Here is a 144,179-nt window from a genome sequence, read left to right as displayed (position 1 = left end):
AAAACAATTGCTCCTCTGGCAGAAGGGAATGCTTGGAGGCTACTTTTTTATTTCTTACTGGGAGGATGAGGATCATCATCCTACTTTGCATAGGAGGTTCAGCTCATTCTTTCTCTTAAAATGGGAAGATAAGGGCATTACCCCCACCCCTCCAAGGCCTCGTATGATATTCCCCATTCTGAGCCCAGAACACCCAGAACTTTGGAAATTGGCTATTGCCATGTCCGGACTGCGAGTATGGGCAGGGGAAACTTTTCTGTCTGTTGTCCCCACTACCGCCCCTCGCATCCATGATTCTGAACCCCATGATAAATCCCCTTTGAACCCTCTTCCTCGTTTTGATGCTGATCCTGCTTTATGGGACTCCAGTTGGCATTATGATAATTCTTCTCAGCCCAGGTATGCCCCTTTACCTCTTTGGCATCCTCGGGCACCTTGGATTGCTTCTTTACAGCAGAGAACATCGGGCGTTGCCACTGCCGCTCCTCTCCCTCAGTATCAATGTAGATTCAGACATTCTGCTTTGTTTACCTCCAGCCTGACTATTCCTATACAGAGTTGTGTTAAGCCTTCTTACATGCTGTTAGTGGGAAATATCAAAATTTGGACAAACAATCAAACTGTCCAATGCATTGTCATTTATACACTTGTGTTAACCCCCATTTTGACTCCAGGAAAAGTGTAATGTTGCTTCGAGCTCAAGAAGGAATCTGGATACCAGTAACTTTACCCAGACCTTGGGAATCTTCCCCCTCAGTACATTTAATTAATGAAGTGTTAACAACGAATTCTCAAAAGATGTAAGAGATTTGTTTTCACTTTAATCGCTGTGATCATGGGCCTAATTAGTCACTGCACTGGCCACCACTGCTGGAGCGGCATTACACCGATCTATTCAAATGGCTCATTTTGTTAATGATTGGCAAGCCAATTCCACCCAAATGTGGAATGCTTAACAGGGCATTGATCAAAAATTAGCTAATCAAATTAATGATTTAAGACAGTCTGTTATTTGGCTTGGAGATCGGCTAATGAGTCTCAAACATCACATGCAAATGCAGTGCGATTGGAATACTTCTGATTTCTGTATCACACCATATTCCTACGAGATTGATCATTCATGGGAAATGGTCAAAGGACACCTTCTGGGTAGGGAAGATAATTTATCCTTGGACATAACTAAATTAAAGAAACAAATATTTGAAGCCTCTCAAGCTCATTTATCCATTGTGCCTGGAGCTGAGATGTTAGATCAGGTGGCAGAAAGTCTTTATGGACTAAACCCCACAACTTGGATTAAGTCTATTAGGGGCTCCACTGTAGTAATGTTGGAATTATGTTTCTCTGTTTAATTGGCTTGTTTTTAGTGTGGCAGACCAGTCAAAGAATCCCGCATCAAAACCAAGAGAACGAACAAGACTTCATCGCCATGGCACATTTATATAAAAAGAAAGGGAGAGATGTTGTGGGAAGTCAGGGACCCCTAATGGAAGGACCAGCTGGAGCCATGGCAGAGGAACATAAATTGTGAAGATTTCATTTTAATATGGACATATATCAGTTCCCAAATAATACTTATATAATTTCTTATGCCTGTCTTTACTTTAATCTCTTAATCCTGTTATCTTCATAAGCTGAGGATGTATGTCACCTCAGGACCACTGTGATAATTGTGTTAACTGTACAAATTGATTATAAAACATGTGTGTCTGAACAATATGAAATCAGTGTACCTTGAAAAAGAACAGAATAACAGCGATTTTTATAGAACAAGGGAAGACAACCATAAGGTCGGGCAAAAAGAGCCATATTTTTCTTCTTGCAGAGAGCCTATAAACGGACATGCAAGTAGGAGAGATGTCACTAAATTCTTTTCCTAGCAAGGAATATTAATATTAATACCCTGGGAAAGGAATGCACTCCTTGGGGGAGGTCTATAAACGGCCGCTCTGGGAATGTCTGTCCTATGTGGTTGAGATAAGGACTAAGATACACCCTGGTCTCCTGCAGTATCCTCAGGCTTACTAGGGTGGGGAAAAACTCCACCCTGGTAAATTTGTAGTCGGACCAGTTCTCTGCTCTTGAACCCTGTTTTCTGTTGTTTAAGATGTTTATCAAGACAATATGTGCACCACTGAACATAGACCCTTATCGATAGTTCTGCTTTTGCCCTTTGCCTTGTGATCTTTGTTGGACTCTTACTAGTAGTTCTGCTTTTTGCCTTTTGAATCGTGTGTTCTTTGTACCTACTCCCTGTTCTTACACCCCCTCCCCTTTTGAAACCCTTAATAAAAACTTCCTGGTCTAAGACTCAGGCAGGCATCATGGCCCTACCGATATGTGATGTCACCCCCGGTGGCCCAGCTGTAAAATTCCTCTCTTTGTACTATCTCTCATTATTTCTCAGCTGGCCAACACTTATGGAAAATAGAAAGAACCTATGTTGAAATATTGGGGGTGGGTTCCCCCAATACCTAGGGCATTACTGTACACTACTGTAGACTTTACAAACACTGTACATGTAGGCTACACTAAATTATAAAACTAATTTTTCTTTCTTTGGAAATAAATTAACCTCAGCTTACTCTAACTGTTACCAGGGCAGTCCTGATGAATTAACTGGGAAAGTTCCTTTTTCTTATTGTTTTTCTTTAGTCTATTTATAGACACAACTGCTTAAAGAAATAAGATGGCCTGGGGTGGTGCCAGAGTTTCTTGACCCCTGACCAGATACCAAAGGAAAATCAGAATCCCCCAAACTGGCACAAACTGGAACAGATGACCCCCTAGTTGCCTTTAGGTCATTAACATATCACTGTAACGCTAAAATTCCCTTCTGTAAAAGAAAATGTCCACCATTTTGTGACATGGATTGTATGAAGACATATGCATGAATTGAGCCTGTGTGTCTGGAGGCTGCATGCCTACTTAGTCCTTAAAAAATCCATGCCTCTACTGATCGGGAAAAAGCGGCGTTGAGAGTGAGAGCCCCTCCTCCGTTCCTGGACAGGAATAAAACCTGCTTGCCTCTTTTCCAACTGGGTGTTATTTTGGTTGATATAAAATAGGAGAAGAACTCAGTTTACTGGTAATGTAACTTTTTTACTCCAGAAACTTTATAAATTTTTTAACTTTTTAACTCTTTTGTAATAACTTTTAGCTTAAAACAAACCTGTTGTACAGCTATACAAAAATATTTTCTTTCTTTATATTCTTATTCTATAAGCTTTTTCTTTTTTATTTTATTTTTTACTTTTTAAACTTTTGTTAACCACAAAGACACAAGCACACATATCAGCCTAGGCCTACACAGGGTCAGGATCATTGGTATCACTGATTCCCCCTCTGCTGCTTGTCCCCCTGGAAGGTCTGAAGGGGCAGTAATGGGCATGGAGCTGTCACCTCCTATTATAACAGTGCCTTCCTCTGAAAAACCTCTTGACAGACCTGTCTGAGACTGTTTTACAGTTAACTTTTTTTTTATAGTAAAGGAGTACATTTTAATATAATAAAAAAATAAGTAAAGGAGTACACTTTAAAATAACAATAAAAAGTATAGTGTAGGCCAGCCGTGGTGGCTCACACCTGTAATCCTAGCACTTTGGGAATCCAAGGCAGGCAGGTCAGGAGTTTGAGACCAGCATGGCCAACATGGTGAAACCCTGTTTCTACTAAAAATACAAAAATTAGCTGGGTATGGTGGCAGGCACCTGTAATCCCAGCTACTTGGGAGGCTGGGGTAGGAGAATTGCTTGAACCCAGGAGGCAGAGGTTGCAGTGAGCTGAGATCAAGTCACTGCACTCCAGCCTGGGCGACAGAGTGAAACTATCTCAAAAAAAAAAAAAAAGTATAGTGTAGTAAATAAATAAACCAGTAACCGTAATTTATTATTATCATTATTATTAGGTGTTATATACTACACCTAATTGTATGTGCTATACTTTTATACCACTGGCAGTGTAGTAGGTTCATTACACCAGCATCACCCCAAACATGTGAATAATGCGTTACTCTATGACATTTTCACGGCCACAGCATCATTAGGCAATAGAAATTTTTCAGCTCCATTATAATCTTATGGGACCACTGTTGTATATGTGGTCTGTCATTGACTGAAACATCATTATGCAACCTGTAGGGAGACCCCCTGAAACTACTGCTATGGAATAAACGATGAAATGCTCCTGATTATTGTAAATGCAAAATTGCATGCAGGATTGTATAAAGACAATGCCACGTTGGACTGCCAGAATGAGCCAACAGTGCGTGATGTCCTTCCCCCTGCAGAGAGCCTATGAATGGATACGCAGTTAGGGAAGTTTCACATCACCAAGATTCCTATCCCAGAAAAGCAGATGTTCATAGCTCTGGGAATGGAATGCAACCCTCATGGAAAGCATATAAACGGATGCATGGGGGGCGCCTGTCCATATGGATAAGACAGGGCTATAAACACCCTCATCTTGCCGTGGCTCTTCTAGGCCTCTTTAGGGTTAAGGCATACTCCCTTCTGAGAATTTCTGGTCTAATCAGTTGTCTAGCTTCACGTCGTGTTTCCATGGATTGTTTGTAATCAGCCTTTGTTGCAATTGTTACTGCTGATTAATATCTTGCTAATCATAGGTTATGGAAAGATTGTGTTTCTGTTTTAAGGCTCTGTTAGAAATTACTGATGCACAAACTATATTGTAAATTCTTATCTCTGTATACTGTACTTCTACATACAAAGGTACTGTACTTCTACATACAAATGTTATGTTAAAGAATTACTTCATCCCCATGTGACCATCTCACCTCATAATCAAATGACCCTAAATCCCTCACTAACCTACCCCCACCCTTACTAAACTTAATAATAAATGCTGGTATATCCAGTGCATTGTTGGCATCACGGGACCAGAAGGCAGTGACCCCCCTGGACCCAGCTTTCACTATCTTGTGTGTGTTTATTATTTCTCAACCTGCCGATCCACCTAGGAGCAAAGAGAGAGCCCCGTTGCATTGCGGGCTGCTGGCCAGATCCTGCAATAGCAACCCATGACTATATTTAAGAAATAAAAACTGTCAGGTGCGGTGGTTCATGCCTGTAATCCCAGCACTTTGGGAGGCCAAGGTGGGTGGATCACCTGAGGTCAGGATTTCAAGACCAGCCTGGCTAACATGGTGAAATCCCATCTCTACAAAAATACGAAAATTAGCCAGGCATGATGGTGGGTGCCTGTAATCCCAGCTACTTGGGAGGCTGAGACAGGTGAATCACTTGAACCTGGGAGATGGAGGTTGCAATGAGCTGAGATTGCACCATTGCATTCCAGCCTGGGTGACAGAGCAAGACTCCATCTCAAGGAAAAAAAATTAAATTAAATTAAACAAATTTCTCTTTTGGTGAACATCTTACAAAATATTTGAGCCAGTTGTGTAAAATAAAACCTAAAAATGTACTCTGTTGGAAAATAAAATTTCAACAAATGTAATTAAAAATCTAATTGGCTTTTATTGGCTATTCATAAACTGGGCAGCATCCCATCTAAAAATAAAGAGAGCTTCCTTGGGCATAGCAGAACCATCGGTTTTTGTAAGGTAGCTTGAGCAGGAACAATGAAACAGAATAATACCAAAAAAAGTGACTTGGTTAACATCAGGTTACTTTGCTTATAAGAATTAAAGCAGAAGAAACTTTCTTATCATGCTCAGGTTGACTGGGCCCTTTCCAATTTGTTGCTGTGAATCTCTTGTTTTTAGAAAAGTTGGTCTATTTAGGGATTTTTATGCTTCCTTTACGTTTTGATTATGTGGCACTTAACATAAGTGACTCCATTTTGGTTTGGTCTGTTGGGGCCTAGTGCAGGAGCTCAGTCAAAAACAATGGCCTCCCGTAAGTTTTATTTAATGATTCATGTGAAATGTAAATTTTGACAGTTACTTATAACTATGTCAACAACATTAGGGATTAACCCAAAGGAGTCTAATCCTCACCAATTTTGACACTTCAAGTGATTTGAAGGGAAGAGCCAAGAGGCAGCTCAGCCTGATAGGCTCCCTCTCTATTCTGTCCTCAAGCTCTCCACTTAGCACTCCTAGGTCCTGGTTGCTGATGCATGCTGGTTCCTCTTCTTCTGGTGCTGACAGTTGACCTTGAAGACATTAAAGAAATGGATTAGGAAATAGATTGCAGAAAATGTACAGAATAGGTCACTGGGCTTGTTTTGACTTGAGGCCTTCTAGGTTTTATTTGTTTTGAGAAAAGAAGCCTTCCATCTATTTGCATTTCTACTTCAGGATTGGAAGCAAAGCCTCAGCCACTAACAGAATTTTCCCTGCCTGTTTGCTGTCTTTTATATGGTGAATAAATGGCTAAATGAATGAAAATTATAAGTTGTTATATAATAACTTTAAATACATAATCACAAGTTATTATTATAATTCCATGTAATAAACCATTCTATAATGGGGTTACATTTTATTTAGTAAGAGAATAGAATTTGAATCTGAAATTTGTTTCTGAATTAAGTAATTCAAGAAAAAATGACTCATTGAACTCATTCTATTCAATATCACCTAATGGAATATTTTATGCAAGTAGTAGGCTAATTGTGAAAAATAAGCAAGTGAACACAATAAAACTTTAGTTCTTGAAAAATACAAAAGCAAATAAGCTTATATAAAATATACATTAACCTCAACATTTTTAACCAAACTTTTTTTTAATTGGGAGGATAGGTCAATTATTAATAGTAGAACAAATAAAATCTGGTGTTCAGTGGTTATTTTCCTTGGTGAAGATGTGTGTTATTAATTTCAAACTTGAATTACAATAAAATAAAAGTCCTTCAAATTTGTCTTTAATGAAGAAATGATTGGCTGCAAAGAGTTGTTTGAATAGAATATGTAATTTTAAGAGGTTCAAGATTATAGTATCAGTCTGTTCAAGACACCATATTCTTGAAGCCTGATGAAAATTTTGGCTCCTTCTCTAAGACAAAAAAGATTATGTAGAAACACATAATTTTGCATATGCAATGAGTAATTGCTAATCTATATGTTTATTTTGAATGACACTCTTGATAAACTAAGAGTCACTTTCCATATGATATAAATATAGGCTCTTTTTATCTGACAGCAACAGACACTTTAAAAAAACAGTTCATGGGCCAGGTGCAGTAGCTTACACCTGTAATCCAAGCACTTTGGGAGGCCAAAGCAAGTGGATTACTTGAGTCCAGGAGTTCGAGACCAGCCTGGCCAGCATGGTAAAAGTCCATCTCTATTAAAAACACAAAAATTAGCCAGGCCTGGTGGCATATGCCTGTAGTCCCTGCTACTCAGGAGGCTGAGGCATAAGAATTGCTTGAGCCTGGGAGGCAGAGATTGCAATGAGCTAAAATCATGTCACTGCACTCCAGCCTGGGTGACAGAGTGAGACTCTGTCTCAAAAACAACAACAAGGACAACAACAAACAAAAACAAAAAACCCTCACAGTTCATTAAGAAATGTCTGGAAGGATATACATGCAAAGGTTTCCAATGAATGATAGGATTTGAAGTGATTTTTAAATTTCTTTTTACTGTCATCTCTGCTGTTTGGGTCTTTCCATAATTTGGGATGAAAAAAGGTTAGTTTTTTTTTTCTTTTATTTTGACAGTTAACATTTAAAATATAGAATTTAGGCCAGGCGCAGTGGCTCATGCCTGTAATCCCAGCACTTTGGGAGGCTGAGGCAGGCGGATCACCTGAGGTCACGAGTTTGAGACTAGCCTGGCCAACATGGTAAAACCCTGCCTCTACTAAAAATACAAAAATTAGCCAGGTGTGGAGGTGTGCACCTGTAATCCCAGCTACTCAAGAGGCTGAGGCATGAGAATCGCTTGAACCTGGGAGGCAGAAGTTGCAGTGAGCTGAGATTGTGCCACTGCACTCCAGCCTGGGCAACAGAGTGAGACTCTGTCTCAAAAGATAAATAAAAAAATACATAAAATATAGAATTTTGATAAGAGAAAAGCTATTTTCATTTTGGATAAAGAATGCTGTGTGATTATTAACAATGTTAGGAAAATTTTATCTGGGACATAGAACTTTTGGTGGGTGTATTAGTCCATTCTCACCCTGCTACAAAGACATACCTAAGACTGGGTAATTAATAAAGAAAAGAGACTTAATTGACTCACAGTTCCACAGGTTGTATGACGCATGGCTGGGAAGGCCTCAGGAAACTTAAGTCATGGCAGAAGGGCAAAGGGGGAGCAAGCACCTCTTCATATAGTGGCAGGAGAGACAGAGCAAAGGGGGAAGTGCTACATACTTTTAAATAAAGAGATCTTATAAGAACTCACTCACTATCACAGAACAGTAAGGGGGAAATCTGCCCCCATGTTCCAATCACCTCCCACCAGACCCCACCTCCAACACTCAGGATCACAATTCAATGTGAAATTTGGGTGGGGAACACAGTGCCAACCATATCATTCTGCCCCTGGCCCCTCCCAAATCTCATGTCCTTCTCACATTTCAAAACACAATAATCTCTTCCCAACAGTCCCCCAAAGTCTTAACTCATTCCAGCATTAACTGAAAAGTCCAAGTCCAAAGTTTTATCTGAGACAAGGCAAGTTCCTTCTGCCTAGGAGCCTGTAAAATCAAAAACAAGTCAGTTACTTCCAAGGTACAATGGAGGTACAGGTGCTGGGCAAATGTTCCTCTTCCAAAAGGGAGAAAATGGCCAAAACAAAGGGGCTACAGGCCCCATGCAAGTCCAAAACCCAGCAGGGCAGTCATTAAATCTTAAAGCCCTGAAATAATCTCCTTTGACTCCAGGTCTCACATCCAGGGCACTCTGATGCAAGGGGTTGGCTCCCAAGGCCTTGGGAAGCTCCACCCCTGTGGCTCTCTAGGGCTTAGCTCCCATGGCTGCTCTCAAAGGCTGATGTTGAGTGACTGTGGCTTTTCCAGGTGCATGGTGCAAGCTGTTGGTGGATCTTACTATTCTGGGGTCTGGAGGACAATGGGTCTCTTCTCACAGCTCCACTACGCAGTGCTCCAGTGGGGACTCTGTGTGGGGGTCTATCCTCACATCTCCCCTCTGCATTGCTCTAGTAAAGGGTCTATATGAGGGCTCCACCCCTGCCACAGACTTCTGCCTGGACATCCAGGCATTTCCATATATCCTCTAGAATCTAGGCAGAGGTGCCCAAACCTCAACTCTTGCCTTCTGTGCACCCACAGGCCCAACATCACATGGAAGCCACCAAGGCTTGGGCCTTGCACCCTTTGAAGAAAAGCTTAAGCTGTACCTTGGCCTCTTTTAGCCACAGCTGGAGCTGAAGCAGCTAGGATGCCAGGCACCATGTCCCAAGGCTGCACAAAGCAGCAGGGCCCTGCATCAATGAAATCATTTTTTCCTCCCAGGCCTCTGGGCTTATGATGGCAGGGGCTGCCACAAAGGTCTCTGAAATGCCTGGTGACATTTTCCCCATTGTCTTGGCTATTAACATTTGGCTCCTCTTGAACTTATGCAAATTTTTGCAGCCAGCTTGAATTTCAACCCATACAATGGGGTTTCCTTTTCTACCACATGGTCAGGCTGCAAATTTTCCAAACTTTTATGCTCTGTTTCCCTTTTAAATATAAGCTCTTTTTGCTTATGTGAATGAATATAGGCTTTTAGAAGCAGCCAGGCCACATCGTGAATGCTTTGCTGCTTAAAAATTTCTTCCACCAGATACCCTAAATCATCTCTCTCAAGTTCAAAGTTCCACAGATCCCTAGAGCAGGGCACAATGCTGCCAGTCTCTTTGCTAAAACATAGCAAGGGTGTCCTTTGCTCCAGTTCCCAACAAGTTCCTCATCTCTATCTGAGACCATCTCACCCTGCACTTTATTGTCTATACCACATCAGAATTTTGGTCAAAACCATTTAACAAATCTCTAGGAAATACCAAACTTTCCTTCATCTTCCTGTCTTCTTCTGAGCCCTCTAAGCTGTTTCAACCTATGCCCATTACCCAGTTCCAAAACTGCTTCCACATTTTCAGGTATCTTTATAGCAATGCCTCACTTCTCTGGTACCAATTTTCTGTTTTAGTCCATTCTCACACTGCTGTAAGGTCATACCTGAGACTGGGTAATTTATAAAGAAAAGAGTTTTAATTGACTCACAGTTCCACAGGCTGTACAGGAGGCATGGCTTGAGAGGCCTCAGGAAATTTACAATCCTGATGGAGGGGCAAAGGAGAAGCAAGCACATCTTCACATGGCAGCAGGAGAGAGAGAGCAAAGGGGAGAGTGCTACACACTTTTAAACAACGAGAAACTCACTCACTATCACAAGAACAGCAAGGGGGAAATCCGCCCCTATGATCCAATCACCTCCCACCAGGCCCCACCTCCAACACTCAGGATCACAATTCAACAGGAGATTTGGGTGTGGACACAGAGCCAAACCATATTGGGGGCTTTGTATTATGACAATTTATAAAATATAAAATAATATATTTGTGTCATATACAGGAGTATGCATAAAATAGTATAATGAACCCCATACACCCATCACCCAGCCTCTCCAGTTGTCAATTCTTGGTCAACTTGTTTGATCTATACTTCCATTAAATTCTCACCTCTTCTACTACTTTTTATTGTGGTAAAAAATACATAACATAAAACTTACCAACTGTATTAGTCCATTTTCATGCTGCTGATAGGGACATACCCAAGACTGGACAATTAAAAAAGAAAGAGGTTTAATGGACTTACAGTTCCACATGGCTGGGGAAGCCTCACAATCATGGTAGAAGGCAAGGAGGTGCAAATCACATCTTACATGGATGGTGGCAGGCAAAGAGAGAGAGCTTGTGCAGGGAAACTCCCCCTTATAGAACCATCAGACCTCATGAGACTTACTCACTATCAGGAGAACAACATGGGAAAGACCCACCCCCATGATTCAGTTACCTCCCATCGGGTCCCTCCCACAACACATGGGAATTCAAGATGAGATTTGTGTGGGGAAACAGCCAAACCATACGATTCCACCCCTGGCCCCTCCCAAATCTCATGTCCTCATGTTTTAAAACCAATCATGCCTTCCAACAGTCCCCCAAAGTCTTAACTCATTTCAGCATTAACTCAAAAGTCCACAGTCCCAAGTCTCATCTGAGACAAGGCAATTCCCTTCTGCCTATGATCCTGTAAAATCAAAAGCAAGTTAGTTACTTCGTAGATACAACAGGGGTACAGGCACTGGATAAATACAGCCATGACAAATGGAGAAACTAGCCAAAACAAAGGGGCTACAGGCCCCATCCAAGTCCAAAATCCAGTAAGGCAGTCAAATCTTAAAGCTCCAAAATGATCTCTTTTGACTCCATGTCTCACATCCAGGGCACTCAGATGCAAAAAGTAGGCTCCCATGGCCTTGAGCAGCTCCACCCCTGTGGCTTTGCAGGGTATAACCCCCCTCCTAGCTGCTTTCACAGGCTAGAATTAAGTGTCTGCAGCTTTTCTAGGCACACGGTGCAAGCTGTAGGTGGATCTACGATTCTGGGGTCTGGAAGATGGTGGCCCTCTTCTCACAGCTCCATTAGGTAGTGCCCCAGTAGGCACCCTTGTGTGGTGGCTCTGACCCCATCATTTCCCTTCTGCATTGCCCTAACAGAAGTTCTCTATAAGGACCCTGCCCCTACAGCAAACTTCTGCCTGAATATCCAGGCATTTCCATACATTTTCTGAAATCTAGGCAGAGGTTCCCAAACCTCAGTTCTTAACTTCTGTGCACTCACAGGCTCAACACCAAGGCTTGGAGCTTACACCCTCTGAAGCAACAGCCTGAGCTGTACATTGGCCTCTTTTAGTCACAGCTGGAGTGGCTGGGACGCAGGGCACCAAGTCCCTAAACTGCACACAGCAGAGGGACCCTGGCCCCGGCCCACAAAACCATTTTTTCCTCCTAAACCTTCAGGCCTATGATGGGAGGGGCTGCTGTGAAGACTTCTGACATGCCCTGGAGACATTGTCTTGGGGACTAACATTCAGCTTCTCATTACTTATGCAAATTTCTGCAGCTGGCTCGAATTTCTCCTCAGAAAATGGGATTTTCTTGTCTATCAAATTATCAGGCTGCAAATTTTCCATACTTTTATGCTCTATTTCCCTTTTAAAACTGAATGCCTTTAACAGCACCCATGTCACATCTTGAATGCTTTGCTGCTTAGAAATTTCTTCTGCCAGCTACCCTAAATCATCTCTCTCAAGTTCAAAGTTCCAAAAATTTCTAGGAGGAAGGGGCAAAATGCTGCCAGTCTTTTTGCTAAAACATAACAAGGGTCACCTTTGTTCCCATTCCCAACAAATTCCTCATCTCTATCTGAAACCATGTGATGGTTAATACTGAGTGTCAACTTGATTGGGTTGAGGGCTACAAAATATTCAGATATTAAAGATATCTTAATATCTTAAAGATATTATATATTAATATAATATATATTATATATATATTAAAGATATCTTAATATCTTAAAGATTATACCCTGCTAATGTAAGTTTTGTCCCTCTAAGAGAACCCTAATACAGACCACCTCAGCCTGGATTTCATTGTCCATATCATTATCAGCATTTTGGTCAAAGCCATTCAACAAGTCTCTAGGGAGTTCCAAACTTTCCCACATTTTCCTGTCTTCTTCTGAGCCCTCCAAATTATTCCAACCTCTGCCTGTTACCCAATTCCAAAGCTGCTTCCCATTTTCGGGTATCTTTTCAAGAGTGCCCCACTCTACTGGTTCCAATTTACTGTATTAGTCCGTTTTCACACTGCTGATAAAGACATATCTGATACTGGGCAATTTACAAAAGAAAAAGGTTTAATGGACTTACAGTTCCACGTGGCTGGGGAAGCCTCATAATCACGGTGGGAGGCAAGGAGGAGCAAATCACGTCTTACATGGATGGTGGCAAGCAAAGAGAGAGAGCTGGTGTAGGGAAACTCCGCCTTATAGAACTATCAGATCTCATGAGACATATCCACCATCAGGAGAACAGCACAGGAAAGACTTACCCTCATGATTCTATGTACCTCCCATTGGATCCCTCCCATAGTGTGGGAATTCAAGATGATATTTGGGTAGGGACACAGCCAAACCATATCACCACCAACTTAACTGTTTTTAGGTGTACACTACAGTAGAATTAACTATATGCACATTGCTGTTCAACAGGTCCAGAACTTTTCATCTTACAAAACTGAAACTCTACAGCCACTTAATGCTAATTCTGCCTCCCTCTTTCCCCAAGCCCTTGGCACCACCTTCTACTTTTTGTTCTGTGATTTTGCGTACTTTGGATACTTCATAAGAGCAGAATCATACAGTGTTTGTCCTTTTTTGGCTAATGTATTCCACTTAGCATAAAGTCCTCAAGGTTCATTATGTTATAGCATGTGACAGGATTTCCTTCTTTTTAGAGTTGCAGAATATTCCATTTTATATATTCTACCTTTTTTTACATTCATCTATCAATGTATGTTTGGGTTGATTCTACCTATTATTATTATTATTATTATTATTATTTTCAGATGGAGTCTTGCTTTGTCACCCAGGTTAGAGTGCAGTGGCGCAATCTCGGCTCACTGTAACCTTCGCCTCCCGGGTTCAAGTGATTCTCTTGCCTCAGCCTCCTGAGTAGCTGAGACTACAGGCACGTGCCACCACGCCTGGCAAATTTTTTGTATTTTTAGTAGAGACAGGATTTCACTGTATTAGCCAGGATTGTCTCAATCTCCTGACCTTGTGATCTGCCCGCCTCAGCCTCCCAAAGTGCTGGGATTACAGGTGTGAGACACTGCGCCTGGCCCTCTACCTCTTATTATTTGTAAGCAAATCCTACATCATATTATTGGAAATCTCCTTTATTTCATATTAATCCAATCCAAGTTAGGCCATTTTATATTATCAAGACCCGAAAAAAATATTACATATATCAGGGTAATCATTATGCTACATGATATATAACTGGGCAGAGGTCATGTCTTAGTCCATTTTCTGTTGCTGTAACTGAGTACCCCAGACTGGGTAATTTATAAAGAATAAAGGTTTAATTAGTTTACCAATCCAGAGGCTGAGAAGTCCGAGAACATGGTGCCAATGATATGATTGGGCTGGGGGAGGTCTCCAAATGCTGGTGGGACCTTGACTTCAGCCGGTGTCCAGGTTCTTGACACTGTCACAAGAAAAAATTCAAGGATGAGTCAGAAAATAGTGAAAGATTTACTGCAAAGAGAAAAGCACACATTCAAGAAAGGAGAATTGAGGGTGTACTCAAGAGAGTCAGTAATACAATGAAGTTTGGGGCTTCTACCTTTATGGGGTTCTTTAACCAAGGGCTGGAATATTCATGAAGATTCCTGGAAAAAGATGAAGATTTCTCAGAACTGTGGTGCTACCCATTTTTACCCCAAATATGGGTGTTCCCAGAACTGTCATGGCATCAATGGGTGTGTGAGTGAGTATGTTAATGAGCATATAATGAGGTCCTAGGTGAAATCTAGGTCAAATCCCGTTCCATGTTGGGTCCAGTTGGTCTTAGCCAGCCTGGCCCACATCCTGGGTTTTAGGGTCTTAGCAGCCCCTAGCTTCTGCAGCTATTTCAACAGTTTCCTTTTGTTAGTCATGTGAAACTGATGCTTAGAATTTTCTATTCTGTGAACACCCTGTATTTTTCCTGTCTCACCAGCATCTTGTGGGGGCCTTCCTGCTGGATCACAACATGGTGGGAGGCATCACATGGCAAGACAGAGCAAGCGTGTCAGCTCAGGTCTCTTTTCTTCTTATAAAGCCGCCAGTTCCATCATGAGGGCCCCGCCCTGATGATTTTACCTAATCCTAAGTACTTCCCAAAGGCACCACCTCCAATAAACATATGAATTTGGGGATTATGTTTCTAACATGTGAAATTTGGAGGACACACTCAAACTATATCAGGGCACACTCAAAGAAGTGACAAGGCTGATTAATGGGTAAAATGTTCAATTTTTTTAAAATCTAGGGATTTGTTTCATTGTTATCGAAATTCACTGTCTTAGTCAACCTCAGGCTGCTATAACACAAATACCATAGACAACTGGGTGGCTTAAACAACCAACATTTATTTCTCACCATTCTGGAGCTGGGAAATCTGAGATCAAGGCACCAGCAGATCTCATGTCTGGTGAGAGCCCACTTCCTGGTTTGCTGGTGGCTGTTTTCTCCTTGAAGCCTCACATGGCAGAGAGGAGAGACGCAAACTCTCTCATATGTCTTCTTTTAGGGACACTAGTCCCATTCACGTGGGCTCCATTCTTATGTTCTCATTACCCACCACCCCACAAAGTCCCCACCCCCTAATACCATCACCTTAGAGGATAGGGTTTCACCATAAGACTTTGGAAGGAAACACATCCAGTCTATAACACCAGCTCATCTTTCCCAGGTTAAGAGGAAACAAACTCCCCCATTCAAGCACTAAAACTGGATAATCTTAGAGACTGCCTTGATGTGACAACTTCAGATTTTCAGTAGCATCAAAGTGTCTTAGTGTTTGCCCTAAGACTTCAAACAACTCAGAGGCTCTGCACACTTTAGGAAAAAAATTTTATATCAAAACTATATGTTATTAACTACATCTTACTACAAAACTAGTTTGCATATTTTAAAATCAGTGGCACAATTGGCAAATTTGAATAAGGTCTGTAGATTAGTTATAAAATAATAATGTTAGTTTACCAGTTTTAATAATTGTACCATAGTTTCTGTAAGTTATCAACATTTGGAGAAACTGGTGAAGGCTATACTTGTACTATTTTTGCTACAGCTTTATACATTTGAAATTATTTCAAAATGAAACATTTTTGGATTAAATTTTTTTTCTGTGAGTGCTAATTTCTCTATATGTAATTGGCATCTTTTGAGTAAAACTTACAACTTTGCCCTTTTAAAATCCTTAATTTTATGGAAATCACATACTATGGGAAGGTAAAAATAAAGAGTGATAATCTCAGTTATTCTATATGTGAGCAAGAATCAGGGAATGCTGGGAACTTCCTGCCCAGAGACCCAGCTAACTTTCTTCTTTTTTTTTTCTTTTTTAGAGATGGCGTCTCACTGTGTCACCCAGATGAATGCAGTGGTGTGATCATAGCTCATTGTCACTTCAAACTCCTGAGCTCAAGCAATCCTCCTAGCTCTCTGCCTCCCTAGTAGCTGGGACTATAGGCACACACCACTCTTGGCTAAAGTGCTGAGATTACGAGCATGAACCACCATGGCTGGCCTTGACAGTCTTAATAGTTTTGAACAAAGGGTCCACATTTTCATTTTGCACAGGGCCCAAATTAGGTAGCTGATCCTGGCTGAAGGCACCTTCAGTACCTATAAGGTTTCATCCAGGATAAGATTTTATAGACACTACAGCCTTAAATGCCTAAATCCCTGCCACAGTCCCAGTCCCTTTAAGCTGGAAAGTGAGACTCCAGCCTCAAGGTTGTTTATCATTTACCTAAAAAGTCCTTAGTGAATGTTAGTTCCCATCCATTTCCCTCATTCTTCCTCTCTCTCCTCCCCATTTTCCATCCTTCCTTTCCCCTTTCTTCTCCATCTTATTCTCCTTTCTTCTTCCATTTCTTCCCCTTCTAGTTCTCCCACTACCTAAACTATTTTTCCCGCCTCATTCTGCCTCTCCTCCCCTATTTCTGATGTTTCAAATTTCCAGTCCTTTCTTTTTTTTTTTTTTTTTTTTTTTTTTTTATTATACTTTAAGTTTTAGGGTACATGTGCACATTGTGCAGGTTACATATGTATACATGTGCCATGCTGGTGGTATATCTCCCAATGCTATCCCTCCCCCCTCCCCCCACCCCACAACAGTCCCCAGAGTGTGATATTCCCCTTCCTGTGTCCATGTGATCTCATTGTTCAATTCCCACCTATGAGTGAGAATATGCGGTGTTTGGTTTTTTGTTCTTGCGATAGTTTACTGAGAATGATGGTTTCCAATTTCATCCATGTCCCTACAAAGGACATGAACTCATCATTTTTTATGGCTGCATAGTATTCCATGGTGTATATGTGCCACATTTTCTTAATCCAGTCTATCATTGTTGGACATTTGGGTTGGTTCCAAGTCTTTGCTATTGTGAATAATGCCGCAATAAACATACGTGTGCATGTGTCTTTATAGCAGCATGATTTATAGTCCTTTGGGTATATACCCAGTAATGGGATGGCTGGGTCAAATGGTATTTCTAGTTCTAGATCCCTGAGGAATCGCCACACTGACTTCCACAATGGTTGAACTAGTTTACAGTCCCACCAACAGTGTAAAAGTGTTCCTATTTCTCCACATCCTCTCCAGCACCTGTTGTTTCCTGACTTTTTAATGATTGCCATTCTAACTGGTGTGAGATGATATCTCATAGTGGTTTTGATTTGCATTTCTCTGATGGCCAGTGATGATGAGCATTTTTTCATGTGTTTTTTGGCTGCATAAATGTCTTCTTTTGAGAAGTGTCTGTTCATGTCCTTCGCCCACTTTTTGATGGGGTTGTTTGTTTTTTTCTTGTAAATTTGTTTGAGTTCATTGTAGATTCTGGATATTAGCCCTTTGTCAGATGAGTAGGTTGCGAAAATTTTCTCCCATGTTGTAGGTTGCCTGTTCACTCTGATGGTAGTTTCTTTTGCTGTGCAGAAGCTCTTTAGTTTAATTAGATCCCATTTGTCAATTTTGGCTTTTGTTGCCATTGCTTTTGATGTTTTGGACATGAAGTCCTTGCCCACGCCTATGTCCTGAATGGTAATGCCTAGGTTTTCTTCTAGGGTTTTTATGGTTTTAGGTCTAAGGTTTAAATCTTTAATCCATCTTGAATTGATTTTTGTATAAGGTGTAAGGAAGGGATCCAGTTTCAGCTTTCTACATATGGCTAGCCAGTTTTCCCAGCACCATTTATTAAATAGGGAATCCTTTCCCCATTGCTTGTTTTTCTCAGGTTTGTCAAAGATCAGATAGTTGTAGGTATGCGGCGTTATTTCTGAGGGCTCTGTTCTGTTCCATTGATCTATATCTCTGTTTTGGTACCAGTACCATGCTGTTTTTGTTACTGTAGCCTTGTAGTATAGTTTGAAGTCAGGTAGTGTGATGCCTCCAGCTTTGTTCTTTTGACTTAGGATTGACTTGGCAATGCGGGCTCTTTTTTGGTTCCATATGAACTTTAAAGTAGTTTTTTCCAATTCTGTGAAGAAAGTCATTGGTAGCTTGATGGGGATGGCATTGAATCTGTAAATTACCTTGGGCAGTATGGCCATTTTCATGATATTGATTCTTCCTATCCATGAGCATGGAATGTTCTTCCATTTGTTTGTATCCTCTTTTATTTCCTTGAGCAGTGGTTTGTAGTTCTCCTTGAAGAGGTCCTTCACATCCCTTGTAAGTTGGATTCCTAGGTATTTTATTCTCTTTGAAGCAATTGTGAATGGGAGTTCACTCATGATTTGGCTCTCTGTTTGTCTGTTGTTGGTGTATAAGAATGCTTGTGATTTTTGCACATTGATTTTGTATCCTGAGACTTTGCTGAAGTTGCTTATCAGCTTAAGGAGATTTTGGGCTGAGACAATGGGGTTTTCTAGATAAACAATCATGTCGTCTGCAAACAGGGACAATTTGACTTCCTCTTTTCCTAATTGAATACCCTTTATTTCCTTCTCCTGCCTGATTGCCCTGGCCAGAACTTCCAACACTATGTTGAATAGGAGCGGTGAGAGAGGGCATCCCTGTCTTGTGCCAGTTTTCAAAGGGAATGCTTCCAGTTTTTGCCCATTCAGTATGATATTGGCTGTGGGTTTGTCATAGATAGCTCTTATTATTTTGAAATACGTCCCATCAATACCTAATTTATTGAGAGTTTTTAGCATGAAGGGTTGTTGAATTTTGTCAAAGGCCTTTTCTGCATCTATTGAGATAATCATGTGGTTTTTGTCTTTGGCTCTGTTTATATGCTGGATTACATTTATTGATTTGTGTATATTGAACCAGCCTTGCATCCCGGGGATGAAGCCCACTTGATCATGGTGGATAAGCTTTTTGATGTGCTGCTGGATTCGGTTTGCCAGTATTTTATTGAGGATTTTTGCATCAATGTTCATCAAGGATATTGGTCTAAAATTCTCTTTTTTGGTTGTGTCTCTGCCCGGCTTTGGTATCAGAATGATGCTGGCCTCATAAAATGAGTTAGGGAGGATTCCCTCTTTTTCTATTGATTGGAATAGTTTCAGAAGGAATGGTACCAGTTCCTCCTTGTACCTCTGGTAGAATTCGGCTGTGAATCCATCTGGTCCTGGACTCTTTTTGGTTGGTAAACTATTGATTATTGCCACAATTTCAGCTCCTGTTATTGGTCTATTCAGAGATTCAACTTCTTCCTGGTTTAGTCTTGGGAGAGTGTATGTGTCAAGGAATGTATCCATTTCTTCTAGATTTTCTAGTTTATTTGCGTAGAGGTGTTTGTAGTATTCTCTGATGGTAGTTTGTATTTCTGTGGGATCGGTGGTGATATCCCCATTATCATTTTTTATTGTGTCTATTTGATTCTTCTCTCTTTTTTTCTTTATTAGTCTTGCTAGCGGTCTATCAATTTTGTTGATCCTTTCAAAAAACCAGCTCCTGGATTCATTGATTTTTTGAAGGGTTTTTTGTGTCTCTATTTCCTTCAGTTCTGCTCTGATTTTAGTTATTTCTTGCCTTCTGCTAGCTTTTGAATGTGTTTGCTCTTGCTTTTCTAGTTCTTTTAATTGTGATGTTAGGGTGTCAATTTTGGATCTTTCCTGCTTTCTCTTGTGGGCATTTAGTGCTATAAATTTCCCTCTACACACTGCTTTGAATGCATCCCAGAGATTCTGGTATGTTGTGTCTTTGTTCTCATTGGTTTCAAAGAACATTTTTATTTCTGCCTTCATTTCGTTATGTACCCAGTAGTCATTCAGGAGCAGGTTGTTCAGTTTCCATGTAGTTGAGCGGCTTTGAGTGAGATTTTTAATCCTGAGTTCTAGTTTGATTGCACTGTGGTCTGAGAGATAGTTTGTTATAATTTCTGTTCTTTTACATTTGCTGAGGAGAGCTTTACTTCCAACTATGTGGTCAATTTTGGAATAGGTGTGGTGTGGTGCTGAAAAAAATGTATATTCTGTTGATTTGGGGTGGAGAGTTCTGTAGATGTCTATTAGGTCCACTTGGTGCAGAGCTAAGTTCAATTCCTGGGTATCCTTGTTGACTTTCTGTCTCGTTGATCTGTCTAATGTTGACAGTGGGGTGTTAAAGTCTCCCATTATTAATGTGTGGGAGTCTAAGTCTCTTTGTAGGTCACTGAGGACTTGCTTTATGAATCTGGGTGCTCCTGTATTGGGTGCATATATATTTAGGATAGTTAGCTCCTCTTGTTGAATTGATCCCTTTACCATTATGTAATGGCCTTCTTTGTCTCTTTTGATCTTTGTTGGTTTAAAGTCTGTTTTGTCAGAGACTAGGATTGCAACCCCTGCCTTTTTTTGTTTTCCATTTGCTTGGTAGATCTTCCTCCATCCTTTTATTTTGAGCCTATGAGTGTCTCTGCACGTGAGATGGGTTTCCTGAATACAGCATACTGATGGGTCTTGACTCTTTATCCAACTTGCCAGTCTGTGTCTTTTAATTGGAGAATTTAGTCCATTTACATTTAAAGTTAATATTGTTATGTGTGAATTTGATCCTGTCATTATGATGTTAGCTGGTGATTTTGCTCATTAGTTGATGCGGTTTCTTCCTAGTCTCAATGGTCTTTACATTTTGGCATGATTTTGCAGCGGCTGGTACCGGTTGTTCCTTTCCATGTTTAGCGCTTCCTTCAGGAGCTCTTTTAGGGCAGGCCTGGTGGTGACAAAATCTCTCAGCATTTGCTTGTCTGTAAAGTATTTTATTCCTCCTTCACTTATGAAGCTTAGTTTGGCTGGATATGAAATTCTGGGTTGAAAATTCTTTTCTTTAAGAATGTTGAATATTGGCCCCCACTCTCTTCTGGCTTGTAGGGTTTCTGCCGAGAAATCCGCTGTTAGTCTGATGGGCTTCCCTTTGAGGGTAACCCGACCTTTCTCTCTGGCTGCCCTTAACATTTTTTCCTTCATTTCAACTTTGGTGAATCTGACAATTATGTGTCTTGGAGTTGCTCTTCTCGAGGAGTATCTTTGTGGTGTTCTCTGTATTTCCTGAATCTGAATGTTGGCCTGCCTTGCTAGATTGGGGAAGTTCTCCTGGATAATATCCTGCAGAGTGTTTTCCAACTTGGTTCCATTCTCCGCATCACTTTCAGGTACACCAATCAGACGTAGATTTGGTCTTTTCACATAGTCCCATATTTCTTGGAGGCTTTGCTCATTTCTTTTTATTCTTTTTTCTCTAGACTTCCCTTCTCGCTTCATTTCATTCATTTCATCTTCCATTGCTGATACCCTTTCTTCCAGTTGATCGCATCGGCTCCTGAGGCTTCTGCATTCTTCACGTAGTTCTCGAGCCTTGGTTTTCAGCTCCATCAGCTCCTTTAAGCACTTCTCTGTATTGGTTATTCTAGTTATACATTCTTCTAAATTTTTTTCAAAGTTTTCAACTTCTTTGCCTTTGGTTTGAATGTCCTCCCGTAGCTCAGAGTAATTTGATCGTCTGAAGCCTTCTTCTCTCAGCTCGTCAAACTCATTCTCCATCCAGCTTTGTTCCGTTGCTGGTGAGGGACTGCATTCCTTTGGAGGAGGAGAGGTGCTCTGCGTTTTAGAGTTTCCAGTTTTTCTGTTCTGTTTTTTCCCCATCTTTGTGGTTTTATCTACTTTTGGTCTTTGATGATGGTGATGTACAGATGGGTTTTCAGTGTGGATGTCCTTTCTGCTTGTTAGTTTTCCTTCTAACAGACAGGACCCTCAGCTGCAGGTCTGTTGGAATACCCTGCCGTGTGAGGTGTCAGTGTGCCCCTGCTGGGGGGTGCCTCCCAGTTAGGCTGCTCGGGGGTCAGGGGTCAGGGACCCACTTGAGGAGGCAGTCTGCCCGTTCTCAGATCTCCAGCTGCATGCTGGGAGAACCACTGCTCTCTTCAAAGCTGTCAGACAGGGACATTTAAGTCTGCAGAGGTTACTGCTGTCTTTTTGTTTGTCTGTGCCCTGCCCCCAGAGGTGGAGCCTACAGAGGCAGGCAAGCCTCCTTGAGCTGTGGTGGGCTCCACCCACTTCGAGCTTCCCGGCTGCTTTGTTTACCTAATCAAGCCTGGGCAATGGCGGGCGCCCCTCCCCCAGCCTCGCTGCCGCCTTGCAGTTTGATCTCAGACTGCTGTGCTAGCAATCAGCGAGATTCCGTGGGCGTAGGACCCTCCGAGTCAGGTGTGGGATATAGTCTCGTGGTGCGCCGTTTTTTAAGCCGGTCTGAAAAGCGCAATATTCGGGTGGGAGTGACCCGATTTTCCAGGTGCGTCCGTCACCCCTTTCTTTGACTCAGAAAGGGAACTCCCTGACCCCTTGCGCTTCCCAGGTGAGGCAATGCCTCGCCCTGCTTCGGCTCGCGCACGGTGCGCGCACCCACTGGGCTGCGCCCACTGTCTGGCACTCCCTAGTGAGATGAACCCAGTACCTCAGATGGAAATGCAGAAATCACCCGTCTTCTGCGTCGCTCACGCTGGGAGCTGTAGACCGGAGCTGTTCCTATTCGGCCATCTTGGCTCTCCTCTCTCCAGTCCTTTCTTCCATCCCTCCTTCCCTTTCTATCCTACCCATACCCACCCATATTCCCTGTTCAGGGTGAGGCCTTTGAGAGCTGGTGCCCCAGGAGCTAGTGTGGCCAGAGACAATAAGTCTCGGTGCTTCAACTAATGCCAACTCTAAGATCCCAGAATGACCAAACTTGGGCTACTTTGGTCATGCAGAGATGGAATCAATTACTGTCTCTTGACTTTTCCAATCTACATTTCAAATTTTTATTCCCTACTTTCTGTTAATTTCATATTGAATCCAAGAAAAATCCACCTTTGGGTGTCTTGAAGAGCAATTTACCTCTTTCAAATGAGCTGAAGGCTGGGTGCAGTGGCTCGCACCTGTAATCCCAAAATTTTGGGAGGACAAGGGAAGAAGATTGCTTGGGCCCAAGAGATCAAAATTGGCCTGGACAACATAGCAAGACCTTGTCTCTAAAAAAAAATAAAAAAATTAGCCAGGTATGGTCGTGTGTCACTGTAATCCAAGCTACTTAGGAAGCCGAGGTGGGAGGATCACTTGAACCTGAGAGGTCAAGGCTGCAGTGACCTATGATGGCGCCATTGCATTCAAATGTGGGCAACAGAGTGAGACCCCTGCCAAAAAAAAAAAAAGAAAAGAAAGAAAAAATAAAACAAAGAAAGAAAGAAAGAAAAGAAAAGAAAAATAAGAAATGATTTGAAAATAGGTCTGAGGGAAAGGAAATAGACTGGAGATCTCTCAAACTCCTGAAGTCTTGCAAATTTGGAGAAGGCAAGGTTACTCTGTAGTCTATCCTGTCAGCATAAGACCTTAAGTGTGCTTATTCATGCTTACATAACGTATCACCAGAGGTGGCTGCATCTCGTTAGGGTCTCCGTGCTCTTCATAGAAGGTGCTGTCCTCTTTTTTCAGAACCTTGCTAAACAGCAGAAAGGTAAGGATTATAAATCTTTGCTGGCAAAGCTCAAACAAAAACAAACAAAACCCATCTGGGGGTGGTGCCAAATCCAATGGCAGCAGCAGCTCTTTATTTGCCCAAGCCCCTGCCCATGTGGGAGTCTGGTGATTTCGGTATGAAGAACTTTGATCCCTTTCAGTAAAATCAAAACACATTGGACAGAGGTGTCATCTGGGTTCACACAAAGGAATATCTTTTCTTAGTTCAGACAGAGTGGGAAATGAGCTAATCAGAGTAGGTTCTGGAAAAGAAATCATATTATTTTCATGGCAGGATGCATGGGAAAAGGAAAAGGCCCTTCAATATTGTTTGTTTTATTTATTTTTACAGAACAGTGGTTTTCTAGAAGCAGAGAAATTGTTGTGGGATAAAGAGAGAGAATAATCACTTTGTTGGATCAGGTGACCAAAAATGTTTTGCCAAGTTAAGTAAAGGGCGAGTAGCCTTTGGGGTACAGTGGCTCATGCTTGTAAATCCAGCACTTTAAGAGGCTGAGGAAGGGAGATCACTTGAGCTCAGGAGTTTGAGACTAGCCTGGGCAATATGTACCCTGTCTCTACAATTTTTTTTTTTAATTAACTGAATGTGGTGGTATGCACCTGTAGCCCCAGCTACTCAGGAGGTTGAGGTGGGAGGATGGCTTGAGCCCAGGAGTTTGAGACCCGAGTGAGCTATGATTGCACCACTACACTCCAGCCTGGGCAATGAAACGAGATCCTGTCTCAAAAAAAAATTAAAAAGTATGAGTAGCCTGACAATTTGTTAGGGTAACATAAACTGCTGTAAGAAATAAATCCAAAATTTCTAATGTTAATTAGCAAAATGAAAGTTTTTTTCTTACTCATATAAAGGACCAATGCAGGGATGCCTTGTCACTCAGTAGCTTCCATAATGATTCTGCAGGGCAGGGTCTTTCCTTCTTCTAAATCAACTGCTTTCTAGGGCCGCAGAGTCCTCTGAAGTAAATGGTATAAGAGAGAATGAAGAAGCCTCACCTACTTCTTAAAAACCATCAGCCCGGCCAGGTGCAGTGGCTCATGCCTGTAATCCCAGCACTTTGGGGGGCCAAGGCAGGCAGGTCACTTGAGGCCAGGAGTTTGAGACCAGCCTGGCCAACGTGGTAAAACCCTATCTCTTCTAAAATACAAAAATTAGCCAGACGTGGTGATGCACGCCTGTAATCCCAGCTGCTCAGGAGACTGAAACACGAGAATTGCTTGAACCTGACAGGTAGAGTTGCAGTGAGCAGAGATCACGCCACTGCAGAGCCTGGGCAACGGAGCGAGACTCTGCCTCAAAACAAACAAACGGCTGGGCGTGGTGGCTCATGCCTGTAATCCCAGCACTTTGGGAGGACAAGGCTGGGGGATCACAAGGTCAGGAGATCCAGACCATCCTGGCTAACATGGTGAAACCCCGTCTCTACTAAAAACACAAAAAATTAGCCGGGTGTGGTAGCACTCACCTGTAGTCCCAGCTACTTGAGAGGCCGAGGCAGGAGACTCGCTTGAACCAGGGAGGTAGAAGTTGCAGTGAGCCAAGATCGTGCCACTGTACTCCAACCTGGGTGACAGAGTGAGACTCCATCTCAAAAACAAAAAACAAAACAAAACAAAACAAAAAACAACAAAACAACAAAAAAACCATCAGCCCAGCCCAAATGTCCATTGATGGATGAGTGATAAATGAAACGTGGTCTATCCACACAATGGAACAAGATGTAGCCTGAAAAAGGAAGGAAATTCTGACACTTGCTGACATGGGTGAACCCTGAAGACATGCTAAGTGAAAGAAGCCAGACACAAAAGGACAAATACAGTATGATTCCATTTACATCAAGTACCTGAGATAGTCACATTTATGGAGATAGAAAATAGAAGAATAATTACCAGGGCTTGTGGGGAGCAGGGAATGAGAAGCTTTTTTTTTTTTTATTATTATACTTTAAGTTCTGGGATACATGTGCAAAACGTGCAGGTCTGTTACATAGGTGTACACGTGCCATGGTTGTTTGCTGCACCCATCAACCTGTCATCTACATTAGGTATTTCTCCTAATGCTATCCCTTCCCTAGCCCCCCATCCCCTGACAGACCCTGGTGTGTGATGTTCCCCTCCCTGTGTCCATGTGTTCTCATTGTTCCACTCCCACTTATGAGTGAAAACATGCAGTGTTTGGTTTTCTGTTCCTGTGTTAGTTTGCCGAGATGATGGTTTCCAGCTTCATCCATGTCCCTGCAAAGGACATGAAAGTTTTAAAATGAGTACTGAGTTCCAGTTGGGATGATGACAGAGTTCTGGAGACAGTGGTGATGCTTGCACAACAATGTGCCTGCCTCGGCCTCCCGAAGTGCTGAGATTACAGGCGTGAGCCACCACACCTGGCCAAAAGATGTACCTTCTGACAAAAAATTTAAAAAATTAGCCATGACCCGGGTGTGGTGGCTTATGCCTGTAATCCCAGCATTTTGGGAGGTGGAGGCAGGTGGATCACTTGAGGTCAGGAGTTTGAGACCAGCCTGGCCAGCATGGGGGAACTCTGTCTCTACTAAAAGTACAAAAATTAGCCAGCCATGGTGGCGTGCACCTGTAATCCCAGCTACTCAGGAGGCTGAGGCAGGAGAATCACTTGAACCCAGGAAGCTGAGGTTACAATGAGCTGAGATCATGCCACCTCACTCCAGCCTGGGTGACATAGTGAGACTCCATCTTAAAAAAAAAAAAAATGAATGTACTTAATTTTCCTGAACTGAACTGTAAAGTTAAAAAATGGTTAAAAGGTTACATTTTATGTTATGTATATTTTACCAAAAATTTTTGTTTAAAACCCCCAACCCAGAACTAGTGGAGAGGGTCTGGGAATAAACTACCTTTGTCTGGGCAGCAGATTCTCAGTAGTACTTCCATACTGTGCAGCATGAGGTTTTGGTGGACATCTAGCCTTTCTACCACAGCCAGGAATGGTAAGAGGAAGGCACTGAGTGGGGATCCTCATGCACCCCTACTCAAATAAAATATATCATGGTCAATATTTGCTTTCAATTTTAATAGCCTATTCTTACCTGTTTGGATAAGTTATTTATATAGCTAATATTTACTGAGCCCTTAAAATGCCCCAACCAGTGCTATAAATGTCCTGTATATATTATTTAACCATATGAGGTAGATACTCTTATTGTCTCTACTTTAAGATAAAAGACCTAAGGCACAGAGAAATTCTATAACTAGGCCAAGACTGAATGACATAGCCAGGATTAGACAGACCCACAGTCTAATTCTAGAGTCCATATGCTTAACCACAATGCCATATTGCCTTCTGGGAAGCTGTAGTGCATTGTGACTTATTCATGATATATTTGGCTAAGACCGTGGCTCAGCTGTTTTTAATACAAGCTTACACAAAAGAAAAGTTTTAGTTTTCTGTCATTTAGTGTAAGCTATTAGGTGGCCCCAGAGAAGAGGCCAGCACTGCTCTGTGGGATCATTTAGGGACCCAAACTCTTTCTACCTTGTTGCTCCATCTTTCTGTAGGGTGTGCCCCTTGTCCACCAGCACACCCCTTGTTCTAGTCCAAAGGAAGTGGGAAAGAGGAAGTGGAGGGCAAGCAGCTTTCTTCTAAGCACAGGTGACCCTTGAACAACAAGGATTTGAACTGCATGTGTCCACTTAGACCATGGATTTTATTCTGCCTCTACCACCCCTGAGACAGCAAGACTGACCCTTACTCTTCCTCCTCCTCCTCCTCAACCTATTCAACATGAAGATGACTAGGATGAAGACCTTTCAATGATTCACTTCCACTTGAAAAACAGCAAACGTATTTTCTCTTCCTTATTTTCTTAATAACATTTTCTTTTTCCTAGCTTACTTCATTGTAAGAATACAGTATATAACAAATATAATATACAAAATATGTGTTAATTGTTCATGTTATTAGTAAGGCTTCAGTCAACAGTAGGCTATTAGTAGTTAAGTTTGGAGAGAGTCAAAAGCTATATTTAGATTTTAAACTGTGCAGGAGGCTAGTACCCTTAACCCTCTTGTTCAAGGGTCCACTGTACACAACCTGGAATTTGCACACATTTCCACACCAGCCTTAACTTAGTCACATGGTCACACCTAGCTGCGACAAGACCTGGGAATGTAGTATCTAGCTAGGAATCCATGTATACATTTGCAATTCAAGGGAGACTTGATATTAGCAATCTGCCATGCATGGGCATCACAGAAAGATCATGTGTCTAATTGTCAGACCACATGTAGTAGCAGGAAACGAAAGATGGCTAGTTATTAAAAAGAATGTGTAGAAAAACCAATTTGGAAAATGTGTAGGTCATTTAGAGAATAAGGTGAAAAATAGCCTGTAGAAATGGGTAAGCACAGCTTGGTAGTGGGATGAGCCCTGATTTTGAATTCCAAAATACTCAGATTCTAAATTTGGCTCTGCCCCTACTAGTGTGTGAGCTTGAGCAATTAACTTCTCTCAACTTCAGTTTCCTCATCTATAAAACAAAATTGACTGCAATACTTATTTTCAGAATGATTTTGGCAAATAATAAATGAAGCATGTGATGTCTAAAACATATGTCAAGTTTAACATTTCCAAAACCAAACTCTCAATATTCTTTCCCAAACCTGTTTTTCTCATAGTCTTCTCTATCACAGTAGTTGGCAACTCCATCTTTCTGACTTCTCCGACTAAAATCCTTGGAGTAATCATTGACTGTCACTCTTCATCTTCATATCTAAACCATCAGCAAATCCCCTCCACCATTCTTGCAAACTATGACCAGAATTCAATCACTTCCCACTATTGGTCCTGCTATTTGCCTGATCCAAATCATTTTGCTCTGCCTGGAAGGTTGCAATAGCCTAAGTGTTCTCCTGCTTCTTCTTGAGCTTCCTGCAGTATTCCCCACATGGCAGTGTCATCTTTTTAAGTATAAAACTTACCGGCTGGGCACAGTGGCTCATGCCTGTAACACCGGCACATTGAAATACTGGCAGATTGAGAGGCTGAGGCAGGTGGATCACTTGAGCCCAGGACTTTGAGACCAGCCTGGGCAACAAACAGAGTGAGAAGCCTCATCTCTACAAAAAATAAACAAAATTAGCCAGGTGTGGTGCTGCGCACCTGAGGTCCTACCTACTCTGGAGGCTGAGGTGGGAGGATCGCTTGAGCCTGGGAGGTAGAGGCTGCAGTGAGCCGAGATTGCACCACCGAAGTTAAGCCTAGGTGACAGAGCAAGACCCTGTCTCAAAAAAACAAACAAATGAAAAGACTTATAATGCTTAGGGCCCTTCTCTTTCGTCTCCCTTAGAGTAAAGCCCTTCATAATCTGATCCCTTGTTAACTCTCTGACCTCATCTCTTATTAGTCTCACATTTGTTAAATTCCAGCAGAACCTAGAGATCACAGGTTTTAGAGAAGCAGCCGTGAAATCAGGCTGGGATGCATGTATCATTATAATTCTCTAGCCAAGTGAGACCAAATCCACAGCAGGAAAAGAAGGAAAAAGAAGTCTGAAGCATTTCAGTGTCCGAAAGGATTCTTTTGAAAGGACATAAAGGTGTATAGGGAGTAGCTGGGATTACAGGTGCGCCACCACGCCCAGCTAATTTTTGTATTTTTAGTAGAGATGGGGTTTCACCATGTTGGCCAGGCTGGTTTCGAACTCCTGACCTCAAGTGTTCCACCCACCTTGGCCTCCTAAAGTGCTGGGATTACAGGCATGAGCCACCGCGCCCAGCCTGTTTACTTATTTTGTGGTTCTCTCCTTTCCATGAGAATGTAAGCTCCAAGAGAACAAGCACCCTCCTATTTACCACTGTATCCACAGCACCTGATACAGTGCCTGCCTGCCATTTGATACATATTTCTTGAGTAAATGCAGCAAGATAGTTGTGTGGTGTAAGCCACTATAACGTGAATGATAAAATGCTATTCTATTAGTAACACTAATAACTTTAATAGCACTAATCACTGCAACAGGTAACTCCCTAGATCCTGGTGGTTATAGAATAACATTTTATCATTCACATGAAGTCTGAAACCTTCAACATGGCCATTCAGGGAATTATGCTACTTCCCTATGTCCTCTGGATTCAGGTAGCAGAAGGGAAAAAGGAATGGAGGATCACACATGGAGGCTTTCGTGCTAAGCTTAGAAGTATATAACTTCCTCTTGCACTCTTGGGAACTCGGGCACTTCTGATTTTTGTGTACCTAGGAAGATAAGTGTTCTATTCACTATTGTGCTAACTAATCACCCCAAAATTTAGTCGCTTAAAACAATCATTATAATTTGTCTGTCACGGTTTCTGTGGGCCAGGAATTTGGAGAGGGCTCAACTGAGCTTTTCTGGCTCATGGTTTCTCATGGATTTGCACAATGACAGAAGCTGCATGGGTCTGGAGCCTGTGGGGACTAGAGCATCTGAGTGCTGCTGGACGGCTCTCCTCATGTAGACTTAGGGGCTTCCCTCCCAGGGGCTAGTTTGACCTTCCTCACAATATAGCACCTCAGGGCAGTCGCACTGCTTATGGAGTGACTTAGGAGTCCCGCAAATGTTTCATCAGACAAGATGAAAGTTGTGTCACCTTTTTTTACCTACCCTGGGAAGTCATGTAGCATCATTTCTGCTGTATTCTACTGGCTGAAACTGTCCCCAAAGCCTGCTCACTTTCAAGGGAAGGAGATAGAGCCTCCATCTCTTGATAGATGGAAGCTAAAGCTATATTATAAGAAGAATATGCAGGATGGGTAATGTTCTGGTCTTCTCTGGAAAATACAGTCTTCCACAAGGAGGAAAGAGATTAGTGATCAACTAGCTAGTTGCAACACAGAAAGTGCAATAAGTATTTGATGATGCATTTTTTGACCTCATAGAAATGTGGCAAGATTAACAATACGTTTGCAAATTAGTAAAGGTCTCCTTGCTTTAATTCAATTCTACAATATTAAATTGAGTTCTATAGCATCCCAGCCTTCCACTACCATAATACAGAGGAATACCAAAACCAAAACAAACTAAAAAAGTAACTATCTTGTAGGAAATTACATTCTATAGAACACTTACCAGCTTACTCCTGAATTTAGCAGATTTGCTATAAGTTTGATGATATGAAAATTTATATCAAGAGGTATTTTACAGAGCTATTAAGAATTGTGGGAAATTTTGTCCATCAGTTCAAAGAAAAATAAGCCAACGGGGAAAAATGAGGCAATTATTACCTTTAAGAGAAACAGAAACTGTACAATAAACTAGAATTATAATGCATTATCTGCCTGAGTTATAAGCAAAACTTACATAATCATGACAATGAAAACAGTGAATATGGATTTAACCCAAATTGAAATAGAATTATACTGGAGGGAAGAAAAACAGGCAGAGGCTGTAGAAGGAAGCTAAAATCCTTACCTGTCATACTGGACGTGGTGGCAGGCAAGCGAACGCCCCCTCTCAGACCTCCAACTGCAGGGAGCAAAATAGACCAATGGGCCCAGTTGCTGCACTTTGAAATTCAGTGCATTCATGCTGCCCGTGGGCTGCTTTCAGCCAATTACTGACAGTGAAACGGATGCTAAGTAAGGCCCATTCCCGGGGGTTGGGGATCCCTCCTATGGGTGACTGTGGTTCGAGGACTTTCTAATGGCCTTGCTGTCCTTTCCTTAGATGGTACTGTAGTCTAAGGTGATTCCCCATACCTTTTCTCCTGTCCCCTCTCTCCTGCACTGGGTAAGACCCACATGGCAGTCTGGGAACTCTCACAGTCTTCCCCCAGTTCCCGCTCCATGATCTCTACAGGCGTTTCTCCTGATACATTTTCCACCTTTGTGTCTGCCTTTTGGAGATCTGGACTAACATAGAAGTCAACTGATAATATCTAAAATTGATGAATCAAAAGATGGCTGTATATGTGTTTTTTTCCTTGAAATATGCATGTAAATATCCAAAGACATGGCTAAGAGAGGTGAAATGGTGGAGGGCACATATATTTTAAAGTCTTTAGCACTACTTGACTTTTTAATATATATGCACATATTAATTATTTTTAAATAAATTGTTTAAAAAGTGAAAGACCACTGCCTTAGACATTGGCCGCTTTGGTTTATCGAGGGAAATCAAGTTTTATCTAAACTTTATCATCTGTATTCTAGCAGACAATCGGTCTACACAATGACTCCTTTCTTTTTCTTTTTGAGGATCAGTGGCAACAGCCTGATTCATTAAACTCCTTGCAGACAGCTCCTCCCAGAGGGAGCAAAATGATCTGCCATCTAAGCACCCACTCAGATGAAAGCATTACTGACAATGCCTTTGAGTTGTCGTTTCTATGTTTAATATACATAGAAGAATAATTTTTAGAGATGCTGCTTTTTCCCTCCTCTTGTTTTCACTTCAGATAGACAAGCCCCTAGTATTACTTTGTCTTGGGAGATCTTTGCAAATGCTGCCATCACAAGTGGTTTAAATTCTCAAAAATTTCACAAGAACTTTTAAACAAAATCTAGGAGGGTAGCTTTTCATACTTATAACAAATGTTTTATATGCTAGGACAGCTTACTGAGACATTACATTTTAATATCTTAAAATGAAAATAATACTAATCACCTAGTTCACGATAGTTGAAGAGTATTTTCTATGCTGTGCTCATATCTTTATGAAAAAGCAACCTAATCCTAAATCCTTTGAATTTTTCATTTAAAATGTAGTGGGCAATTCTTGTAAATTGATATATTAAAACATAAACTTACCACCATTCCTCTCATAACTCCTCTAAAATATTAATGAAGCAAACTTTAAAAGGTATAAAGTCACAGGATTGAAAAAAAGGCTATAGCAGAGTGATTGCAGAAGAGCCAGAGAGAAAGAGAGAGAGAGAGAGAAGCTGATAGCTTACTTGATACATAGGTATAACTTAAGAAGAGGTTTACCCTGCTATCAAGAATTATGAATGGGCTGGGTGCCATGGCTCATGCCTGTAATCCCAGCACTTTGGGAGGCCAAGGTGGGAGGATCGAGGCCAGGAGTTTGAGATCAGCCTGGGCAACATAAAGAGACCTCATCTCTACAAAAATTAAAAATAATTAAAAAATATTAGCCAGGTGTGATGGAATGTACCTGTAGTCCCAGCTACTTGGGATGGTGAGGCAGGAGGATTGCTTGAACCCAGGAGTTAAAGGCTGCAGTGAGCTATGATCATGCCACTGCACTCCAGCCTTGGCAACAGAGAGAAAGAAAAGAAAAAAAGAGTTATGAATGAATAAAGAATCAGCAGATCAAAAAGAATAAACTTTTAAAAAGACCATTAACTCGGGAAAAAAATGTACAGAAAAGAAAATATAGGATGATATATGGCTCACTTGTAAATAATGCTTATATAGTCATAAAATGTAAACTGTGAGTGTTTATTAAGTAAAAAAATCCTGTAGCTATATTGGGAGGATAGAGGGTGGAAGATGGCAAGTTTGGAGTGGAGCCTTTGGAAGTGCAAGATGGTTAAGTTACAGGAAGCAATGTGGAATACATAAAATTCAAAAAAATAAGAAATAGTATGAACATGTTATTAGACATTTGGAAATAAATACCTGAAGACCCAGTTGAAGCAAGTAAATGTTTATTCTGAGAAGAATGATGGTGGGGATGAATGTGGCAGGGGATACTGGTTTTCATTAAAAGCCTTGTTAAACATTTATGATTTTTTCATCTGAGTTTATGTATTTCTCTGATAAAAGTTTAAACTATAAAAAGATAGATGGGTAGAAATTGATACTACTTAGTGCACTTGTCAAATATAAAATATAAAGATATAAAAAGAATTGCTCACCACATCTGTTTTATTCAACAGAGACAAAGGAAGAGGAGGGGCAGAAGGGAGGGGGAGAAGGGGACTGTTCTCGTTAGTGCGGGCACCCTTCTCAATCTGCATCTGAAGGAGGAAGAAAGAAATAAGTCACCCATGAAAATAAGTACTAGTCCATGACCCTGGAACAAAAAGAAATCAGGAAGGGCCTAAAGCAATTTAGGCGGTGAGTCTACAGTCAATCATTAAATAGGCCGAAAGTTCTGATCTGCCCCCTGTTCACCATTTCTAACTTTCTTGAAAGTCATGTTTGGAAGGCAACTCTTGAGTCCTGTGGCAGTAGGATCCTAGTCATATTATTTTTCCTTCCTAGGAAGTAATATAAAATTCAGTGTCAAAGGAAGTAAAAGGAAACAGTGTTAAATATTTGTCAAGTATTGAAAACAGAGAGTGTGTGTTTATGTGTGCAAGCACTAAACAGAATGTCTTTGATGTGGTAATTTTTATTATATTATTATATAAACCTTGGGCAAATATGAAGTCCCATCTGGAATAGATTTAATACCAGACCAGGAAAATAGCTCAATAAATTCCCTAAGCATTTGGAAGAAAAAAGTATTCCTTAAATCCCTTCATTTAAATCTTCACAAAATTAGTAAAACACAATGATTCTCCAAGAAAGAGAAATAATGGGATAAACAAAAGAACAGAACCTCCTTTGCTGCCCTCAAAGATTGATGATACAATAAAGATGAAAAAAATTTATTACCTTATATTCCATTCTTGGCTGTGCACTCCATTAATGGTTTGTTCTCTTTTCACTTACTAAAATCGTGCTTAATAATGTGTATCAAATAGAAATTTTCTTTCAAAGGACATGCAATGTCCTCTACTGGAACGTATGAGACCTTCAGGGCTTCCAACTGCCTTTGTAGCAAAGAAGGAAAAATAGCAACAATGATTAAATAGACTTTCTCCTTCTTCTCCTTCCTCCTCTTCTTCCTTTTCCTCTTCCTTCTCCTTTTCCCTTTCTTCCTCTTCCTTCTTTTCTTTTCTTCTTTTTTTTTTTTTTGAGAGACAGGGTCTTGCCGTGTTGTCCAGGCTGGTCTTGAACTCCTGATCTCAAGCAATCCTCCAGCCCCAGCCTCCCAAAGTGCTAAGATTACAGGCATGAGCCACTGCGCCTGGCCTCCTCTTTCTTTTCAATCTCCTTAAAGGATAAGTAGATAAACAGGAATAAGAAGAAGAAGGGAGATGGAGAGGAAAGAAGCCTGGGAGTATGTCAGCTTTGGTTTACACTGCAATAAAGAAAAAGCAGTTAATTACTAGAGCTGAGATTCTTCATCAAATTAGTCTTAAAGAAAGGAGATGCAAATAGAAAGCATTACCAATTCAGCATTATTTGGGTCAAGGATAAAGTATTCCTCTGTCTCAGGAGACTGTAAAAATTATTCTAGTTTGTGCTATTTGAAGCTACTTGGCAAAATCAACTAAAAATGAAAGAGTACAAAAGTAAAGATGAAATATTACTTCTGCCCCAAATATGGCACTTAGTAGTTCCTGCCATAGCAGGACTTTTCATAATCTGTTTTTCTAGTGTAACAAAGTGGGATAATTGAGTTAGCCAGAATTCCCTTCAGGGAGAGTGCTGTATTTTACAGAGGAAATGCCTTGCCAAACGTGTATGTGTTAGAAGCTGAGAAATTGATAGGGTGTGAATGTAGGTAGACAAGACGGTGGATTTTCTGGTAGTTTCAGAAGAGGGAGAGACAGGGAGAGAGGAATAAAAGGGAATGGGATGGTGCAAGTAGGATAATGAAAGCCTTACCACGTGACGCCTCTCCGACACTGCCAGTACCTTTCTTGATGAAGATCTATGGGAAAAAATTACAAAAGGTTTGGACTCAGTGAGTAGAAAGTGATGAACATACAGATTTCATCCCCAGGATATCACGAGGTTGATCAGAGATCGTCTGAAAGGAAGGAGAATGGTGAAGGCAGAGAGAAGCATGAGGAATCAGGACATTGGACAAAGCCTTCACATGATTTTAGAGGTTTGTTTGTTTTTGAGACAGAGTCTCACTCTGTTCCCAGGCTGGAGTACAATGGCTCAATCTCAGCTCACTGCAACCTCCACCTCCCAGGTTCAAGTAATTCTCCTGCCTCAGCCTCCTTAGTAGCTGGGATTACAGGCACGCACCACCATGCCCAGCTAATTTTTGTATTTTTAGTAGTTTCACCATGTTGGCCAGGCTAATCTCCAACTCATGACCTCAGGTGATCCACCCACCTTGGCCTCCCAAAGTGCTGGGATTACAGGCATGAGCCACTGCACCTGGCCGGTTTCAGGGTTTTGAGCCAAGTTTAGCCAATTATTTGAGGGACCTGGTGTACAAATGACACATAGGTAACAAGTATTTTGTTTTGTGATTTTGTTTCTAAACTTATCTAGGTTGCTTTGAACTAAGGTGGAAAAGTTTAGTAAGTAAATTCAATCTTATTGGATCTCAGATGTAACTATCATTCTAGAACCAGGTAGGCCCCTCGCTCTATTAATTTAATGCTATTTAATCACTGTTGCTATTTTTCCTCCTCTGCTACAAAAGCAGTCTGACTCCTGGTGAAGGAAGGGGAATAGACTAGCACAGCATGATCTGTGAGGGCCTATGGAATTCAACATCAATGTCACAGGGAAATTAGGGAAACTATTGAGACAGCGATTATAGATCTGGGAATGGAGAGGTGGGGTTAAGGGAGACACAGTTTAAGAGAGAGCATTTCCTAAAGAGAGCCAATCGTACTCAGTGTTAGATGGTGAAGATGCTTCCCAGAATGCAAAAATTCAAGAAACTCCTGATGATTCAGCAGGCTGGACATCGATCTTCAGCCCAGCCCTTATCCTGCTTTACCTATCTAAAAATGGTTCTGTAATGACTAAATGGCCTCTGTGGGGCTGTTGATCATGCAGGTATAGGGAACCCTTGTGTAGGCTGCATATCCCCAGTAACTAGAGACACATTTGAAAAGAGCGGGGATGAGAGAAGAGGATCTGGGGTTGCGAGTAGAACATATCACTGACATAGAGAAAGGATGGCAATTAATATAAATTGTGCAGGGTCTGGTGTTAGGAATTGGCATGGCCTCAAAGGCACCAACGTATTTGTCTTGGTAGCAAAATGCTTACCAGAGCTCAAAAGTAAATTGCCACAACTCATATGCCGACGTTTTGGCTGTGCCCAAATGGGAATTTGAAAAGACCTCCACATTTGTGTTAATATTCAAAGGACTTTTGCCATCAGAAAAGCAACAAGGTAGCAAGGAACACAATTTGGAAAATAAGGCCAGCTGGAGGATGTTGCTCTCACAGCAATTTAAGAAAAAAGATTACTGTTAAAAGTCAAGTTCAAGGGCCTCCCACTGCCCATCACTCTTCCCCTATGGTGAAAAGCTGTATCATTTTAGACTTCAAAGCAAATGCAGGAATCAATTTCTCCCCCGAGTACACCCTGGACCCTAATGACTAATTCTCCATCTATGAATTAATGTCTTTCTGACCAATAAATGTCTGAAATTCTATGTGGTGTTCTGGTACACAACGCATTTGCATAAGAAATCCCTCATCTTCCCAAATTTCATTCTTAACTCTATATATATTTGGCAAACTGTGGTCTCTACTTCTAGTCTCTGCTCTGGCCCTTGGTCCTGGAACCAGGACATTGCTTACTTTGCACAGCTCTCTGGCAGAAGCAGCTCCTATTGCCTTAGGTGGGGACTCCATACCCTTGCTCCTAGACCCAAGATGCACTGAGAGAACATCCAGATGTTTATCCAAATATGTATGGCCTTAGATGCCCAAGTAGCAACATTAAATAAACATAAGCAATATGCAAGGCATAACAGATCTTTCTCCAAAGTTCCAACACCTGAAAAGATAAAAAATCTAAGAAGTATACCTCAAACAAGAATACAGGGTACTGAACATTCTAGAATAGTCCCAATATGTGCCTGGCAGGTATAATTATTTGAATTCTAGCCTCTTCTAATTTTTTTCTATTTTTGAAATCATTTCAGGATCATTTCCAAAGGGTCCCTGCTATGTGCTGGTCAGATAGAAGGGGGAAATTGGAAGCTGCCTTCATAAGCAAATGATGAAATTGCTATACTTCAACCAGCTAAAAAGCAGTGCTCTGAAAATTTCCTGACTTGCCTGACAGTTTTAAGTTTTATTATGTAGAGGAAGTGACCAGGGAAATTGCTACTGTGTGGTAAACTCTGACCAATGGGGAGGAATTTGTTGGTGAAGTGAAAATGACAAGCATCTTGGGAGAAAGCTACATGTCAGAATCAGATATGTTCAGTATGAAGAAGTAAGGACTCATGCAACACACGATTGCCGACTGCTGTCTTCAAGTATTTGAAGAGCATCCATGTGGAAGAGAGGTTTCAATTGTTTTATTTATGCCTAAGTAAAACTAGGTCTGATGAATTGAAACTGCGGGGTGATAGATTTCAGTTATCCTAAAGAAATCAGTTTCAAAAATCGTCAGTACTATTAAAAGCTTTGACAACTATAAGGCAAACTTTCAGCATAAGTGAGGGAAGTAGTTATAATGAACAGGATGAAGATGTCCCAGGGGAAATTACAATGGCAAAAATCTTTACAGTAAAGCAGCTCTCAGAGATGTCTCACAACACTGGAAGCACAAAAGAGAAAATGTTGTAAGTTGATCAAAGCTTAGAAGAGTATGAGAACTAGCCAAGGCATCGAAAAGATGCTCCCTTCACCAGGTGCAGTGGCTCACTCCTGTAATTCTAACAGTATCAGGAGGCAGAGGCAGGAGGATTGCTTGAAGCCAGGAGTTCAAGAACAGCATGAGCAATAAAGTAAGACCTTGTCCCTACAAAAAAAAAAATTTTTTTTAATTAGCTGGGCATGGTAGCACACTTGTAGTTCCAGCTACTTGGAAGGCTGAGGCAGGAGGATTGCTTGAGCCCAGGAGTTCAAGGCTGCAGTGAGCTATGATCGAGCTACTGCACGTCAACCTGGGTGACAGAGCTAAACATTGTCTCTAAAAAAAAAAAAAGAAAGAAAAAGAAAAAGAAAAGTTACTCTCTCCATACTCTCCATATAATAAATTATGTAACGAAAAGAAGGCAAACACTATTTAAACTACTTGTAATAAGTTTATTTTATAATTAAAGCATTTTAATTCTCAAGGTATCTAATGTTTCAAATTACAGTGTACTAAATAAATACCAGTTTTACTATTTTTAAATTTCCTATACATTCATAACTAACAATAAGACAGTCTTGTGGGTTTTTTTCTTTTAAGACAAGGTCTCTCTCTGTTGCCCAGGCTGGATTGCAGTGGCACCATCACAGCTCACTGCAGCCTCGACCTCCTAAGCTCAAGGTGTTCCTCCCACCTCAGCCTCCTAAGTAGCTGGAACTATATACAGGCATGTGCCTCCACATCTGGCTAATTTTTTATTTTTGTAGAGATGAGCTCTCATTATGTTGCCCAGGCTGGTCTCAAACTCCTGGGTTCAAGTGATCTTCCCACCTCAGCTCCCAAAGTGCTAGGATTATAAGTGTGAGCCACTGTTACCGAAACACCAGGGGTTTGGTCTAAGTCCTGCTGCTCACTGCACAGAAAGCCAATCACTGAGACAACAAGTATTGCCAAGGAAGAAGGCTTTAATCCGGTGCTGCAGCTGAGGAGATGGGAGTTCAATCTCAAATCCATCTCCCTGACTGACTAAAACTAGGAGTTTATACAGCAGGGAAGAAATGTAACAATGTGTAAGAAAACAAGATCTAGGGAGGGGCAAGGAGGCATCTGGTAAGGTGATCTGGTGAGTTTCAGTTCTCTGATACCTTTGTTGAGCAACCTGAAGGTTGTTTCCTGAGGAAGGAATTCATACACAACAAATACAAGTTTCAAGCTTTAACAGCAGAAGGATCAATCAACTGTCTATGGAACTATTGGGCTGGTTTCACCACCGTGCTCAGCTTGTTTTTAATGCTTTGACAAAAGATCACAGAACAATTGTAATTTTTATCTTTGTTTATTAAGATTGCTTTTCATAGTTTCAGCCTGTATAGTTATTATTATTATTATTATTATTATTATTATTATTTGAGATGGAGTTTTGATCTGTTGTCCAGGCTGGAGTGCAGCGACTCCATCTCGGCTCACTGCAACCTCTGCCTCCCAGGTTCAAGCAATTCTCTTGCCTCAGCCTCCTGAGTAGCTGGGACTACAGGCATGCGCCACCATGCTTGGCTAATTTTTTTGCATTTTTAGTAGAGACGGGGTTTCACCATGTTGCTCAGGCTGGTCTCAAACTCCTGATCTCAAATGATCTGCCCGCCTCAGCCTCCCAAAGTGCTGGGATTATAGATGTGAGCCACCACACCTGGCCACGTAGTTATTTTTATGGTCCTATACAACGCACAAAGTAATGACTGCCTGTTTGAGAAATTCCTTGTCAGTCAATGAGATTATTTTTTACAGTTACTAGATTTGAAATTATTATAAGTATAGTAACTGTAATTAGAAAACAAAGAATTAGATGTTAGAAAAACAAACTGAGTTTTAAATAGTAAAAGTATTTTTTAATTAGAGCTAATTGCATGTTTTGTTTTGTTTTAAAGGATTAAACTGCTTCGGCATCTAGTAAACTGCTCCCAGAAGGAAAACTAGAGACACGCTTTTCCCTAAATACTACTTCAGAGCCAATAATAAAGGTGCATATTGAACAAGTGGATCTTCATCAAGAATGAAAGCTGTCTGCTTCAAAGTAAAATCTGTCACAGTCTCATCTAAAAGGAAAAGTTTCCAATTTTAAAAGCATGCCAGTACATTTGAAGGTGGGGCTCACTACCAGTCTTGGAACCAGCATATTTTCTTTGTATCAGTCCCTGTGATCATCTGAGCTGAAGAAATAAAAAAACACACACAAAAAAAGATTAATTCTTCTGTTACTTTCCTATGCCCTTATGTTCCAGTTGGAAAATGCTGGTAAAGGCATTAGGGCTGAACGCAAGATGATGTGTCTAATAAACCAAGTTCACATACAAAAAAAAAAGCCTTGTAAAGATAAATGACTAAATCTTAGCTCCCCAACCCCTGCCTGCAACTAAATGGATCAAAATAAAGATCCATTTGGAGAAAAAGAACAAGAAGTACAAGAAACAATGAAAATACAAAATTGGGCCCCGTATGAATATATGTCACAGGTATTTCTTCTGAGACTCACTTCATACTAAGTTACCCTAAAAATGTAAGTATAGACTTGTTTTAAGGTATAGTAATCAAAAAACTGTTATAGTTATTTATTGAACAAATAACATATATAGTTTTACTATCTGCCAGGCACTGCTCTAAACATTTTATAAATATCAGCTCAAGTGATCCTTGGGCCTGATCCTCCTGAGTTTCTGGGATTACAGAAACTCTGGGATGAGCCACTATGCCCAGCTTCCTTCTTTATTTATTTATTTATTACATTTATTTAGAAAACCTAGGTTAGGCCCAGTGCAGTGGCTCACACTTATAATCCCAGCACTTTGGGAGGCCAAGGCGGGCAGATCACCTGAGGTCAGGAGTTCAAGACAAGCCTGACCAACATGGAGAAACCCTGTCTCTACTAAAAATACAAAATTAGCCAGGCATGGTGGTGCATGCCTGTAATCCCAGCTACCAGGGTGGCTGAAGCAGGAAAATGGCTTGAACCTGGCAGGCGGAGGTTGCGGTGAGTCAAGATTGCGCCACTGCACTCCAGCCTGGGCCACAAAAGTGAAACTCGGTCCCCCACCACCCAAAAAAAAAAGAAAGAAAAAGAAAGGAAAAGAAAATCGAGGTTAAAAGAGATTAAGTAACTCATTAAAAGTGTCACAGCCAATAAGGTGTGGAGCCTGGACTCAAGGCCGCGTTGACTTTATTCCAAAGATAATTCTTTTGTCCACAGTTCTATACTGTTCTATATAATTTTCCAAGATGAGTTATTTCCTTACAAGGATATTCAAAGGAAGAGTCTGGGGAACAGCAGAAGCCACATGCTGTCTTACAGAGAAAATTCTTGCTCTGGAAGATGATAAGCCACATGGATACCTCATGACTAACCTTTTATCATCAACAAGTCATTCATGGGTGCCCAACTAGAATAAATCCTACATAATAAAAATTTAAATGGAAGTTTAAAAATCAAACTATAATGCAAACATCCCCTCTAAGGTATCAATTGTCACTAATATTTTGTAGCTACTGCAGACCATTTCTCAGAAAAAAACATTCAGACACTTTACAAATACTTTATGCTAGTCTTTTGCAAAATGCTTATGCTGCTGCCCTTTCCAAAATAATTACACGTTTTAGATCCTAAAACGTGTCAACAGTCCCAGTCATAGTTTCCAGTACCACACATTTCTTATTATTTCTGTTTTCCTCTACCATTTCTCATTATCAGTGAATGAAGAGAACACTTCATTTCAAAAATTACACCACGTACTCTTTCAAGCATCATTTCCTTTGAAAAAAAATGTAAAAATAAAGCAAAAAGAGACAGTGTATATACAAATTAATTTTAGATACAATGACTGATGCTTTTTCAAGACAGATTAACTCTCAGAATGTGAGCATCATTGTATGTGTTCATTTATAAATTGTCTGTTTTATAGTAAATGACTTAAATAATTACTCTCCATATACATATTTTTCTTTTCCTAAAGAATTCTTGGCCAGGTGCAGTGGCTCACACCTGTAATCCTAGCACTTTGGGAGGCCAAGGCAGGCGGATCTCTTGAGGTCAGGAGTTTGAGACCAGCTTGGCCAACGTGGTGAAACCCCATCTCTACTAAAAATAGAAAAATTAGCTGGGCATGATGGTGGGCGCCTGTAACCCCAGCTACCTGGGAGACTGAGGCAAGGAGAATCACTTTAACTCAGGAGGTGGAGGCTGTACTGAGCCAAGATCATGCCACTGCACTCCAGCCTGGGCGATAGAGTGAGACTCTGTCAAAAAAAAAAAAAAGAAAGAAAGAAAAGAAAGAAAGGAAGGAAGGGAGGGAGGGAGGAAGGAAAGAAGGAAGGAAGGAAGGAAGGAAAAAAGAAAAGGAAAAAAAAGAAAAGAAAAGAGAAGAGAATGCTTGAGGCATAGATTTTATTTTTTTTAGAATCCCAGTGGTTCCCAAGCAACTCATATGGTCTCATGGTGGAGGGAGGAAGATAGGGTTGCCTATTTTATCTTATTCCCTCCTCAGCAGTTACAAAGTGATCAAAAAATGGAGTAGTAACTTTTGAAAAGTAAAAGTTCCATTCATTTTGGGACAGCTTGTTTGATTATGATCTTTTTACATGAATTTTACCTGTTCCATCGAGAATTTATCACAACATATGGAGCCACTGCATGCGTATAGTCCCAGCTACTCAGGAGACTGAAGCAGGAGGATTGTTTCAGTCTAGGAGTTGGAAGCTACAGTGACCTATGATTGCACCTGTGACTAGCCATTACACTCCAGCATGGGCAACATAGCAAGACCCTGTCTCAAAAAAGCAAAATAAAACATATACATATGTAAGAAACCTGTTTGAAAATGGGATATTTTACTATATTGCCATATTAAACATAAAGCTAATCAGTTACCATAAGGCTTAGTTGGTTTTGTGTTGCTATTACAGAATACCACAGATTGGGTAAGTTTATAAGAAACAGATCTATTTCTTACAGTTCTGGAGTCCGGGAAGTCCAAGATTGAGGGGCTGCATCTGGTGAGGGCCTTCTTGCTCCATCATCCCATGGTGGAAGGCAGAAGGGCCAGGGAAAGAGAGAGAGATAGACAGAGGGTGAGGGGGGAGGAAGATGAGCTCATTATTTTATCAAGAACCTACTCCCATGATGACTAACTCATTCCTGTGATAACAGCATTAATCCTCTTAAAGATCTTCTCTTTCAACACCGTTGCACTGGAAACTAAGTTTCCAACACATGAACTTTGGGGGACACATTCATACCATAGCAGCATCTATTCACTAATTCATCACTCCTTAATTCTCAAATTTTCCTTGGTAAGAACTCCTTTGCATTTTCCAACCCCACCACACCACACCACCAACTCCAAGCCCTACAGTATTAAAATTTCTGAATACTTAACAAAATTTATATTTAAGTTATAGACAATTTCCTTTATACAACTGTTCTGTGATAAGCGCTGGATACAAGAGCTGCCTATGTAGTTTTCTCCTCAAAGCCATGGGTCAAGCCTGCACTGGGAGTAGAGAAAGAAATAAGATTTATGTTGAATTTGAGAATAAAGCATTAAACTGGACTGGACTGAGATTTATTAACTAAGATAGTTATGGTAAGGATTAGATGGGGTAACATATGGAATGTCTTTGCCCTCAACAGTGATGAGAAGACAAGTAGTTAACTCATAGACAATAGGAAAATCTCCCTCAACATTCAATTACACAGATAAATCCTTCCCAATGCATTTCTTCCAGTCTTCTCTTCACCAGGCCAAGATGTCTAAAACAGGTGTTTTTTATTTGCATAATCTAAAGGTTGAATAAAACGTTGAAGAGTTTTTTAAAAATCACTAAAATTATCTACAGTGTGGCATCTTCTCTCTCCGGGCTTATTAACTATAGTTAAATGCCTGTCTACAAGCCAAAAATAGGGCAGTGGCCCACTTTCAAGGTAGTACCAAAGAGAAAGTGCATTTTGCTGTCCTCATCATACCCACCATCTGTCTCTATACATTACTCCCTAAAGATCCAGAACTACTGGGAGTCACAGCTAATGCTAGATTCGAGTGTTTAATGAGTGAAAAAAAAAATTAAACAAAAACAAAAACAAAAGAGCCATCACAAACTGCAAATTAAGGGATCAGCAAAACCCCTGCTGCTTTAAAAATCCCATTCAACCTTGCCAATACGCTAATTAATATAATAAAAAACACAAAGATCTTGCTTAAAATTAAACGAGCAGGCTGCCCACGGCTTGCTGCCCACTCTCTGAGCAAGCATCTGCTTAGAATGTAACCAATTGTCTCCTTGGGAGGTTAAAAGAAGGGAGGGAAAATTACTTTGGCAGAGAATCCAACAGTTAACTATGCCCCTTTTGAAAATAGAATTCTTATCCTGCTTTTAATGCCAAGCACATACAATGTCAAGTAAATTGGTCTTAATACAAAACATGACAGAACTGCAGCAAATGGATTAAAGTGCTGCCATGTACATTAACAAAAATAACAGAATATATATATATATATATATATATATACAAATTAATCTCATAGTGTTAAACCAGTTTTTGAAAATTCTATCCTTTCCAACTTGCACTACCCTCTTGTACCAAGCACAGGGCTTGCCACATATTGGGTACTCAGTAAATATGTTTAATAACACTGGTAAAAAACCACACACCCATTGATGTTCCATAGGCACTGTTCCATAGGCAATGAACAATGTTAGAGATTCAATATTAGTTCCTGATGCCTAAACTCAGAGGCTAAACATCTTATTTAGCTTAATTCAATCAATACTCATTTATTATACCCATCAGTGTTTCGGGCACAATAAACAAAACACAAAAATGGAAATTGCCCTGAGCAGCTTACATTTTGGTCTCCAAGAGAAAAAAAATGCAGATACAAAAAAGTTCAATAAAAACACAAAGAAATAAAAACCGAATGACTAATAACAGTAAACTTTGATATTTCTATTACTGTTTCTTGATAAATAGTAAAACATGCTAGTTGTTAAGCATCTTCTATGTGTCAGACACTATAGTTGGTGATTTGTGTATATTATTTCATTTAGTTATCACAGTTTTGCTTCAAATTAGGTTTTGCAATGCCTAGTTTTAAAGAAAAGAAAACAGGACCAGGCACGGTGGCTCATGTCTGTAATCCCAGCACTTTGGGAGGCTGAGGCAGGCAGATCACGAGGTCAGGAGATGGAGACCATCCTGGCTAACACGGTGAAACCCCGTCTCTACTGAAAATACAAAAAATTAGCCGGCATCTGAAGTCCCAGCTACTTGGGAAGCTGAGGCAGGAGAATGGCATGAACCTGGGCGGCAGAGCTTGCAGTGAGCCCAGATTGTGCCACTGCACTCCAGCCTGGGTGACAGAGTGAGACTCTGTCTCAAAAAAAAAAAAAAAAAAAACAGAAAGAAAAAAGAAAAGAAAAGAAAACAGATATTCTCAGGCGTTCAAGATGAGCCTGGCAAACATGGCAAAATCTCGTCTCTACTAAAAATACAAAAATTAGCCGGGCGTAGTGGCAGGCGCCTATAATCCCAGCTACTTGGGAGGCTGAGGCAGGAGAATCACTTGAACCCAGGTGACAGAGGTTGCAGTGAGCTGAGATCGTGCCATTGCACTCCAGCCTGGGCGATGAGAGCATGACTCCATCTCAAAAAAAGAAAAAAGAAAAGAAAAGAAAGGAAAACATTCTCAGGGAGGTTGTCCAAGGCGATGCCCTTAGTAAAGGACAGAGTTAGAATCACAGATACCTGACTTCAAAGATTATTGTCTAAGATGCCAGGCTGTTTACTGTTTTTAAAACTGATAACGTATGTTTGTGCCCCTTCTCAGAACTACAGAGAAGTTTAGAAGTTATAGCTTAAATAATGAAATTGAAAATACTAGGACATTTTGAGAATTGTATAAGAAGAAAAATGATCTAAGAACTTGCAACCTAAACTATTTGTTACCAAAACACCAGAGGTTCAGTCTAGGTTCTGCTGCTTGCTGCACAGAAAACCAATCACTGAGACAACATGTATTGCCAAGGAGGAAGAAGGCTTTAATAGGGTGCTGCAGCTGAGAAGATGGGCTCTCAGTCTCAAATCCATTTCCTTGACTGACTAGAACTAGGGGAAGAAATGTATAGCAGGGAAGAAATGTAACAATGTGTAAAAAAATAAGAACTAGGGAGGGGCAAGGAAGCATCTGGTGTGGTGATCTGGTGAGTGCCTGTCTTTGATACTTTCTTGAGAGGCCTGAAGATCCTTTCTTGATGAAGGAACTCAGATCAAACAAATATAAGTTTCAAGCTTTAAGATCAGAAGGGTCAATTTCTATGTTTATCAAAAAGAACAGTCTATGCGACTATCGGGTCAGTTTCATATTCAGGAAAATTTACACTCTTTATTTACTGCACATGCATAGAAAATGAAAGATTACTTTAGGAAGGTAGAAAATTTTTATTAAAGAGACGAGATTTGAGCCTTGCCTAGAGGAATCTAAAATTAAGTAAGATTCAACCCCTGTACTCAAGGAGCTAATGGTCTAATAAGAGAGAAAGACCTAAATCAATGGACATTTATACAGGATAAAGCCATTTAGAATTTAACTAAAATTTCTTTTACACTACCAAAACGTGTGTTCTACACTTCTGTAGTGAGACATATTTGGCCCTGGGAAGGTTTTTAATGATAGCTATGACTCATATTGAACACATCCTTCATTTTACTATGAAGTAAAAAGTAGGGTTTTCAAAACTCAAATGACCAGTGACACTGTATCTTTATGAACACCTTTTCAAAACCAAATGCATAATTTGTAATTGTTATACATCATTTTAATAACAAAAATAAAACATAACTGTTAAAAAATTTTAGTAATTAAAAAATGTATGAGGCATAAAGGGACAGCCCATCCTTTAATTCTATCACCTTGAATCCTGCCACTCATTTATTTGTTATTCAACAGATATTTGTCAAATGCCTATTATGTGTCAGGCAATGTCCTTCCTAGATTCTTGGACAGCCCATGAACAAAAGAGACAAAGATCCTTGTTCTTATAGAGTTTATATTCTACCAGGAGAAAGGAAGGCAACAAAGAATAAGTATATAAGTTATGTAGTATACTAGAAGGTGCTAAGTACTTTGGAAAACAAAGTAAAACAGGGAAGAGGGCCTGGCAGTGCAAGATGAGCGGGTGCAATATTAAGCAGGGAATCCAGGGTGAGCCCCATTGAGAAGAGACATTGTCCATGCAAATCCAAATATATACTCATATACTCTTGCCCTCACTACAATCCGTCTACATCATATAGAGAATGAAAATTAGGCTAGAAAAAAAGATTATATTTTTGCTTTCCTAATGGCTTTCTATTGCACTTAAAACAAAATCCTTTACAATGGCCTATAAAGCCCAATAGGATCTGGCCCCTGGATACATATGTCTGATCCTCTTTCCAACTTCTCTCCCAGTCTGTCATTGTCAAAGTCAAATAAAACATAGAGATAGATCTCTCTATTAAATGCTTTATTTGGAAATCACAGAATTGCCATTCCGGACATAAACTCAGGCTGGTGTTGTCTTTGGTATGTTGGAAGAAGCAAGAGAAGGTTGGGAATTTTATTAGAAAGAGAAATGATATGTATTGTTTTGAAAGAAATCTCATTAGCACTACAGAAACTTTTGGGAGCTGGCAAGCTCTGGGTGGGGAGTAACGGTGGTAGGTAAAACCAGTCTTAGAGTCAAGGCAGGTTGCTTCAGCAGTTACTAGGTAAAATTGGTCTTGGGGTTACAGCAGGCTGGGCTTGCAGAAAATTCAATTTTTAGAACTGTCGGTCTGTGCCTTGAGTGCTTTCTCCCTCTGGACTCTGATTAGGTTGGGTATGACAAGAATTACACAATTCTTTTGATCAGCTTTCACACTAAATTTCAGCCACAAATGCCTTTTTTTGTTTCTGAACACAGCAAGTTTCTTCACAGTGGGCCTTTAAATGTATATTTAGCCAGGCATGGTGGGTCACGTGTTTAATCCCAGTACTCTGGGAGACCATGTTAGGGGGATCACTTAAACTCAGGAGTTTGAGATCAGCCTAGGCAACATAGTGAGACCCTGTCTATAAAAAAATTAAAAAAAATTAGCTGGGCATGGTGGCATGCACCTGTAGTCCCAGCTACTTGGGAGGCTGAGGCAGGAGGATCCTCTGAGTCCAGGAGACCCAGGTTGCAGTGAGTTGTGATTGTGCCACTGCACTCCAGTCTGAGTGACAGAGCAAGACCCTGTCTCTATAAATAAGTAAATAGATCGGGTGTGGTGGCTTACACCTATAATCCCAGCACTTTCAGAGGCCGAGGTGGGTGGATCACCTGAGGTCAGGAGTTCAAGACCAGCCTGGCCAACGAACATAGTGAAACCCCATCTCTACTAAAAATACAGAATTTAGCCAGGCATGGTTGCATGAGCCTGTAATCCCAGCTACTTGGGAGGCTGAGGTGGGAGACTCACTTGAACCCGGGAGGTGGAGGTTACAGTGAGCCCAGATGGCGCTACTGCACTCCAGCCTGGGTGACAGAGCGAGAGACTCTTTCTCAAATAAGTAAATAAATAAATAAATAAATAAATAAATAAATAAATAAATATACATTTCCCTCTGGCTCGAACACTTCCCCTAGGTGGTAATGTGACAAGGTCTTTGTTAGCATGTGGTAGGATGTTTATAAATATCTTTGAAATGAATAAAGGAGAAGGTAGTAAGGATTTTAGTTGGTCATTTATTAATTCAGTAAATACTTTTTGTTCATCTATTACATGCTAAGCATTGGTGATACAAACGGGAATATAAGACAAGTTATAGCCTTACTTCCCTCTTCTTTCAATAGAAAAAGGACAGTAGTTGGCCGGGCGTGATGGCTCACGCCTGTAATACTAGCACTTTGGGAGGCCGAGGTGGGTGGATCATGAGGTCAGGAGTTCAAGACCAGCCCAGTCAAGATGGTGAAACCCCGTCTCTACAAAAATTAGCTGGGCATGGTGGAGGGCACCTGTAGTCCCAGCTACTTGGGAGGCTGAGGCAGATAATTGCTTGAACCCAGGAGGTGGAGGCTACAGTGAGCCAAGATTGCACCACTGCACTTCAGCAAGACTCTGTCTCAAAAAGAAAAGAAGAGAAAAGAAAAAAGACAATTGTTTTAGATGCTTATAGAAATGTTAAAATATCCACCTGGAATGGAAACAGGATTGCTAAATCAAAAATTAAACCAGTGGGGCCGGGCATGGTGGCTCACTCCTATAATCCCAGCACTTTGGGAGGTCGAGGCGGGCAGATCACTTGAGGTCAGGAGTTCGAGACCAGCCTGGCCAACATGGCGAAACCCCGTCTCTACTGAAAACACAAAAAAATTAGCCGGGCTTGGTGACGCACACCTGTAATCCCAGATACTCAGGAGGCTGAGGCAGGAAAATTGCTTGAACCCGGAAGGCAGAGGTTGCAGTGAGCTGAGATTGCGCCACTTCACTCCAGGCTGGATAACAGAGGGAGACTCCATCTCAAAAAATAAATAAATAAATAAATAAAAATAAATCAATGTGTAAATGGATTAACAATAAAGCTTAAATTCAAAGATTCTTCCCCATTGTGCAAACTGACTTTGTTCTTTTACTGAGTTCTTCCAGAGGCAATTACCCAAATGATTTCTTATTTCAGCAAAGTCCTGTCAAGGACTCAAGGGGAGGTAGAGAGAATAGTATAATAAACTCCCAGTATAAATAGTATAATAAGCTTACCTTCCATCTTCAATAACTATCTTCTCATAACCAATCCTGTTTCATTTATACCTCCCCACTTCTTCCTCTACCCACTAGAGTATTTTGAAGCAAATCCCAGATATTGTATTCTTTCATCTGCATTTTAGTATTTTGGCAAAAATCTCTAAAAGATAAGGACTCTCTAAAATATGCTAATCACCTTACCATTATTACACCTAAAAATTAATAATAATTAATACCAATATACCATCCATATTCAAGTTACTCTAATTGCTTTATATTTTTATAGTTGTTTTGGTCAACTAAGAAGCCAACAGGACCCACACATAGCATGCGGGAAAAAGAGATCTACAAAGATCTCTTAAGTTTCTTTAAACCTATATAGCTCTCTCTCCAACTCTTTCTTTGCAATTTGTTGTTTAAAAAAACTAGAAGTAGGAGATCAGGGTCAGATATATAGCCAGGAGTCAGATTTTGTAGGCCTTTATAGGCCACTGTAAGGACTTTGGGTGTCAAGTGCAATGGAAAGCAATTAGAAAAGTGAAATATTATGATTTTAGGTTTTTTCTAGCCGTATGCTCATTCCGGCTACTGTATGGAAATGGATTATAGTGGGCAAGAATGGAAACAAGCAGAGTTATTGCTGTCTCCAGCACATAGTCACTGCCCTGAACCATGTGGTCCCTCAGTTATGACTTTACATGAAGATTTTCCTATTCTCAAGATATTCAATAACTACATTGGAACTAGACATTTCCTACTAAACAGCAGTCTTTGGGACAAGAAACAGTCTTCTCTTCAAAATTCTAGAAACTTAACATGAGTGAGCACATAGCAGATTAATCTTGCCGTGGCAGAAAATAGTCTTCACTTGCTCTGAAGTGCTCCCCTCTGTGCAGTGACAAAGTGGAGCCCGGCCAAACTTGCCAGTATGAACTGAATCCTACTGTTTGCAGCCATTCTCGCTGAGTCTGCTTGAGTTGGCAGCATTCAAAGAAACTCGGCCCTGGTGAATTATCAGAGCCAAGCGCCCCATCCTGTTTCGTCCAGCTTCTACTTCAACATAAAGTGAATATTTCTAATTTGATTGAGCACTGCAGATAGAAATGCAGAGATTTAATAAAATCCACCTTTCAAAAAGAATTAATATGGAAGCTTTGGGATTTGCATGCTGAAATGTAAATGCCAGCAAATACCTTTTTTAACCCAGGAAAATTAATTATAAATTGTTTTACTCTCCTGTTTTTAAAGATAAGATTTTCCAATATCCTCCAGAAGGCACAATAATTCATTTGAAAATGAATTATTCATTATTCATTTGAAAATGAATTATCTTTTAAATTATTTGCTGTCTCGATGCAGGGTCTCACACCAGTAATTCCAGCAGTTTGAGAGGCTGAAGTGGGCAGATCGCTTGAGCCCAGGAGTTCAAGACCAGCCTGGCCAATATGGCGAAACTCTGTGTCTACTAAAAATATAAAAAATTAGCTGGGCTTGGTGGTGTGGGCCTGGGATTCCAGCTACTTGGGAGGCTGACGTAGGAGGATAGCTTGAGTTTCTGAGGTTGAGACTGCAGTGAGCCATGATCGTGCCACTGCACTCTAGCTTGGGTGACAGAGCAAGAACCTGTTTAAAAAATAATAATAACTAAAAAATATATATATATATATACTTTTTTTTCCTGTTTATCATTCTTTTGGCCTTTGCTACACAGTCACAGTGACAAACTAAATAATGTATTGGTTCAATGGACTTTTGTATCAGAACACTTGGATGTGAATCCCAACTCTGTCCCTTACTTTTGTAACCTTATGCAAGTTGCTCAACCTCTCTGAGTTCAGGTTTCCTCCTCTGAAAAATAGGTATAGTAATAGTATTACCAAAACACCAGGGTTCGGTCTAGGTCTTGCTGCTTGCTGAACAGAAAGCCAGTCACTGAGACGACAAGTATTGAGAAGGGAGGAGGCTATAATAGGACGCTGCAGCTGAGGAGATGGGAGATCAGTCTCAAATCCATCTGTCTGATAGAGTAAAACCAGGGATTTATACAGCAAAGAAGAAATGTAACAATGTGGAAGAAAACAGAAACTAGGGAGGGACGAGAAGGCAATCATGATGAATGAGGGGTCTCGCATCTGATGCAGTGATATGGTGAATTTCAAGGTTTTTTTTTCTTTTTAGTAGAGTTGGGGTTTCACTGTGTTAGCCAGAATGGTCTCTATTTCCTGACCTCATGATCCACCCACCTCGGCCTCCCAAAGTGCTGGGATTACAGGCATGAGCCACCACGCCTGGCCTGTGAATTTCAGCTTTTTGATAGTTTTATTTTTATTATTTTTTTTGAGAGGTCTGAAGGTCCTTTCCTGAGAAAGGAACTTAGATAAAATAAATGTAAGTTTCAAGTTGTAAAACGAGAAAGGCCAATTTCTTTGTTTATCCAAGAGAACAGTCTATGGGACTATTGGGTCAGTTTCAGTAGAACTACAGTATGTCATAAACTTGTAGTGAGGTGTAAATGGGTTAAAATCTGATTGATTTTGAACACAGCCTGGCACATAAGTGCCATAAAATATTAGATATTGTTATTAGCTACCTCCAGAGTTTTAAAATGTTGGTGAGGCTTTTTTTTTATAGTTTAGTTTGATTTTTGGTATACTCACAAAGTTGTGTGCAAGCATTACCATTATCTAATTTCAGAGCATTTGCATCACTGCTGAAAGATTTCCTACACATTGGTGGTAACTCCTCACTCTCCTCTCCCCTCAGCCCTTGGCAACCACTAACCTACTTTCAGTCTCTATGGATTTGTCTATTCTAGACATTACATATAAATGGAATCTTAAAATATGTGGCATTTTGTGTCTGACTTCTTTCACTAAGCAAAACGTTTTCAAGGTTCGTTTATGTTGTAACATGTATCCGTATTTTACTCCTTTTAATGGCATAATAATATTCCGTTGCATGGATATCACATTTATTTATCCAATCATCAGATGATGGACATTAGATTGTTTCCATTTTGGGGCTATTATGAATAATGCTCCCATGAATCTTCATATGCAAGTTGTTATATGGACACTGTTTTCAATTCTTTTGAGTAAATATCCAAGAGTGAAATTGCTGGGTCATGTAGTAACTCTATTTTTAACTATTTGAGGAACTGCTGAACTGTTTTCCAAAGTGTCTGCACCATTTTATATTCCCACCAATAATGTATGAGGGTTCCAATTTCTCCACATTTTTGTCAACAATCATTATTATTTGTCTTTTTAATCAATGCCAACCTAGTGGGTGTCAAGTGGTATCTCACTGTGGTTTTGATTTGTATTTTGCTAATGACTAATGTTGTTAAACATCTTTTCATGTGCTTATTGGCCATTTGTATATATTCTTTGGAGAAATGTCTATTCAAGTCCTTTGCCCATTTAAAAATTGGGTTGACTTTGTTTTATGGGATGTAAGTGTTCTTTATACATTCTGGACATAAGTCCTTAATCAAGTATATGATGTGCAGATATTTTCTCCTATGCTGTGAGTTGCCTTTTCACTTTCTTGACAGTGTCCTTTGAAGCACAAAAGTTTTTTTTTATTTTGAGGAAATCGAATTTTTAAATGTTGTTTTGTGTTGCTTGTTCTTTGGATGTCATATCTAGAAACCATTACTTAATCCAAGACCACAAATATTTATGCCTAGGTTTCCTTCTAGGAGTTGTTTTTTGTTTTTTTTTTTTTTAGAGGGAGTCAGGCTGTATCACCCAGACTGGAGTGCTGTGGCACAATCTCGGCTCACTGCAACCTCCGCCTATTAGGTTTAAGAGATTCTCCTGCCTCAGCCTCCCAAGTAGCTGGGATTACAGTCATCTGCCAACATACCAGGCTAATTTTTTTGTATTTTTAGTAGAGACTGGGTTTCATCATGTTGGCCAGGCTGCTCTCGAACTCCTGACCTCAAATGATCCACCTGCCTTGGCCTCCCAAAGTGCTGGTATTACAGGCGTGTAGTTTTGTGTCCAGAGTTGGTTTCTGCAGCTGGGTTCCTGGTCTCACTGACTTCAAGAATGAAGCTGCAGGCCTTCCTGGTGAGTGTTGCAGCTCTTAAAGGTGGCACGGACCCAAAGGGTGAGCAGCAGCAAGATTTATTGTGAAGAGCAAAAGAACAAAGCTTCCACAGCGTGTAAGGCAACCCAAGCAGGTTGCCACTGCTGGCTGGGGTGGCCAGCTTTTATTTTCTTATTTGTCCCCACCCATGTTGTTTTTGTCCTAACAGAGTTCCCTTTTTTCAATCCTCCCTGTGATAGGCTACTATTAGGATCCTGCTGATTGGTGCATTTTACAGAGCATTGATTGGTGCATTTTACAGAGCGTTGATTGGTGCATTTTACAGAGTGCTGATTGGTGCATTTTACAATCCCCTTGCTAGCTACAGAGCGCTGATTGGTGCGTTTTACAATCCTAGCTACAGAGTGCTGATTGGTGCATTTTAGAATCCTCCCCAAGTCCCCACTCCACCCAGGAAGTCCAGCTGGCTTCACTTCTCAGTTTTAACTTTTACAATTTGGCCTTTCATTCATTTTGAGTTAGGTTTTGTATATGGTGTGAGATAGGGTTCCAAAATTATTCTTTTGCATGTGCCTAGGCAGTATGTTTATCCTTCTACCAGTTCCACACTGCCTTGAGTACCATAGCTTTGTAGTAAGTTTTGAAAATGTGAAGTGCAAGTCCTCCAATTTTGTTCATGTATTAAGATTATTTTGGTTGTTCTGTGTGCCTTGTATTTCCACATGAATTTTAGGACCAGCTTGTCATTTTCTGCAAAAAAAAGGCAGTTGGGATTGTGACAGGAAATATGTGAAATCTCTAGATCAATTTGGGAAGTATTGCCATCTTAACAATAGTAAGTCCTCTGATCTATGAATACAAGATGTTTTTCCATTAATTTAGGTCTTCTTTCATTTACTTACACAATGTTTTATAGTCTTCAGTGTATAAATCTTGTAGCTCTTTTGATGCTGTTGTAAATGGAGTTGTTTTCTTAATTTCATTTTTTGTTTTTCATTGGTAGTTTATAGAAATACAATTGATGTTGTATATTCATTTTTGTATCCTGTAAACTTGTTGATTTCATTTATTAGCTCTAATAGTTCTTTTGTGGATTTCTTAGGGTTATCTATATGTAAAATTATGTCATCTGTAAATAGAGAAACGTTTACTTTTTCCTTTCCAATCTGGACGCCTTTAATATATTTTTCTTGCCTAATTTCCCTGGGTAGATGTCTAGTACAATATTAAATAGAAGTGGCAAGAGGAAAACTCCTTGTCTTGTTCCTGATCTTAGGAGAAAGTGTTTAGTTATCACCATTAAGTATGTTAGCTGTTGCTTTTTCCTAGATATGCTTTATCAGGATGAGGAAGTTCCCTCTATTCCTAGTTTGTCGTGTTTTTATCATTAAAGGTGTTGAATTTTGTCAATGCTTTTTCTGCATCTATTGATATGATTGTGTAGGGTTCACCCCTTCATTATATTAATGGTGTTTTAAATTGATTGGGTTTCATATGTGAAACTTCCCTTGCATTCCTGAGATAAAGCCCACTTGATTATGGTATATAATTCCTTTCATATGATTCTGGATTCAGTTCACTAATATTTTGCTGAGTATTTTTGTATCTACATTCAAAAAACATATTGGCCCATAGTTTTCTTCTCTTGTGATGTCTTTGTTGACACCAGAGTAATGCTAACTTCATAGAATGAGTTGGGAAGTTGGGACAGACCCATCTATTTTATGTAGGTTATCTAGACCTATAATTGGCATGTAATTGTTCACAGCATTTCCTTATAATTATTTTTATTTATGTAAGGTTGGTAATAATGTCCCCACTATCATTTCTAATTTTAGTAATATGAGTTTTAGACCTTTTGTTCTTGTTCAGTCTTGTTAAATCTTTGTTGACTTTTTTCAAAAAAAAAAACTTTAGTTTTTTTTATTTTTCTGTTTTGTTTTTATAGTCTCTATTTCATGTATTTCCACTCAGTTGTTATTTCTTCCTTCTGCTTTTTTCAGGTTTAATTTTCTCTTCTTTCTCTATTTTATTTTATTTATTTATTAATTAATTTTTTGAGACAGGGTCTCACTCTGTCACCCAGGCTGGAGTGCAGTGGCATGATCTTGTCTTACTGCGACCTCTGCTGCCCCAGTTCAAGTGATCCTCCCACTTCAGCCTCCCAAGTAGCTAGGACTATAAGCACGCACCACCACACCTGACTACTTTTCTATATTTTCAGCAGAGACAGGGTTTTGCTGTGTTGCCCAGGCTGTTCTCAAATTCCTGGGCTCAAACGATCCACCTGTCTTGGCCTCCTGCAGAGCTGGGATTACAGGCGTGAGCCACCATGCCCAGCCTCTAGTTTCTTTCTTTTTTTTTTTTTTTTTGAGACAGTGTCTTGTTCTGTCACCCAGGCTGAAGTGGAGTGCCACAATCTTGGCTCACTGCAGCCTCCACGTCCCGGGTTCAAGCAATTCTCTGCCTCAGCCTCCCGAGTAGCTGGGATTACAGGTGCCCGCCACCACGCCCAGCTGATTTTTGTATTTTTAGTAGAGACGGGGTTTCACCATCTTGGCCAGGCTGGTCTTGAACTCCTGACCTCATGATCCACCTGCCTCGGGCCCAGCCTCTAGTTTCTTAACGTGTACAATTAGGTTATTGATTTAAGCACTTTCTTCTTTTCTAATATAGGCATTTACACTTATAAACTTTCCTCCAAGCTCTACTTTAGCTGTATCCCATAAGTTTTGGTATGTTTTCATTTTCACTCATCACAGAGTATTTTCTAATTTTCCTTGTGATTTTTCTTTGACCCATTGGTTATTTAAAATTGTGTTGTTTAATTTTTACTTTTTCATGAATTTCTCAACTTTCCTTCTGTTAATGAGTTCAAATTTTATTCCATTGTGGTCAAAGAACATATTTTGTATGATCTTATATTTTAAAATGTATTGTGATTTATCAGCTAATGTATGGTCTATCCTAAAGAATTGGTGAATGTTCCATATATACCTGAGAAGAATGTATATTCTACTGTGGTTGGGTAGAATGTTCTATAAAAGTCTGTTAGATCCAGTTGATGTATAGTATTGTTTAAATCTTCTATTCCATTGTTGACCTTCTAATTGTTCTACACGTTATTGAAAGTGGATTACTGAAGTCTCCAACTGCTGCAACTGTTGTAGAATTGCCCTATTTGTCCCTACAGTTCTGTCAGTTTTTGCTTCATGTATTTTGATCCTCTCTTTTTAGGTGCACATATGTTTATCATTGTTCTGTCTTCTATGTCTTCTTCTGTCATTATGAAATGTTTTTTTTTTTTTGCCTCTAGTAATAATTTTGTCTTAAAGTCCATTTTGTCTGTTATTAGGAATGCCACTTCAGCTCTCTTTTGCTTACTGTTTCCATGGTGTATCTTTTTCCATTTTTTAAACTTTCAATTTATTTCTGTCTTTGTTCTAAAGTGTATTTCTTGTATACAGCAAATAGTTGAGTAATGTTTTTGTGTTCATTCTGCCAATCTCTACCTTTTGATGAGAGTGCTTAATCTATATACACACAGTATAACTACTTATAAGGTAAAATTTATATCTGCCATTTTGCTGTTTGTTTTCCATATGTCTTGTGTCTTCTTTTCTTCCTCTATTCTTCTATTATTCCCTTCTTTTGTGTTAAGTATATATTTTCAAGTGAACAAGTTTAGTTTCCTTGTTGTTCATTTACCTATTTTTTTAGTTGATTTCTTAGTTCTTGCCCTGGGGGTTATAATTAACATTTTAATTTATAAAAAACTGAGTTCAGATTAATGCCAAATTAATTTCTTTCTTTTTTTTTTTTTTTTTTTGAGATGGAGTCTTGCTCTGTCACTCAGGCTGGAGTGCAGTGGTGCGATCTCGGCTCACTGCAAGCTCCACCTCCTGGGTTCACACCATTCTCCTGCCTCAGCCTCCCAAGTAGCTAGGACTACAGGCGCCCGCCACCACACCCGGCTAATTTTTTGTATTTTTAGTAGAGATGGGGTTTCACCATGTTAGCCACGATGGTCTCGATCTCCTGACCTCGTGATCCACCTGCCTCAGCCTCCCAAAGTGCTGGGATTATAGGCGTGAGCCACCGTGCCCAGCCTAATTTCAATTATATACAAAACTTTGCTCCTATATAGCTTTATTCCGTCTCCTCTCCTTTATGCTATTATTGTCACAGAATTTACATCTTTACACATTATAAGCCTGTCAACACAGTTTTATTGCTTTATGTAGTAATGTTTTAAACTGGATAAGAGCAAAAAAGAATTACAAATAAAACTGTATTTGTATTGTCTTTAAAATTTGCCTATGTTGTTCCTTCTTCAAGTGGGTTTGAATTGCTATCTAGTATTCTTTACTTTCAGCCTGAAGGACTCCCTTTAGCATTTCTTGTAGGGAAGACTGTTAGTGATGAATTCTTTTCAGTTTTGTTTATCTGGAAATGTCTTAATTTGTCCTTCATTTTTAAAGGTTAGCTTTGTTGGATATGAAATTCTTGGTTGACAGTCTTTTTCTTTCAACACTTCGAATGTCATCCCACTGCTTTCTGGCTTCCATGGTTAAGGTGAAAAACTGGCTGTTAATCTTATTGAGGAAACTCATATGTGATGAGATTTTATTTTCTTTTGTTGCTTTCAGATTATCTATGCCTCTGGCTTTTGGCAGCTTGATTATAATTTGTTTCAGTGTGAATCTCCTTAAATTTATTTTTGCAGATTGGGTGCAGTGGCTCACACCTGTAATTCCAGCACTTTGGGAAGCCAAGTGGGGAAGATCACTTGAGCCCAGGAGTTCAAGACCAGCCTGGACAACATATTGAGACCCCATCTCTACAAAAATTCAAAAATTAGCTGGGCATAGTGGCACACACCTGCAGTTCCAGCTACTCAGGAGGCTGAGGTGGGAGGATCACTTGAGCCTGGGAGGTTGAGGCTGCAGTGAGCCATGATCAAACCACTGCACTCAGCCTGGGTTACAGAGTGAGACCCTATCGCAAAAAATTTGTTTAATCTTTTTCTGTTTCTTTCCTTCATTCTTTCTCTCTGTTTTGTTTGTTTGTTTGTTTGTTTTTTGTTTTGTTTTGTTTTGTTTTGTCAGAGATAGTCTCACTATGTTGCCCAGGCTGGTCTCAAACTCCTGCCTTCAAACAATCCTCTCCCACATCAGTCTCCCAAAGTGCTGGTTTTATAGGTGTGAACCACCACACCTGGCTTATCTTTGCTTTTATGAAGAAGCACATTGTGTTTCTTGAATGTATGTATTAATTGTTTTAGTTAAATTTGAGGTGTTTAACTATCATTTTTTCCAATATTCTTTCTTCCCCTTTCTCTTTTTCCTACCCTTCTGGGATTCTCATTTTATATATGTTGGAACACTTAATGATGTCCTGCAGGTCTCTGAGGCTTTGTTCATTTTTTGCTTTCTTCTGTCTCTTTGTTCCTCAGACTGGATAATCTCAAATGACCTGTCTTCAAGTTTGCTGATTCTTCTTTCTGGCTTCTCAATCTGCTTCTGAGCTTTTTCAGTGAATTTTTAAATATCAGTTATTGTAATTTTCAACTTCAGAACTTCTTGTTTTTGTAATCTCTCTCTCTTCATTGATATCCTGTATTTGGTGAGGCATTATTTTCATACTTTCCTTTAGTTCTTTAGACATAGTTTCCCTTAGTTCTTTCAATATTTTTATAATAGCAGATGCAAAGCCTTTGCTCAGGAAATCCAATGTCTGGGCTTTTTTAGGGGCATTTTCTATTTATTGCTTTTTATCCTGTGTATTCACTCTACTTTCCTCTTTCTTCACATGCCTTGTAATTTTTTGTTGAAAACTGGACATTTCCAACAAAGTAATGTGGCACCTCTGGAAATCAGATGTCCCCTCCAACACACACAGGTTTGTTATTATTGCTGTTTGTTGTTGTTGCTGTTGCTGTTTGTTTATTTAGTGACTTTCTTGAACTAATTCTATAAAATCTGTATTGTTTGTTATGTGTGGCCACTAAAGTCTATATTTGGTTAGCTTAGTCAGTAGATCATAATTGGACAAAAATTTTTTTTCAATGTCTTGAAGTCCTCCAGCCTTTGCCAGGGGACTCTGAGAATGTGTATTGGGACATGCTTTCAATGCTCTGGCAGGCAGTTTACAACTCTGCCTGTAGTTTTCACTCTCTACTTGTGCAGAGATTCAAGTTAGCCAGAGGTGGGAAATTACAGCCTCCTCAGGTCTTCCCTAGTCATCATGCATAATGCACCATATGTGTACTTGGCCTTCCAGATTTCTGGAATATATCAGAGCTTCTTTTTAAATTTTTAAAAATTATTTTATTTTATTTTTATAGATTTAGGGAGTAAAAGTGTGTGATTTCTTACATGCATGTATTGTGTAATGGTGAAGTCTGGGCTTTTGTGTACCCATCACCTGAATAGTGAACATTGTACCCCACAGGTTGTGTCAGATCTTTTTAAAGACCCCCTATGGACATCTCATTTCCTACCTTTTTCTTTCAGCTTCTTTGGCCAGCTTCTTGTTTGCCCCAACTCTTATCATCACGTTAGGCAGCTGTGATATTAAACAGTTTTGCTTGTTGTTCTCAACAATTGCCCCAGGGAAAAGGCTGTTCACAGTCAGTGAACTCTTAGATCAGATAAAGACAACCTTTGCAAATAGGGCTTTCAGAAAGCTGCCAGATAAGTCCTATAATGACAGTTCTCTGGGCTTTGGGCTTTTGAGAGTTCCAAATCCATTCTGGCCATCTTCAGAGACTGCTAGACTGCTGGTTTTCATGGCTCTCATGATAGTAAGGTTGTTAATTTTCAAGACTTCTAGGGAGCTGGGGAGAGATAAATGGATTTATGGCAAGTTAAAATGCCACAAATCTCACCGTTTTAACAATATTTAGTCATTTTTTAAAATAAATACTTTTTAGATTGTTGTAAACCTTTGATGAATTTCCAGAGTTCTGAAAATATTGATTTTGACCATTTTTGCCAATCTTCTCGCTGTTTTTTTGGAGGAGCAGATTTTTATGGAGACGATCTTCACTCCACCATGTGGAGGTGGCTAATATGATTCCTTTTTTGACCAGTAATTACTGAATGTCTCTTAAGTACAGGGCTATACCTGAGGAAAGAGTCACACAGATTTATCTAAAAACTTATTGCTGCTGTATACATTGGCTGTTGGCAGAGGAAAGGGGAAAAAAAGTAAAGCTATAATAAATAAATGTGTATACTAATTCAGACATAGATCAGAAAGCAAAAAAATAGAAAAAAGAATATATGTGTATACTATTATCATTTTGATTAATGGATTCAGGGAAATTTCTGGAAGAGCAATTTTTGAAAACATTAGCCATTTAAAAACAAGGGCATGCTTTTCTTTTTTGAACAGTTATGGATTGTCATCTGTGAGTCTTACATAAGACTTCCTGCTTAAGGGCTATTTCAGTCTATGAGAGGAAATAATGGGAGAACACAATTAATATGAATTTTTACCATTAAACCACCTTTGATTTAATTATCTCAGAGAACCTATAACCCTTTAAACAATTCAACTTCAGAGCACCCTGGAGAGACAGAGAAGGTTGTCAGGGACATGTGATCCAGGATATGTGTTTCCTGGATGATTTTGTTTCAGCTCATTTATTCCTAACACAGAAGCAAGCAGAGTAAACAAAAAGATAACTCATGCTGTAATAAGGACCTCGTGAACTGGAACAACTGAAGCTACTGAAGAGCCTAACAACTGGACAAATAAATGAAAGAAGACTATAAAGAGCAACAAATGGAAAAAGTACTTTCTAAGTACAAAGTGGTGTTTGGAAGACAGTGCTGCCAGTGTTTTTCTGGTAATTCCTCTTTAGATGCTGTCATTTTCAGAAGAAGCTGATGTAAATGCCTCTACAACCTAAAGCCCAGGTGAGCTATGTTGCCTTGGTTTGATTATCTAACGATTCCTTAATCTAACATTGCAATAAGACTGTGAAGTAGAAGACAGAAAGTTTTTTGTCTATGGAATTAGAAGACAGAATCCCCGGGTGCTGCTTTTAGGGGCAGCGTGTATCTTTTCCTTCTCCAAGCTGGCTGGAGGAGGTGTTCTCAAAGTGCTGTGGGGAAAAGAAACCATCATGATTCATTGATGTGGAATATCAGATAGTAAATTATTAGGACTTTGAGCAAACATTTAAAATTCCATCAGTGCCTACCAGATGAGGAGGTTAAGATCATAGAAACTCAAAGGTTTGTTCTTGGATGAAATTCCTATGAAAAGGGGATGGGAAAAAGAGGGAAGAATCTGGAGGCTGATGATTGAGAAGTAGCACTGGACCTGATGGGGTTTTCTCTTTTTACTTTATTTTTAGAATTATTGTAAATAATAATACTAACCTGGCAAGGAGGTTTTACAAACCATGTTTCTCAAATAAATCTTACCTTGAAGAAGCCATGTAGGTAGCTTCAGCCCAAGGTTCTCATAAATTCATCCTCTGAGGATGTATTGTTAGTACTGCTGAGACACCTGCTGCCTCTTGCATATGTTCTGGATTATTTGAAGGAGCGTGATAGGTAACTGAGAAAAAGGTACCCAGAGGTAAAGCTTGGCCTTATCCACCTCATCACCTTTTCTCTGATCTATTATCAAGCAGAGAGGAACTACTGAACTTTTCACTTATTAGAAGTGCGCATGTTCCTTAATTCTTATGATTCAATAAACAGCCAAGCTTGGAGAGAGGTACTGGGAAATAATGGAGCTTTGCTCCTACCAAGTCTGTATTACACATCAGATGGAGTCAGATTCTTAACAGACGCACTGGAGCCTCTCCCTGGGGTCTCCTTTCCAAGCCCTGCTCCATTTCCCACTTGAATGTCTTTAAAGAGTCACAACTTTATTCATTCATCAAGCAAACAAATATTTACTGCACACCTACTATATCTTCCAGGCTTTTAAAGAAACACTAGAGTGTCTTTTGAAGGAACTCTTCTATCTACTATACTCTCCACTTATCTTAAAATAAGTTAAATTTCACATATTTAATCACAAATATTTATTGAACACTACTACTTAGAGAAGAACCTTATTGAGTGCGAAAAAGGTATATATTGTCTTGAAGACAAAAGAATCCAGAGCTCTGGGGAATCTGCATTTTTAAAAAATATAATAGAATGTGTTGAATTTAAAATAGGTGTCTTGAAACAATATTTACATGGAAAAAAAGTCACTAGAGAGACCAAATGGAATGGTAAATTTGACTGCTAATTGTTACAGTTCACAATAACTTAATGATAAAATATAGGCAGATAGCATGAAAAATTACATTATCTCATGGAGCCAATTTATACAGGACCAGGGTAAAAATTATGGATGCTTGAGCACTGAAAAGTCATGATTCCTTCTATCATATGTATTTCCAGATCAAAATAATATTAAGCTTTCATTAAAATAAATACAAATAAGTCCAATACATTTTTTATTTTTCCAATGATAACTTTACTTTTCTCCTGTCCATTTTGGTAGCTACTAGCCACATATGCCAATTTGTATTAAATAAAATTAACAATTTTCTTTCTCAGTGTTAAACTAGGCTCATTTCAAGTGCTCAATAGTCACATGTGACCAATAACTACATTATTAAAAAGAACAGATATAGAACTTTTTTGTGTGTGTGACAGGGTCTTGCTAGGCTGGTCTTGAACTCCTGGGCTCAAGCTATCTTCCAACTTGGATCTACCAAAGTGCTAGGATTATAGTTATGAGCCACCACCATGCCTGGCCAAGAACATTTTCATTATCACAAAAAGTTCTATTACACAGTGCTGACTTAAATGCTTTATGAAAATACATAACAAATATTTTCAAAAATGATTTTCTCTTTTTTCTTCTTCTCTACAAATATGCTTGGTGAGAAATCCAGGAAATATAAGAAATGCATGGAATATAAGATGTAGGCTGAGCGTGGACGTTCACGCCTGTAATCCCAGGACTTTGGGAGGCCGAGGTGGGTGGATCATGAGGTCGGGAGTTTGAGACCAGCCTGGCCAACATGGTGAAACCCTGCCTCTACTAAAAATACAAAAATTAGCCCAGCATGATTGTGCACGCCTGTCATCCCAGCTACTCAGGAGGCTGAGGCAAAAGAATTGCTTGAACTCAGGAGAAGGAGGTTGCAGTGAGCTGAGATTGTGCCACTGCACTCCAGCCTGGGCGACACAGCAAGACTCCGTCTTAAAAAAAATGATATAACACTAAAACACATTAACAGAACAAAGATATGTTTAGATATGTTTTTCTGAAAAGGGAGCAAAAACAGAACTCATTATTATTATCAGTGTTAAATCTGTATTATTATTATTAGGGACAGGGTCTCACTCTGTCACCCAAACTGAAGTGCAGTGAGCCAAGATTGTGCCACTGCAACCTCTGCCTCCCAGGCTCAAGTTATCCTCCCACCTCAGCCTCCTGAGTAGCTGGGACCACAGGTGCATGCCACCATACTCAAATAATTTTTGTATTTTTAGTAGAGACAGAGTTTCACTATGTTGCCAAACTGGTCTCTAACTCCTGGACTCATGCAATCTGCCTGCTTGGCCTCCCAAAGTGCTGGAATTACAGGTGTGAGCCACTGTGCCTGGCTATGATTTGTTTATTTAATCAATGACTGCATCAGTATGTTGTTTGTTAAGACTTCCAATGAAATAAACTAGAACTAGGCTAATTTTCTGTTCTTTATTATGTTGAGAAAACACATTTTGTTTTGTTTTGTTTTTAGTTTCTACTGATAACAGTTAAACAATTTTAAGGAAAAAAATATGCATTGTATTGGCAAGTATCTCATTATTTAAGACCCAGCTCAAATACAGCTTTTCTTTGAAGACTTCTCTGATTATCTAGAAAAGTATGTGTCCTTATAATCTTCCAATACATTCTTCTTTCCGTGTTTTATTGCTGTTATTTGCATTACTATAGTGTCTTCCCCAGCAGACAGTTGGATTGGGAGTTCTGGGAGGATGAGAACTATATTCTCAGGCCTGACACAGTGACTGGGACTCAATACGGTGTTCATCTGGGAACATGGCTGCTGGCCAGTTCTGGGATTTTTAGCAATGGGAAGGACATGTGGCACTTAGGAATTTTGTTTCACATCTGTTGTGAAACTTCCCACTATCAAAGTGTTTGGGATTGTTATTGTCATCTTCACTTTAGACACAATACAGGCTAGGTGCGGTAATCCCAGCCTGTAATTAATCGCGCCTGTATTCCCAGCACTTTGGGAGACCAAAGCGAGTGGGTCACCTGAGGTCAGGAGTTCGAGACCAGCCTGACCAACATGGAGAAACCCCGTCCCTACTAAAAATACAAAATTAGCCGGGCGTGGTGGCGCACGCCTGTAATCCCAGCTACTTGGGAGGCTGAGGCAGGAGAAACGCTTGAACCCGGGAGGTAGAGGTTGCAGTGAGCTGAGATTGTGTCACTGCACTCCAGCCTGGGTGACAGAGTGAGACTTCATCTAAAAAAAAAAAAAAAAGACACAGAACAGATAAATTAAATGACTTTTCAAAAGGTACGCAATGAATAAAAGTCTGGGCTGTAATGAAATTTTCAGTCCTTAGTGTTCTAAAGTGATGTTATGCCCTTCCTTGAGGTTGCCTCCCTTAAGGTGTCTATTAAGAAATCAAATTCATAGGCCGGCACAGTGGCTCACGCCTGCTATCTCAGCACTTTGGAAGGCCGAGGCGGGCAGATCATAAGGTCAGGAGTTCAAGACCAGTGTGGCCAACATAGTGAAATCCCGTCTCTACCAAAAATACAAAAATTTGCCAGGCATGATGGTGCGCCCCTGTAGTCCCAGCTACTCAGGAGGCTGAGGCAGGAGAATCACTTGAACCTGGGAGGCGGAGGTTGCGGTGAGCCGAGATCGCACCACTGCACTCCAGCCTGGGCGACAGAGCGAGACTCCGTCTCAAAAAAAAAAAAAAAGAAAGAAAGAAAAGGAAAAGGAAAAAGAAGTCAAATTCACACTTTTTCCTGGTATAAGGCAGATATTTTAAGGTAGAAGGAAAAGTGACAAATCTTACATAAAACTCTAGAAGAAAGGCTACTGTTGTTTGAACCTCGTGTCAAGGCTTACTTTAAGAAAGAGCCATTTCATTCGCTTTTTTTGGTTTCTAGTTCTACCAACTTGGAGGCAGAGCGCTTCGTCACTACTGCTATTTTACCAATATATTCCAGCAGAGGGCGCTCCAAGCATTTTACAACGTTTCCAATGGCGCCTTCGATCCCCACTGCCCCCCTACCCCCCTCCCCACCGACCCGCCCCGCGGCCCGCAACCTCTCCGCTCTCATCCCAAAGACTTGTGTTTTGGCTTAATTCTTCTGGTGCCAAGTCATTGAAAGGTCCTGTTTGCCCCTCGGGGTGTATTAGGAGCTGATAGGGTTTGAGAGATATTCTGCATTTTATCACACCTCTCCATATTCAATTCAGTAGGTCATATTTAAATATGAAATATAGAGGATAATTTTCAATGCTTGATTAGCTATAGAGATCATGCTAGGTGACGATTAAATGATAACAATTATGCTTTTTCTCCACCCTGCCCCCCAAAGTGTAGTTTATTCAATTCATCTCAAATGATGACGAAGGGATATTTTTATACTTTCTTCATTTGGCACCTCAAATACAGCCATGTGTTACTTAACAAGATTCTGTGAAAAGCATCACTTTGTCTTGTGAACATCAGGGAATGTGCTTATACAAGCCTAGATGGTATAGCCTACTACACACCTAGGCTATATGGTCTAGCCTATTGCTCCTAGGCTACAAACCCACATGGCATGTTACTGGACTGAATACTGTAGGCAACTAGAATACAGTGGTATTTGTGTACCTAAACGTAGGAAAGGTACAGTAAAAATACGGTATAAAAGATAAAAAATGATACTTGTATAGGGCACTTACCCTCAATGGATCATGCAGGACTGGAAGTTGCTCTGGGTGAGTCAGGGAGTGAGTGGTGAGTGAATGTGAAGGCCTAGGACATTACTGTACACTGTAGACTTTACAAACACTGTACAGTCAGGCTACACTATAAATAAAATATATTTATTTATTCAAATATTTATTCTTTCTCTGGTAATAAACCAACCCTAGCTTACTGTAATTATTTTACTTTATAAACTTCATAAACTTTAAAACACACTGTATAGCCATTCAAAAATATTTTCTTTCTTTATATCTGTATTATTTAAGCTTTTTTATTCTTTTCTTTTCTTTTTAAATTGTTGGTTAAAAACGAAGACACAAGCACACATTAGCCTAGGCCTACACAGTGTCAGGATCGTCAATATCACTGTCTTCATCTCCATATCTTGCCCCACTGGGAAAGTCTTCCGGGGCAATAACCCGCATGGAGTTGTCATCTCTATGATAACAATACCTTCTTCTGGAATACCTCCTGGAGGACCTGCCCCGGGCTGTTTTATGATTAACTTTTTTTGAAATAAGTAGGAGTATACTCTAAAATAGCAATAAAAAGTATAGTAAATAAACCAGTAACATAGTCATTTCTTACCAAGTATTATAGAATATACATAATTGTATCTGCTATACTTTTATACCACTGGCAACACAGTAGGTTTGTTTACACCAACATCACAATATGCACATGAGCTTGAGTAATGCGTTGTGCAGGACATTATCACGGCTATGACGTCACTAAGGGATAGGAATTTTTCAGCTCCACTATAATCTTTTTTTTTTTTTTTTTTTTGAGACAGAGGCTCACTCTGTTGCCAGGCTGAGTGCAATGGTACGACTTCGGCTCAGTGCAACCTCTGCCTCCCAGGTTCAAGCAATTCTCCTGCCTCAGCCTCCTGAGTAGCTGGGACTACAGGTGTGCACCACCACACCCAGCTAATTTTTGTATTTTTTAGTACAGACGCAGTTTTACCATGTTGGTCAGGATGGTCTCGATCTCTTGACCTTGTGATCCGCCCACCTCAGCCTCCCAAAGTGCTTGGGTTACAGGCGTGAGCCACCGCACCCAGCCAGCTGCACTATAATCTTATGACACCACCCATACATGCAGTCCTTTGTTGACCAAAACATCCTTATGTGATTTATGATTGTACTTTAAAGTATCTCTACATCTACAGTATGGACCCAGAACTCATTCTACTCTAAATGTAGTTCTTCATCCAATAAGTGAACACTGATTGTGACAAATAGTTGGCTCACTTGCATTTTTGGTAGTTTATGTAATGTCTAAACAATGACAAAGAATGCATTGTCGAGTGCTTCTAAAAGATACATTTAGCCTGAAATTAGTATTTTTAAAAATATTGTTTAAAATAGAAAATCAAAGAATGAAAAAAGAAAATGGAAACATATTTATCAAGTATCTTCAATCAAGATTTTGTAGGCATAAGTGGTAACATGATAAAAATTGATTTTATAAAAAACCTAGGCAGACCAAAGATTTAAATATACAATGTAAAATTCAAAATTTTAGAAGAAAATATCGTTATGTCCCAGAAATAGGAAATATTTCTCAAAGAAGATATAGAAGAAACTCAACCCACTAGGTAAATAGGTGAAGTCTGATCAGTTTGTTTACATTCTTTTATTTTTATTTTTTGAGAGAGTCTCGCTCTATTGCCCAGGCTGGAGTACAGTGCACAGTCTCAGCGCACTGCAACCTCAGCCTCCCGGATTCAAGCCATTCTGGTGTCTCAGCCTCCCGAGTAGCTGGAATAAAGGTGCGTGCCACAACGCCCAGCTAATTTTTGTTGGGGTTTCACCATGTTGGTTAGGCTGGTCTCAAACTCCTGACCTCAAGTGATCCACCCGCCTCGGCCTCCCAAAGTGCTGGGATTATAGGCATGAGCCACGCGCCCGGTCAGTTTGATTACATTCTAATCAAAAGCTACCTCCCATTGGAGTTTGAGATCAGCCTGGGCAACATGGTAAAACCCTGTCTACTAAAAATACAAAAAAATTAGCCAGGCATGGTGGCCTGTGCCTGTAATCCCAGCTACTCGGGAGGCTGAGGCAAGGAGAATTGCTTGAACCCTGGAGGCGAAGGTTGCAATGAGCCAAGATCATGTCACTACACCCCAGCCTTGGCGACAAAGCGAGACTCCATCTCAAAAAAGAAAAATAAAAAGATACCATTGGAAAGCAAGATTATCAAAAGATATCACTAAAAAGTAAGACAAGTCACAAACTGGAAGAAGATATTTAATACTCATATAATGTGCAGAAGATTACTACTCAGAATATTTAAAAATTACACCTAAAAAAAACTAATTGGAAAAAAAAACCTGATAGAAAAATGGACCAACAAATTGAACATGGATTTTACAAAAAAGGAGATCTGAATTGGTAATAAATATATTAAACATATTAAAACCTCATTCATAACTAGATAAGTGCAAATTATGATCACAAGATTAGGGAAAAATTAAAACCACAAGATACTGTTTTATGTCTACCACTGGTATAAATTAAGAAGTCTGGTAAAACCAAGTCTTGGCCAGAATGTACGATCACTGGAGTCCTCAGAAAACTATCTTAAAAGTGTGCATTGATATGACAATCTTGGAAGACAATTTGGCATTTTTTAGTTACATCAAAGTCATGCATATTGTAAAACCAGCAATTCCACTTCTGGAGAAACTCTTGTATTTGCTATGTACCCTTATACATATACACAAGTGTCCATAGCAGCATTGTGTGTAATTGTAAAAACCTGGAAGTAATCCAAGTATCCATCAACAAGATGAGTAAATTATGGTATATTCATATGATGAAATAGTATGTAGCAGTGAAAGATGAAGAAACCACAGCCATGCGTATCAACAGGGATGAATCTCACAAATACAATAAGAATAAGAAAAGCAGATTGGAGAAAGATACATGCAGTATGATTCTGTCCATTTAAATTTCAAACACATGCAAACTAAATGCAAATAGGGTACAACTACAAAGAAATACATGAGAAAAATAAATATCACATTCAGATAGTGTTTACTATGGGAGAGAGATGTGTTTGGAAAGGAGCACACAGAGGTAAGTGCACAGTTCTATTTAATTATCCTTTTTATACACTCATAAAGAATAATTAACCTCATATACCAGTAAGTATAGGAAATGTATAATTATTTTTGAATATTAGAAATTATTAGCTTTGAAAGGGAGATGTCATCCTAATAGAATGTGGTATGTTTATGTTAGATTCATGGTTATAGAAATAAAGCATTAGGAGAAAATCTGTGAGATAGTGTGAACAATAAAAGTGGACAATCAACCGGGCATGGTGGCTCACGCCTATAATCTCAGCACTTTGGGAGGCCGAGGCAGGCAGATCACTTGTGGTCAGGAGTTCGAGACCAGCCTGGCCAACATGGCGAAACCTCGTCTCTACCAAAAACTAAAAAAATTGGCTGGGCATGGTGGTTCACGCCTGTAGTCCCAGCTTCTCGGGAGGCTGAGGCAGGAGAATCGCTTGAACCTGGGAGGCAGAGGTTGCAGTGAGCTGAGATTGCGTCACTGCACTCCAGCCTGGGTGACAGAGCGAGACTCCATCTCAAAAAAAAAAAAAAAAGCATTTGTGGGACATAGAAGTTATATCAAGTAAAGCATGTCCTTGTACATGCCTGCCACAGGTGGGATGAACGTTACTGTTCACAGGTGGGATTATCACATCATTCTCCCACTGCCATTCTTCTGCAGGTGGCATGTTGAGGCAGAAGGCTGGCACTGAGCACCTGCCTGTCTTAGGTTGGGTTACCCCAGAAGCAAACCCAGATGTAAGGATTTAGATTTATTAATAATTAAGTCAGGGTATTTCATTTGGAAAAGGATCCCAAAAGGCACTGGCAGGAGAGGAGGGAAGAAAGAAAGAAAGGGAAGAAAGTCAATGAAGGGTACGTTATCACACAGATTCCGCGGAGGGCGACCCGGCTCACTCCCCTGGGAAACTGAGAAACCAGGCAGAATGCACCTCAGAGTTGCCCCCACCGGGCAGGTGAGGCCGCTGTGATTTTCAGACACCAACTCCCTTCAGTCACTGGTTGAAATCCGCTTTCAGGGAGGGGAGAGAGGACAAACTTCCCAGTACTTCTAGCCTGCTGTGCTGGCCAGGGCTACCCAGACAGAGAGAAAAATCCCCCAGGTGAAGGGCTGGACATTTCTCCAGATGGAAGTCCACATTCCACTTGTATGCTACACAGCCCCGATGTCAGGAACATACATATTGACACATGTGCAAAAATACTATGCAAAAAATCCTAACATCTAGGCTTCTGGTTCTTCCTAATACTGATTTTAAATGATTCTTTCCATCATAATGTGAAGGTGTAAGCCTGTCCTGGAGCAGGTAGGGAGTGGGATAAAAAGTGAGGGGCGGGAATTGAGAAGATTACAATTCTGATCAGCTGGTCTGTGCTTAACACTGCGTTAGATGCTGGAAATAGATTTGTAACTCTTAAGCTGTGGTCCCCAGAGCTAATAATATAATCAGTACTTATATACACATGAAACATTTAAGTGTTAATAAAAGATTTATAGATTGTCAGTGTGAGTGATACAGATAAAAATGCTAACTGACGAGAGAGGCATTTCTATGTTTAAAAGTAGGTCATACGTGGAATTCTTGACCAGACTAGAGGATTACATGACAGTTGGAATGAGGTGATCTAGGTGATAATCCCAGCCTGAACAAAAACATTAATAGTAGGGGTGCTATTTGTCTCTCCAGATCTCTGCAGATTCGTCTTCACCCTTCTCCGCCTTGATTGGTGCCAGAAAACGTTATGGATGAAATTAACAGAAGTCCTTGTCCCCTGGCTTCCAGCAGTTATATTGGGGGTGGAAGTGTCACTTGAGGAGGTCAAAGGGAAGGGCAGGGAGATTGGGGTGTTTCTCTGTCAGCTCCGTTCTTGCAGGGTTGTCATGAGTTAGCTGTTTTCCTTTGTCAAGACCTTAGTCAAGAGGTGCTCTACATACAGCTTCCTCTCTCCAGGTTCCAGGAACCGCTCTCTTACTAGCTCACAAGTACTGCATTATTCCTTGCAGCTGCCTCTAGAATCTGTCCACACCTTTATTAAACTCTCCTCAAATTGCTGAAGTGTGCCATGAGTTTTCTGCCAGTGACCTGACTGAGAGGGTGGGAATGAACTTGAGAGGAGGGAGGAGTGAGATGTTTGGCCAAACTTGAGGAAAGGGCTCACGTTGAGAAGGGAGGGAGGTAAAATGAATATTCTTTTAATTCTTGTCTAAAGAAAAAGGGTAGCTGGTGGCGGGCACCTGTAGTTCCAGCTACTTGGGAGGCTGAGGCAGGAGAATGGCGTGAACCTGGGAGGTGGAGCTTGCAGTGAGCCGAGATTGTGCCACTGCACTCCAGCCTGGGTGACAGAGTGAGACTCCATCTCAAAAAAAAAAAAAAAGTAGGCCAGGTGCAGTGGCTCACGCTTGTAATTCCAACACTTTTGGAGGCTAAGGCAGGTGCATCAATTGAGGTTAGGAGTCCGAGACCAGCCTGGCCAACATGGAGAAACCCATCTCTACCAAAAATTACAAAAATTAGCCGTGCATGACGGCATGCACCTGTAGTCCCAGCTACTTGGGAGGCTGAGGTAGGAGAATGGCTTGAACCCGGGAGGCAGAGGTTGCGAGCCAAGATCACACCACTGTACTCCAGCCTAGGTGACAGAGTGAGACCCTGTTCCCTGCCCCTTCCACCAAAAAAAAAAAAAAAAAAAGGAAAAAGATATTCCAGATTTGAGGACCATGTTCTGAGGGAGGTTTCAAAAATTCAGGCTGATGTGTAAATGGCTGCTTGTCAATGTCCATGCCGCAGAGGTGATCACATGTCATCTGTCCTGAGGTCTGCTTAGCCTCATCTGTTTTCTATTCAACAGTTGCAAGCATAAAGGCAGAGTCTCTGTGTAGTACCTCTACCAGGTAGGCATATATCTAATTACCCTCTGGCCTTCTATAATTCAAGTCTTAGCTGATGATAAAAGGAGCAACTGAAACCTTCCAAATAGGCTGAACAACAGGCTATTTTATTCTAATAGTCGAGTTTCACCTGTGAGGAAACAGGCTGAAAGTTTTTCTTCTGGTTCTGCTTCTTTGAAAAAGAAATGCAATTATAATTTTTTTAATGTAATTTCCATGTTCAATGTTGGCTTTTAAACTCCCAAGGGGAATCACTTAGCCAGAGAAGCTGAGAATTTGAGCTTCTTTCTGTACCATCTGTGCAAAGATTATGGGTACATGGGCGGTAGATTGTGGCTTCATGACTGGTAGCAACCATTTAGGGGAAGAAATTACATCATCTACAAAAGGTTGCAATATAACCTCAAAGTATTATCTTTAAGTTTCTATGAAAAATGGTCAAGGTCTAGGTAAGTAAATTCACATACCCTGTCTGATTATTCAACCCTAGTTTATCTCTCAGTTGGTGGTTTTCATCTGCTGATCTCTTTATGACTCCTGACTTTTGTACCTTCTTTCTCCACTGACCTAGTAAAAGAATAGGCTTAAATTGCTGATTAAAAAGTAAAAAAAGCCTGAAAGGCTGGGCAGGCCACTTGGCAATTTGGGAGTAGCCATGTTTGTTCCAGTGCAAATATTATCCTTTTCTCAACTGGAAGTTCCAAAGCCTCCAGGTCTTTAGTGAGACTGTTTTGGTAGAAGCCACCAATCAAGTATAATACTGTTATGCAATCCAATATTAACCACCCAAAGTTAGTGCCAACTCCACAGGTTAAGGGCATAGTCCCTGAGAAAACTGTCTTTGCTTCAGATGCAAGCAGCAAGTTTGGGAGTCCTCAGACCACTGTCACCTCTGAACCAATGGCTACAAATTCAGGGGTTCCCATGGCCCCATAGGTTCAATAATTCATTAGAATGACTCACAGAACACAGGAAAGCACTATATATATAACAGTTGTGTTATAATGTTAATAGATACAAATCAGTATCAGCCAAATGAAGAGAAACATTGGGTGAGATCTGAGAGGGTCCCACACGCAGAACTTCCATGCCCTTTCCTCATAGAGTCAGGAGGTGTTGCCCTCCTGACACATCAATGTGTTCACCAACCAGGAAGTTCCACCAAGCTTTGGCATCCAGAGGGTTTTTTTGAGTTTCATTTATGTGGGCATGATTGATTGAATCACTGGCTCTGTGACTGAACCCAAACTCCAGCCTCCTACCCTCCTCAGGGATCAGGAGATCAGGCTGATATCAAATGGCAGAGAATATACAGGGTTGCATAATTTACTGTAATGTAATACACATGCACCTCTGTATGCTCTTAAATCAGGGTTAGGTCTGGCTATATAAAACAAAAAGCCCTGACACAGTGGCTTAAGCAAGATAAAAGCTTATTTTCATTGCACAAAGGGAGGCAATCCTGGACTAAAATGATGGTTTAATGGTCATCAGGGACTCAGGCTCCTTCTATCATTCTTCCAGCATCCTATACATGACTTCCAAAGACAAATAACTTATTTATTTATTTAGACACGAGGTCTGGATTTGTTGCTCCAGCTGGATTGCAGTGGCATGATCATAGCTCACTGCAACTTCCAACTCCTGGGCTCAAGGGATCCTCCCACCTCAGCCTCCCAGGTAGCTGGGACTATAGGTACATACCAACACCACTGGCTAATTTTTTTCTTTTTTTTAAATTTTAGTAGAGACACAGTCTTGCTGTGTTCTCCAGGCTGGTCTCGAACTCCTGGACTCAAGCTTCCTTTGTCTGGGCCTCCCAAAGTGCTGAGATTGCAGGCATGAACCGTGGTGCCCCGTCTCCAGTGTCAAATAACTCTATGGTCCAAGATGGCTACTAAAACTCAAGCCATCGCTTCCAGGAAGAAAGAAAAACGAGAGAGATACTTTAAAACTGGATTAGTTTCCTTTAAGCAGCCATCCCCAAAGTCCTGTGCAATAGTTGCACTTTTAGCTGGGCTTACAGCCATCCTGCTAACAATATTGGAGTTCTCCTTCTAAAGAAGAAGGCAAAAAGATGCTGCTTAAGCGGCTAGTAGGGTCTGCCATGTTGTATTTATTTTCATAACAAAAAATAAACTTTTCAGATTGACTCTATTATGAGAATGTGAAGATGATATCAGAAAGCAAATATAATATATATGTATATATGTGTATGTGTGTGTATATATATTACATATATATTATATATATGTAATATATATATATATATATATATATATATATAGAGAGAGAGAGAGAGAGAGAGAGAGAGAGAGAGAGAGAGAGACAGAGAGACAGAGTCTTGCTCTGTTGCCCAGGCTGGAATGCAGTGGCGCGATCTCAGCTCACTGCAACCTCCGCCTCCTGGATTCACGCAATTCTTCTGCCTCAGCCCCCAAGTAGCTGGGACTACAGGCGTGCACTGCCACGCCCGGCTAATTTTTGTATTTTTAGTAGAGACAGGGTTTCACCATGTTGGCTAGGCTGGTCTTGAACTCCTGACCTCAACTGATCCGCCCACCTTGGCTTCCCAAAGTGCTGGGATTACAGGTGTGAGCCATCGCGCCTGGCCTAATATAGAGCTATATCTTAATGAAAGAAGTACTTTTCACAGACATCTTACATTTGGAATACAAATTGCAATGGAAACACAATTACATTTGTTTCACTGTGCCAATTTCTACCATACATATGGATACAATTTTGCTCAGAAGTATGTGGCACATGTTTCAAAAATAGTTACTGAAAAACAAAGTTTCTCTAAATGTGTTTTTTTCTGGTAACTAAAGTCACAGTTCTTGAATGTAGTAGGGATGGAGGCAAATTGCTCTCATTCTGTCATTTCTCATATTGCTCCAGAGAGAATTCCACAGTTCCCCCACATATTCAGCCTATCTAGGCAGGTTCATGGGAAATGGAAACTGATTAGACTTGGGTATGATGGAGTAATAAAAATAAAATGCTAAAAATGAAAACAAAACAAAAAACAACAACACCCGCATTTCAAAAGTCACCAACACTAGTAATTTTCAAAAGAAATTATTTAGTGCACCAACAGAACTAGCAGTGGTCATAGCAAGGATGATGCTTTCTGTTTTAGCTTCACCCACAGACCCACCCCCAAACTACCTAAAATAGATGTTCAGTGGAAACAATAACTGTGTGCCTGTAAAAATATCTTCAAGTAATGTCCTCTAACCCAGAGCTGCACCCCTACTCCTTTCATTCCAAGTTTTAACTCAAATTCTGTCTTATATAGATATTTTGGAGCCACCAGTGAGACTTGACTATTGTCCTTTAGGAAGCAACAGAGACTTTATGGCCCCAAACCCTAAAATATTTACTGCCTGGCCCTTGGCAGGAAGTAGTTACCGAATGGTTGTTTATTGAGCAAAGTTGATATGCATCCATTTATAGTCCAAGTATTTATTAAGCATCTATACATCAAGTACTATGCTGTTATTTTCTATTTAAGGAGATTTCAGACAAATGAAAGATATAGATAACTTCTTAAAATGCTCACTAAGTGCTACTTTAGGGGCAAAAATAAGTTATAAGATGAGCATATATAGGAGGCAGTAACCCAAAACTGGAGAGGGGGGACTGTAACCAAGAAAGGTTTCCTAATTTAAAAGTTTTCTAAGTTAATACTAGATGATTAGAAAGAGTTCACCAGGCAAAGGGGTAGAAGGAACAGCAATTACAAAGACCCACAGAAAAATCGGGAACTTTAAATATTTCAGGGATGCTGGGTGCTGTGACTTGAGCCTTGTAATCCCAGCCACTCCGAAGGCTAAGGCGGGAAGCTAAGGCAGGAGGATCCCTCGAGGCCAGGAGTTCAAGACCAGCCGTGGCAACATAGCAAAATCCCCCCACGCCCGCACCCCACCAAACTCCACCCCATCCATCTCTTTAACAAAATAAAAACAAAAACAAAACAACAATATATATCAGAGAAATATATCAGAAAATGGTCAGCAAAGGTTTAGAGATACCTATGTCAGGCTGATTGCATGGTAGTGGATGGAAGAACTGTCATTAATTTATTAAAATAGCACAAGTTGAGCCACCAGCCTAAGGTCAGAAAACATAGCCATCCACATGTGTGTCTTAGGATAAAAGGCGGGAAATGATTGTTGAGGGAAGCTGAAGTGCCACAGTAAAGGCTGGTTTTGTAGGAGGGTGACAGGATAGGAGTCAAAGGATTGGGATGAAATGTAACTGCAAGCCAGTAACCCTGACCTGGACAGGAAGGTAGTGGTCTTGCTGGCGGTGTTCAGGCTCTTTAAGTACGTTTCCATAGACAAAGAACCTTAGCAACTCTTCTGGGACCTGCTCTCTGGTTGCAAGCTTTGCCTCCCTAGCAAATGAAGATAAAATAACCTTCTTCATTAATCTTTCCAAATCCCTCGGCAAGCCACATCTGAAATTCTTTCCCTGCTCCCCCACTCCTTTAAGAGAAAGAAAAATTGTCTGGCTCTGTCATCCAGGGAATGAGCCACCATATCCAGCCCACATCTGAAATTCTTTTGATGGTTATAAAGCCTTTTATCCCAGGATTAAAGATAAAGACTTAAAATGCAAATGTTGGCCGCCGCGGTGGCTCATGCTTGTAATCCCAGCACTTTGAGAGGCCGAAACCCAGCTACTCAGGAGGCTGAGGCAGGAGAATCAATTGAACCTGGGAGACGGAGGTTGCAGTGAGCCAAGATCGTGCCATTGCACTCCAGCCTGGGTAACAAGGCGAGACACCGTTTCAAATTAAAAAAAAAAAAATGCAAATGTTGATTGGGGTTAAAATATTGCAATTTTTTCTGACTAAAGTACAATCATAAAATGAACAAACAGCTATCAGATCCTTTCCAGTTTTAATTTATCGGACTTTGAGGGAAGGGAAGGAATTTCTTAGATCCTTACTTATTATAGGCTAGTCTTGCTTATTCTCAAATGGAGCTAGGGAGGAATGGGTAAAAACTAAGAAGATATTTTGTCCGATTTAGGAAATGTGTGTTTTGTTTTAGTTGAGGTATGTCCTATTTTGTAAGATACTGTATATATTTTTAAGTAATTATTTGAGAGCATTGTTACAGATATATCACTTTTTAGGGAAAGATTTTTTTTGCCCCAGTTTATAGCTATTTGGTTTAAAAATTTCATTTAATTTTCAGAATTTTTGCCAGACTCCTCTGCCCCAACAAAAGGCTCTAGATTAGGTGTATCCTAGGTGCTCCCCAAACCCCTGGCCACCCCATGCATACCTTTTCATATTCACTGTTTAATTCTCTGTCTCCGAGTCTAGATCCTAAGTCTCCATGAGAGCAGGGACTATTCAATTTTGTTTACTGCGTATTTCCCAGTTCCTAGCTCAGTGTCTGGTGCTCAAAAAATGTTCTTCGATAAATAGATGATAATAATATTGAAATATTGTGTATATTTCTTTGATTTGTTAGTAACTACAAGTAGTTTATTGTGTATATGTCAATTAGCAGAAGAAAAAGAGCAGTTGTGCTCTTTTTTATAAGCATTTTTAGGAGTTACTGTGCACCTTATTACAAGAAAAGTGGCCAGGAGTGGTGGCTTACACCTGTAATCCCAGCACTTTGGGAGGCCAAGAAAGGCAGATCCCTTGTGACCAGGAGTTTGAGAACCAGCCTGGGCAACATGGAGAAACCCCATCTCTACAAAACAAAACAAAACAAAACAAAACAAAACAAAACAAAACAAAATTAGCCAGGTGTGGTGGTGTGGGCCTGTAATTCCAGCTACTCGGGAGGTGGGAGAATCACCTGAGCCGGGGAAATCAAGATTGCAGTGAGCCATGATTGTGCTACTCACTGCACTCTAGCCTGGGCAACAGAGTGAGACTCTGTCTCTAAAATAAAATGTATAAAATAAAATAAAAGCTTAGGCTATAAAAAACAAAATTTCTATTAACATGGTCTTATTAAATACATATTGTAGGCCAGGCGTGGTGGCTCATGCCTGTAATCCCAGCACTTTGGGACGCTGAGGCGAGTGGATCACTTGAGGTCAGGTGTTCGAGACCAGCTTGGCCAACATGGTAAAACCCTGTCTCTACTAAAAATGCAAAAATTAGCCGGGTGTGGCGGCAGGCACCTGTAATCCCAACTACTGTGGAGGCTGAGGCAGGAGAATCACTTGAACCTGGGAGGTGGAGGTTGCAGTGAGCTGAGATTGTGCCACTGCACTCCAGCCTGGGCGACAAGAGCAAAACTCCATCTCAAAAAAATAAAATAAATAAATAAATAAAATACATATTGTGTTTTATGTTTAATAAAGGGAATAAAGGGAAGCTTTCCCTTTTCCCTTGGAAGGTTCACTGAAAAATCAACTGTCAAATGGCAGACTAATAGGAAAAAAGACATACAAAATTTATTTTAACGTGCATAACACAGGGAGATTTCAGGAGAATGATTACCCAATGACTCAATGGGGTAGAGACGTTTATATACTCTTCTTTATAGGGGAAAGGGAGATTGGGGAAATGTAGCAACTTAAGGTATAGTAAAGGACTTTTAGGGGAAAATGGGGAACATACAATGGCCTGGGAAAAAGTGTGTTGAGCCCATACAGCAGACAATAGTTTGTGACAAAAGTCTGTCCAAGAGTGTTGACAAACTTCAGTCTTTCTTCCTCCAATATGAGTTAAGTAAATGAAAACTCAGGTAAGGCAAATATGTTCCTCTTTGGCAGGTCTAGTTTCTAGGCAGATAAGGGAAATTCAGAGAACGACATCATTTGGTGCTTTGGGAGAGACAAAGAATTGAGAGGCAGGAGGGGTAATGGGGAAGGTAAGAGAGACCTTGAAGCTGCTTCCTCAGTTCAGCGCGGCAAAGCACCATATTTTGGGGTATCGATTTCTGAGTCCCAACAATTTTTACATCACGGTCCAGACACATTTTATGACTTTTCTTCACTGCATACTTCTTTAAAACTCATCTCACTCTATTTTTCTAAAGGTATTTGCATTAAATGTGCAAAATACTAATGCTCTAAAGAGGAATATTTTGAAATATTAAGAATTATTTATATTTCAATGTAAAAAATGTGATTTTTTTCTAGAAATAAAATTTCAAATTCAAATAGTTGCTTTGGGATTTTTATAGAAGATGCATATATATATACAGATATATATATGTTCATTTCTATTAAAATCAATGTGCTAATGTTCATATGTGTTAATATTAATAAAGGTCCTAGGATTACATTTATTCTGAAATAGACTCCTAGGATTGTGAAAGTTTGAGGTTAGTCTGGCAAAAGACACATTTAGGGGAATATCTTTCTTTAAAAATATTTTGTTTTTTTGCTGTCTCTTGATCTCCCGCCTCACACATTCCACTTTACTGACATTATAGAAAAATTAATTCATTTCAACAGCACTTTTACTTGCACTGCTTTTTTTTTTTTTTTAGACGGAGTCTTGCTCTGTTGCCAGGCTGGAGTGCAGTGGCACAATCTCAGCTCACTGCAACCTCCGACTCCCGGGTTCAAGCAATTCTCCTGCCTCAGCCTTGCGAATAGCTGGGATTGGTGGCACGCACAACCACGCCCAGCTAATTTTTGTATTTTTAGTACAGACGGAGTTTCACCATGTTGGCCAGGATGGTCTCGACTCCTGACCTCGTGATGCGCCCGCCTCAGCCTCCCAAAGTGCTGGGATTACAGGCGTGAGCCACCGCGCATGGCCACTTGCACTGCTTTTTAGCAGCGAGCTCTCAGGTCAATCAACTGCTTCCTTAGGTTTACAAACTGTGGGTGTTTATTTATAAACACAGTTGTTTTGTATATCCTTTGTAGAGCACGTGGTGAAAGTGACACAGGAATAAATGCAAACCTTTTTTCCCCCTTCTTTTTTCAAAGACATAAATCCCAGGAACACTCACAACCGCAGAAGGGGATTTGATGGACATACAAAGAAACTAAATTTTGTACCGCCGCAGAAGTGAAGCATGGATAAGCTCAAAGGTATTTAGGCAGTGTTTTATTTCAAGATTTGTTATGGGGACCTCCGCCACGCCCTGGTCCGCCTTCACCAGGCCGGGCAACACTGCCCAGTCCCTGAGACCCGGCCGCCCACTAGGGAGCCGCGGGGGCGAGGCCGTGGGGGTGGCCTCCGGGAGGAGGTCCCGAGAACCACACTTCCCAGAGTGCCGTGCGCAGCCCCGCCCAGCCCGCCCCGCCCCCAGAGGCCGCGGCACGCGGGGGCTGAGGTGAGAGGACGCCAAGCGCCTGCCAGGGCTCCGCGGGGCCGCGCAGGAGAGCGCGCGGCCGCCGGGTGCTCGCGCGGGGTTGGTGAGGTGCCGCTGAGGGCGGCCGGGGCTCCGGGAGCGTGGTAAAGTGGCTGCAACCTTAGCGACATCAGGAAGAACAGGGTCGAGGATCGAGGTAACGGGACGCTCGTCTCCCCTCAGTCCCCTCGTCTCCCCTCAGTCCCTTCTTCCTTTGTGCGGTGCCGTCCGCTCTCGCCGAGCCCTCCCTCACCCCAGCCCCCAAGTCGCAACACCGTCCCGTCTTGGGTCTCCGGTGTGCGGAGGAAATTCGAGCCCTCGTGCACCAACCGAAACTCCACAGCTGAGAGGGCTTGGGGCCCGGAACAGCAGGAGCTCCAGCCCCTGAGCTCCCTTGCACGGCTTTTGTCGCCCCCATTGGCGGGAGGAGCAGGGTTATGCTCCCGGCTCCCGTAGGGGAGCTCCAGCCTCTGGCTCTGTCAGCCTCCCCGGCGGTTCCTTGACTCATTCCTCCCAGTCTTTCGAAGAGGGGCCCAGGCAGGTGCTTCGCGGGGTTCAGGAAGAGGGCAGGCGCGGTGCGGCTGGCGCGGGTTCGGGGCCCCGGGAGGGCGGCCGGACGCCCCCTGGAGCCGCGGCCTGCGGGGGCGGGGCGAGTGGGCCACCTCCGGGCCACGCCGCGCGGGGACGAGGCGAGGAAGGCACTGCCTGTCCCCACTCGGGGGGCTTGCTGGCCGCCCTGGAGGTGCCTTCCCGGGAGCGGCGGTGTAGACCTTGTGGAGAGTGCCTCCTGATGTGGAACCAGGAACCGCAGCCTCTTTCTAGACGCGCAGCCGCCCGGTGGAGTTGTTACCGCCACGATGACAGCTCTTTACGCCTTCCACTCCGCGCTGGGTTCAGTTGGCTTGCTGTTTTCTACAGAGATTGCGATTTGGCTACATAGCTTGAATTTTCTACGTGCCTCGTGCTTTACTGGACTTGCACTGTTTTTCCCTCTTGGCAGTGTTTAATCGGGTGACTTTTCATAGAAAACGTTCAGTATTTTCATCTGTGTTAATGGCATAACTTTCTTTTTGGCTCTTTGCCCTAAGCTAATGTTACCAGTTTAGAGGGATACTTTCGGAAAAGGTCCTTAGAACCTGGGTTGACATAAGTATTTTATCTGCTGGTTGCACGTTTTTTCCTTTGCATTGTTTTTCTCCTATACAAGATGGTAGTTGTTGGACTCTTGGTGTTCTTTATTCTCTCTCTAGAAGGAAATCCTCTTCGCGCATCTTTCTCGTGTTCTGGCCCTGCGGTACTCTTGGGTACGCAGAGGACTGCTGCTAACAGTGCTGGCGCCTGGAACGCTGCTTGGAGATGGCGGTGGCATTAAGCTGCTGCTTTTCCTCAGACTTCCTCCTGGCACCCTCCTTAATTTGTCAAACTGACCCAGTTCAAACTTCAAACTTTTAGTCACTTTGTTTATTTCGTCACTTTTTAAAAAAATTGCTTTCAAGATACCAAAATTGCGTAAGCCTAAATATAAAAAGAGGTGTCTCAGGGGCCGGGTGCAGTGGCTCACGCCTGTAATCCCAGCACTTTGGGAGATTGAGGCGGGGGGATCACTTGAGGTCAGGATTTTCGAGACCAGTCTGGCCAACATGGTGAAACCCCATCTCTACTAAAAATAACAAAAATTAGCTGAGCGTGATGGCACATGTCTGTAGTCTCAGTTACTCGAGAGGCTGAGACAGGAGAATGGCTTGAACCCGGGAGGTGGAGGTTGCAGTGAACCGAGATCATGCCACTGCGCTCCAGCCTGGGCGACAGAGTGAGACTCCATCTCAAAAAAAGAAAAAAAAAGTCTAAGGATACTCTATTCAACTACATATGAGCACTTAGCTTCATCATTTTAATTTTTAAAGCTGCCAATTCTTTTAGCGTTTGATAAGATTACTGATAATTGGTTAAGATGATATATTCTGTAATAATTGCACATTTTTTGACAAGAAACTCAGTTCACATTCGGTGAGGGTTATTTTTTAAAAACAGTATTTCTTCATTCATTAAGAAGAAAGTTAGGGCCGGGCGCGGTGGCTCACGCCTGTAATCCCAACACTTTGGGAGGCCGAGGCGGGCGGATCAAGAGGTCAGGAGATCAAGACCATCCTGGCCAACATGGTGAAACCCCATCTCTACTAAAAATACAAAAAAATTAGCTGGGCATGGTGGCGCATGCCTGTAGTCCCAGCTACTCGGGAGGCTGAGACAGGAGAATCGCTTGAACCTGGGAGGTGGAAGTGAGCTGAGATCACGCAGCTGCACTCCAGCCTGGCAATAGAACGAGACTCCATCTAAAAAAAAAAAAAAAAAAGTTGGGTAAATTTTGATCCCACCTGCTATTTTGAAAAATGAATTTTCTTTTTTAGAGCAGTTGTAAGTTCACAACAAAACTGAGTGGAAGGTATAGAGATTTCCCATGTATCGCCTACCCCTACAGAGCCAAAATCTCTCATCAGAGTGGTACGTATATTACAATTGATGAACCTACATTGACATGTTATCACATCCACAGTTAGGATTCAGTCTTGGTGTTAAACATTCTGTGGGTTTGGACAAATAACCCTTTTGTTTTTATCAAGAACTTTTGAGAGTTGTAGAGAACTGAAATGGATATTGTCATTTTAAAAAGATTAAAGAGACTATTGCAGACATCTTAAACATTAATTTCAGATAGTTTTTGTGTTTTATAAATTGAATGTTTAAATTTTTGGTTACTTATATTGGAATTCCCCAAAGAGTCACATTTATTTTTGTATATTAAGAACTAAAGGGCCCCACATGGTAGCTCACACCTGTAACTGCAATTACAGGAGGTCAAGGCAGGAGGATTGCTTGAGCCCAGGAGTTTGAGACCATCCTGGGCAACAAAGTGAGACCTTTCTCTATATTCCAAAAAAAAAAAAAAAAAAAAAGAGGCCAGGCTCGGTGGCTCATGCTTGTAATCCTAGCACTTTCGGAAGCCAAAGCAGGCCAATTGCTTGATCCCAGGAGTTCCAGACCAGCCTGAACAACACGGCGAAACCCTGTGTCTGCAAAAAAAACAAACAAGCAAACAAAAATTACCCAGATGTGGTGGTGTGCACCTGTGGTCCCAGCTACTCGGGAGACTGAGGTGGGAGGATCACCTGAGTCCAGGGAGGTCAAGGCTGCAGTGAGCCATGATTGAATCACTGCACTCCAGCCCGGGTGACAGAGTGAGACCTTATTTCCCCCCCCCCCCAAAAAAAGCAAGAGATGAGGGAGGATAAATGTTTCATAAAATAACAAAATGTTGTTTTCAGTCGCTAAAATTCACTTGACTATGTCTTTTTTTTTTTCTGAACAAAATGGTTTATATTAGCCAAAGAAACAAGAGGGAGTTGAGCATTTTAAATAAATTAATTTTTGTTTACTCATGTCAAGATATGTCTGCAATAAAAATGTCACCCATTAGTCTATTTTTAAAAATTCTGTTTTCTCTGTTTTGAGGGGCTTTTATGGAAGCACCAGACTATAATATTGTTCTGAGCTCACTTCTGGTACTACACAATTCTCTATTAGAATCCCAGATCTCCACTTATTGGCTGTGTGAGCATGGCAAGTAATTTTCTAAACCTCTTTCCTTAGCTGTGGAAGGGGGATAAAAATAATACGTACTTCTATTTTACCAGAATTGAGGATTATTTGGTGTTGTATGTGAAAGCATTCTCTAAGCTATAATCAACTATAATATTCATTGATATTACTAGTCACATGCTGTATTTTAAAATGCTGCCAGTACAATTTATTTTCTGGTGGATATTGCTATATAGATACTGTCAGCTGCTTTTTTTTTAAATGGGTTGGTCATGCAAGAAAGTATATTGTTTGGTTTGGTTATGAATGATTTGGTTGGTTCTTATGAGTCAGAGAGAGAATTATGGAAGAGGGTTGGAGGGACCTTGGGAAATTTTCTCCTTCATCTCTCTGACTCTTAACCTGGATCTGTTAGCATGAGTATAAATGGTCTTCCAAGGGTCTGTGAACTCTGTATATTTATACTTTTCTGGGGAGAAATTAAATGAAAATTTATACTTTTCTGGGGAAAAATTAAATTAAAAGAGCATCATGACCTTGTTCCCACTAAAGGTTTAGGAAACCACTAGCTTCAATGATCTAGGCAGGTTTCTTTAGTAAAAATGTTAGAGATTATTTTTAAAATTAGTTTTTTGTGGAAAGGAAAGAGAAACAGGTTATATTGCGGAAAGGAAAGAGAACAGGCTATTTTTGAAGCACTGAGTATCTGTTTTTCTTCCAAAGCTAGAAGTTGATATTTATGATACACTACCTTCATGTGAATAATAGTGCTGCTACTTCTACCTGGAAGTGGTACCTTTGATTGATTCATTATCATTAGGCAGATATTGTCTACTCCTCTCTTCTTCCCCACATCCAGCCTTGATGGGCAATACAGTGGAGGCAGAGAATGGGACTTTAATACAATCCAGCATGTCAGAATATTATTTAAAATGCCAAAAGATAATTTGGCTTGTTTATTCTAAATTTGGATGTTCTTTGTTTTCACAACAAAACACCCAATGTTAAAGAAAATTAAGTGTTTAATCTTTCAAACTAGATGATGATATGTACATAATCTGTTGTATATTTCTTGTATATCATAGAGTATAAAATTATATTAAATCCTAATTGATGATCACTTTGACTTTTAGTACTGCTAGTTTGAAAAGATGGATATGTATGTTTTCAAGAAATTTACAGTTTGCTTTTGTAGATTATATTATAATTTGTGATTTTCATTTATAACATTTAAAACTTATTTGCTTTTTTTGAATTTCTGAATCGGACATACTTTTAAATCTGAGTTTATTCTTATAAGAATAAGCATTTGGAATTTTGCCCTGTTTTCCTTGTATAATGATTGCTGGGCTATAAGGCTTTACAGTGTAAAACCAAGTTCTGTTCTGGGTCAGTTACTAGTAGCATTCCCAAGGCTGGGAGAGTATGAGGTGGATCAAGTGATGCTAAACAAACTTGTGAATGAATCTGTCCATCAAGTAATGTCTTTTTCCTTGAGATCTTTTTTTCCTTTGATATTAATATTTTCATTTAAAGTTGAAATGTTTTTCAAAGTTCAAGGTTCTAAACCAATATTTGGGAATTTATAGAATAAAGTAGCAGAAGTGTGGTTCTTTGTAAAAATAGTCTGAGAAGTCTTAAATAGACCTCAAAGATTAGTAGTAGAGATAAATGCCAATATTGCAGCATACTTTATATATAAAAGATAAGTCACTACGTTGGATCTTTAGTTATTTTAATGCAGAGGATTGCTTAACTTTAATAATGAAAGTTTGAATTAAATTAATTAGATATGGAAAACAAAAGGGAATAATTTCAGCAAAAATTTTACCTATGGGAATCCAATCATTTTAAGATCAGTGATTTGTATGGCTTCTCCTACACTTAAACCTTAAAAAATTCTGGCCGAGTGGGGTGGCTCACGCCTATAATTCCAGCACCGTGGGAGGCCGAGGCAGGTGGATCACTTGAGGCTGAGAGTTCCAGACCAGCCTGGTCAACATGGTGAAACCCTATCTCTACTAAAAATACAAAAATTATCTGGGCATGGTGGTGCACAGTTGTAATCCCAGCTACTTGAGAGGCGGAGGCTGCAGGATCATGTGAACCCAGGAGGAGGAGGCTGCAGTGAGCTGAGATTGTGCCACTGCACTCCAGCCTGGGTGACAAAGCAAGACTCCATCTCAAAGAAAAAACAAAACCGAAAAAAAACCTTTAAAAATTCCTGAAACATTTCCTGTATAGGGAGAATATTATTAATACCACTATTTTGGTTCTCATTGTCATTTACACATAGGCACCTCCATACAGAGATAACATTAATTCTGTCTTTGGCCTAGTGATAAGAGCTTGGGCTTTGTAGTCAGGCAAGTCTCTATTGAATCCTCGACATTGCACTTCATAGCTATGAGACCTTGGTTAGGTGTCTTAACTTCTCTGGGCCTCATTATCCAAAACTGTAAAAAAATAGGAATTTTACCTCTTTGAGTTATCCCAAGGATTGAAATGAATACATGTAAGTATTTAACTCATGATGACAATTATAGATATATATATATCTGTTATGTGCCAGTTTGTTAACTCATTTAAGTTTTATAGCAATCCTATGAGGTTGATACTATTATTTTCCTCATTTTTACAGATGAGGAAACTAAAGCTAATGAAACGTTATGTAACTTAACCAATATCATACAATGAATATACAACTAATAAGTAGATAGAAGCACCCAATTAATGCTTGCTGTTGTCATTAAAAAAAAAAAGATGACTTAGGGTATTACCATCTTTTCTATAGTGGGTTCCTAATAATTGCAATCTCATGTAGAGCATTATAAAGCATATTTTATTTCTTTGCTGGAAAAAATGTTGATTGCAGGACTGTGTTCCTGACCAAGGACTCAGGATCACATAATTTATAAAAGTAATAACATCTGTTTATTGAATCTTACTATGTACTAGATGCAGAGCTAAATACTTTATATAAATTACTTCACTTACCCATCACAACAACCTTAGAGCTGAGGCTCAGAGTAATTTTAAGTAACTTGCCCAAGGCTGCACAATTAACACAGAATCCCAAAACTGTCTAGCTCTAAAGTGTCTGCTGCTAACCGCCAGTTTATGTGCCTTGTGTCGCGTATGGCTGACAGATATCTCTCAAAAGCAAGGCAACAGCTTCTATAATTTTAAATAGCAAAATGTGCTACTGTAATTTTGAACCAGAAGGAAACTGATTACCTACTGCCTGTGGGCTAAACCAAGCTTGCTGCCTGTTTTTGTAAACAAAGTTTTATTGGAACACAGCCATGCTGTGTTCTTTTAAAAATAAAGACATTGAGACACAGAGAGATTAGGTAACTTCCCAGTAATGTAGCTAGTAGTAATCTAATGTCAGTAACTATGTTAATAAGCCTCTGAAAGTCTGCCAATCCCTGAATCCCATGCTACCCCCTAAACTCTATGTAAGCTCAGCAATGTGCTCTATTCAGAGGGACCGTGCCTGGATGGCATAGCTATCCCTTCAGTAAGTAGTAATTCAGCTTTGTGCTTTTCATTTGGTTTCAAACATCCAGTGTGAAATATTCCATACTTTGATACTTGGCAACAAATTATTGATAAATTAATTTTTTAGTAGGCATTGTTACCTTAAGTACAACCCTGTCACTTCTCTGACATTCTCAAATAAAAATAATGAGTAATATAGGCCCCTCTTAAGGTTCATGCATGTAGTTCGCATATTTAGGTAAAATTCAAGATCTTTCTTTTAATACTTTATACTAGACTTTTAGACCACTATGATTGTGATAAACTAAGTGGCCCAGTTCAAACAAGGAAATGATTACTGTAAGATGTCAAAGGAATTCCTTTTTAATAAAACAGATCCCAAAATAAACATCTTACAAAGTATTCAGTGTAGTGAAAATGTTGTTTATAGACCCTAGAAATGACATTAGTATTTAACAAGCAGGCTTTGATAATAGTAGTATCTAATATTGCGTGTGTCATTTAAGGATGGGGATACACTCTTAAGAAACATGTTAATGGGCAATTTTGTCATTGTGCAAACGTCATAGAGTATACTTACACAAACCTAGGTGGTATAGCCTACTACACACCTAGGCTCTGTGGTGTAGCCTGTTGCTCCTGGGTTACAAACCTATATAGCATGTTACTGTACTGAATACTATAGTCAATACTGTAACACAGTGGTTACCTATTCGTGTGTCTAAACAGAAAAGGTACAGCAAAAATAAAGTGTTATAATCTTATGAGACTATCATCTATGCATTGGTCACCATCATCATCTATTGTGGACCAGAACACTGATATGCAGCACATGACTGTAAAGACTGTAAATGCTATTGTTAAGAAAATTTTTTTTTTCTTTTTGAGATAAGGTCTCACTGTGTCGCTTAGGCTGGAGTCCACTGGCAAGATCATGGCTCACTACAGCCTTGACCTCCCTGGGCTCAGATGATCCTCCTACCTCAGTCCCCTGAGTAGCTGGGACTACAAGTGCAAGCCACCTCACCTGGCTAATTTTTTGATCTTTTGTCGAGACTGGCTCTCACTATGTTGCTCAGGCTGGTCTTGAACTCCTGGTAGGCTCAAGCAGTCCTCCCAGCTCATTGGTAACTGGTTGTTTTTAGCTTTTCAGTTTTCAAAAAAAAATTACTAGGTTGTATAACTCACAGCCTAAGTCATCAAGATATTTCTTAAAAGGTGGAACTGTTACATGAGAGGGCACGTAAATTAAAAAGGTTTTGGATATCTTAGCTAAATGGAGCCTAGGAAGGCTTATATGAACAGCAGTGTGAGAGTGTTTATTTCCTGACAGCCCTACCAATTTTATTTTTTGTCTTTGGCAATATTTAATTTCATTGATTAATAAGGATTTTTTAATATTCTCATTGATCATTTTCCCTTTCATTATAATCTACCTTTTTTCTATATGTAAGGACAGTTTTCAGCAGACAGTGTCGCTGTACTGCTAACTGAAGGCCATGTTATTGTTGGTCTTTACTCAGTTATTGTTCAAGAACACATCTGTCTAAAAGAGGACTCTGACATCGAGCTGTTGCAGGCATCTAATTCACACTTAAGTTTATGACTTTGACTTCAGCACCTCTCTTATCAGTCTTTCCAGTAACCTACTAGATCTCTCCATTGGGTCTCCTATCAGTGTTGAATTTCAGCACGCCCTGACTTCCAGTTAGGAAATTATTCTTTCCAACTCAGTGATCTCGGCTCATTGCAACCTCCATCTCCCAGGCTCAAGTAATCCTCCCACCTCAGCCTTCCAAGTAGCTGGGACCACAGGCATGTGCCACTATGCCTGGCTAATTTTTGTATTTTTTGTAGAGATGGGGTTTTGCTTTGTTGTCCAGGCTGGTCTCAAACTCCTGGGCTCAAGTGATCTGCCTGCCTTGGCCTCCCAAAGTGCTGGGATTACAGGCTTGAGCCACTGTGCCTGGCCAAGAAAAACATTTTTTTAAAGTCACGGCAGTAATTTGTTGGAAGTCATGTATACTTTGAGTAGGAACTATTGAAGCTATTATACAGTTTTTCAAACCAGCAGATTCTCGTTTAATGATTGGTATATTTTGGACTGTTTGATTCAAAATTTTAAATGTAAATAAAAAGGAAATAATGAGTATAGCCTACTTTTTTCCTGACTTAAAAGTAAAAATGGAAATTTTAAGAAGAGTATTACCCTTGAAATAAAGTGATTCAAAAATTTAAGTAAATGTCTTATGCACAGTGTTACTTTAGTTAAAATTATTTAAGCATACATTAATTTGGATTATAGTAGAAAAATAATCTCTAGTGTTCATAATCTGTTCATCCATTATAAAAATATTTTAAGTACTTCTGTTTGTTTATTGTGTTATATGTGTTTACTGAGCATGGGAGTAATAGCAGTGAAGAGAGACGGTGCCTATGCTTTAGGGGCTTATGTAGTGTTACAGGGAAGACTAGTAGTGAATAGGCACTTATAAGTATTAAGTATTTTAAATTTGACCAAAAATTGAATAGGGTATACTTTGTGATAAGTATAATGAAAAAAATATCAGATTTTTGTGGGAGCACAGAGGAAGTACACTAGGAATAGGAAGATGTTTTGGGATGGCCTTCCTGAGCAGATGAACCTGGGCTGATCTTAGAAGATGAGCAAGAGTTAGCAGGAGAGAGGGGTGGTAAAGGGCATTTCAGAAAGAGCAGAAAGCCTGAAAGGAGGCAGAGAGGTGTGAAATTGCCTAAAGTATGTGGAAAATTAAACACATTCAGGTTTTGCTCTATAGAACATGGGGTGGGGTTTGCCATTTTGTTATTTCACAAGTATGCAAGAATTGATTTTGGTAAATGCACACACGTCTTCCATCAACTTTCAGGGGTAGCTCTAAAATTAATCACATACTGCTATAAAATATAATCTTTTGTATCCAAAATCTTCATCTAACTGAATTGTAAAATAACTTCTTTAATTATTATGATTATTATTATTATTGAGATGGAGTCTCGCTCTGTCGCCCAGGCTGGAGTGCAGTGATGTGAACTTGGCTCACTGCAAGCTCTGCCTGCCAGGTTCACACCATTCTCCTGCCTCAGCCTCCCGAGTAGCTGGGACTACAGGCGCCCGCCACCATGCCTGGCTAAGTTTTTTGTGTTTTTTTTTTAGTAGAGACAGGGTTTCACCGTGTTAGCCAGGATGGTCTCGATCTCCTGACCTCGTGATCTGCCCGCCTCGGCCTCCCAAAGTGCTGGGATTACAGGCGTGAGCCACCACACCCATCTGGCATTGAGTTTTTTAAGAGGTGCTTTCAAAGTGCCATTTGGGGCTGGGCGTAGTGGCTCATGCCTGTAATCCCAGCACTTTGGTAGTCCGAAGCCGGCAGATTGCTGGAGCTCACGAGTTCACCACCAGCCTGGGAAACATGGCAAAACCCCATCTCTACAAAAAATACAAAAATTAGCCCGGTGTGGAGGTGTGTGCCTGTATGTAGTCCCAGCTACTCAGAAGGCTGGGGTGGGAGGATGGCTTGAGCCCGGAAGTCAGAGATTGCAGTAAGCCAAGATTGCGCCACTGCACTCCAGCTTGGGCCAATAGAGCCAGGCCTTGCCTCAAAAAAAAAAAAAAAAAAAACCAAACCCAAAACAGAACACCAAGTGCCATTTGGAGTTCCTCTTTCTGTTTAGTAGTCTTTTGATTAATGTGTAGTATGAAAACACAGTCACTGTGCTGCAAAGAGTTATGAGGATAATACAGTGTAAAGTGAGTTAGTACAGTATTCAGTGTAATGGTATTACATATTAATATCACATGCTAAATGTGATAGAAATTATAAGTACAAAGGAAGCTAGAGAACGAGAATAAGGTGGTCTGGCTTAGCACAATAGTATCTTTAAGCTTTTGCTATCAGTCCTGTTTTCTGTAATTCGTTGGAAATAATGTTTACATATAAAAATATATTAGTTTTGTTGCATATGCTCTGCATTGAACTATAAACCTGTCTGCTTCTGTTTGAAGTATTTTCTCTTCATAACTTCCTATTTTGTTGATCGATATGCCTTTACTGGCACTTAGAGGAGCAAAAAAAAAAAAATCAACTTCCTGTCTGCTTCATTGTCATAATATGCCAACATGTGATAGAAATGGACATCTGTGGCATGTTACGACAATGATGTGCCACGGATGTCCATTTTTTTCCTCTCTGTTGTTTTGTGCTTTTAATCTTTTAATATATTTGAGGAAGGAGGGATATCATTTATTTTTCTCCCTAAAAATCAGAATCTTAGGCGTATTTTTAAAAAAATTCTGATTGTTTAAATTCTGGAGTGTAGGTTGAATTACATATTTACTTGATACTAATATACGGACTTTATAAGTCCTAACGTCTACTGAGTTTCTTAGGCAGAGTGAATAGTCTTTGAGTAAGTACTCTTTTCCTGCTTCTGTCTTCCTGTTCTATTATATATAATAGATTTTTTAAAGTTGAGGACATTGCATTATTTAAACAGACCATTTTAAGAGAATTTGGTATAGACAGCTTTTGAGCTGTTGTGTCCTGTCCAAATCTGAATTCAAATGTAAAAATAATTTTATAAAAATGAATATTTATTAAAGCCCTTTTCATAGAAATAGTACGCTGACAAATGAAAACATTTTGTGACGACAATAATAAAACTTTCACTAGATAGAGCTAGAGTAGTTTGATGTAAGGGGGAAAAGTGTATGGTCGTTTTGAACTGTATGCATTTTAACCTAGTAAAGTTTAAAAATAAGATATTAGTGATACCTGCTGTCATAATACTCATATAGGACACAAAATATGGCATGACAAAATAAGTGAAAGAAGACTCCCGGGCGCAGTGGCTCAGGCCTGTAGTCCCCGCATTTTGGGAGGCCCAGGGGGGAAGATGGCCTGAGTCCAGGAGTTCAAGACCAGCCTGGGCAACATGGCAAAACCCCATCTCTACAAAAAATACAAAAATTGGCCCAGCATGGTGGTTGCATGCCTGTAGGATTGCTGGAGCCTGGGAGGTCAAGGCTGTGATAAGCCGAGATTGTGCCACTGCACTGTAGCCTGGGTGGCAGAGTGAGACCCTGCCTCAAAAAAAGGAAAAAAAAGAAAAAAAGAAGAAGAAGACAACTCACTAGACTAACAAGAGTTGACCAAGGTTTGTTTGTTTGTTTGTTTGTTTGTTTGTTTTTGGCTAAGCATAGGGGACTTTATTAATGGTACATGACAAGGTGGGGCTCCTGGGCCCCTCCCTCTTCAGGAGTTCTACATGGAAAGTGAGGAGGGGAGATTCTCAGTGTAGTGGGGGACTGAGTGTGGCAGGGACTCCCCAGCAGTGACAACCTCTCTCTTCCTCTCAGGCTCTCTCTGGGGCTGGTGGTCTGGTGGTCTTCCTTTTGGAGGCCATGTGGGCCATGAGGTCCATGACCTTGTTGCTGTAGCCAAATTCATCACTATACCAAGAAATGATCTTGACAAAGTGGTTGTTGAGGGCAATGCCAGCCCCAACATTGAAGGTGGAAGAGTGGGTGTTGCTGTTGAAGTTGGAGGAGACAGCCTGGTGCTCAGTGTAGCCCAGGATGTCCTTGAGGGGGCCCTCCGATGTCTGCTTCACCACCTTCTTGATGTCATCATATTTGGCAGGTTTTTCCAGATGGCAGGTCAGGTTAATGACCGACACCTTGGCAGTGGTGACACAGAAGGCCATGCCAGTGAGCTTCCCATTCAGCTCAGAGAGGGCCTTTCCCACAGCCTTGGCAGCACCAGTAGAGGCAGGGATGATGTTCTGGAGAGCCCTGCAGCTGTCACGCCACAGTTTCCCAGAGGGGCCATCCACAGTCTTCTGGGTGGCAGTGATGGCATGGACTGTAGTCATGAGTCCTTCCACGATACCAAAGTTGTCATGGATGACATTGGCCAGGGGCGCTAAGCAGTTGGTGGTGCAGAAGGCATTGCTGATGATCTTGAGGCTGTTGTCATACAGTGACAACATGGGTTCATGCCCATCACTAACATGGGGGCGTCAACAAAGTGGGGAGAGATGATGACCCTTTTGGCTCCTTCCTGCAAGTGAGCCCCAGCCTTCTCCATGGGGGTGAAAACACCAGTGGACTCCACAACGTACTCAGCGTCAGCATTGCCCCATTTGATTTTGGAGGGATCTCGCTCCTGGAAGATGGTAATGGAATTTCCACTGATGACAAGCTTCCCATTCTCAGCCTTTACGGTGCATGGAATTTGCCATAGGTAAAATCCTACTGGAACATGTAGACCATGTAGTTGAGGTCAATGAAGTGGTCATTGATGGCGACAATATCCACTTTTCCAGAGTTAAAAGCAGCGCTGGTGACCAGGCATCCAATACGACCAAATCCGTTGACTCCGGCCTTCACCTTCACTACCTCAGCGATGCAGCTGGCAGTGCATGAGAAGATGCAGCTGTGTGTCGAATGGGAGGAGCAGAGAGCCAAGTTGACCCAGTTTTTTTCATTGGGGGAAAAAACCCAACCCATAGAGATCGTGTTAATTCAGTCACTCATGACTCCGGCTCATTGTCGGCAAATACATAGATATTGTTAAGACACAGTCTTCAAAAAAGAGTAGACTGTGTTAAGCAGGCAAGTCTAAAATACAAAAGAAAAAAAGTGAACGAGTCGGAGAAATACAGCATACTATGGGGGTTCACAAGAAAGATCACATCCCATTGGGAGAATTAGGAAAGAATTCATAAAAAGGAATTATTTAAGTTGGGCCTTGACATCATTCCCTCACAAGGAATAGCTTGAGCATTTGCAAATACATTTGAGGAAAACTGAATAATTAAATCTGTGATATAGTAGAAAAAGAATGGACTTAATCACAGCTGGATTGAAACCCCATCTCCCACCATTTCTACCTGTGTGGCCTTGGGCAAGTCAGGGATGTTAGAACCATCCATAAGGTGATGCTTAAACAAGAGTATATTTAAGATTACTGGCAAAATAGGTGGTGCACAGTGGTTTAATAAGTAGTTTTTCTATCTTCTTTCCCCCTTTCCCTACTTTATGTAAAAAATGAATGGAGAAAAAGACTGGAAGGTAGACTAGAGCCAGAGCAATGAGGACCTTGAATGCCAGGATAAGCTGAGCTACATACATTAAGCAGTTTGGAAAGGACAGTTTGAGTTAGATAAATCCAGCAGCATCTAATCCTTGAGAGATGTTTATTGATGGCAAGGAGGAATGTGGTGATTGGTTAGGGGAAGTCACTACAATCCAGGTTAGTATGTGGATCTGAACTAGAGTACAATGAGAGAGAATAGAGTTCAATGACAAAAGGAAGAAAGGGATGGATGAACAGAGATTTTTCCAAGTAGAATCCAGGAGAATTGAAGTGGATAGGTTGTGAAAGTTGAGAGGAGTCAAATATGGCTCATGTTTTGAAGTAGGGTAACTGAAAAAATGGTGTTGCTACTTGTAAAAGTAGGGGAATCTAAAAGTATAGTGAGGGAGAAGATAAGGATCTTGGTTTTTCATATATTTTGTTCTGTAATTATATTTCACTTATAAAGTGCTTTGAACAGTAGTGTGGTAGTTAATAGCACAGGCTGGGGAGCCCTGCTGCCTAGGTTCACATCCTGGCTCCACCACTTACTTGGGCTTCACTCCATCTTGCTGTGCCTCAGTTTCTTCAGATAGTTAGGGCACAAAATATGGCATGGCAAAATAAGTGAAAGAAGACTCCTGGGTGCAGTGGCTCAGGCCTGTAGTCCCAGCATTTTGGGAGGCCTAAGTGGGCAGATCGCTTGAGTCCAGGAGTTCAAGACCAGCCTGGGCAACATGGCAAAACCCCATCTCTACAAAAAATACAAAAATTAGCCCTGTATGGTGGTGCACGCCTATAGTTCCAGCTACTTGGGCAGGGGTTGCTGAGGCGGAAGGATAAAGGGCAAAATAAAAGTAGCTACTTCATAGAGTTGTAGTGAGGACTAAATGATTTAATTTACATGCAATTAGAACGATGACGGCAGATAGTGTTTTCTATCGTGATGCTGATGTCTGCCTTTATATTGTGTGTGTGTGTGTGTGTGTTTTCTTGAGTCAGAATCTTACTCTGTCACCCCGGGTGGAGTGCAGAGGCATGATCACAGCTCACTGTGGCCTCGACCTCCTGGGCTCAAATGATCCTCCCTCTTCAGCTTCCCAAGTAGCTGGGACTACAGGTGCGTGCCACCACATGTGGCTAATTTTAAAATTTGTTGTAGAGACTGGATCTCACTCTGTTGCCCAGGCTGGTCTTGAACTCCTGGGCCCAAGCGATCCTCCTAGCTTGTCCTCTCAAAGTGCTGAGATTACAGGCGTGTGCCATTGTGCCTGGCCAGCTTTTATATTTTATTTTATGGGCTGATTTATCCCTTAAGCAGTAGAGTGGCTTGTGATTATATTGCCTTGTGTCTTTTGAGTTTTATCATGAGTATGTTGGAATGCAACAATCTTTTTTTCCATTTTATTTTTTACCATATAGCAAAATTGACATTTTTGGGGTACAAGTCCATGAATTTTAACAAATGTGTAGATTTATCTAATCATCACCCAAATCAATTTTAAATTAACATTTAAAAAAGATGCAAAATAGTTTCATCATCCCATAAAACTCTCTTTTTGCCATCTCCTTTTAGTCATACTCTTTCCCTGCCCCTCATCTCTGTCAGCCACTGATCTGTTTTTCATCACTATGATTTTGTCCTTTTGAGGATATCATATAAATGGAATCATAGAGTATGTAATAACCTACTGAGACTGGCCTGTTTCACTCAGCAGCCATTGAGATTCATCCAGGTTGTTGCATGTACCAAGTTTGTTCCTTTTTATTGTGAGGTAGTGTTCTATTGTATGGGTGTACCCACAGTTTGTTTATCCATTGACTTGTTGAAGGTTATTTGGATTATTTTCAGTTTTTAGCAATTGCAACTAGAGCTGCTATACGTTTTCATGTGCAAGTTTTTGTGTAAACACGAGCATTCATTTCTCTAGGTTAAACTGCCAGGAGTCAGATTGCTGGGTCATAGTATATGTTTAACTGTGTAAGAAACTTCCACCTTTTTTTTTTTTTTTTAGAACAGTGATGCTGTTTTGCATTGCCACCAGCAGTATATGAAAATTCCAGGTGTTTCACATCCTCACCAGCACTTGGTATTGTTAGTATTGTTTATTTTAGCCATTCTAATAGATGTGTAGTGGTATTTCATTATGGTTGTGGGGTGTGTGTATGGGGATGTGGCAGGGGCTGTGTTGCTTAGGCTGGAGTGTAGTGGCTATTTACAGGCATGATCGGATGATAGTGCACTACAGCTTCGAACTCTTGGGCTTAAGCAGTCATCCTATGTAGCTGAGACTACAAGCGCACACCACTGTGCCTGGTTCATTATTTTAATTTTCATTTACCTAATGGCAGTGATGTTGAACATCTTTTTGTGTGCTTATTTTCCGTCCATGTATCTTCATTGGTGAAGTGTCTTAAGTCTTTGGTCCATATTTTAATTGAGTTGTTTTTCTGTTAAGTTTGAAAGTTTTATATATTTGGGATGTAAATTTTTTGTCAAATATGTGGTTTGCCAACATTTTTCTCCTGGTTTAAAGCTTGTCTTTTTATTCTCTTATGGTGTCTTTCTCATAGCAAAAGGTTTTAATTTTGATGGAGTCCATTTTAGCAATTTTTTTCTTTCATATTTAACAACTAGTAGCCTGACCCCGAGTCATGAAGTTTTTCTGTGTTTTCTTCAAAAAGTTTTATTGTTTTAGGTATAGTTATATATATAACATAAAAATATATTTTATATATTATATAAAATGGATCAGAAACTATATAAAACTATAGCCAGGTGCAGTGGCTTGAAGTTCCAGGCTACAGTGTGCTATGTTATGATTAATTTTTTGTGTGTTCACCTTGTTTTTTTTTTTTTTTTTTCTTTTGTGAGACAGAGTCTTGCTCTGTCGCCCAGGCTGGGGTGCAGTGGCACATTTCAGCTCACTGCAAGCTCCGCCTCCCAGGTTCACGCCATTCTCCTGCCTCAGCCTCCTGAGTAGCTGGCGCCCACCACCACACACACCTGGCTAAATTTTTGTATTTTTTTAGTAGAGACGGGGTTTCATCATGTTAGCCAGGATGGTCTCGATCTCCTGACCTTGTGAACCGCCCATCTCGGCCTCCCAAAGTGCTGGGATTACAGGTGTGAGCCACTGTGCTCAGCCATGTTCACCTTGTTTTTAGTGACCTTGCTAAACTTACTAGTTCTAGCTGTTCCTTGGGAATGGTTTACATAGACAATTATGTGTGCTGATAGGGACAGTTTTGTTTCTTTCCAGTCTTTGCTTTTTCTTTTTCTTGCTTTATTGCACTGGAGATAACTTTTACTTCCTATGTGGTTTTTCTTCTTTAGTATGTTGTTGTGGTGGTTTAATATGGTTTAATATGCTGGTAATATGGTAGACTATATTTTTTTGAATATTGAAGCAGCCTTGCATAAACTCTTAGGATAAATTCTACTTGGTCGTTATCATTCTCTATATTTTGCTGGATTATATTTGCTAATATTTGTTGGGGATTTTTATGTCTGTATTCATGAGGGATATTGATTTGTAGTTTCCTTTTCTGTACTATCTTTGTTTTGGTATCAGAGTCATAGGTTTTCTCATGAAATAAGTTGGGAAGTGTTTTCTCCTCTTCCGTTTTCTGAAAGAGATTTTGTAGAGTCGAGGCTATTTCTTCTTTAAATGTTTGGTAGAATGTAGTGAAACCATCTGGGCTTGAAGATTGCTTTTCAAACCGTGATTTAATTTAATAGTTATAGCAATGCTCAGGTTGTCTTTTGGGTGAGTTTTGGTAGTTTGTGGGTTTTGAGGAATTGGTCCATTTCATCTAAGTTGTCACATTTATGTGTGTAGAATTTTTCATAGCATTCACCTTACTTACCTTTTTAATGCCAGTGGGGTTTGTAATGATCATCTCTGATATTGCAGATTTTAGTGATGTGTGTCTTCCCTCCCCGCCTTTTTTGCCAGATGTTTATCAATTCTGTTGATCAACAGGCCAGGTGTGGTGGCTCACACCTGTAATCCCAGCACTTTGGGAGGCTGAGGCAGGTGGATCACCTGAAGTCAGGAGTTTGAGACTAGCCTGGCCAACATGCTGAAACCCCGTCTCTACTAAAAATATGTTGATCTTTTAAAAATAGCTTTTGGTTTGGATTTTTATCTATTTTTTAATTTTCATTTTAATTTTGTTTGTGCTCTTTATTTCCTTATGCTTGCTTTGAGTTTATTTTGTTCTTTTTCTAGTTTCTGGTTTCTGAAAGTAAAGGCTTAGAATATTGATTTAATACTTTCTCTTTTTTTTTTTGGAGACGGAGTCTCAGTCGCCCAGGCTGGAGGGCAGTGGCGTGATCTCGCCTCACTGCAAGCTCCGCCTCCCGGTTTCATGCCACCATTCTCCTGCCTCAGCCTCAGAGTAGCTGGGACTACAGGCACCTGCCACTATGCCCGGCTAATTTTTTTGATTTAATACTTTTTTTTGATGTAAGCACATAATTTTCTAAACTTTCCCCTAAGCTGCTTTTTTACCTGTAGCCTACAAATTTTGATATTTTGATATTTTATATTTTCATTTTTGTTAAGAACTAACTTAATTAAGAAATTTCTAATTTCTCTTAAGACTTCCTCTTTGCTCCATGGATTATTTAGATGTGTGCATTTAATTTGTAAGCATTTGGAGAGTTTTCTGTTGTCTTTATTACTTATTTCTAGTTTAATTCCGTTATGGTCAGAGACTACGTTTTATACAATGTAATTTCTTTTAAATTTGTTTAGGGTTGTTTATTGACTCAGGATATGGCTTATATAGGTCCATGTGCACTTGAAAAGAATGTATATTCTGCCGTTGTTGGGAGGAGTGTTCTATAAGCACCCATGAAATCCAGTTGGTTAATGATGTGTTCTGTTCTTTTATGTCATTGCTGATTCTCTGCTAACTAGTTCTATAACTGAAGAGGAATGTTTAAATCTCTTCAATTATAATTGTGAATTTGTCTGTTTCTCCCTTTAGTTCTTTTTGGTTTTGCTTTGTGTATTTTGAAGATTTGAAGATTTGAAGTTAGGTGTATGCACATTTAGACTATACTATGTCTTTGGGAATTGACACTTTTGTCATTATGTAGTGTCTTTTTTTATTGCAGTGAAAAACACAACATAAAATTTACCATCTTAACCATTTTCAAGCGTACAGTACACTAGTGTTAACTATATGTACATTGTTGTCCAGCAGATCTCTAGAACTTTATCTTGCAAAACTGAAACGATACCCATTGAACATCTTCTTTCCACCTCTCTTGGCAACCACCATTTTACTTTCTATGAATTTGACTGCTTCAGATATCTCATATAAGTGGAATCAGTGGAACTTGTCTTTTTGTTTCTGGCTTATTTCACTTTGTATAATGTCCTTAAGATTCATCCATGTTGTAGCATATGACAGGATTTTCATCTTTTTTGAATCTGAATGGTATTCCATTGTATGTATAAATCACATTTTCTTTTTCCATTTATCTGATGATGTACATTTAGGCTGCTTCTACCTCTTGGTTGTTGTAAATAATGCTGCAGTGAACATGAGTGTGCAAATATGTCTTTACTATCCTGTTCTTACTTCTTTTGGATATATACCTAGAAGTGGAATTGCTGGATTTTATGGTAATTCTATTTCTAACTTTTTGAGGACTATCCATACTGTTTCCATAGCAGCTATGGAAGCCAGTTTACATTCCCACCAGCAGTGGAAAGGGTTTCCAGTTTCTCTAAGTCCTTGCCAACACTTCTTTCTTTCCCCATCCCAACAAGTGTAAGGTGATATCTCATGATTTTGATCTACATCTCCCTGATGATTAGTGATATTGAACATCTTTTTATATACAGTTGACTGTCAGTATCTGCAGGTTAGACATCCCCAGATTCAACCAAACATGGATTGAAAATGTTTTTTAAATCCAATAAAAATAATACAAATTTAAAAAATATAACGACTATTTACATGGCATTTACATTGTCTTAGGTATCATAAGTAATCTAGAGATAATTTAAAAGATAATTTAAAATATGTAGGAGGATGTACATAGGTTATATGCAAATACCATACCAGTTTATATAAGGGACTTAAGGATACAAGGATTTTGGTATCTGCAGGGATCCTGCAACCAGTCCTCTGAGGATACTGAAGAAGGGCTATACTTCTTGGCCATTTGTATATCATCTTTGGAGAAATGTCTATTCAAGTCCTTTACCTTTTTTTTTTTTTTTCTTTTTTTGAGGCAGTCTCACTCTGTCACCCAGGCTGGAGTTCAGTGGCATGATTACAGCTCACTGCAGCCTTGAATTCTTGGGCTCAAGTGATCCTCCCACCTTAGCCTCCTGAGTAGCTGGGACTATAGGCACATGCTACCACGTCCAGCTAATTTTTGTATTTTTTGTAGAGACAAGGTCTATGTTGCCCAGGCTGATCTCGAACTCCTGGGCTCAAACAATCCTCCAGTATCAGCCTACCAGTGTTGAGATTATAGGAGTGAGCCACCACACCTGGCGTGTTTTTGGTTTTTGTTTGTTTTGTTTTGAGACAGGTGCTTGCTGTATTGCCCCGGCTGACCTTGAACTCCTGGGCTCAAGTGATCCTCCTACCTTAGCCTCCCAAGTAGCTGGGACTACAGTCATTCACCAGCCATTGCACCCAACCTTTTGCCCATTTTAAAATTGGGTTCTTCATTTTTTTTTGTTTTTTTTTTAATTGAGTTGTAGGAGTTCTTTGTATATCTGGATATTAACCCCTTTTCAGGTATATATTTGCAAATACTATTTTCTTCCATTCCGTAGGTTGCCTTTTCTTCTCTATTGATTGTTTTGCTGCATAGAAGTTTTAAAGTTTGATGTCCCATTTGTCTGTGTTTACTTGTGTTGCTTGTGCTTTTTACATCATATACAAGAAATCATTGATAAATTCAATGTTGTGAAGCCTTTTCCCCACGTGTTTTCCTCCAGTAGCTTTATGGTTTCAAGTCTAGTCATTTTATGGTTTCAGGGCTACATTTAGGTCTTTAATTCATTTTGAGTTAGTTTTTGTATATGGTGTAAGGTGAGGGTCCAACTTCTTTCCTTTGCATGTAATATTTTTATATAGTGTTTTTTATCACTAACAATTTTATGTGTTTGATATTATAGCTACTCTTCAGTTTTTAAAAATTCTTTAGGGTTTTTTTGTTGTTCTTGTTACTGTTGGCGTGGTGTGTCTTCTTTCTATCCAATTCCTTTAACCTATTTGTGTCTTTATACTTAAAGTAGGTTTTTTTCTTGTACGCATTTGATAGTTGGGTTTTGCTTTTTCTTATCCAATCTGAAAATCTCTCTTTTTAAAAAAGTCTTTACTTGAGACCATTGTAGATTCACTTTCAGTGGTAAGAAGTAATAGATCTTATGTTTCCTTCCCCAGTTTCCCTCAATGATAACATCTTGCATAACTTTTGTACTAGGAAATTGACTTTGATACATTGTCTAAGGACATTTAGGCTGCTTCTACCTCTTGGTTGTTGTAAATAATGCCACAGTGAACATGGGTGTGCAAATATTCAAATTTCACCTGTTTTACATGCATTCATTTGTGTGTATGTGTATGTTATCACATATAGATTCATATGATCACTACTGCAGACAAGATACAGTACAGTTCCATCACAAGTATCTCTTGTGCTACTCATTTATAGCCACAGCTACTTCTCTCCTCTCCTCTCCTCTCCTCTCATCCTTCCCTAACCTGTGGCAAACAATAATCTGTTCTCCACCTCTATAATTTTGTCATTTTGAGAATGTTATATAGATGGAATCATACTGCATGGCTTTTTTTATTGAGCATACTTTGAGATTCATCCGGTTGTTACATGTTTCAATAGCTTGTCCCTTTTGCTGAATAGCATTCCTGAGTCTCTGCCTTTAATTGGAAGTGGTTAGTCCATTTATATTTAATGTGATTATTGATATTGTTGAGTTTAAATCAACCATCTTACTCAGGGATCAGCAAACTATGAGCTTGGGGATTAAATCACACTCACCAAGTGTTTTTTCTTATTTTATTTTATTAGACACAGTCTCATTCTGTTGCCCAGGCTGGAGTGCAGTGGTGTGATCTCAGCTCACTGCAACCTCCGCCTCCCGGGTTCAAGCGATTCCTGTGCCTCAGCCTCCCAAGCAACTGGGGTTACAGGTGCGTGCCACCATGCCTGGCTGGTTTTTGTATTTTTTAGTAGAGACGAGGTTTTGCCATGTTGGCCAGGCTGGTCTCGAACTCCTGACCTCAGGTGAGCCACCCACCTTGGTCTCCCAGAGTGCTGGGATTATAGGCATGAGCCACTGCACCGGGCCACTAAGTGGTTTTTTTTTTTTTTAATAATTAAAGTTGTATTGGAACATGGCTATATTTATTTATTTACTATTGTCTGTGACTGCTTTTGTGTTACAATGACAGAGTTCAGTAGTTGTGATAGAGACCCATATGGCCCACAAAGCCAAAAATATCTACTCTGTGGCCCTTTACAGAAAAAGTTTTTAAGCCCTGATTATGCTATTTGTTTTCTGTTTGTCCCATCTGTTTTTTGTTGATTTTGCAGCAGGAATGTGAATTTAAGAGAGATATTACAGTGGCTGGTGCCTGTTAGAATATCTATAGATGCTTTCCTCAGATAAAATTTTAGACCTGACAGAAGGTGTCTATATTCATTTTTTATTGTGTGTAACAAATTACCACAATTTAGTGGCTTAAAATAACATGCATTTATTATCTCACAGTTTCCGTGCATCAGGAGTTTGGGCACAGTGTAGTTGGGTCCTTTGCTTAGGATCTCATAAGGCTGCAATAAAGCTATTGGCCAGGCTGTATTATGTAGAGGCTCAATTATGAAGAAATCTGCTTCCACACTTATTCAGGTCATTGGCAGAATTCATTTCCTTGGAGCTGTATGACTGAGGGCCTGGCTTTTTACTGACTGTCAGGTGAAAGCCTCTCTCAGGTCCTAGGGATTGCCTATAGTTTCCCTGCTACATGACTGTCTCCATGGTGGTTTGCTTTTCAAGGCCTGCAGGAAAGCTTCTTACTCTGGTCTGCTCACACAGTATTCTATAATGTAACATAATCAAGAGAGTGGCATCTCATCACTTTCCCACATTTCGTCAATTAGAAGCAAGTCACAGGTTCTTCCTGCATGCAAGGGGATTATATGAAGACATGACTCGTTAAGGATCACTGTCATGTATGTCTGCCACAGAAACCATAAGAAGGCATTAATAACTATAATCTATAACCTTACATTAACCATTGATTTCTGTCAAAAGCTGGAAATGATGAGATTAACAATAAAGAACCTAATGTAGCTAAAGTTCTGGTTAGAATATTTAGAGTTTTCTGAAACTACATAATAAGCAGAGCTTTCCACTCTAATAATACCAATATTTTAAACAAGCACTTGTAAATTCATTATTGTATTTGATGTATTTCTCAGGATAGTGCCATGAGGTAGATAGGTATCCCTGTTTATAGATGAAGAAACTGAGGATTAGTAAAGCCTCAGTTTTACAAATTACACAGCCTCAAAAAAAATTACACAGCCAGTAAGTGATGGAATAGGTGTTTTATTAGTAACTTAAAATCTCTGTTCCTGTCACCAAAGTAGAATTGTAGCATAGAATTATGGATGGTGTGGATATTCATCAAATATGCTTTGATGATGAGGAAAGTTTGATTTTATATGTAAATACTAATAAGTTCTATGTGAAAATGCAAATAAAATGAGATCTTTGTAAGAGTGCAGCATTTCGTATGTTTGGCAGTACAATATTTTTAATCCTCAAAATATTTCCTTAAGTGGTATCTCTATTTTACAGAAGAGATCGAGGTCTAAGCAGGTTGTCATTTGCTCAAGCTCATACAGTTGGTGTGTGGTAGAACCATAATCTGACTTCAGAATCTAGGATGAACCTAATTCAATCAAAATATCCTTCTGTTTTGGCATTGCATTACTAAATTGTATAGCTGGAAGGCAGCTATACTAGTGTTTTACTGTATATCTCTATTCCAGTAATTTCATCTCTACTTAATTGTTATCATCTGTTAAGTGGGATTGTTTATCTGCACTTGATAGTAAAATACAGTCTACTTAGGCTTGGATGAAAAAATCTTTAGTGAACTTTACCTATCATCTATAGGATCATGTTGTTCTGCTAAAAAAAAAACTCCCAGTTAAACCTCAAAACTTAACATTTTTAGTTCATGGCCACGTATGATGGTTGAAGCATGTAATCCCAGCACTTTGAGAGGCCTAGGTGGGTAGATTGCATGAGCCCAGGAGTTTGAGACCAGCATGGGCAACATGGAGAAACCCCGTCTCTAAAATAAAAATTAAAAAATAGAAAAATTTTAGTTCATGGCCTTTCTCTTTGAAGATAGCATATTACACATCTCAAAAGTCATGTGCTCAAGTCAGTTGTTCTTGTTGGATTTTAAAGGAGTTCCTTTATTGATATAAAATAATTAGCAGAAGTGAATTATGTGTTATTTAGCATAAAAACAAAGTTTTTGTTCTTTTATAAATATGATTGATATAGTTATTTTGCATATATAGTATTAACAAATTATAGTTAACAATAATTTTTTTCTTTTCATTTGTCTCTACCTGTTTTATTGTTGATTTTTCAGTCACAGCAAACTGTACAATGGCAGTTGAGTGGGTTTTGAAAAACGTCTGAATTGTAGTGTCTACATCTACCTTCTGCCTTCTCTCTACCCTTTGAAAGAGAATAAATGGCATGTTTGAGAAGAGAGCTCTATTAAAAGAGGAATATTGCAAATGGCTTCAGATTCTATGAATAGTAAACAAGCTAGGAATCACATTACAAAGGGGAAAAGGCAACAACAGCACCAGCAAATAAAGAACAGATCCTCAATTAGTGATGGTGATGGAGAAGATTCCTTTATTTTTGAAGCAAATGAAGCTTGGAAAGATTTTCATGGTTCTCTTCTTCGATTTTATGAAAATGGAGAACTCTGTGATGTCACACTCAAGGTGAGATGGCCTTTTTTGTACTTTTCTCAGACCTCTTCAGTGTAATATGAGAAATGGGGGTTTCTGTAACCATACAAGGCAAATTTTGTTGCTGTACATATTTGATACAGTCAGAATGCTTTTAGTGTCAATCTTTTTTTTTAGTGTAGGAGAAAGGACATAGAGGGTAAATGAAGAGAAGTTAGCATAAGATAAAATTATTGTACTGATTTAATGTTGATATTCATTATCTCTTAGTTAACTTCTGAGAGTTCTGAAACCCTAGAACAACAAATATTATTAGTGAAATTAATAAATTGCTGTTGACCAGATAAGCTTTTCACTTGTGAATTTAAATATCTTGATGTATTTGCTTACTCTGAATACAGAAGTAAGTTAGAAGTCAGGAATTTTGGATTGTTTACTCAGCTATACTAGTGTTTTACTGTATATCTCTATTCCAGTAATTTAATCTCTACTTCATTGTTACCATCTGTTAAGTGGGATTGTTTATCTACACCTGATAGTGAAATGTAGTCTACTTAGCCTTGGATGAAAAAGTCCTCAGTGAACTTTGCTGTTCATGATCTGTAGGATCATGTTGTTCTCCTAAAAGCAACCAGTTTTAATAAAATTGGAAAAGTGATAAAGCAGTATGGAAAAGCCTTTGTTGACTGTTTCTCATTACACATTTAAAGTACTTTCTTCTTATCTCTCAGTGAAATATTAAAATTTTTTGGTGAACTCTTGGGCTTAAGCAGTCCTCCTGCCACAGCCGCCTGAGCAGCTGGGACTAGATGCATGCACCACCATGCCTGACTAATTTAAAACATTTTTTTTGTAGAGATGGGGTCTTGCTGTGTTGCCCAGGCTGGTCTCAAACTCGGGCTCAAATGATCCTACTGCCTTGGGCCTCCCAAAAAGCTGGGATTATAACTGTGAGCCACTGTGCTAATGATAGATAATTATTTCTCATAGTTCTGAAGGTTGGGAAGTCTAAAATCAAGATGCCAGCAAGTTTGGTGTCTGGTGAGGGCTGCCCTCTCTGTTTCTAAGACAGTGCCTTGTTGCAGCATCCTCCAGAGGGGATGAACACTGTGTCCTCACATGGAAGGCAGAAGGACAAAATGGGCCTAAGCTAGTTCCCTCCAGTCCTCTCTTAAGGCACTAATCCATTCATGAGCACAGAGCCCTTATGATTTCATCATTTCCCAAAGGTTCCCCCTCTTAATATTAGCACAGTGGGGATTAAGTTTCAACACATGATTTTGGAGGACATTTAGAAGATAGCACAGACGTAATTTAATAGAAGAGAAAAATAATAATGGTGAAAGCGATCCTGTAGTTAACACTTAAGCATTCTATATTAAGAAATTTTAAGATTCTGTGTTTAAGGAAGATCACCTTTACTTCATCCATTCCGCTAGTAAATCAGTATTTTAATCTTTTTCATGTTTCTCAGAAAGGGGTATAATCATGTGCCACATAAGGACATTTTGGTCAACGATGGACCCCATATACAGTGGTGGTCCCATAAGATTAGAATGGAGCTGAAAAATTCCTATCACTTAGTAATGTTGTAGCTATCATAATGTCCTAGCACAGTGCATTACTCACATGCTTGTGATGATGCTGGTGTAAACAAACTTACCTCATTGCCAGTTGTATAAAAGGTATAACACATGGTTATATATAGTGCCTAATACCTATTCATGCTAATAAATGATTATGTTACAGGCTTATGTATTTACTGTACTTCTTATTGTTTTTGTAGAGTGTACTCTTGCTACTTCTAAAGAAGAAACATTACTTAAAAAAAGAAAAAAATTGCAGAAAGTTGATTCTTAACAAAAACAAGAAAAGAAAAAACGTTAACTGTAAAAACAGCCTTAGGCAGGTCCTTCAGAAGGTATTCAAGAGGAAGGCATTGTTACTATAGGAGATGACAGCTCCATGTGTCCTCTCCTTTCCAGTAGGACAGGATCTGGAGGTGGAAGACAGTGATATGGATGATCCTGACTTGATATAGATGCAGGCTAATGTCTGAGTTTGTGTCTTAGTTTTTAACAAAAAAGTTTAAAAAGTAAAAGAAAAAAATTTTAAATAGAAAAAAGTTTTTGGAATAAGCATATAAAAACATTTTTGTAGAGCTGTGCAATGTGTGTGTTTTAGGCTAAGTGTTATTACAAGAGTCAAAAAGTTTTAAAAAATTGAAGTTTATGGAAAAAGTCACAGTAAGCTAAGGTTAATTATGAAAGAAAGAAAAATATTTTTTTTAATTTAGTGTAGCATAAGTGTACAGTGTTTATAAAGTCTACAGTAGTGTACAATAAAGTCCTAGGCTTTCCCATTCACTCACCACTCAGTAATTCACCCCGAGCAACTTCAGGCTTGCAGCTCCATTCATAGCAAATACCTTATACGGGTATACTTTTAAAAAAATAACTTATACCGTATTTTTACTGTACCTTTCCTATGTTTATATGTTTAGATATGCAGATAGTTACCATTCTGTTTCAGTTGCCTACAGTGTGCAGTACAGTAACAAGCCATGCAGGTTTGTAGTCTGAGAGCAACAGGCTGTACCATATAGCCCAGGTATGTAATAGGCTATACCATCTAGATTTGTGTAAGTACATTCTGTGATATTTGCACAATGATAAAATCACCTGACACATTTCTCAGAACGTATCCCCATCCTTCAATGACACATGACTGTATTAGAACTGCTTACTACAGCCTATGTGTGTAGTATAACCTACGTACATAGGCTATATGGTATAGCTTGTTGTTGCTGGGATATAAGCCTGCGTAGCCTAATACCATACTGAAAACTATACGCAGTTGTAACACAATGGTATTTATCTAAACATATCTAAACAGAAAAGGTACAGTAAAAAGTAGGCAAAGGACATGAACGTACACTTCTCAAAAGAAGACCCACAAGTGGCCAACAAATACATGAAAAAATAACTCATCATCACCAGTCATTAGAAGAATGCAAACCAGAACCACAAAGAGATACCATCTCACATCAGTCAGAATGGCTTTTGTTAAAAAGTAAAAAAATAACAGATGTTGGCAAGGCTGTGGAGAGAAGGGAACACTTATACCCTGTAGGTGGGAATGTAGATTAGTTCAGCCACTGTGGAGAGCAGTTTGGATACTTCTCAAAGAACTGAGACTTGAACTACCATTCAACCCAGCAATCCTCCTAGTGGGTATATACCCAGAGGAAAATAAATCATTCTATCAAAAAGACACATATACCCGCATGTTCATTGCAGTGCTATTCACAAATAGCAAAGATATGGAATCAGCCCAGGTGCCCATCAGTGGTGGACTGGATACGGAAAATGTGTTATATATACACTGTGGAATACTACACAACCATAGAAAAGAATGAAATCACGTTATTTGCAGCAACACACACGCAGCTGGAAACCATTATCCTAAGTGAACTAATAAAGAAGCAGAAAACCAAATACCACTTGTTCTCACTTGTAAGTGGGAACTAAATATTGAGTAAACATGGTCATGAAAATGGGAAAAATAGTGGGGGATACAATATGGGGGAAGGAGGGAAGGCGGTGGGGGTATGAATTGAAGTAAACTGTTTATTTCATGTTGTGTATTATGCTCACTACCTGGGTTATAGATTCATTTATACACCAAACCTCAGCATGATGCAATATATCTATGCAACAGACCTACACATGCACCCCTAATTCTAAAGTAAAAGTTGAAAAAAGCAAAATATATATATATATTTACAATAAAAGAAAAATATAAATTTAAAATAAAAATAAAACTGTGAGAATGAAGGAATAGTAAATTATTTTTTACTTTATAAGGGGAAAGGATTATAGGCTTATTTTATTATTTTGAGACAAGGTCTTGCTGTGTCACCCAGGCTGGAGTACAGTGATGCAATCATGGGTCACGGCAACCTCCACCCCCTGGACCCAAACCCCACTCCACCCCGAGTAGCTGAGACTACAGGTGCACACCATCACACCCAGTTAATTTTTGCATTTTTGTAGAGAGGGGGTTTGGCCATGTTGCCCAGGCTGGTCTTGAACTCCTGGACTCAAGCGATCTGTCTGCCTCAGCCTCCCAAACTGCTGGGATTACAGGCGTGAGCCACCATGCCTGGCCTCTAGTAATTTAAAAAATATTTCCCTTTACATACAGCTTTTAAGAAGCACAATGTTATTTTAGTTGTATATTATATATACACTCTTCACTATTCATTTTAAATACAAAGCAGATCTTGAGATATGTAGAAACCTAAGCCATCTTTAAAGTTGAGGATGTTCTTATTTATAAAGGTTTTCCTTTACATTCTGATTTCACTATTTTTGTAATTCTAACTAAACTGTCATTTGTTATAACTCATGATCACAATTGAGCATGTATCTGTACCTCATTAAAATTGTATTTAGACATTAAAAAAAAAAAAGAAAAAGAGGCCACAGATAGCTTCTCTGTGCCTTCCACCATCTGAAGACACGAAGAAGAGCTGGCATCAGTGAACTTAGAGCAAGTCCTTACCAGATATGGATTTGCCAGTGCCTTGATCTTGAACTTTCTAGTCTCAAGAACTATGAGAAATAAATTATGTTGTTTATCAGCCACCCAGTGATAGTTTGTTATAGCAGCCTGAATAGACTAAACAGTAAGCTTTTTTTTTTTTTTTAAAGACAAAGTCTCACTCTGTCACCCAGGCTGGAGTGCAATGGCACGATCTTGGCTCACTGCAACCTCTGCCTCCCAGGTTCAAGCGATTCTTCCACCTCAGCCCCCCGAGTAGCTGGGATTATAGGCACCCACCATCATGCCGTGCTAATTTTTATATTTTTATAGAGATGGGGTTTTCACCATGTTGGCCAGGCTGGTCTTGAACTCCTGACCTCAGGTGATCCGCCTACCTTGGCCTCCCAAAGTGCTGGGATTACAGACATGAGCCACTGCCCCTGGCCAGTAGGTTATTTTTTATTTGGAAGTATCAAGATTATTATTACCTACAAAGTTATGCAACTGTATATCCACTATAATAGTATTTACAGTAATCAAAAAGTCATAATGTAAATGTCAAAACAACATTGAAATAGTAATGAATAATATACATGTAGAGTAAAAGATATTAAAGAAGATGCTTGCATAAGTTGCTAATGATGAATGTTAAAGTATATTAGAGTAGAAGGGCATTTTTCAACTGATATGGAAAATTTTCCTGTATATATAATGGTTAATAATACTAAGATAAAATTTTACTTTTTCTAAAATTCTTTCTTTTTTTTTTTTTTTTTTTGAGATGGAGTCTCACTCTGTTGCCCAGGCTGGAGTGCAGTGGCACAATCTCAGCTCACTGCAACCTCTGCCTCTGAGGTTCAAGCGATTCTCCTGCCTCAGCCTCCCAAGTAGCTGGGACTACAGGCGCGTGCCACCATGCCCGGCGAATTTTTTTTTTTGTATTTTCAGTATAGATGGGGTTTCACCATGTTAGCCAGGATGGTCTCCATCTCCTGACCTCCTGATCCGCCCTCCTCGGTCTCCCAAAGTGCTGGGATTACAGGCGTGAGCTGCGCCTGGCCTTTACTAAACTTTTTTAAGTGAAGTGGAGATAGTTTACAAAATAAATGTTAACTCTTTTTTTTTTCAATAGCAACAAAAGCACAGATTTATTGAAATGAAAGTATACTCCACAGAGTGGGAGCGGGCTCAAGCAAGTGGCACTCGAGCCATGATGAAGTCCTAACTAGTGGAGTTAGGAATGCTTTGTATGTTGATAGTCAAGTGCTTTACTAATCCAAAAGCCTTATTTTCATTGTATTTCCATTCATATTGGCTAATCTCTGGAAAATTACTCAAAGTTTTTATTAATAGTTGGTATTTCAAGCTTTTTAAACAAAAGTCTAAGGAATCATTTAATGAATGTTGATATTCTACATATTTTAATACTGAAGTGTGACATGATTTTTCCCTGAGTACTGTTAAGTTTAGCCTAAAGCTCCCACCTTACGTATTTTAAACTTGGCCTAAAAGTTTCTCTGTACACAGTAAACTGTAACCTAACTGGATGTGTAAACAGACTGCAACCTACTCTTGTGCTAATCACTGAGTTTCAGCCAATTAAAGGCAACCAGTTGTTCAACCTGTGTTCAAGTAAGGCTGACCCTGAGCTGTAACTGACCCGTCTGTTTCTGTACCTCACTTCCGTTTTCTGTGTGTCACCTTTCTTTTTCTGTCTGTAAATAAATTTCGACTATGCACCAGCACCAGTGTCTTTGAACCTATTCTTGTTCCAGGACTGCCCAATTCTTGAATCCGTCTTTGCTCAGTTAAACTCTGTTAAATTTAATTGTCTAAGGTTTTTCTTTCGTAATACTATCTTGAATTAGTCACACGTTCACTGATCTAACAAAGAAAGAATGTAAATTAGAAAATTAAGTAGTATCAGGGACATATAGTATTTATATAATTCTAAATACACGGTAATGTCTAATATTATGTAGCTTGTGTGTTTTTCATCCAATTTTAAACATCAGGTCTTTAGACTTTGATTCCTTTCATTTTCAAATTTCTAATGAAATTATTTTGGTAATTGGTAATTATTTTTTTGTACCAGAGAAAAAAAATGTAGAAATAAACTTTCAGGAATGTAATTAACTATATAACATCAAAGGAGAATCAGTGCATTAAAAAGCCAAATTTTTGGCTGTTCGTATTTATACATGTGGCTTAAAGATCTTTATAAAATAAAGATGGATATTTATTCTAAAAGGGTACATAGGGGTGTATGTGTTAAATAGCCACATTTTAGTTTGTTTGAATCAAGACTCAAATGGAATTGTAAAGGGACAGAATCTTATTAAAAACAACATGAAAATGACTTGCCGGCCATTGATTTGTACAGCTTGGATGGCAAGGGTTAAAATAATGGTTATCTAGAAATTGTAGAACCCTATTTTATGATACTATTATGTAAGAGAGTGTTGGCAAGTTATTTAATGGAGCAGGTTTAAGTCATGTGAGACTTACAAATATTTGCATAGAAACTGAATCCCAGTGGTGGCATGTGGAAATAATTTTTTAAAGGATATGCTTAGGCTATTTAAAAGTTATTTAGTATCAGATTTCAGATCCCATTTTAGAGCTGACGTGAATTTGAAAACATGCCAAGCTTTATGTTATAGTCTACATTACAACTTTAGTCTCAATGGAATCTAAATACTGCCTTGTGAGTTCTGTGAAAAAATTTGATATAGCATAACAGACAGAAATGATTGTCTTGTACTTTCTGAAATAAGTGATACTGCTTCTTCCTCCACATTAGTGAAAAAAGACTGAGGAAGGGGCTTTTATAAGCAAAACCATTTATACATTTGAACACTCCAGGAGCTGTCATTTTAAAATTAGTTCTCAAATAATGAGATACAACTGTTAAGTTTATTATATAATCAAAACACTACATGAAAACAGGAAAACTGTTAAAATAGTACTATAACTGTTACTTGTATTTGATTATTATAAACTCCTGGGAAAATGGGATAAATACTATATTAAAAAGAAGATATCTTCCCACTCAGTACCAAAAACTTCCAGATGTAAGTAAAAATTTAAGTGTAAAACATAAAACCATAAAAGTAGTATAAAAAATACGTGAAGTAAATATAGAATATTAGAATGATTCCCATTTCTAGCAGGGTACCTAAAACAATAAATAAAAAGACTTCATTTAATTACATAAAAATCCATAGGGTTTTTATATAAGAATAAAATTTGAAAGCAAACTAAAAGAGAAGTTTGAAATATATATGACAAATGCCTAATACTCTGATTATATGAGGAGTACTTATAAATAAAAAATTTGTAGTTCATAGAAGAAATACAAATAGCTCAAAATTTATAAATGATTCAATCTTAAGAGCAAAAAAAAAAAAAGATGAGATCTTTTTATTCATCAAATTGACAACTATGGCCGGGCACAATGGCTCACACCTATAATCTTAGCACTTTTGGAGGCCGAGGCGGGAGGATTGCATGAGCTTAGGAGTTTGAGATCAACCTGGGCAGCATAGACTTTGTACAACAACAACAACAATAACAACAAGAAGTATTTCTTAAGTTAACACTCAAGATATGGTGCAAATACTGTAAGAAGCTCAGAAATGGACAGTTTGACATTATGTATTCACATATTCACATTGTATCCTTTGAAGCAGCATCTCTACTTAACAATAATTTATCTGTTGGAATAATAGAGAATGTGAATAAAGATTTAGTTACAAAGAAGTTCAATAGTGTGCTGTTTGTAATAGCATACTGTTGGAAGCTATCTGATTTTTCAATAATTAAGGTGATGAGATTGCAGTGTTTTTTTTTTACTGCTTTTATGTGAGCTATATCATTTCAAGATAATGTAAATAGAAAATAAAAAAACCTCAGTTGAGCTCGTAGTAAATACTACTAAATATTTACTCTGTGCTCCAGTTTTCTGACTGATAAATTGTGGATAATAATAGTACTTACTCATAGGGATGTTGGGACAACTGAGTTAGTATATGAAAAGCACTTAGAAGGCCAGGCTCTGTGGCTCATGCCTGTAATCCTAGCACTTTGGGAGGCCAAAGTGGGTGAATCACTTGAGCCCAGGAGTTTGAGACCAGCCTGGGCAGCATGGCAAAACCCTGTCCCTACTGAAAAATACAAAAATTAGCTGGGTGTGGTGGCGCATGCTGCCTAGCTGCTGTAGTCCTAGCTGCTGGGGAGGCTAAGTTGGGGGATTGCTCGAGCCCAGCAGATTGAGGCTGCAATGAGCCATGATCACGTCACTGCACTCCAGCCTGGGCAACAGGGTGAGACCCTTTTTCAAAAAAAAAAAAAAAAGCACTTACAATAGTGGTTGGCATGTAATGAGTGCTAACTGATGTTTGCTGGTGTTAATTCACAAAATGTCCCTGAAATATAACATAGAAAATCATGGTTTGTTGTGTGTATGTTACAGATACATATATAAAAGAGGCCAAGTGTGGTGGCTCACACTGGTAATCCCAGCACTTTGGGAGGCTGAGGCAGGTGAATCAGTTGAGGCCAGGAGTTCGAGACCAACCTGGCCAACGTGGTGAAACCCTGTCTGTACTGAAAAAACAAAACCCACAAAAATTAGCCAGGCGTGGTGGTGCACGCCTGTAATCCCAGCTACTTGGTAGGCTGAGGCAGGAGAATCGCTTAAACCCAGGAGGCAGAGGTTGCAGTGAGCTGAGATTGCGCCGCTGCTCTCCAGCCTGGGCAACAGAGCAAGGCCTTGTCTCAAAAAAAAAAATTTTTTTTTAATTTTAAAAAAGTATATATATATATATATGAATATGATATGTGGTTAATTTGGAATATGAAAATTACCTGACTTTAAGAAACTGGCCTACATTGAAAGTAAGTGATCAAAGGATCGCCTTATAAAAAGATACTCTAAATTTGTCTGGAAATTTTGTCCCTGCTACAAACACATGTTAAATGCTGACCTGAAGCTGATTTTGATATTAAACTGAATCTTTCTTGGTTTCTTTTGAACAGGTTGGCTCAAAGCTAATCTCTTGTCACAAGCTGGTATTGGCTTGTGTTATTCCCTACTTTAGAGCCATGTTTCTTTCTGAAATGGCTGAAGCCAAGCAAACGCTGATTGAGATTAGAGATTTTGATGGTGATGCGATAGAAGACTTGGTAAAGTTTGTCTATTCTTCACGGCTCACTTTGACTGTTGACAATGTCCAGCCTCTCTTATATGCAGCCTGTATTCTGCAGGTTGAACTGGTGGCTAGAGCTTGTTGTGAATACATGAAGTTACATTTTCATCCCTCCAATTGCCTGGCAGTAAGAGCCTTTGCAGAAAGTCACAATCGAATAGACTTAATGGACATGGCGGATCAGTATGCCTGTGACCATTTTACTGAAGTAGTGGAGTGTGAAGACTTTGTAAGTGTATCACCGCAGCACCTCCATAAGCTTTTGTCCTCCAGTGATCTAAATATTGAAAATGAAAAGCAGGTCTATAATGCTGCCATCAAGTGGCTTCTTGCCAATCCTCAGCATCATTCCAAATGGTTGGATGAAACACTTGCACAGGTAGGAGCTGAAATAAGATTTCACACAGAAATGAAGTGATATGGAAGCAAATCAACATGCTTCATTTATTAGGAAAAGTGTAGATTATTTCAAGGAATATAGAAATTATTGATGTAATAAATGATAGAAATGGCTTTTAGCTCTCTAATTTTCCTATTAACTTGCTGTGCTGTTTCAGGATGAATCTAAATTTGTCACATTTGAATTAGCAATATCATTTTCTGCTTTTTAACCTGAATATTTAAAATATTCCTTTGGGATACTAATGATGAATATTTTATTTATGCCAATAGAAAATGGTTTGAGGAAATAACTCTAAATTAATATACTTTATGATTATTGTTTTATAATGAAGTTTCTAAATTTTAATGAATTATTTTGCTAATAAAAGTATAGTTATTCCTAATGTGTGTAGATTTATTATGTAAACAACCATAGGACATCACTTCTATTTTCTTCTCTCACTGTAGTTTGACTTTTTTTAAACCTCAGAAATGTGTCTCATTGCTACTGTTCTTATTTTTTACTGTCAATAGGAGTTACCAGGATAAGAAGATTATAGGCCCTTGTGATCTTTTTTTCTTTTGTCTTCTTCCTCTCCTTTCTCTCCCTTCCCTCCTTCCCTTCCTCCATTTTTTCCTTTCTTCATTTATTCCTGAGAAGTAAAATGACATTTTGCTACTTAAAAGAAGAATGTTCTTATTTACTTATTTTTTCTAAATTAAATACTTTGTTAAAACTTAGTGCTTGATAAAAGCACTTAGTGATAATTCTCGTGATTTTTAATAACAAAGTTTCCTAATAGCATTATCAGAAACTTAAACAAATAGTAAGAAGAATGAAGAAGAATGAAAGTGCTTATAAGTACCAGTGTTCTCATTTTAGATATTTATAGGCAGATGAAGTAAACCTATTCAGAGTATGATGAGAAGACATTTTTTCAAGTGTATATCACAATATTTATGCATTCATATGAGTATCAAAGTTCAGAACACATTAAATCTTCTCAGAATTATTTTGAAAGTAAGTTTGTCCGCAAAGCAAATAGAAAGTTTCATTATCTTGCAGCTATATCTTATTTGTGTATATGTGTTTTTCTTTAAGATGGTAAGGCAGATTTCATTCAAGGGGGGCCATAACAATAGATACAGGGACTGCTGCAACAAAGTCTTGCAGTTGGGGAGAGAGACTGGACTCAACCCCTTACGTGTGTGTGTGCTTTTAACTCAAAATAGCATTACCTGGTTTCATCATCCCCTTTAATCCACTGGAAAATCAGTGTATCTTTAATAGAGGAATGGTGAATGCCTCTGTTGAAAGAGGGGATGCATCCCTAAGTTAGTATATTCCCTTCCAAGATCATTAATTTGAAGAAAACAACACTTGTTTCAGATATGAATTTTTACATTTTTAAGTAAGAAATCACATTTCCCTATGTTTAATCTTAGCTTAAAAAGGCAAAAGAACAAAGCACAGCACTTTTGTTTTGATTGTGCCTTTATCAATAGAAGGGCCCTGTGATTATGTCAGTACCGTTTTTGGAAGTAAGCAATCTGAATGAAGACAATTCAATTATAAAGCCTATTTAAACCGATATTTAAAGTGGGTGGATATAATTTAACGTGTAGTCTGATTTCATTTGAGCAGACCAGTACTGGAAATTGCTTATAATTTGGCACATTGAAAATCATGAACATGTTACATTTCATGAAGTAACAACTTAAGTTTTAAAAAGAGAACATGCTGCAGTAGAAGTGGAGAATTACTCATCTTGTTTTCACCTTTATTTGATACAATTTTTAGACTTTATATTTTCCCAAGAAAATATAAAATTTGGTGTATTGCAACTATTCATGATCTTAGGTTCGTCTGCCATTGTTGCCGGTTGATTTTCTTATGGGTGTTGTGGCAAAAGAACAGATTGTCAAGCAAAATCTAAAATGTAGAGATTTACTGGATGAAGCAAGAAATTACCACCTTCACTTGAGTAGCAGAGCAGTACCTGACTTTGAATACTCCATTCGGACTACCCCAAGGAAGCATACTGCTGGTAACCAAATTATTTTGTCAATTCTCCTGGAAGGATCTTTGTTGTATTTGAGGGTTGTTCATGTGTGCCCAAACTTAGTTGTAATATAATTAGTGTCTGATTGCCTTAAAGTAATAATTGGCAAATACGGTTTTATATATTTATAATTTTTACTGTACATTATTTAGTTTTACCAATAAGCCAGTTTTTTAAAAAGCCGTAATCATTTCCTGTATACTCTGAAGAGCCTACTGAAATATCTCTTCTTTTGAGATCTTTCCCGATTCTGAACTTGGTTTACTATGTTGCATTGTCATTTACTCATTTGACATGTCTTAAGTTCTTCAAAGACAGCTGAGTATCTTATTTAGGTTTCTATCCCTAGGGCCAAGCATGGAGCTTGAAATATATTGTGCGTCTAAATATTTGTTTTTTCATTTTACCAAATAAAAAGGGCACTAAACATAGCTAACATTTGTATAATGAGTTATATTAAACTCTTAGAGTCTAAAGCCCTTATATTTTAGGAGGCAGGCAGTTTCACCTTTATTTGATACAATTTTTAGACTTTATAATTTTTCCCAAGAAAATAGTTCATGTTCGCTTCTTTTTTTTGAGACATTATGCTGTAAGAAGTATCACGTTTTAATAAAATATTTATAAAGCGTAACATATTTGAGACATGAGTGAATACATGAGGTTCAGAAATTTAGGAAGAGGAGCTCTAAATAGACTTCCTCTATATATGGTGCAATCTAAATATGCAGTTATCAAATAATGAGGTCTTTGAGATAGCCTGAAAACAACAACAAAAGGCAATACTTGATTATGAGTAGAATGAGATTTTATCTAGGTAATACAAAGAAATGCTGAAAGTCATACACCTACCTATGAAGAAGTAGTTTTTCTAGATAATTAGTTTAACATGAAACTAATTATCCTCATTTTTTATAGGTTGATGTAAGTAATTAATATATATATATATTTTTTTTGAGATGGAGTCTCACTCTGTCGCCCAGGTTGGAGTGCAGTGGCGCGATCTCGGCTGGCTCACTGCAAGCTCCACCTCCCAGGTTCACGCCATTCTCCTGCCTCAGCCTCCTGAGTAGCTGGGACTACAGGCGCCCACAACCATGCCCAGCTAATTTTTTTGTATTTTTAGTAGAGACGGGGTTTCACCATGTTAGCCAGGATGGTCTCAATCTCCTGACCTCGTGATCTGCCCGCCTTGGCCTCCCGAAGTGCTGGGATTACAGGCGTGAGTCATCACACCTGGCCCAAGAATTGATTTTTTTTAGTTGTATAGCTTTTTTGTTGTGAATTTAGAAAGTCAGGGTATTTGATGGAATTCTTCAAACTCAGAATTGAATTCAAATAACATCTTAGCAGCCTAGGTTATATGCCAAAATATACTAGACAGTCATATGAATGATCTCTTACATGACTGAAGGAACTTTATGTAGTAGGTTTTAGATAAGGATTTGATCCTCATTTTGAAATAGGTCGTTTTATTCTGTTTTAAGGATGAGGAGACTAAGAATTAAGTTAAAAATATGCCAAAGGTCACACATAGAAATAGCAGAGAAAGGGTATGCATCCTGGTCTTTTACTTCTATTTTAGTTTTTTTTTTTTTTTTCCTTCCATACGATGTTCCTATGTGAACTATATAGATGAAATACTAGTTTCTACTTAAAGAAAATCTAATCAAAGATTAACATTGCATTCTGGGATTATAGTCCTAGCTGTGCCATTGAACATCTGTAATTTTGGGCAAATTTATTAATCAGGGTCTCAGTTTACTTATAAACAAATTTCTTTTCTTATCTTTTTTTTTGAGACTGAGTCTCACTCTGTCACCCAGGCTGGGGAGCAGTGGCGCTTTCTCAGCTCACCATGCTTCCCAGGTTCAAGCCATTCTTGTATGCACCACCACGCCGGGCAAATTTTTTTTTTTTTTTTTTTGTATTTTTACTAGAGGCAGGGTTTCACCATGTTGGCTAGGCTGGTCTCGAACTCCTGACCTCAAGTAATCCACCCACCTCAACCTCCCAAAGTGCTGGATTACAGGTCTGAGCCACTGCACCCAGCCCAGCTTATAAACAAATTTCTTAATCAAGGCCTCTGTTTACTTATAAACAATTTGACTAAATGATCTTCACAGTTTCTTCCAACTTTTTTTTTTATTAAAAAAAATTTTTTGAGACAGGATCTTGCTCTGTCATCCAGGCTGGAATGCAATGGTGCAATCACAGCTCACTGTGCCTTGAACCTCATGGGCTCAAGCAGTCCTCCTCCCTCAGCCCCCTGAGTAGCTGGAACCATAGGCACATACCCAGATATTTTTTTTTCTTTTTTGTAGGGAGTGGGTCTCACTATATTGCCCACGTTGGTCTCAAACGCCTGGGCTCAAGTGATTCACCCACTTCAGCCTCCCAAAGTGCTGGGATTATGGGTGTGAGCCACCATAACTTGCTGCCCTTCCGACTTTAAATTTATCTGACTTAAAATATTGAATTAGTTGAAAAAGATAGCACAAGCAGCTACCAGGCATTCATTTATGCAGTCATTCAGCAAACCTTTATTAAGTGCCTACCATGTGAAAGGCTCTGGGTTAAACATAAGAAATGCAGGCACATACAGAATACAGCCGGACTTATTTTGGAATAACTTGTCTGGTCTAGGAAAATAGACATTTGAATAAATGCAGTAAAGTCTTAACAGGTACTTTTATATCTTCATAAGGTATAATGGGACTTACAAAGAAAACAGTAGTTTTTTTTTTATCTTGGAAGAGTCAGAAAAGGTTTTGTAGGGAAAGTAAACCTTAGCCTTGGTTGTGAATAATAAATAAATGTTCTTCTGAATGCTAGTTAGGGTAAGGGTGTTCAGTTCATTTTACAATTATTGAATGCCTAGTACATGGCAGGTACTGTGCTAGTCCTTTTTAATGCATAATTGCTTAATACACAGTCTTAACCTACCTTAGACTCTGGTAACAGATGTTGGCATAACAGATCATTTTAATACTGTGTGTTAAATAAATGCTAATTACCAAAAGTGCTATAGGAACACCAAAGATGTGTACTATATGCATAGTTGCAGGAGCATGAAGTTTAAGAGAGAGAAAGAGGGGAGGAGATTGGGTTAGATCCTGGAAGACCTTTATGCTGTGATAAGGTTTTACCTTGTAAGGTAGCCTTTGCTGCTCAAAGTATGAAGGAAGTGGTCACCCCTCGACCAGCAGCATCAGCCTTCACTTGGGAACTTGTAAGAAATGCAAATTCTTGGACTTATCCCAAACCTACTGAATCAGAAACTCTGGAAGTCAGGCCCAGCAATCTGTGTTTTATGCCCTCCAGCTGATTCTGAATTACACTACACTGTTTTTTTTTTAAATTGTGGTAAAATATATATAACAAAATTTGCCATTTTAAGCATTTTTTGTCTTATTTATTTTTAGAGACAGGGTCTCACTCCATCACTCAGGCTGGAGTGCAGTGGTGCAATCATAGCTCACTGCGACATCGAAATCATGGGCTCAAGTGATCCTCCTGCCTCAGCCTCCCATGTAGTTGGCACTGCAGGCATGCCCCACCACAGCTGGCTAATTAAAAATTTTTTTTTGTAGAGATAGGGGTCTTGTTCTGTTGCCCAGGCTGGTTTCCACCTCCTGGCCTCAAATGATTCTCCTGCCTCAGCCTCCCAAAATGCTGGGATTACAGGCATGAGCCACTGCACCTGCCCATTTTAACCATTTTTAAGTGTACAATTCAGTGGCATTCACTAAAGTTTTTGAGAAGTACTGGTGTAGGTAATGGAAGGCTATCAAAAGAGCCTTTTCATTAGTTTACTGTGTTGACAATCTGAAAGCAAAAAGACAGCTAAGTGTTAAGAGAGGACAGGATTTTGCAGTAGTTAGGTAGTAGGTGATGAGGGCATGAACTGTTCCCAGTGGTATTGGGATTAGAGAGGAACAGATAGGACACCACAGGGAAGGAAGAGGTTGTTTAGGTAGGCAAGAAGGGGAGATCCTTTTGAACTTGTTGGGTCTGAGGTGTCCGTGGGACATCAAGTGGAGATGTGGCTTAGAAATGTATATAGGAAGGTGTTATGATATAGATGGAATCTAAAACAAAGGGATGAACTTTTCCTGTGTGAGCAAAAAATATGTGAGAAATGGGCTAAGGATGGAACATGGAAAACATAGAAGGAAATAGATGATTGGAGACAAAAGGAGACTGATATAGAAATCAAGGAAGTAAGATGTTTCCAAAAAAATGGGATGATCAGCATATCAAATGTTGCAATTGTGTTCAATAAGAAATTAACTTAGAGGCTGATTGGTTTTGTTACGACCTTAGGAAGAGTAATTTTAGAAGGTAGGTGAGAGTACAAACCATATTGTAGTGGGACATTAGCAAGCAGAGATAGTTGATATACCCTATTCTTTGAGGGAACGAGAAGAAAATTTTATTAGATTTCTAGTAACATAACATTGAATACTATCCAAATAACTTTTTTTTGTCTTTTTGCTTTTATCCAAAGTTTTGGCTTTCTAATTTTTTTCAATTTGGCAGCTATGATTTATCTCTATTTTGTGGCTTTACCTTTAGGTGTGCTGTTTTGTGTAGGTGGTCGAGGTGGATCTGGTGACCCCTTTCGCAGTATTGAATGCTATTCTATCAACAAAAACAGTTGGTTCTTTGGACCAGAAATGAATAGTCGAAGGCGACATGTGGGTGTAATCTCTGTGGAAGGTGGGTCCACTCTTGTCTGAAATATCATATGATCACAATGCTCTTTTTAAAATATTTCAACTCTGAGAATTTATTTTTATATAAGAAAATGACTAAATTGTAAATTATTTTTAAATAAAATGCTTGGTTAGTGATAATTTACTTGCTTTGTGCCCACAGATGCTCAGCGTGCATAATATGGAGATGAATATCAGAGAAAAGAGATATAAAGAGTTAAACTATTCTGAGTTATAGTTACCAAAAAACTAAACCAAGGAAAAATGTTTATAGAACTCAAATTATAATTACATATCAGCTTTTTTATGCCCATCTAATTAAAATTAATGATTATTAGTACAATTAATTTTTTTTACTTATTCCTGGAAATGAATTAATTTTAGAACCATGGATAAATTGTCAGAAAACTCTAAAAGATCACTTTTTTATTATAAAAGTATAAATGAATTTTTAACAATATAAAAACATTTTCATAAAAAATGAAAACCACTTGCAACACACCCAGAAATAGTCACAGTTAACATTTTGGTGTACAATCTTGCCTATCTTTCTCTGTGTGTTTTTATTTGTTTTATTGAGGAAAAAAATTGATCATATTAACAGTTTTATGGAGATTGAGGTGGGAGGATCATTTGAGCCTGGGAGTTCAAGACCAGCCTGGGCAACGTAGGAAGACCTTGTCTCTACAAAAAAATTTAAAAATTTAGCCAGACATAGTGGTGCATGCCTGTGGTCTCAGCTACTTGGGAGGCTGAGGTGGAAGGATCACTTGAGCCTAGGAGTTTGAGGCTGCATTGAGCAGTCATAACACCACTGCACTCCAGCCTGGGTGACAGAGCAAGACCCTGTCTCAAAAAGAAAAGCCAAACAACAAACCAGTTTTATATGTATGTGTGTAAGTGTGTATGTGTGTGTGTGTGTGTGTGCACAGTTTATATATATATATATATATAGTTTTTGTTTGTTTGTTTGTTTGTGTTTTTTTTTGAGATGAAGTTTCACTCTTGTTGCCCAGGCTAGAAGGCAGTGGTGCGACCTCAGCTCACTATAACCTCCGCTTCCCAGGTTCAGGCAATTCTGCCTCAGCCTCCCAAGTAGCTGGGATTACAGGTGTCCACCACCACGCCCAGGTAATATTTTGTATTTTTAGTAGAGATGGGCTTTCACCATGTTGGTCTCGATCTCCTGACCTCAGGTGATCCACCCACCTCAGCCTTCCAAAGTGCTGGGATTACAGGCATGATCCACCATGCCCAGCCACCAGTTTTATATTTTAAAATATAACCTAATAAGAGCATTTTTCCATTTTATTAAGCATTCTCTGAAGGCATGATTAGTGATTTCATCTACCAAGTAATAAAAAGTTGGGAAGCCTAAGGGGGGGGGGGCGATAATATTAGAGCATTTACTAATAAATAACTTCATGTAGAACAGCATGTTTAGTGCAAGCTTACATTGATTTTTCATTCAGCTACCAAAATGACATTGATCATAATGTTGAACAGAACAGCAATTATTGAAAATTAACTTATGGTGACATTTTAATTATATAATGTTTATATATGTAACATTAATGTTATGAATTTATTTATTTGGAGTCAAATGAAAATACTTGTCTATTTGACAGGTAAAGTGTATGCAGTAGGTGGACATGATGGAAATGAACATTTAGGGAGTATGGAGATGTTTGATCCTCTCACTAATAAATGGATGATGAAGGCATCAATGAACACAAAGAGGTAGATCAGCATGGAAAGTTATTTTGAACTGATGGTGGAAATAAAGTTTCTTAAAATTTAAAGGCCTTATTTTAAACTTTTTTTTCTACTTTAGAAACTTTAAATACCTTCTCAAACACATTTTGTTAGCATGTCCAAAGTGATACTTTGTTAACACCTTTTATTTTTTTTGAGAATTAAAAATGCAGTCATGTTTTAGAGTACCATATGGTAGTCACAGTTTTCACTTATACATGAGCATTGATTTTTTTAAACATTTTATTTTGAGATAATTTTAGTTTATTCAGAGAAGTTGCAAAAATATTAAAGTTTCTGTGTACCAGTGGTTCTCAACTGAAGATGATTTTGTCCCCTCTATGGGACACTTGGCAGTGTCTGGAGACATTTTTGGTTGTCACAGCTTGGGGATGGGAAAATTGCTGCTAGCATCTATGGGAAGAAGTCAGAAACGCTGCTAAAGATTCTATAATGCACAGCAAAGAATCTTCTAGCCCAAATGCCAGTGGCAAAGATAATCCCAAATGCCAGTGGCAAAGATAATGCCAAATGCCAGTGCTGAGATGGCAAAACCTTGCCACCTACCCTGCACCTGGCTTCCCATAATGTTAGCATGTTACACAGCCATAGCAGTTACTGAAATTAGCATTGAACAGTAGGATTAATTAATCTGTAGACTTTTTGGGTCAATTTTCCCAAACATCCTTATGCTTCTTACTGATTTTTCTTGTCTAATTGTATTGCCTAATAATCTAATACAGGTGAATAATGGCAGAGATAGTAGGTGTTTTTGTCTTGTTCCTGATCTTATTAGAAAAGTATCTAGTGTTTTGCTATTAAATAAGATACTGACTTTAGGACTAAGGTATCTATATTTTTATCATGTTAAGAAAATAGTCCTCAATTTCTCTTTTCTTCATTGATTTTTATCCTGATGAACAGTAATATTTTAAGTTCTCACCTACATATTTATGTTCTCATTTACATATTTATGTTCTAATATTTATATTCTCATCAACATAAACTGGAATATATGATGATTAATGTATCAGTCTAAAGGGAAGATTTTTAGTAACATACTTATTACTCTAACCTGTTTGACACTTTCATTAATGACTTGAATACCAGCTTTTTAGATATCCTAAGGTGGAAAGATCACTAAGGCATGTGACCAAATCAGGATTCCAAAGACAGAGTAGACCACATATACTCTAGACAAAAACCTAAAAAATGTTAGAGTTATAGGTTAAAACCTGCCTTAGGTATTTTAAAAACTCAATCCCACAAGTACAACATAACATGGTGGGAAATCAGGTTTTTGATTGTTTCATATGGAGAAAAGTACCTGAACCATTATGAAACACAGCTCTTAAAAAAAAGGAAAGGAAAAAAGTGAATATAATACAGTTGCCTACATTAAAAGAAGTGAAGCCTTAGATTAAGGGAGTTATAGTTGTATTGTTCTTGACACTGATCTCTCCGTATGTATAGATGTATTGTTGAAGTAGGGTATATAACACCAGTTGGGGTATGGGAATAGATGATTAGACTCTCTGTACATTTTTAAAAATTTATTTTGGGTGGATGTTTTATAATGAACATAACTTGTTAGTACAGTAACGTGTTTATAATTTGAAAATAAGATCTATAGAAGATGCACAAAAATGGATTGTAATAAATGTGAGAATGATAATCTGGAATGCATGTAAGAAAAAACCAGCAGGTTAGTAATACAACTGAAAACCATGTTATCTACAAAAAATAGTTGAAGCGTTGTGATCTGGAGACAAGAAAACTTACAGGAGTTACTAGATATTTTAAGAGTGTATGTTGATTTAGTAGGAAGGAATAAATATTTGTTTATTTATGATTCAGTATAGTAGCAATGAAGCATACTGTAATTCCTCCTAGTGATTGGAATTGTATTGTCAGAAAGATCACATATATTTTGCACCAAATGGGAGATTAAATTTTATTGCCTATTTTTTTTTCAACTTTATTGTTCTGTTAATAGCGTGAGGATTTCAAAGACTGAGCTTAATAATTTGTATAAAACTAGATACTAGAATAATTCTGCCTCTGTGTCAGAGTGAAAATATAATGCGAGAAGAGAGAAGAGGGCTATCTTAGTAAATATTGAAAATATTGCTGAAGAGTTTCTTTTAATAAAACTGCAGGTGGGCCGGGCATGGTGGCTCATGCCTGTAATCCCAGCACTTTGGGAGGCCGAGATGGGCGGATCACCTGAGGTCAGGAGTTTGAGACCAGCCTGGCCAACATGGCAAAACACCGTCTCTACTAAAAATACAAAAATTAGCTGGGCGTGGTGGCGGGTGCCTGTAATCCCAGCTGCTAGGGAGGCTAAGGCATGAGAATCGCTTGAACCCAGGAAGTGGAGGTTGCAGTGAGCCAAGATTGCACCATTGCACTCCAGTCTGGATGACAAGAGCAAAATTCCGTCTCAAAAAAAAAAACCTGCAGGTGATATATATACACACACACACACATACACACATACACACATATATATGATATATAATGATATGTACCTTAATATATATAAATGTATCACCCACAGTTTAATTAAAAGAAACAAACCTGAACTAGTAAAACCATACCTGAGACATTGTGGCTTATATGGTTGGCAAATGAGCACCATTCTGTAAAAATGACTTGTTATCAAAATGAGCAATTAAAAACTAAACCACACATGGGGATATGTTGCCTCTAATTTTCTATTTTTGATTAATAATATTTTCAACTGGTTTTTGCTTCTTGTGTTAAAATATGAAAGATTAAAACGAAATGTGAAGACATTTTAAGCTTTTTTTCCCTCATGAAAAAGAATCCTAGAAAAAAAAAAAGCTGGTCTTAAACTGTTATCTCCCACTGTCTACAAGTGACATTTTAATACTTTAATAGGGAGTGATTTACACTATGTGATAACTGCATGGATTAAAATGGGAGATAAAATCCCAGAGTACTTTTTTAATCTTTATATCCCTGTTACTATGTTGGTTTTTAGCCAAAGATTGAATGAAACTTCTCTAGCAAAATAGCAGTTGAATTTCTTTAATCTTTTAAAATATGCCCCGAGCATTTACAATCTGTGTGAAAAATAATAGAGCTACAATTATTTTGTCGTATTATTTGTTTATAACTTATATAGCCCCAAATCATCTTTTTGGCATTTCAATAAATTTTCACATGTGAAATATCTGGTTATCTTTATTTTTTTATTTCATCTTTCCACTGAAATGGACACCGATGTTTGTTTAAGCTGAGTCTCTTGAAACCCATCATCCTGACAGCATGTCTAAAGATTCACTTATTTATTCAAAAAAAAGTTTTAAATGCCCACCACAAGACACACCAAGTGGTAAAGATACCACTTTGTTTTTTGCTACCAGCAGTAAAAAACATAGCCAGTGTCTCTGCCTCTGTATAGCTTACATTGTAGAAGAGAAGATAACAAATAATGACATAAGGGCAATAATATTAGCATGGGGTGAGTAAAGGGTGCTTGAGGAGTGGAGAACATCTTAATGAAGCCCCATTTATTATGATCTGAAGGAACTGCAGAATTTAGCCTGATTAAGTTATTATAGGTGGGGTAAGAGTGGTAAGTGGAGGGAGATGAAGAGCCTTCAAAAACCAGGCGATGAAAGAGAGCAAAGAGCATGAAAGAGGTCCAATGTAGTTGGAAGATTAAGGGGAAGAGTGTCTAGAAATGAGCCAGAAAGAGTAAGTAAAGGATGAAGCCCTTTCAAGTTTGCCAAGGATATTTTATCTGATGGGCTTTGAATTAAACATATATATTTAATATGCATGTATAGTAAATATACATTTTATATTTTTATTTAAATAATAGGGGAATTATAGGATCAGATTTCTCTTTTCAGAGAACTTCTGCATACAAAATGGAGAAGGGATTTGAGGATGACCAGAGTGAAAACAGTCTGACAGACCAAAAAGGGTTATTGTAATTCTTCATCCCTTGATGTGAAGAAATAATGGTGGCTTAGACTATACTGATAGAAATAGAGATAGAGAAAAGAGGACATATTTGAAAGATAGTTCAGAGGTGTATGGTCAAAAAGACTTTATGATAATTAGAAAGAACAGTTAGGTAGAGGCAAAGATGATTCTTCGGTTTCTGCCTTAAGCAACTGGATGGATAGTGGTATGATTTCTGAATTAGAAAAACAACATGGTGAATGGGATAAAATTTTTGTTTGTTTTGTGATGGGGGTGTATTAATTTTCTTTGTCCATGTAACAAATTGCCCCCAATTTAGCAGCTTAAAATAGCACCCATTTATTAGCTCACAGTTCAAAAGTCATGCAGGTTTTGCTAGGCTTTCTACTTAGGGTCCCACAAGGCCAGAATCAAGAGATTGGGCTAGGCTTTTGTCTGGAGGCACTGGGGAAGAAGCCACTTCCAGGGCCATTTAGGTTATTGATAGAATTCAGTTCCTTGTGGCTATAGGACTGTTTCTCATTTTTATTGGCTGTTGGCTACAAGTCACTGCCAGATCCTTCCCACATGTTCCCCCCACCTCCAAACAAGCAGTGGCACACTGCATTCACTTGGTTTTTTGAATTTCTGACAATCAGCTGGAGAAACCTCTCTGCTTTTGAAGGTTTGTTTGATTAGATTAGGCCCGCCAAGGTCACCTCCCTTTTGCCATATAATGTAGCATAGTCATGAGAGTAACACCAGGGGATGAAGGTCATGGGGGATGAGGAGTATCTTAAAATTCTGCTTACCACAGCAAGGTGGGCAGTGAGTTTCATTTCAGATTAAAGTTAAGGTTGAAGAGCCAGCAAGACAGATTTGAGGTAGAAATTGGGTATATGTCTGAAAATATATATTTGAATTATCACAAATCTGTGGAAAGAATGGGATATGCTTAAGGAGAGAAAGTGTAGAGTGACCCTTAGGGAACTTTATAATTTAATGATGGAGTAAAGAAGGCACTGATAAAGGAAGCTGAAAAGCACTAGCCAAAGACGTAGGAGTGGACTAAAACGTGTGATGTTATGAAAACCAAGAGAGTTTTGAGGAGTAGGAAATAAGCCAATGATGTTGTCTGCTTTTGTCCTTTAAGGGGAGGGACAATTATGAGGCATACTTACTTTATTTCCCTGACCTAACATCGTTACATTCTACAGAACACATGTACTTGTTCTCACACACCTGAACATTTTTATAAGCACAGTATTTGGTAAGTCATAGCTTTATACCCAAGAGAAAAGAGGTTGAGGAGCCTGAAAGTAAATGATAACATTATCCTTAAGAATTCTTTTGTTGGATACTCTCTGGTAAATTTAGAGTTAGAATCTCAGTGAAGCAGCTGCTTTCTCCAATAATAATAAAAGCTAATACTTCATGGAACTAAATATGGGCCAGACATTGTTCTTGGTGCTTTGCATGTATTAACTCATTAATATCAGCTATGTCTCAGATGAGACACAAGATAGTAGAGGTTTATAAATTATCCAAGCTAGTGACAAAATAATAGTTTGATAATAGTTCAACTTTTGATTGGTGCAGTGTGTTTTTTAAGAAATTGAGTTGTTTTTTTTTTTATCACTGTTAAATCATCTTTTAACATGGGCTAAGTCTCTTACTTTTAGAGAGAAGTAAGTACGCTTCAGAAATAAAGCAACGTGACATAAAACTTGTAATATAAAATTTAATACTCTTTTGTGTGGTATAATGAAACCCTGCAACAAAATGAGCTCTGTAATTGCATGGATTTGTAAGTGAGATTGGCTTCTGACCTCCGCTGCAGAACTTATCTGTCAACTCATTAACCTCTCAGTTATGCCGCTGTGTGTGCACTAATTGAATATTTTGAACTCTTTTATACTATTTTGTTGGGTTATATTTTATTGTTTTGAGTTTAAAGTAGCCTGTGTAGGCTATGCACTGTACAACTTTAGGGGGCAGTATTCACACAGAGTTGCACAGTTTGGCAATTCTGTAGCCATCTAGTCAAAAGCTTTGATAGATCTAAAAATAATGGAAACAAACTATACTGTTTGAAGGTTAATATGATAAATGATTTGCATTAGCACAATTTTTTATATGACTTTTTTTCCTGGAAACAAACCCATTTGCTAAAGTATGTTTTATTGTCTCTGCAGGCGAGGAATTGCCTTGGCTTCCTTAGGAGGCCCAATTTATGCAATTGGAGGGTTAGATGACAATACTTGCTTCAATGATGTGGAGAGATATGACATAGAATCTGATCAGTGGAGTACAGTGGCACCAATGAATACTCCCCGTGGAGGAGTTGGCTCTGTTGCTCTAGTAGTAAGTTATATGGCAACTTGCCATTAAATTACATTGCATTACATTCATAACCAAAATAAGGAAAGGTCCAATATATCATCACCAGTATGAAGATATTATATATCATATTATTTCCTGAAATACTGCCTTGTACATTCTAATTTACCATTAAAACAATATATAAATAAATTCGAAATCTAATGTGTTTTGTTTGACTCTCTTCATTTAGAACCATGTTTATGCAGTAGGTGGCAATGATGGAATGGCTTCTTTATCTAGCGTGGAGAGATATGATCCACATCTGGATAAGTGGATAGAAGTTAAAGAAATGGGTCAACGACGAGCAGGCAATGGAGTTAGCAAGCTTCATGGTTGCTTATACGTAGTTGGTGAGTAAATGGGTATTTCTCTAATATATCAGTATATACAATGACAAGTGTTGTATAACAGAGTAACAAAAATTACATTACATTTAGCCTTAAGTAGAATCGGTCCTGAAATGTGCTTTTGAATTCTTTCTTACAAAATTTTGTTTATAATTAACAGAGAATTGTACATGTTCAGTCTAATGCTTTTGAATTCTTTTTTTTTTTTTTTTTTTCAGAGGGAGACAGTGTCTTTCTGTTGCCCAGGCTGAAGTGTGGTGGCACAATCGTAGCTCACTGCAGCCTTGAACTCCTGGGCTCACATGATCCTCCTGCCTCAGCCTCTCAAGTAGCTAGGACTAGAGGCCCATGCTATCACACCCAGCCAGTTTTTTTCTGTTTTTTGTAGAGATGGGTTCTTGCTGTGTTGCCCAGGCTGGTCATGAACAACTGGCCTTAGGTGATCCTCCTGCCTTGCCCTCCCAGAGTGCTGGGATTACAGGCATGGGCCATCATGCCTAGCTGAATTGTTAAGGTCACATTCATAATTTTTGTTTAAATCTTCATCTTCCATGTTTAAAACATGTACAGCCTTATTTTTCTAAGAGTAACAAATTTATTTAAAGAAGGGGATTACATTTAAATAAGGTATATGTTTTTAAATGGAAGGACACAGATTGAATGTGCTTTGCTACAATAAATTTTAAAAGGTCTAAGATTTGTTTTTCTCAACCTCATTTCAAGGGAAATTATGTTGAATACTTCAAGTAAGCCAGTAGGTATTTATTTATTTATTTTTGAGATAGAGTTTTGCTCTGTCACCCAGGCTGGAGTGCAGTGGTATGATCTCAGCTCACTGCAATCTCTGCCTCCCATGTTCAAGCAATTCTCCTGCCTCAGCCTTCTGAGTAACTGGGATTACAGGTGTGTGCCACCGTGCCCAGCTAATTTTTGTATTTTTAGTAAAGACAGGGTTTCATCATGTTTGCCAGGCTGATCTTGAACTCTGACCTCAAGTGATCTTCCTGCCTTGGCCTCCCAAAGTGCTGGGATTACAGGCATGAGCCACCGCACCTGGCCTAGGTATTTCATATAAATAAAGGTCATGTCAATGTTTATATTGCTTTTTTTTTTTTTTTACTTTAACAATCTTTTATTACCAAACCCCATGCAGGTTTAATGCTTTAACCCACCTAACAGCAAAAAAAAGGCATTGCTAACAAGATCAAGGATGAAGGTACAGACCCAATAAAGATTGTGTCTTAAAAAAGAGGGATATATATGTGTGTGTGTGTGTATATATGTATATATATATCTTTTAAAAAATAAAAATCTCTAGTGTTGCAGAAAAAGATAAAGTGATTTCAGTCCATAAAAAACAGCATGCAGCAGTTTGTGCTATCTTAAAAACCCCAACTCAGGATAACCCTAGGAGAAAATCACCTCCCCCCATTAAAGAAGAATTCTCTTTTCTATTCTTTCTTGTCTAAATTTCACTGCTTATTCCACGAAACGCCGAAAGAATAACAAGACTCAGTTCACATCCCTCAGCCCTTGTCTGTCTGTTAAGGCCAACACCAAGGGCTGTTCCTTAGGAGTCTTCACCTTTACTACAATCAGAAAATTGAGCCCTAATTTCACGGCCAGATTTCTAGAAACCTGCAAAACCCTCATAGTTCCCTCAAGGAAGGACCTGAAGGCCCCTTGAAAGATCAAGGGAGTATAAGTGTACTTGGCAGAGACTGGAATGCCTGCCAGGCTGGGAAAAGGGGGCCTTTCTACACAAAAACACCTTGTAGTTGAAAGTCTAACTGGGCAAAACCAAGTAACAGCAGGCATCAAACTATGGTTCTACCTAAAAGGTATATTATCTTCCCCCTTTAACCATAAAGGTAAGGGGAGGGGTGTGGGGTAAAGAGAGCCAAGTGAGCATTTGACTTCATCTGTCTTCTGAGAAGTTAGCATATTTTAGGCTGAAGCCATGTTGTAGAGACATTTGGCCAAAGGATAGTCTTTGCTATGTGTGGCTATATAAAGCTGCCATTTCTGGGCAGCCTGGTTCATGGCTGCTTTATGGAAGCTTTACCCCTTATGCAGAGTATTTAAGAATTAATAGGAAAATTTTCAGTTTGATTTTGTAAGTGACAAATACTTTAACAACAGCTTCCCAATAACCACCAATGGAGACAGACTACTCCTCAGCTCAGGATCATAGCTCCTTCCAGTCAGTGGGCTTCTTGCTAGACATCTGCAGGAGCTCATTGGTCTTAGAAAATTGTCTACATCCAAAGAACCCTCTGTACACGGGAAGGAATGAGCCATCTGCAGCACATGGTGCTGCTTCCTGTGCATGACACTGCCCTTCTTCTTAGCATAACAGCCCCAGAGCAGAAAGACAAGGCCATTCGAGTTCTGATTTAGCCAGGACACAACCGCATTGGTAAATTGCTCCCAGCCTCCTCTTTCCTTATGAAAATTGGCTTGATGGGGCAGAACAGTGAGGACAGCCTGGAGTAGGAGAACACCTTATTTGGCCCACCCAGATAAATCTCCATGACCAGGATGAATAAAACCATATCTGTAGATGGCTCTTTATAAATGTTTTCCAAACCAGGCAGAGGTGGAACAGGTCTTTGAACACTAAAGCAGCCCATGAACTTGATTCGGTCTCTGATATGGGTCCTGTCCTGGGATGACAACCTTCACATCTCTTATGTCACACATCTGGGTCCAGGTGAAGACTTAGTGTGGGGGTGGATAAACAGTGTAATGTTTCCTTTCTTCTGCGACAAATCCTTTTATCTTGATAAAATACGTTTCCCGAATTCCATTGAGGTGCTTCTTCCAACTCTCACCAAAGCCCATGGACATGTTACAGGCCATGAGTCTTGAGTAGGGCCACAGCCTCGTTGCTCTGGATACTGATCAACTGCCCAGCAGCAAGAAGGGCAGCGTCTTGGGCTTGTCTTGTCTGGCCGGGGCCTTCTTGGCAGGAGCGGCCCCCGCATCCTCACTGTCCTCACCATGGCTGCCCTGCTGGTCCCCAGGTCATCCGGCTCAGGGCTGCAGGCACGTTGCTTCCTGGTGGGGCTGTGGGAACGAATGCACACCACTTGGGGACTGCAAGGCTTGCCCTGGCTGTAGTGTTCAGTAATTGATCTATATTGCTTTTTGACTTACTGAATTGCAGAGTTGGGAGGAACATTAGATCAGTGGTTTCTCAGACCGTAATGTGCATATGAATAATCTGGAGATCTTGTTATATTGCAAAGGAGGGGCCTAGTTTCTGTGTTTCAAACAGTTCTCAAGTTATAGTGATGCAGTTTCAGGTTCACACAACACACTTCCAGTAGCAAGGCTTTAAATGATTATGAAACGGGAATAATGTCTATCTTTCAGAATCATTTTAAGAATAAGAGATAATACATGTTAAGCATCTCAAAGTGTTTCCGGCACTGTGTAGTTCCCCAATACATGATTAGCTATATTGTGATTAGTAATACCTTCCTTTATAGAGGAAATGAATTCAGAGGGGTTGTCACTAGCAAAGGTCACATTTGCTTATATATGTTGATGTAAATTGTTTGTGTTACTTAACATATTTCTTATAGATATTTATATGCTAACAATACAGCGTTCTCTTATAAGTAGCAGAAGTAATGCTGAATCTTTCAGTGCTCATGTGTATTAAAGAAGAAGGGAAGTAACATAATTTACCTCTACATCTTGCCTGATTATCACAACAGCTCTGTAATGTAGTCAAGAGACTCAGAGAGAATGAATAATTTACTGATGTTCACATGCATAAATAAGTGGCAAAGCTGGAATTTGAACTTGGATCTGTGAATCCAAAGTTCTTATGTTACATCATTGCTACCTCTCACAGCTCCCTGTCTACCACAGGCATTGACATGTGTTATATGTCGACAGGAATAACATTGTTGCTGTTACTTTTTAAATCTTTTGGACCCTTATAATTAGAATAGACATGGTAAAAATAAGAATGATTCAGGTTGAACATTAAAAAAATCTTCTTGGTCATTCAGGTTCTACTTAAAACAGGTACAACTGATTTGAATAAGAAAAAATTGAAGGTGTGGGCATGTCTAACATCCTAATTGCATTTTGCTTTTTCTATCCCTGGTTTGAATTCTTTGTTATAATACATTTTTATGCATTATCTGGGGAAATGATAGGGAACTAGTGAAAAAGAAGACTATGGAAAATATAGCTATCAAAAACTTGGCCAGGTGCAGGGATTACCCCTGTAATCCCAGCACTTTGGGAGGCTGAGGCAGGAGGATCACTTGAGGCCAGGAGTTCAAAACCAGATGGAGCAACATAGTTGAGACCTCATCTCTATTTAAAAAAAAAAAAAAAAACTGGCCAGGAGTGGTGGCATATGCCTATAGTTACAGCTACTTAGGAGGCTGAGGTGGGAGGATCGCTTGATCCCAGGAGGTTGAGAGTATAGTGAGCTGTGATTGTGTTACTGCACTTCAGTCTGGGCAACAGTCAGACCCTGTCTCAAAACAAAACAGAACAAAAATTTAAAAAAACCCTTAATCTTCTACGTTAGCATGAATAATAATTAAAACCAAACCCTTTATTATAATGAAAAAATGTTTTATATAATGATTGTAATGGTAATGACACTATACATTTGTCAGAATTCGTGGAAAGAATGCAGATAAAATTGGTGAATTTCATTTTAATTGATTTAATAAAATTAAACCCATTAGAGAGGTTGACTTGAATTTTTTTTTCTGACCTTGTTTTTTTTTTTTTTTTTTTTTTTGAGACAGAGTCTTGCTCTGTCGCCCAGGCTGGAGTGCAGTGGCACAATCTCGGCTCACTGCAAGCGTCTGCCTCCCAGGTTCACGCCATTGTCCTGCCTCAGCCTCCCGAGTAGCTGGGACTACAGGCACCCGCCACCATGCCCAGCTAATTTTTTTGTATTTTTAGTAGAGACGGGGTTTCACTGTGTTAGCCAGGATGGTCTCGATCTCCTGACCTCATGATCGGCCCCCCTTGGCCTCCCAAAGTGCTGGGATTACAGGCGTGAGCCACCACGCCCGGCCTCTGACCTTGTTTTTATATAGATTGATCATAATATCAATACTTTCTATTCTCAGTAAATTAGGCTGCCACCAAAGAAAGCTATTATATTCATTTAGACTTGGAGCCCAAAAAGAGACACTTGTTTTTAAAGGAAGGAGCACTGTTGAAATAACAGTCTCTATAACCTCAGGAACAGATTAAGTACATTGCTAGAATGAGCTATAGAAAGGACTGCTATCTTCCAGAATATGTAGCAGGAAAATGTTGTTTTGACAAAAATTGGTGAGAATTCAGTCATAGTCCACCATTTCTGTAATTATGATGGCGATTATAGTATTAAGGGAAACAATCGGAAAACTTTAACTTTTATCTGGATGAATCATGATTCAGTTTATTCCTTTCTTATGCCTTCTTACTGTTTAAGATATAATACACAGAGAAGGAATCTCAGTACTGTCTTGCTTGTCTCTAGACGGCTAAGGACAAATTTATGAATGTTTGTGTTTTTTTTTTCTTTTTCTCTAAATGATCTGCTTAGATACAGGGACTCCAGTTTTTTCCTACTTACAAGATCTTTAATCCTAGTATTGAGGAAAATGTCACTTACCTAACGTGGAATTGTAGACAACATCTAATGGTAGTTGTTGGTGGTGGTAGACAGGTATTGGGATGAATTTTTTAAAAAAATTTTCTCTAAACCATTCTAAAATGATTTTAAAAGATTGGGTTGTAAAAGCCATTGAATTGAAATTTAGTAGTTAATTTCTAAGGAATGTAATGCTGTTTTTAAAATATTTCTTTACATAGGTGGTTTTGATGATAATTCTCCTCTGAGTTCAGTTGAGCGGTATGACCCCCGAAGCAACAAGTGGGATTATGTGGCAGCACTTACTACTCCCAGAGGTGGAGTGGGAATTGCAACAGTGATGGGCAAAATCTTTGCAGTTGGTGGTCATAATGGCAATGCATACTTAAATACAGTAGAAGCGTTTGATCCAGTGCTGAATAGGTAATTTACATGTTGTCTCTGTGCTTTATATTATCTTCTGGTGTAGTAGTAGATTACTTCAGAGTGTTAAAATGTTGCTAGTCGTAGTTAATACTAAGCTTTGGGATATCTTATCTCCCACTGGAAGCTTGCTGTCCTACAAAACCAGTCTCACATAGGGAATTTTTGTCTTTGGTTAGTATTTTGAGTAAAGTAAATTATGCTTTGTAACATTTTTTCTTCTCTGTCTTTTCAGGTGGGAGCTTGTTGGATCTGTGTCTCACTGCAGAGCTGGAGCAGGAGTAGCTGTGTGTTCCTGTTTAACTAGCCAAATTCGAGATGTAGGTCATGGATCCAATAATGTGGTTGACTGTATGTGATTTGAGTTCTGGCCACCGACAATTTAGTCATATCTGATAGGTACAAAAGAAAACCAAGATTTTGATATGACCACCTTTCAACACTTTTTACTGCAACTAGAGTCTTATTTAAATGTTAACTGTTGTATTGTGACTAAGTACAACTTTTGGAATGATACCTGAAGAATTATTAGTAATAGAGTTAAATTTGATACTTCCTGCTTTTTGCAAATAATGGAGTAGGGAAGAAGACAGTCGAACTTAAAATCATACCTACCCTGAAAAATGCTTAAAGTAGTGCCAAAAATCTTGAAATCTCTCTCTCTGTCTCTATTTGGATGAATCAAAATGTAATTTGTTGAGTTTTGCCTTTTATTTTGCCTAAAGATGTTAACGTCAGGCAGTGGGTTTTTCCTAGAGGAGAGATTAGTACCTATTCATTAACACAAGGATACATAAGAGACTTGCCCCTTTTGAAGATCATTTCTACTTGGTGCTGATGAATTTATGCCTAGCTTTTTTTTTCTAGGTGGTGATTTTTCAATTTCTTTTATATTTACGGAAGTAGAAAAAATGTTCTGTCTTTTTGAGTGCCACTTAGCTGCATTTTTCAGAAGCTTATAGGCTATAAGAAGCCTTTAATTTCAGTTTGAATTGCTAGGACACCAAAAGACCTAGCTGGGCTAACTCCATCCAAATGATTTTACAGTTTTATTTTTTCATCTTTTGCAAAAAGTATTTGTTACATAATCAAAAGGTGAACCAGAGGAAATATTGAACAAGGTTTTAAATCTGATGTTATTCTGGTGCCCAATTGAGAGACCTTGAGAAAGAATGATGCAGATTACATGACTCTAATGTGGGCAGTCTGAAAATATCTTTAACTGTCTTCTTTGATCATTTGATTTTGGATCCAAGATTTATCAGCTCTCTGTTTTGCTATTTGCCACCATCCTGGTTTTTCTGACTGTACAGAATCAATCTGCATTTATTTATTATCAGAAATGAATGCATTTTTACAAAAACCTTTTTGTAGACTGTAGTTTATTGATTAGTTCAAGCCCATCATGAACTAATTAAACATATTGTTGGTAAAAACAGAGATTGAAATTACTGTTTTTATCATATTTAAATCCCTCTGGTGTATTTATTGAAATTTAATTAAAAATATTTCTACATATTGATTTGAAGCCAGGATATTGATGGACCTACAGATTTAACAGCTCTTCAAAGTTTTAACTAGCATTATAAAATGGCCTATTCATTATATGTATATTTTTTTATAAATATTTATCAAGAACATGAAAATATTTTATTTTGTATTTGCAGTGCAGTTTGGCACCTCTCTTCCAGGCCTTTCTAAGTTTTTGTTAGTTGTGTCTTCGAATTTATTGTAGTTCACCGCTGGTCAGTAATCTGGTTCATAAGGAAGCTGGGGCAGTGAAAAACACTTCCTTGATCCATCCAGCCCTAAAGTTCATTGACTAATAGCTCATGCATCTTATTAAATGGGATTCTGGACTTCTACAGTAGTGTGGAAAGCCACATCACAAAAAAAGCCACATCACAAAAAAAAGCCAGTGCCTATTGAGTATACCAAACCAAAAAAGAAAAAAAAAAGTTTTAAGAGGGGTCAGGCTGGCAGATAAAAGTCTCTTATGAAGCAGATATAAATCCAGTAAGCTATTTTTTTCTACCCATGGGCAAGTTCATAAGTCATTGCTGGATCTGAACCAGTGTTCTTTTGTGTAAGTACAACCATATTTCAGTCAGTCCAGAGGCAGTTAACCCTGTAGCACTTACTAGACTGGTGACAACTGGCTGGATGTGGAGAATAAGTGTCAAAACCTGGCTTCAATGTCTATTTCTCATGTCTAATGGAGTTCTTATATTACAGTGTTTGTTTAGCTATGGTTACTAATATGTTTGTTGTATTTATTTTCAGGGAGAGGATCTTGTTATTGTTTCCTGAGATTATTTAAAATGTTTTTTCTTTGATGTATTTCTGTCTTTCTTATATGTAAGGAGTTATAAGGGTTATTGTATTTTCATTTCTGGTTTTTACTATACAATGGTTATCTAACATACTAAGTTGGTACCCTACCTACCCGTAAAATATGAAATACTCAGAAGTAAAGTGTGTGGGCAATCAGAAGCATAGCCTTCAAGGACCTGACAGCAGTATGAAAAGATAAATAGGCCAGGCATGGTGGCTCACACCTGTGATCCCAGCACTTTGGGAGGCCGAGGTGGGTGGACCACCTGAGATCAGGTGTTTGAGACCAGCCTGACCAACATGGTGAAACCCTGTCTCTACTAAAAGTACAAAAATTAGCCAGGCGTGGTGGCGCATACCTGTAATTCCAACTACTCAGGAGGCTGAGGCAGGAGAATTGCTTGAACCGAGGAGGTGGAGGTTGCAATGAGCCGAGAGGTTGAGCCATCGCACTCCAGCGGTGAAACAAGAGTGAAACTCCATCTCAAAAAAAAAAAAAAAAAAGATAAAAAAGCAGAATCAATATGTGCACAGTTCTCTTGATCAGGCAAAAACACGTTTATTGAGACATGAAATGAGAATCAGGCTGAAGGAATCATGCAGCTGAAAGATGATTATATTCATAGAAATGAAGAGATGAAATATTCAAAGAAGATGGCTATTTTATTGTGAGACTTACCACTTTAACCTCATATGTTAACAGCACCTACCAAAAAATGATATGAAATAGAGCTAAAATACTGAAATTGCAAATGGACAAAAGAAATCATGAAAATTTGTTTATTATTTCTTCAATAAATATTTCTAGGTGCTTTGTGATTCTTTCATTTAGTCATTAAAGCCATTGCTTTACTATATTGTGTTGCCACTTTAAAAACAAGTTACTTGACATTGTTTTTGACAGATTTCACTATATTCTTATGTAATTAATTGATTATTTCTAAAATGTTTGAATAAACTTTGTACTCCCTCTAAGGAGTATTTTATTCATTCTTTTAATTCCCAAATGAACTTTGAACTTACAGTGCTGTTGAATGCCTTGGTAAGGACTTCTTTAAATTGCATAAACTATTCTTGTAAATGGTAAACTTGAGAATTTTCTTTGTTTCTTTTTTCTCTATGTCTTAAAGAATGCCTTTAGAATCGAATTCATGTTGTATCAGTTAAGAATGTTTCTGTGGTTTCTCGTATCAGATGTGTAAAGAAATTATTACTGGGATGCCGTTGGCTATGTCTCTTTCCCCTTCATGTAAAATTCCAAGTGTCAGTAAAACTTCTCTATAATATTTTCGTAAAACCATTTATAAATTTGTTATAATACTCCAGCAAATCAATGTAATAAGTTGTCATATATATCACCAACTATGGATATCAAAAAGTTGGGGTCACATCAGTGCTATTTAATTAAAATACATTGCATATTTCTATTAGCACAAACTTCTGTCTAAAAGGTCTGTGTAACTGCTTCTCATCATTATTTGATTGCTGTTATGGGATCCTGTCAAAACTGTGTAATTGTTTATTCTCCATTCCTCAAATACAAAATTGAGTATGTTGGCTATATTTTTCTCCTTATATGAAGGATCTTTATGTTTAACTGAAAATTTTAGAAAGCTTTTCGTTTTCCCTTACGAAAATTAAAGTTTGAAGGTAACTGATGTAAGTAGTTTCACTGATCTTAAGCAGTTGTCTCTTCAGTAATTGCAGACTTGTACTATATAGAAATGAGACTATGCATTAGGATGACTGTTGTCCTTCCAAGTAGAAACCTTGCAAAGTTGTAGCTTTTTAAAAAAATTAAGGTTGCCATTGCTAAAACTTCTTTTGAAACTCATCTTTGAAAATAGCCTGAAGAGATCATTTGTAAGTCACTCAAAAGAATTAGTCTCATCATAGTCATATGTTAATCTTGACCAAAATCTTAACTTGATTATTCATCAAACATGATTGAAAATATTTCATGTCTATTTTCATAGGTAAAATCTGCTTTCAAAGAAGTGAGGTTTTTCATCTACTGGTAAAAATGTTTTCAACACTAAACAGTTTGAATGAAATATTTCTAAAATCCTGAGCAATGGCAAGGTCAGTGAAAGAAGTGTATAGTCTCTTTGAGGGGCAACCTTATTTGAATGCAGAAATTCTGGTGCGTTTTTTGTTGTTTTTAACAAGTAACTCTTCCATTATCTTAGTGGTTTGAGGCTAAGTTCAGTAGAATATAAGGGGTTTCTTAGATATGAGTAATAGTTATGGGGAGTATTAGCTATCATTTAAAAAAATGTATCACCTGTACCAGTCACTTAATAACATTTCTCATCTTTACAGTAATTCGATACTTTACCGTTAAAAAAAAGGTTCAAAAGTTAAAATAGATTCAAAGACATTAAATAACTAGTCAAAGATCACAACTAAGTTAGTGATTGACTAATATTCTTTGTGACTAAAAAACTCAACCGCTCCACCTATATCAGTTATACATACTTCTGCATTCACTAGGTAATACAGTATGCATACATTAAGAAAAGATAATTTCCTTTTTTTGTAGTCTCTTCTTAGCAGTATGAAAGTATTTCTGGTCACTGCATTTCTCTTTTGTTGTTGTTGTTGTTGTTTTTTGAGATAGAGTCTCACTCTGTTGCCCAGGCTGGAGGGCAGCAGCATGATCTCGGCTCACTGCAACCTCCTCCTCCTGGGTTCAAGTGATTCTCCTGCCTCAGTCTCTTTTTATTTTATTTTATTTTATTTTTTGAGACAGAGTCTCACTCTATCGCCCAGGCTGGAGTGCAATGGTGTGATCTTGGCTCACTGCAACCTCCACCTCCTGGGTTCAAGTGATTTTCTTGCCTCAGCCTCCTGAGTTGCTGGGATTACAGGTGTATGCCACCACACCTGGCTAATTTTTGTATTTTTAGTAGAGATGGGGTTTCACCATGTTGGCCAGGCTAGTCTCGAACTCCTAACCTCAAATAATCCGCCCACCTCGGCCTCCTAAAGTGCTGGGATTACAGGCGTGAGCCACCATGCCTGGCCTGGTCACTACATTTCTATAGGTAGTATTTGATGCATACATAAAAATATATGCAACATGAAGACATAATAATAAAATACCTATGAAGCCACCCACTAAGAACTGGAGCCTTTCTGGTAGTATTAACCCTACCTTTGTGTTCCTTCTCAATTCCAATCCCCAGCCTACTCTTTAGGGGTAACCACCTCCTTGAATCTATCATTTCTTTTTTTTTTTTTTCCCCTTTTGGTTTTTTTTTTGAGATGGAGTCTTGCTCTGTCTCCCAGGCTGGAGTGCAGTGGCGCGATCTCGGCTCACTGCAAGCTCCACCCCCCGGGTTCACGCCAGTCTCCTGCCTCAGCCTCCCGAGTAGCTGGGACTACAGGCACCTGCCACCATGCCCGGCTAATTTTTTGTATTTTTGTTAGCCAGGATGGTCTCGATCTCCTTACCTTGTGATCTGCCCACCTCGGCCTACCAAAGTTCTGGGATTACAGGTGTGAGCCACCGCACCTGGCCTCCTTTTTGCTTTCATACATATGTCCCATGGCTATATGTTGTTTATTTTTGTGAACTTTATAAAAAATAGTATCATCCTGGCGGGGCGCGGTGGCTGACGCCTGTAATCCCAGTACTTTGGGAGGCTGAGGTGGGCCAATCACGAGGTCAGGAGTTTGAGACCAGCCTGGCCAACATAGTGAAACCCCGTCTCTACTAAAAATACAAAAATTAGCCAGGCATGGTGGCACGCATCTGTAGTCCCAGCTACTCGGGAGGCTGAGGCAGGAGAATCGCTTGAACCCGGGAGGTGGATTTTGCAGTGAGCTGAGATCGCGCCATTGCACTCCAGCCTGGGCAACAGAGCAAGACTCCATCTCAAAAACAAACAACAAA

General features: G+C 39.2%; 1 protein-coding gene, 1 long non-coding RNA gene and 2 pseudogenes across 3 annotated transcripts; 1 reads left to right on the top strand and 3 right to left on the bottom strand.

The window, feature by feature from the left end:
• Positions 1-14,335: 14,335 nt before the first annotated feature.
• Positions 14,336-24,746, bottom strand: LOC129533026 (uncharacterized). Its single transcript, XR_008679029.2, has 3 exons — positions 24,550-24,746; positions 23,585-23,669; positions 14,336-14,388 (listed from the first exon to the last, which is right to left on the bottom strand). It is a non-coding gene; the product is annotated as an uncharacterized lncRNA (long non-coding RNA).
• Positions 24,747-81,286: 56,540 nt separating this feature from the next.
• Positions 81,287-141,718, top strand: KLHL8 (kelch like family member 8). 2 transcript variants are annotated; one of them, XM_004039083.5, is made up of 10 exons: positions 81,287-81,503; positions 106,222-106,588; positions 116,144-116,692; positions 118,556-118,742; positions 123,336-123,479; positions 125,104-125,215; positions 131,365-131,533; positions 131,742-131,901; positions 137,746-137,947; positions 138,183-141,718. In XM_004039083.5, the coding sequence occupies exons 2-10, from the start codon at positions 106,373-106,375 to the stop codon at positions 138,304-138,306; spliced, it is 1,863 nt and encodes a 620-aa protein (XP_004039131.1). In that variant the 5' UTR covers positions 81,287-81,503; positions 106,222-106,372; the 3' UTR covers positions 138,307-141,718. The 2 variants fall into 2 exon arrangements, with proteins under 2 accessions (XP_004039131.1, XP_055240592.1); XM_055384617.2 differs by having other exon boundaries at positions 81,382-81,503; positions 123,354-123,479.
• Positions 93,821-94,976, bottom strand: LOC109026476 (glyceraldehyde-3-phosphate dehydrogenase-like; annotated as a pseudogene).
• LOC101131800 (uracil-DNA glycosylase-like) lies at positions 134,087-135,559 on the bottom strand (annotated as a pseudogene).
• Positions 141,719-144,179: the final 2,461 nt, after the last annotated feature.

The sequence above is a fragment of the Gorilla gorilla genome, chromosome 3 (assembly GCF_029281585.2).
Source record: "Gorilla gorilla gorilla isolate KB3781 chromosome 3, NHGRI_mGorGor1-v2.1_pri, whole genome shotgun sequence".
Classification (NCBI taxonomy): domain Eukaryota; kingdom Metazoa; phylum Chordata; class Mammalia; order Primates; family Hominidae; genus Gorilla; species Gorilla gorilla.
The sequence above is the reverse complement of the archived record's forward strand: the minus strand, read 5'-3'. Positions and strand labels throughout refer to the sequence as shown.

Bases quoted from the DNA above. Each gene is read 5' to 3' on its own strand.
- KLHL8 (XM_004039083.5), top strand. From the start codon at position 106,373: ATGGCTTCAGATTCTATGAATAGTAAACAAGCTAGGAATCACATTACA. The intron at 106,589-116,143 runs GTGAGATGGCCT...TCTTTTGAACAG, and splicing joins TCTGTGATGTCACACTCAAG to GTTGGCTCAAAGCTAATCTC. The intron at 131,534-131,741 runs GTAAGTTATATG...CTCTTCATTTAG, and splicing joins TTGGCTCTGTTGCTCTAGTA to AACCATGTTTATGCAGTAGG.